Source organism: Lampetra planeri, chromosome 37 (assembly GCF_965212315.1).
Source record: "Lampetra planeri chromosome 37, kcLamPlan1.2.h2, whole genome shotgun sequence".
In the NCBI taxonomy this organism is placed as follows: Eukaryota; Metazoa; Chordata; class Hyperoartia; order Petromyzontiformes; family Petromyzontidae; genus Lampetra; species Lampetra planeri.
This window is the reverse complement of record NC_136143.1, coordinates 8,630,033-8,752,742: the sequence shown is the minus strand read 5'-3', so window position 1 is coordinate 8,752,742 and position 122,710 is coordinate 8,630,033. Positions and strand designations below refer to the sequence as shown.

The following is a 122,710-nucleotide window of genomic DNA, read 5'->3' as shown; positions in this document are numbered from 1 at the left end:
CTTTCAAAGGTGACCTCACGGAGCTACCTGTGAGACCCCTTCAACGTGCTCCTAGCCACACGAGGGATTGCTGAATTTCATCACATGGCCAGCTATTAAGACAGTCATCATGACAAAGTCAAAACTACATTTGAAATTTCAAGAGCTGGAATTTGCCCAACGAACTACAAATCAGAATATTGATTTGCCGAAACACCCGAGTGAAGCGAATAATCTTCTTGGTTCTTTCGGTAAAGTCACGTAGAAGGGAAATAATAAAATAATAAAAATAAAACATAATAAAATAATTGTTTCGTTTATTTGTATTTTTATTATTTTATTATTTCCCTTCTACGTGACTTTACCGAAAGAACCAATAAGATGATTCCCTGCAGTCACGAAAGCTTTAAATCGAAATTTCAAGCGAATAACTCAACTTTCGCAATCGCTGGTGGGCCAGGCTGACACCATCAACAGATTCCACTGGAGAATCCCGATTCGAATCGTTGACAAATGTCATCGAGTTTTTTGTTGTTGTCTTCGTTGGTGGCTTTTATCACATGCGGCCGGAAGCCCCAGGGTTTTGAACCCAGGATCGCCTCGGTTCGCTCTGAATCCCGAGCCACTCAGCACCGCTCGACTCGACGTGAAACAGCATCGGACGACCGGGGTTTCACCGCGGCAGGCACGCGTCTATTTGTCGTCGGGTGACTGCGACGGCGCGGCACCGAACACGGGGGGGGGGGGAGATGGAGCAGGAAAATCACTCGCAGGGTTGACCGGCATTCGTGCGTAGCTGCAGGGAAGGTCCATGCAACAGAGTCTGCGTGCAGAGTCGGCGGCAAAAAGATGACGGTCGCAAGTGACCGCTTTCTTTCATCGCGACTCGTAACCGACATTCTAACAAGACAAGCAGTCTCCGGTCAGAATTTCATGAAAGCACAGTCGTAGCGTATTATCACTTCCATCAGAACAAGCAATGTGGTTATACAGTACGTTATACTATTATGCATTTCTATCACATATAATTTAAATGAACCTATACTTCTCCAGATACATTGGCAGCACTTGCGGGTATAATACAGCGCCGCTTGATCGCTAAGGATAGATCTTGTTTCACGTGACCTGATTAAACTTTGTTATCTGAACCATTTCCACGTAAAACACGAGGTAGGCATAGAGCTGGGTGGGTATCGTGGATGTAGGTCACTAGGTAGGCATGCAGGTAGGCAGGCAAGCAGGTAGGTAGGTAGGCTGCATGCAGATGAATAAATAGGTAGCCCGGAATGTTTTCCCTCTATTCATAACCAGGTGAGACATTGAAAGGACAAATATAATTTGCAAGACAGACCTCGCATGTTAAAAGCGAGAATGATAACAATTTTAACGCCGTTGAAAATGCGTGGCTTATTTGCACTTATTAGGTCAGCTTAAACATTTCATAAACGTACTCCAATGAAGTCCACAGCACAACCACGGCAACCGTGCCATGGTTTGTCGACAGACAATCTGCCCTTGAGAGCAAACAATAACTTGGCGAAACGTGAACATACATGTTTTTCGATTTAAAGCTTTCGTGACTGCAGGGATTCATCTTTTTGGTTCTTTCGGTAAAGTCATCACGTAGAATGGAAATAATAAAATAATAAAAATAAAACATAATAAAATAATTCTCACGACGTTTCGGCCACAACGCAAGCAGCCGTCCTCAGGTGGAGAACAAGTCTGTCGAGAAGACAGAGCTGTACCTGGGCCGAAACGTCGTGAGAATAATTTTATTATGTTTTATTTTGTATTATTTTATTATTTCCATTCTACGTGACTTTACCGAAAGAACCAAGAAGATGCATGTTTTTGTTGTTGCACCATTACAACGTGGGCCGTACGGGTTTTTTTTTTTTTGCCGTCGTATTTGAACGCGGGCTCGTGTCTTGCATCCGCCTGCTTCGGTGCGTTACAATTTGCACGGCACGGTGCAGCGGACTGGACGAGGAAGCGTCTCGTGAGAAAGACACTCGGGCATGCTGCACGGGGGCCAATCGATGCACACGCGCCCCGCTCTACGTTGCTGGGCGCGATGTGACGAGATGCGAGCTCATCCTCCTAGGAGGGATCCTCCCCGGGAGAGGAGCGGGCTCCTCTTTCTCCGACACGTCTGCAAACAGGTCGGACCGATGCGCGCTCACGCCGGCACCTGCGCCAAAATCACAGCGCTCGCAACGCGAAGCGGCAAGGATTGACCTCTCTAGGCGAGCGGCCCTTACGAGGGTTCGAGAGGCCCCACATCTATTGACGTGAGCTGTCGGGAGAGCACAGTGGGCGCTCCGACGGTTCGCGTGACGCACGCGTTGGGCAAGTGTACAGCCTCGTCGCCTCCTGCCCTTGGCGTCCACATGGCTCACCGCGCTACCAGCAATTGTCTCCTTTCTTTTTAAAACTCCTCTTTTTCATTCTGCATTTACACACACTGGGATTAAGAGATATCTACGCACGTGGCGAGATAAAGAACTGTATCACGTGACCCTCTCAGAGGGAGCAGCGTATCACCGTGTGTTCGAAAAGGATGTAATAGAACTACTTCTGATCTCATTTCAATGGACACTTTCCGACACTAGGTGGCGCGCAATGTTGAAATAGCAGAGCTTAAACAAGCCAAACAAAAGTATATTTACGTGCAATCATCACAGCACGGGATGAATGCCATGAACTCACTACACTTGAGAACCCGGTTTAGCCCCCAGCAGCTGAACTCAAAACCCAAAACCCCGACCGCCGCCGTGGTGCCAACTCGGTGCCCCCGACGCGATGCCCACGAGCCTGGCGAGCCGACGCGTCCCCCACCCCGCCGCCTCCTCACCTCGCTGCTGACGCTCGAGCCGAACGCGCCGAAGCGCAGGAGCCGTGCCTCCAGGCTCCCCGCCGAGCTCGAGAGGCGGCCGAGCGCCGCCAGCGGGGACGCGGCGCGACTCCTCGCCGTAACTCCCTGCACCGCGACGCCGGCAACGACGCCGACGCCGGTGCCAGCAACGACGCCCGGGCTGCCGACGGAGCCCGCGGCGCGCGTGCCGGTGGCGGCGTGCCTCCCGTGGCCGCCCACCGCCTCCCGCTCGCGTTCGCGCACCTGCACGGCCGCCTGGCACGCGCGCCACGCGGAGCTCGTGTCCTCGAAGCGCGCGCGCGTGTCCTCGTCCACCTGCACCGGGGGGGGGGGGGGGGGGGGACACGACACGGCGGAGACAGGGAGCGGTGCTTGTACGGAACAGAGCGTCGTTGAGGCGTTGGCCAAGGGTGGCCAGAGGGTGGTGGGAATGGCGAGAGGGTGAGGGTGGGGGAGAGGGGCGGGAGAGGTGGGTGAGTGAGTGGTGAGCGGGTGGTGAGAGGGTGGTGGTGGGGGGGAGAGGGTGGTGGTGGGGGAGAGGTGGGTGAGTGAGTGGTGAGCGGGTGGTGAGCGGGTGGTGAGAGGGTGAGGGTGGGGGAGAGGGTAAGGGGCGGGAGAGGTGGGTGAGTGAGTGGTGAGCGGGTGGTGAGAGGGTGGTGGTGGGGGGGAGAGGGTAAGGGTGGGGGAGAGGTGGGTGAGTGAGTGGTGAGCGGGTGGTGAGAGGGTGGTGGTGGGGGGGAGAGGCTAAGGGGCGGGAGAGGTGGGTGAGTGAGTGGTGAGCGGGTGGTGACATGTTGGCAAGAGGGTGGTGGTGGTGAGAGGGTGGTGGTGGGGGAGAGGGTGGTGGTGGTGGCGAGGGAGACGGGGCACCCAGGTGCAGGCTCGTCGTCGCCCTTCACCACTCTAACACGAGGCCTCAGGCTTTCCGCTCTCGCACCAAGGTCAACATCTCCGGATCATTGTCCCGGCAATCTGACAGCACGATGCTCTCGCACGGAATCGCTGCCGGGCTGGTGCGGTGGGCGCTACAGCTGTGACCCAGCGTTTTTGGAAGCAAGGGTTGGTGAGTCACGAAGAGATTTGTGAAACATCAAAACTCGCTGGGCCGTTTGATGGCCTGCAGATGGTAGCTCTGCGGTTCACAAACGTGTCTCTGCGGGCTGACGATCGCTCCCATGTGCAGAACACACTCCACGTCCATTGAACAAAAAATTATCCAACGATAAATTTTACGCGTGTGAAATAAGAGGCGATGAATTCGTGAAACTAGGGCGGGTTTCTGTGGACAAAACTCCACCACACAGAGAGAGAGAGAGAGAGAAAAAGGCCCCGCCGGGATCGATCTCGGTCGATCTAAGCGGTGCCCGAGCATCACCTGCTGCTTCTCGCTTGCCGTCATGCCCAGCTGGTAGTGGCCGAGAAGGTATGGCCACACATGGTGCCGGACGGAGGGATCCACTCCGCCGTAGTACACCAGCCTCACCATCTCCGTCTCGCTCACCTCCTGAGCGAAGCGTGTTCGCACGACAGCGGTTGTCATAAGAGAGAGAGAGACGCTCGTGCCGCGGCGCCATAGGAACATGGAATTTCCACCACTGCTCGAAGAAAAGCGGAGAACGGGGAGCTCGACTCTGCTGTACGACTTGATAAGGATATTTATTTAGACTGGAGGAGGGATCCGATGAGCAATGACGCTCGATTTCACAGATGTCCAGTAGGAGTGGGTCAGCAGGTTAAACAAATTGATGGACTTAAATTGATGCAAAGCCTAGTCTGGTGATTTTGACGTTGCAAAGACTTTTAAGAGCACAATTTAGCTTACATCTTCTTAGTTCTTTCGGTAAAGTCACGTAGAAGGGAAGTAATAAAATAATAAAAATAAAACTTCCCTTCTACGTGACTTTACCGAAAGAACCAAGAAGATGAATCCCTGCAGTCACGAAAGCTTTAAATCGAAATTTAATTTAGCTTACTTTCTCAACGTGCAGTTCGTGGTGCAGTTGGCGGGTGCGGTTGTGGGTGCGTTTGTCGGTGCGGGTGGCATTGTGGTTGATGGTGTGCCGTTGGTGCTGCAGTTTATACCTCCGTGCCGGCCTCCATGGCAGCCCAGAGCTGCTGGGTGAGGCCGCCGCTGGCGTCGCATGGCCGATCCGCCGGCACGATGTCGGTGTTCACCAGCGCGGACAGGTGCGTGCGCACTGTGCTCAGGTGTCTGCAGTAGGCGAGCCCTGGCAAACCGCAACACACGCACGACGGCACACAAACTCCCGTGTAGGCGATCGACCGCTGGCGCAAGTGCTGACAGCGAGCACCGGTGAAGGCCGGCACGGCGCACAAAGGGGTCGTGTGGCCAGAGCCACACAACCGGCCGCGCCCGCGATTTTCCCGCACCTCCGATCGGCACGTACGGAGCGAAAGAAGTTACATGCATGCCAAACCGCAGATTTTTACACCGGGCACTCGTTTAATTGCGGAGGCCCAGGACAAGTTCTGATCACACTTCCCACTGATGTTGGCTTCCGAGCCACTGTTCCCCACACCCACAGACGTGTGCTCGCACGTATTGCTTCGCTTGACTGAAGCCCAGATTCGAACCCAGGAGTTTGGCGGCGAGGGGTCAGCGCTCCGAGTGCGAATCGCCGACCTGAGTCACTCGTCCACCTCATACTCCCCTCACCATTTGTTTCCAAAAAATTTTTTTTTTTCAAATTGCGCTCTCGACATCGCTATTTCGTGATACGACGTGTCATCATGGAACGACTTCTGAATTCATCTCAATAGAATATTACCCACGCTAAGGGCACACCTTTTTACGTGCCCTCCAATAAGCCAAAATTTAGTACCAAAACACGTAGAATTTGTTTTCTTCGTCGAGTCATAAGTGAGCCGGGACGGGATCAAGAGCTCGTTAAACTTGATAACTCGATTCAATGACGTGCAGCTGCAACTCGATCTCAGGATCTCAGTTGGGTCGGCTCGGTGCGCTGATCCATGAGCCACCCGGCCACACGCTCGCGCGCGCGTGTGTGTGTGTCTCTCACTCTGAGTGAGACACACACACACACGCTCGCGCGCGTGTGTGTGTGTGTGTCTCACTCTGAGTGAGACACACACACACGCACACGCTCGCGTGCGCGTGTGTGTATGTCTCTCACTTTCGGTGCCTCCCGGCTCAAATGAGGGGAGAAGTGGTGTAGAATCGGTTAGCACACTGTGTCGCAAACCCGGCAGCCCGGGTTCGATTCCCGCTCACGGAACAAACACCAGTGACGATTATCTGAACCGATGTTGGGGCCTCCCCTAGGGCGACTCAGCCTCAAATGAGTACCTAGTGCGATTTGTAAAAAAAAAAACATTGCCACTGCTCGCTAACTGCACTTGCCCCAACAGTCTGTTAAGGCTACACGGGGGGTGGGAGGGGATTTGTTGCCTCCCTGCTCAAATGAGAGTGCAGCGGTATGAACCTACATCGGTGGCCTTAAGCCAGTGGTGGAAACTCCGCATTCCGGGCGGAGCAAGTCTCTTCAGAGGCTCGGCATTACGATATTGCCTACCCACGAAGCGACACTGACTTTGATCAACCCGCCCCCCCAAGAGTCAATCGCCAAAGCCTTCCGATGGCGAGTCGACCGATCTGGTGGCCCCGCGGCTGCTGTTTGGGCACTCACAGCCGAAGAAAGCGCGGGACAGAATTTGTCTCCTCATGTTGTCGCAGAGGCTCTTGAGTGGAGTCCTTGAGCACGCGGGGGCAGAGACAAAGCACACCAGAGGACATGGCACACAATCAGCACACACAGGCTTCTGGAGAGAACAAGCAATCGGAATAACTAAACGCACGCACGCACGCGTTTGTCTCGCTGATCTCGTCAAGGAACATGAACCATCAGGTCACGCGAACTCCGGTCGTCATCTTCGCAGCAGCAGCAGCAGCAGCGGATTTTGGCTCGGCCATCGAACCAAGACGGCAGTGATCGCATCGCGCGGCGCTTTCAGACGCACTTCTGCGGCTGTCTGGAACGCTCTTCCTTCCGATGTTAGGAAGCCACCGGGAGCTGTGCACTTTAAAATCATCTCGATTGAAAACTCACTTCTTTAGAACTGCTTTATGTGCTTGGTTTGTTGTCCTTCCCCCGCGCCGCCGATTTGCACGGTTGGCTACGCACGGTGCGAAAGAAGTTCAACGTACGTACGTACCAGGGACGCATGCACATCGTCTGCTCTGCTGTGTGAACCAGCTGCTTAAAATAGCGTTGCCACCTCCGAGGTACAAAATGAAAAGGGCCTATCGTGGGAAGAAGAATACCGGAACAAGGGAGAACTACATGTAAGTGGTATCTTTTTAATATTGCTAAGAAATAAAAGAACACCTTGGTTTCTTTATTTGCTTTATGTCCCGGTGATAGTTTACAGATTTCCCTGGACAGCAGTTGCCTCAACAGTGAACATACCGGGACAACTGATGGGGCAACCCGAGGTGCAGCACTGCCATTTATCAGAGTTTTATGAATGTCCTCGTTACATGTAGCAACAGTTCAAGGGTACTTGAGAACACCACACGACACACACCCCTTGAACTGCATCTAAATGAGCGTGCGCTTAATGGCAGCAGCAAAGTGTTAAGGGACATAAACACTCAACGTCGCCATCGTCGTGCTCTATCCACTGCTGTGATGAACGCCCTCACCATCAACACACACACACCCCAATTGCCAGCGCGAAACATAATTTATCCAACAAAAGCAACAAACTCTTAGGTTTTTTCGGTAAAGTCACGTAGGTAAAAAATAAATAATACAAATAAATAATAGAATAAATAATATAAATAAAATAATAAATCACGACGTTTCAGAGACAACACAAGCTTCAAAACTTGATACAGCAATCGTGCTGTGACGGTTCCACCTGAAGACGGAAGCTTGTGTTGCCTCCGAAACGTCGTGATTTTTATTTTATTTCTATTATTTATTCTATTATTTTTATTTTTATTATTTATTATTTATTTTTTGCCCACGTGACTCTACCGAAAGAACCTAAGAGTATGAATCCTTGCAGTCACGAAAGCTTCAAATCTAAAAGCAACAAAAACACACAAGTGACTGGGGGATGTGAGTACATTGCAAAAAGGCGAGCAGGCGTGCATGCGGCGTTTAAATCGACATTTGTGAAAAGATGTGCGCGCTTACGAGGCAGTTCCAGGAACACTGAGCGCGGGTGAAGGCAAATCGTCGAATTGCATTGCGCGTACAACAATTTATTCAAGCGTCCACATGCGAAGTCGAACGCACGTGAGCTCGTCAGCGACGTACAATGTCCGTGCACACTCCGACTCATTGAAGGAAGAGAAGAAACTCAAACCGCTCGACGGCTACGCCACCGCTACCACCGGCGTTGCCAGTTCATCCTTACGGCGGCGGTACACCGGGGTAACCAAATCATACAAATTGGCCGAGGCAATTAAATATTTTATTTCTGGGACGCTATTTTTGTTCCAGGGGTGTGCTTCACTCCGCGACTGGGGTAACAATCAATCCGAAATCGGTGCCACTCCACGATGTCGAAACGCCAAACATCAGCATTTAAAAATCCGTTATCGAAAAATTCAACTTTTAATCGTGCATTGTGTACGGCTCGTCGAGATGAGTCGATTGCCGCATCGCCGACCATCAACAGACTAAAGATGACCGCATCACGGACATTACGCGAGAGCCGGGTTGACGATGGTAATCTCGGGGTACCGCTCATAAGGTTCAGTTGAAGAACGCCACGCGTTCTCCTGCCAAAGTACCTCGCGGATGTCCTGCGGAGGGGGGCAGCGGGGGGCAGCGGGGGGCAGCAGGGGGCAGCAGGGGGGGGGGGGGGTGGTGGCTCCGCGTACCTCTCGGCGGCGATGTGCGTGGGGTAGGCGGCGGGCACCGCGTCGGGCGGCAGAGAGGGGGAGCCGGGCGAGGGAGCGCCAGGCACCGGAGCGTAGGGTCTCATCGGGCTCGCCTCGCCCGACTGCCAGAGCGGGGGCGGCGGGCACTGGCCGGGGCTGCCGAGGGCCACGTTAGAGGCCTGCCCTTCCAGCAGGTCCTGCGAGACTGAGCCCAAAGCCACGGGGACAATAACAACAAACAAACAAACAACGACAACAACGACCGCCAGTCGACCGTTAATCCTCACCCGCCGTTCCAGCGGAGCTTCTCAAGATTGGCCGAATAGTGAGTGGCGTCTGGAAAATCATGGACACGCGTCAAATAAATTAAGGAAATAATGAATGGGAATATATATGTGACAAAGCGAAATTGAGATCGATTTTTGGACTTGTCATGGAATTTTCTTGCGCTTTGCGAGTCTCTGTAAGCTGGCGCTACTGCGCTTTAATTTATGTTTCAACTCCATCTGTGTTCAGGTTGCTTTTGACAAACAGGTTAATACCTCAGTGGGCTTTTCGTGGTGGGATGGGGATGGTTTAGTTTTATTTGTATATTTTTGGGTGATTTGTTTAGCTTTCTTGTACTTTGCACGACTATCGTGTTTTTGTAGCTGTTGTTGTAACGTTCTTACCCGCCACTACTGGACATCTATGAAAAAGAGCTTCATAGCTCATCGGATTCCTCTAGTATAAATAAATATTCTGATTCTGTATAATTTGTGTGAAATAAAATAAAAGATAACTGCAAGGTCTACTTAGATGCATTTACATCACAGGAGAACGCAGGGAGCCTGACGTTTATTTTAAATGTTAATAATAGACTCGCTACGGGAGGACGGAGCCAGAGAAGACGACGCATTGACTTGCAGTGAAATTTGAGAGGAGACACCGTTGATTAGAACACCCTGCTGGTCATGAAATGGTGCGGACGGACCACGCAGCGTCCGCTCCGTGCACTTTCTCCGTGCTATGCAGCCTCATACCAGGGTACAGGAGGCACACCTCTTTCACAGACAGCTCTTGCATGCCGCAAAAACAGTTCGTAGATGTTTTTGTTGTGTTTTGTTCAATGCGACGTTGCAACTTACTTTATGAATTACAATTGAGATATAATTTCACTTCGAGGGTTTCCCTCGCTTTACGCAGATTCGCTTTGGGCGCAATTTCCGCATATACAGGGTGCTTCAAAACAATGTTAACACTTCTGAGAATTTGCAACAATACCACGAGAAATATGCTTCCGGGCTCTGGAGACCACATGGAGAAGATTCCTGGCCACGCGTTGACAACGATGGCGAACAAGTGGAGATTCTTTGACTTTTTGAAGCTATTAACATACTTTTGTTATCACGTTACAGTGTAGTATCCGTTCTTTTCCAATTGAAAACGACAGTCCCATATAAGTGTTAACATTTTTTTGAATCACTCCGTATATATGCGGCAAAACCTATTTCTGCCCAGAATTTGCTCAGTGCGGTTTGGATTCACTCATATGTGGCCGGACATGGGACAACATTGTGTGTGTACTGTGTGTGTGTGATGTGTGTGTGTACTGTGTGTGTGGGTGATGTGTGTGTACTGTGTGTGATGTGTGTGTGTACTGTGTGTGTGATGTGTGTGTGTACTGTGTGTGTGTGATGTGTGTACTGTGTGTGATGTGTCTGTGTACTGTGTGTGTGTGATGTGTGTACTGTGTGTGTGTACTGTGTATGTGTGTACTGTGTGTGTGTACTGTGTGTGATGTGTACACTGTGTGTGATGTGTGTACTGTGTGTGCTGTATGTGTTGTGTGTGTACTGTGCGTGTGTGATGTGTGTACTGTGTGTGTGTACTGTATGTGTGTACTGTGTGTGTGATGTGTGTGCTGTGTGTGTGCTGTGTGTGTGTGTACTGTGTGTGTGCTGTATGTGCTGTGTGTGCTGTATGTGCTGTGTGTGTGCTGTGTGTGTGTGTACTGTGTGTGTGTGTGTTCTGTGTGTGTGCTGTATGTACTGTGTGTGTACTGTGTGTGTGTGTACTGTGTGTGTGTGTACTGTGTGTGTGCTGTATGTGCTGTGTGTGTGCTGTGTGTGTGCTGTGTGTGTGTGTACTGTGTGTGTGCTGTATGTGCTGTGTGTGTGCTGTGTGTGTGCTGTATGTGCTGTGTGTGTGCTGTGTGTGTGTACTGTGTGTGTGTGTGTACTGTGTGTGTGCTGTATGTGCTGTGTGCGTGCTGTGTGTGTACCATTGGCGCTACTCGGCAAGGCAGCCGTCTCGTGCGGTTTCGCTTTGTGCGCCAATTTTTTTGGAACGCATCTACTACCACCGCGTAAAGTGAGAGAAACCTGTCTACATTTACGTCACATTAATGACGGCGCACTTTAATTCCATATAAAAAAACTAACAATCTCAAAAAATGGTCTGTGGCAAACAGCGGCTGTCTGCCTAAACGAAAAGGATAATTTGCAGGAAAATGTCCAATCGTTTTTACCCAGGTGTTCATAGATCACGTGGTAAATTGTGAGCAATGGCTCGGCTCCAGGGGGCTTACAACAGCACCATTTCCAGATGGCCTCTAGAAATTACCCTGAATGGGGCCAGCGCATGAGCAAAGTGTCTCTCACCGGGTGCGTAAACAAGGAATAATCTATACCCGCAGCGTGCTTGTCTGTCCAAAGGGAAATTGCTGCCACTGACTTGATGGGTGTGGGCGTCAATAAGAGACAAACTGAGATCCGTTTAGTAATCAGAATTCAATGGTAATTAACTTTAAAAGACAGAGAATACTGGGGTTCTTTCCGGCTTCGGAATCTGTTTTGCAAGGTTAAGTGTATCTTTCATGAGCGCACAATAATATAAATAATATTAAGAAATCTACACGTGGACGTGTTTGGTCTGTTGGGTGTCGCTTGCTTCTGAACTGGATTCCGTGCAGTTTACATATCTACTCCGCATCCTGCAAACACACCAGCGGCGGCTGACGAACCACGTGCATTCTAAAGAGTTTATCTGAAGCTCTCCGGGAAAAACTGCCCTAGAGATATGGAATGTACCATGCAAACACCGAAGCTGATCTGTACAGCTCGTACAACCGAAGAGTCGAGATTTGTCTCTTTGGTCCTCTGCAACATTATTTGGTGACACCGCATTGGCAGTGGTGCACACATTTAAATATAAACTCAACACATTCGGCAAAGAAACTGCCTTAAAAAGGATTTTTTTTAGAATAGAGGACATTTAGCACAATGGCCCTGCTTTTGAAGGCAGTGTTTTTGACGATTTTGTTGAGGTTTCTGGACACAGTACACGTAACTCCAGCTTGCAGTGACTCGATTCTTTCAAGTTTCATTCCTGACACCAATTTTTTTTCTTAAGCGTACCGCAAAATATCCAATTGTTTTGCTGTGATGGAAACCGCTTTGTTTTTTTCCGTGCGAAAATAGTTGGCTTAACTTAGCTGATGCGTTAGTTTGAAAGGTAAATGGAACTTTTATGATGAGAAAAACATTAGCTTTCACCAGATGATACTTATTTGTTAAAAAATAAAATCAATTGGGCTTGAAATGCCAACTTAAAAACAAAACAACTACAGTTATCAAATATTTATCACTACAACGCAGCCTTCCTGCACAATATCAGAAAAACAAACCGTGTTCAACGCCACAAACAAACATCAAGAACGTCTGAGAGACAAATGTAAAAAAAAAAATCACATTCTATTAAAGCAAACGATCAATTATCATGAGAAAAAAATTATACTGTAACAAGTTTTCCTTAACGTTCAACGCAAACTGCATTCCACAATTAGAATACGAACAACAACAACAATAAACAAACAAACAGCGGAAGAAAAAAAAAGATGTGTAAAGTGTGACGTCTTGATTAAGAGCTGTAGGCAAAAGTCCCCCAGGAGGGGGCAAAAGAGAGAGAGAAGATTGGCAAAGCAACGTCAGATCAAGTCCATTAATCGAGCAGCCAAGCAGTTGTTTGTTTTACTCTGAGCCAATGCTCTTCACCTTAATTCTTCAGCCTGTGACAACTCTTTTAACCGAACCTAAGAATAAATAAAACAAATTATAATAAATCTGTATAGAAGGCCCCGCACTATATTTAAATATACAAAGATGTGCCCGATACGTTATTTAACACTTTAGGGGTCAAACTTTGAAAATATTGAAAACAGCGCTTTGAAGTTCAAGCGTCGCATTTTTTTTTATTCGGTTCTCCTGTGCGATGCTCCGTACAATGTCAAATTCACCCCCAAAAAATACGCGCGCAGAGACTGATACGTTTCGGCTGCGGTGCCGTACACGAGAACTCTTCTCGGAGCTGTTTGATATTTGAAAAGTTTGGCCCTCTAAAGACAAAGCGTGGTGTCGCTTACCGTGCGAGCATGCCCTTGCGTTGGCAAAAAATATACGCAACTATATGCTGGGTGTTGAAACAAGAAAACCAACGGAGGCCGAGCCTAAATTTCCTTTACCAGCGTTACTTTCACGTAGATTGTGCGTATATTTTTTGGAAAGAATACACACCCGCAACGGCAGCCGAATTGAAATGTCCCATTGCTTTCTGAAGTTCTGACGCTCGTGTAGGTCTACCGACAAGATCCATGGCACTGTGCAGCCTAGAAACGCAAAGTGACGTAATCAGCTAGTCCAACTGGCTTGTGAGAAAGTGGATGTTAAATATACTACTGTAGTTATGAACAAAGAAAGCGTCCGTTAGTGATCTTTCCCGTGGCTCAAGTGCCTGCTGAAGAAAGGTAGGCCCAGGGGCGGCCGATATCCCACAGTTCAAAGGTCAGAGGTTAGAGGGAGGTGTAAATTTATGATTTGTTTTTGCTCTCATTCATTTCACTTGGAATTTTAGGAAGGGGGAGAGATAGGGTTGGGTCAACTCGGTGAAGAATTACAGGGGAAAAGCATGTGCTCCCAAAAAATGGGTTTCTTTTCTGTCGGTTCAGGTTTTGTCGTCTATCACCATGTGATTATTGGCATCTATCACTCAGAGGAAATGCCAGCATCAGGGCCTCAGCAATTCCCACGGCATTGGGGGCTCAGTGAATTAATTACAGAAACCTCTACAGCACAAAGAGGTACATACCACACGAATCACCTCCCCAACAGCTATGTAACCGTGAAGCCTATTTTTTTACCGTAGGGGTAAAAATGGAGATTGCATCTCCAGCTCCACACTGTCCAATTTGTGGGCCCTATGTAATTTATTCCAGATTATGTGCCGTACAAAATGTAACCTGGAGCTGTGGCTATTCTTTTGTTGCAAAGCACAAAGGGTGCTGGCAAATGCAGAGAGGCTTGCCAATCCCCAAGCAATGCCAATGATACCTCCTTGGAACTTTTAACACATTTATTCTGTGTGGACTGCAATAGCAATTTACAAACAGCTGGTGCTCTGACACCCTAACTTACCCGTACATGATTGGGATGTGAAGTCAGGCTCATTTTGTTCATATATATGTAGCATTGACTCGTATAAATTGTCCCAAGGTACTGGTCACATATTTGTAGGGTGCACCCAAAACCAAGGCCGCATGTGCATGCAAACCCATGGCCATGTGCGCATCGAGTACACGTGTGTACACGGTCGCACTAGACTGCGGACGCAGACCCCATTTGCCAAAATTGTGCGTCAAGTGTGGATAACGACAGCGCCACAAGTGAGAAACGTACGTCCATAATTGCACCCAACACCCGTACGAGTTGCGAGCGATGCTAATGATGTGCAAACAAAGCGTTCGTCACCTTGCCACGCTTTGACAGATTGTTGTCACGGGGTCGATCGACGTTCGATCCAAAAAAACAAAAATCCACCACCGGGAATTTTCAGAGCCGCATAACGTGGTTTTGGGTGCACTCTGTAAATACTTGCAAAGAAATAATAACGTTGTTGTTGTTTTACAAATGCGAAATAAAAAGCGACATTAGCGTGGATAAAACGCAGGGCCAAGAGCGCCGCCTACCCAGGCGGCCGAGCCTTGTGTCTTCCACGGTGAGCCCCAACACTCAACCTTCGTTGTCATGTGTAACCGAAAGCCAGTGCCGACAGAAAAAAAGCCCAACACAGCTGGGTTAGGGATGGAGCAGACGGCCACCACGCCAGACAGGGCAGCGGAAACAGGAAGAGAGAGGCAAGCACCACCCACCACGTCGACCCCACCACGCGCCCCCATTCTCTGAGAGCCCCCCGCCACCCCAAGGCCGTGTCAACAATGAGCTCCCCACAATAATCATGCCAACGATGGCAGGAGCGTCTTCGCAAGCACGAGGCCCAGAGAAGCGTGCTAATGCGCAACGGCGTTCGCATTTGCGGTCACCCCCTTGCGCCAATGCGGCTTCTGGCCCTTCTGCCCCTGTGGCGATAAGCAAAGGCGGGTTGCCTGCTAAGGCTAAGCGGGGATGTCGTGCGTAAATACTGATGTGTGCTAAAAAAAAATTACATCTGACGAGTGTCAGACCTATTTAAAAGTTGTCGGGCCTACGTTAGACACGCATTAGGTTGTCGGTGCCTAGCCGTGGGAGAGACCGCCGTCGGATAGGTTAATTGATACAATATTCTTCTTGGTTCTTTCGGTAAAGTCACGTAGAATGGAAATAATAAAATAATAAAAATAAAACATAATAAAATAATTCTCACGACGTTTCGGCCACAACGCAAGCAGCCGTCCTCAGGTGGAGAGCAGGTCTGCCTTCTCGACAGACCTGCTCTCCACCTGAGGACGGCTGCTTGCGTTGTGGCCGAAACGTCGTGAGAATTATTTTGTTATGTTTTATTTTTATTATTTCCATTCTACGTGACTTTACCGAAAGAACCAAGAAGATGAATCCCTGCAGTTACGAAAGCTTTAAATCGAAATTTGATACAATATTGTGGGGGGGGGGGGGGGGTGGCATAATCGTGACTAAGAGAGAGCATGAGTCCAACTGTGCTTTCGCTCGTTGTTGGCGTTCAGGAGCACGCCGATGGGAACTTCAAAATGAGGACGAGGGGGAGGGGCGAAGGGAGAGATTTACAATTGCATGAATAATGAGCATGGTGATCGTTTCTGCTCAAGTTACACTTGTCGAAATTAAAAAAAAAGTTGGAGATCAAATATTGAAAATATTGAGCGCTGCACGCAAAAGGGCACGCTCGCCGGACACTCACGTCCATTGCGTATGTGCAACTAACGTCTCAAATAAGGATTTGACATTGCTGCGTAGATTTTCGCGGTTGTGCCACATAAAGCTGATGTGTTTTGGGGCTGTAACCGCGCGTTATTCGGCGCGACGACCCGAAGCTTCACTCCGCGTGCTGGCAGCTTCTTTGCGAGTTGAAACGTCAGGCATCATACCGAGCAACACGCGGCACAACCCTAGAACGCACCCGCAGGGCTCTTTGACAGCGTTAATTAGCGAACACCTTTTCATTTTTAGGAGAATGAAAGACCTTTGCAGCAACGTTGCACGTGCTGTATTTTTGGCCAATAACTCCTCAATATAGAGAGGACCGCAGAACTTGGGCAATTGTGGGCAATGGCTCACCGCGCGGCTGCCTTCCCGCTTAGCCTGTGGTTCCTCACGCCTCGTTCTCTCTCTCCCCCCACGAGAGCGAGTGCCGTGCGCGCATTAACGAGTTGACGTTCTTCCCCTTAAACTATCACGCGCATTGAAACAAGAACAGCTTTTTCAGATTACATTTGGGCCTCGTTGGCTGCTGTGTCGTTTGTCAACTTGGAGTGGCAGTTGATCTCAGAAGGTGGTGGGGGGGGGGGTCGGTGGCAGTGGTCGTTGCTTGTCACCCTCTTACGGAAACGCGGTCATCCCCACAGTCGCCGCCACCCGCCGGACTACCCTGCGCTGTTGACGAGCAGCGATCGCAAGATCCCTATCCCAGCTTGGAAAGGAATTTTGAGAAAAGTGAGACGATGATTTGAAAGGCGACAGGCAGGTGGGGAGTGGGGTGGCACGGGGTGGGGGAGGGGTGAGCGGGGGAGCGGGGGAGCGTGTTGGCGCACGCTTCGTACGGAGGCGCAAGACGCAAGACATCGAGAAAGTCTCTCCCTCGCGCGGCCGATCTTTGCCCACATTCCGAGCGGCAGGTTGCAGAGACTTTCAAAACGACTGCAGGCTTGATGTAACCGACTTTTAGGGGTTTGTTTGGAAATGTACCAACGGGTAAAGAGAATTGAGGACCACAGCAACCTTGGTTGGCTGAAACAGACGGGGGGGGGGGGGGGCACTGTGTGGGGAGAAATTACCTTCATAAGGACACCACATTGCGTATGAACAATCAAGGTTGCACAATGGCCAACACTGTTGATGTCACCAGACCACGTCCATGCCTTTCCCTTACCCTCTAAGACCCGGCAGCTGCTGCTCAGTAGACACGTGACACCTAAGGCTGCCCTGGATGTCTAACACCAAATGGTATCGTAGCAGGGTCTTTCTTTCCCCTTGGGAAAGGAAACGATGTCAATGGCTGTCTCGGTTATCAGCTGTCCTCCAAAAAGAAACAGGCTCTTGTTTCTATTTCTTGATCATCAGCCACTCTGAGGCTATTTCAGAATAACATTGAATTCACTCTTATATGTTTATCAGCGACTGCGAATATTGCATAAGAACACTCCATTCACTGTCGTAAAATTGTTTTTCGTCTGAGGTATCATATTGTTCTATGATAAATAAATCTCTCCGCACTTACGCATTTGAAAACATTTCTGCCAACTAAAGATATCAAGATGTATCAATGTAGCTCATGTATGAATGAATATTGCTCGGTAAGGTACAAAATCAATCTGAAGGCGAATCAAACTGTCTTAAAAGTAGGATGCTATGTTATGTACGTATGTGGAACTTCTTTCACACCATACGGAGCCCAACGTACTAGAAACGTACTTTCCATGCAATTAAAAATATAAATCTAAAAACCTAGAAATGGCCAAAGCTCTGAGCTGCCATGTTGCTGGTTGCTGCTGTGTATCACTGCAGGCGGAGTCCAGATGGCGAGCATGTATTGTACATCTGCTTGTGTGACCACGACTAAAAACAAGACCACATATATCGTGTCATCTCAGTTAACAAAAAATAGAAATAGACGTTTTGGAAGCACGCTTTAAACAAAACCATAAAAAATCCTCCCACGCAACGATACGTTATAATAGATACTGCCAGGCGGCTGGGAGAAGGCAGCAGAGCAATGGGTTAAATAAAAATCCATCTGTGCGGAGCTTCTGAGCATTATCTCTTCGTACGTGCGTGGGTTTTCTTCGAGTGCGTTGTGGCCGAAACGTCGTGAGAATTATTTTATTATGTTTTATTTTTATTATTTTATTATTTCCCTTCTACGTGACTTTACCGAAAGAACCAAGAAGATGCTCCGGGTTTCTCCCACGTGCCAAAACACATTCATGAAACTGGCCAATTCATTCCCCAAATCAAGTTCCTCCAATGAAGAGACTCACAGTTTTCTTAAGCAAGCCAAGATCGCTAGACATTTTCACCGTTATCAACAGTTGGAATGTGGAGCAAAGAAAACCAGAGCGTTTGTGTCTGAAGCACAACTCCGGCACCTTCATCGCTGAAGGCGGCGATGCACTGAATACATTTCATGAACACGTGCGGGGCAGTTTGCAGACACAACAGGATGCATATATATACACAGTGGTTACATCAAGCCTCAGGGTTTTAAATGTCTACTTGCGTTTTGCAAAAAAGTGAAGGCCAGCGAATGAAGAGTCGGGAAGAGCTTGCCACCCATCCGGTGTTTTGCGCACAACGCAAAACAAAGGTGCCTCGTCGCTTGTCGATTCAAAATCGCAAACCGACCGCGCAGTTGGGGGCGAGGAGGGACAAACGCGTGCCAAGTTTAGCTGCACAACCTCAGCGTGAGCACCTCGCAAAAAAAAAAAAACCGGGGGAAGGGATGGCGGATTCGATGTCGACCGCTCGTTCTGAGTCAAATATACAACACGTGCACACGTGTCCGTCCTGGAACGATCCGCTCTGTTGCACATTTTTTTGTTTCTTTAAAAAATTCATGCAATGGGTGGGGCAATTTTTTTGCTGTTGTTTTAGCTTAAAGACAAAACCGAAAGTACTAACAATGAAAACGAATCGCACAACGCTGTTGGTAAAGCCACGAGTTGGTCAGCTGAATTTTGGAGTGGTGCATTGTTTGAAGACGCAATGCAAAATTAAAATCTGTCCAAATTTTTTTTTTATCTTCGTCACATTCGTCAGCTACTGAGACTCTGCTCTTCTGTATACAATATCTAACTGTATCAAAAAATTTAAACGTTCCTGTATTTTTTTCTCTCTATATATATTTAAATAGTTGATCTCTTCATGCGTTTAGCCAACTACCCCTCAGATATTCATATCTGCAGCGCATTCGCCTTACAAATCAACGGACGTCGCAGGGCATTGTCGTTCGTCTCTCCCACGTTTACGCACCAACGGAGAGAATGCGAATTGACCAATTGCTGGGGCTGTAACGGCTCATCGATTCCACCTTTAATTACAGCCAGTCACACTGAGCTACTACATCTTTGTGTGGTGGACAGCGTGCACCACGGCGCTTCCTCGGATTAATGGTAGCACCGGCAGAGGGAGAATGGGGTCACACGAAGGTGTGACAGAGTGGTCGTGTAATAACATAGGCGCCTCGACTCCGGGAATTGCGGAGCGTCAACATTTTAAGATTAACACATTTCTACGTGGCATACGTTTTTTTTTGAACGAGAGAATCTGCAAGGGCCTACACGTAACTGCCTTGGTAGGAACATATTCCCCTATCTGTATATCGCAATATGCCCCTTGATTTAGTATGTGAATAATACAAATTAATAATATCCTGTTGGCAACAAAACAACCTAGCTTTTGGCAATAGGTTGATAAATATATCTTTTGAATGCAGAAACGTAAAAGGAAGGCGATGACCAAATAAGTCTAACGTCTGTTTGTGACTCAGGAGAAGGGGCAGTTTTCATCTGCATCCAAACTCGAAATGGAATGGTCCAGTCAGACGCCGTCGACTGAAGCAACAGCAGTAGCAGCAGCAGCAGCACAGGGAACACACGTGGGGTGGAGGGAGGGGTGTGCATTGGCAGACTGCAGAGCGACGCGGCAAAACTGGCTGCCTGCAACAGCTGCAGCAGAGGAAAACATGCAGCCGCGAGTTTTGTCAAAGAGTTTTGCAGCAGCGACAAAAAAAAAACCGGACCCCCTTTCACCTGCGACTCGCTCGCATCTCACGGGCAAATGTTGCTGCTGGTGCTGTCAAAACAGTGGGGTGGTTGTTTCCCGCTTCGGGCTTCATGCATATCTTATCGAAATTTGGCGAGAGAATAATGTGCCGTTTGTGTGAGGATGTTGTGGACGCTCGTTGGGAAGCCTTAACCGAGTTTTCATTTACAATACTGGCTTTTACGGAAGGTGCCACAGATTCATCCGGGCGGCACATTTAACCTTTGACCCAACACAATGCACATTCTTCTTCCCACGTGTGGATGGGGAACCTGCCACTGTTCTGTCACACGCTCTGCCTTCGTGGATATCATGGCATTCAATGCAAGTAAACATCGGCATGAATTTGAGCTCAAAATAACTCGAGATCAGATCGCACACTGCACTCTGGCAGATATCTCCGTTGGCAATTCCAATAGTAGAAGCGCACACGGGGTTACACCTCCCAGCGTTGGGAATTTACTGCTTTCACAGGTGGAAGGGTTCAAATAAACCTGTCGGAAAGACCATTGCAATAAACCACTGCTCTGTTCCAAGGTGCAATGAACATCAAAGGCCTGGTGTATTGAACAGCGCGGATTATGCAGGTGCCTGGCATAGCGATCCAGATACGATGCACCATGCAGGGCAAGGCATGCGCAGAGTTTCATGTCCTATTGTTGAGAACGTTGTCTAAATATGAGTTAAAATGATTGGGGGTTGTGTTAATGTGCAGGGCCTGCATCGTGAACATGTCGCAGAGAGGCATGCTTAATACACCGTCCTTTTGAGATGCCGTGCCATCCAACTTTAAATTCTCGGGTTAAAGAAATGTCTTGACATTCCACAACAAAAAAAATCACACCGTCACACCTTTAATATTAAAGTATCAATTCATAGGTTATTCTAAAAGGTGCGAGAAGGTTATATATATATTGTAAAAGATCGACTTCGGTTGTTAGTTTAATGAAAACAAATAAAACCCTTTCTGATTCTGTTACTGGCAAAATCAAAGCCCAGCAAGAGATATAAGACGTGACATTTCAAACTAACGAATGCCACGTGGACAGGAATATGTATCGAGATTCATACGCCGAGCCAGCTGAGGGTTATGAGAGCACTTAATTAATGATCTAATGTTCATCGGTTTATGAACACTGAACTATTTTATGTGATAATATATTTCATAGTTCTAAATACGTGGGAAAGACTAAGTGACGAGGCAAATTAAAAACAATGAATAATATTTAAAGATAATGATACACCCGGTTGGAGTTCGTGTAAAACTGTATCCTCGATTTATATCAGATTAGAAATTGCCTCCTCACTTTTCATCGTGACTCGCGGATACTAAAACCAATCGTACGTGTAGTTTTCACACGATCACTATTTAGGCGATAGCAAATCGGGGGAGAATTTCCAACATTTTAAGTGTCAGCTGGACGTGGCACAAGGGAGATAGGGCATGCGCCTGCTAACACGAGTGTGTGAATAATGAATAATAATACCACTCCCACTAATTAGTTTAATAAAAACAAATTTCCCGCACGCCTGGCTACGTGCGGTGCGAAAGCAGTTCAACATACATAGATAGAAAACAATGAAAACAAATACTTTCACAACCAGGGTGTCTAAGGGCTGTTGATGCATCGTAAGCTTTGCCACAGCACGTTTGGGGTTTCTAAGATTCAGTGTAAATGCCAAAGGCTCTAACAGCCAAGCTAAAGCAACGTACCGAAGTTCCCAGAGAGGGAGAAATGCTCCAAACTGTCCTGTACAAGCTCGACGTTGCTCTATGCGGACACATTCGCAAGAGGCAAGCAAGGAAACTACCAAGATACATCACTATGATGACTGAGCACTTCTTTCAAATACCATTATCTAAATTATCATACAGAAGGTTAATTAAAGTTTGTATTGTTTAGGGACTATATATATATCGGTGTGAAATTCTCGGTTGGAAAATGCCTTTTTGACACGAGAGATGAAAAAGAAACTTTAAAGTTGGATGCAGACAATTGTGGCCACCGGCATAGCATCAACCTGAACAGAGACTTGGCTTCCGCGACTTTGCGTTTGACACGAGGATATGAGAAAGAACATAAATTAAAACGAAACAAAACACCGAACCAAGGAGAAGGACGCTTGCTCAGTGCACACCGAAAAAAATGACTTAGTTGAAAAGGAAGGGTAGTTACTGGGGTTAGGGGTCACGTGTTGGGCAGGTCGGAACGGCCAGAGCAAAGTTGGGAGCAAGGCGGCCAGAAGCCGATTGGCCAGCACAGGCCGCCCCTGGGCGCTCTTCCCAGCATGCCTAGCGGCTGGTGCTGCCCCCCAACTGTCCGACACCATCTCATCCACATCATCATCCTGATCCTCATCATCCTCATCGCTACTTTCCGCCTGGGAGCCCATGCAACTGCTGGATAAGTGGTGGTAGTTAATGGTGACTGTGTTTTGTTTGGGGGAGGGGAGGTGGAAGGGGTCAAGGTCAGAGGTCAGGGGGGATGGAGATAGGGAAAGAGGAGAGAGACACTGGTCAGATGTAGAATTAAATCAAACATAACAGTTTCAAACAAAACTCGGTTAAAAATGTGGAGCAGGGGGAAATTGACGTTTGATCTGAGGTTTTAGTCCCGTGGCTCATTCGCTGCGTGATGTAACGACGCACTCCCGTTGTTTTTTACTACAACAGAACACATCTCCGAACCCAATTGAAATCGTTATCGTGGAAATGTAAAAGGGGAACACGGCATATAAAATGTTGTTGTTGTGCTATTCCTTCACCCAATATATATTTTTAAGGACACACTCTACTCGTTTGCTTTGGATGCACTGAAAATTAAGTTCATGGGATTTTTACTTGTCCATGCAGTTCAGTTTAGTCAGATAATTTGATAACATTTCTTTCAAACCACATTGATCAGCCTGGTGAAGTTTGGTCGTGACTGACGTGACTTGGGAAAGCCTTTATTCAGCAGTGGCTTAATAAAGGGCTCTAAAGTTCATTAAAACATAAAAAAACAGCATTACGACTTTCATACTTGCCACAGCGTGTGCACATGTAGAGGCCATGTGTCACTCCACTGCTGGATGAGGGCCTCCCCGCACCATCTAGGCAACGAGGGTTATTTGACTGCATCTCACCACACTGGTCAACGTCGGTTGGCGAATGCAGGAGAAGTGATTGAATATCGTTATTTTTTTCCGCGCTACCCACAGCACGCATGACGCATTGAACCGCACAGTGATGCATCTTGCGCTGGTGGGATTCGCCGCGTAAGGTGGATGATGTGCTCGTAGCCAGCACTGCTTTTGAATCTGTGCGGTGGCACGCTCTGATTAAAGTTCAACTTCCCCTCGCTTGCTGAAACACAAAAAATAGAGACGAATTAAAAACTGCAAATAAGATCGTGGCGGGTTGCGGGAAGGCTGCCCGGTGGGATACCAGCCTTCCAGCTCGACACCGCGGCCTGTGCGTTTTCCTTAAAGAACACGTAAATGTGTGAGTGTACGTGGCTGTGCGCGTGTTTGTGTGTAAGCGTGCACACACGTGTGTGTGTGTGTGGAGTGGTCTCGTTTGGGGTTAGTGCACTCTGCAATGATTCCATCAACACAAGTTTGATCAATGGCCATCAATTGGTGACCAGTCGCGTAGCTGTTGAGTGTCCAGGCGATGCAAATATGGACGAGGAACCATGGACAAGAGAGGCCCAGGTCCTGGGGCACAAGTCCATCCCCCGCGTCAGGGCCCATGCCATCAACGCTCCGCCACTGTCGGTGACATATGACATTTGACCTTGGCCCGGGTCTCTCTTAGGTCGGCTCGGCCTCAAATAAGTGGTCAACATCAGCACTAAGAGGACAGAGCCGACTAAGCAAGGTGCTGGCCACACGACCCGCCTTGCGAGCAAAGCTGACCTCAAGAGGTGACTCGCTAACAGCGGTTGCTCCAAATGTGCACGGGACCAAATGTTGTTGCTATTGCTGCTGCTGCAGCTGCTGTATGTTGACAATTGTCACGTGTGTTATGAGTGCGCAGATTTGTAAAAAAAAAATTACTCTTTCACTAAACGATACATTTGTAATCAAAAGATGGTAAAAACTAATGGGCACGATTTTTTTTCTCGAATCACAAATCAATATGAAAGCAGATTGTACAGCAAGCTGGATCCTTTCATCTTTTGTATGAAAAATAAGAAAAGGTTTTCCCCTTTCTGGCAATAAACCGGGTGTTGAGATGTTCAAACACCAAACAGAAACATTTTGCTAGGAATCAAGTCTGCATTAACGACACGTACTTGTGGTGAACATGCAAACAAACATGCTCTGATAATTATAATAGATGGGCATTGTTGTTGAAACTGATTGGCCTACACCAGAGACAGGCTTCTTTAGGGCCTAGTCTCACAACCAGTGTCAGACCAGAGAAGGCCAAAACGCGAACAGCACAAAGTCAATGCACGTATCGGAGCATTTATAGCTCGTGGGAGCAGCTATATAATGGGAGCTTTCTTTGTCCAGGATCAAAGGGTAAAACCTATTCTTATTTTTCATACTTTGATAATGGCAAAAAAAATGGTCCCTTTATCTTTGCCATGGTGTGTCCTGCATACTAATAAAAACAGGGTCCTAGTGGGGAAAAAAAACATTCATGACTTTATATCTGAGGCAAAATGTTGATTGGCCCTTCAGGTGATTCTGCACTAAAGCAGATTACATTCACTTTACACTGCCCTTAACATCCGTGAAGGGTCCATCAATCTCGTGAGCCCCATTCGCCCACGGCCGAGCGTGAATGGAGGTGTTTGTGGCGCTTGTCGTGGTCTGTGCTGTGTGAAGCAAAATGTATCCGGACGACATTTCGGAGGACCGCAAACACTTCAAGCGAACAAGAAAGAGTAATAACGACGATCGGGCAGCCTGCGTCGCGTTAAGATCATGTCTGTGCAGGTTTTTTTAGCGCTCGGTCGTTCCGTGGCTGCGGCTACTCTGCCGCTTTCCTCGAGTTTCACGGCACGCTGCTCTGCGTGATGTCCGATGTTTCGCTCGGCGCGCCGGGGAGCTTCTGCAGGAACGGGATTCCCCAGTCGAACGGAGCTTTTCGGTTCTTCGAGAAGCTCCCAGCACGCGGGGCGGAACGTCGGGCGCCTCGTGCCAAACAACGTGCGGTGTAACCCCAAAAAACACATCGGAGAGCTGCACGGTAATATTGGTTCAGGCACTTCAATTAAGCCGCATCTGGCTCACCATGGCACAACAACAACGCTGCTACAACCTGTGCCTCTGTCAGAACCGCATCGTGCTGGGTCAGAGCACGCACCACACGGCTGTAAGGTTGCGAGTTCAATTCCTGGTCGATAGTCAATTCAGCCCATCATCACCATCCCTTTAGAGGTCAATCATCACAAACAAGCAAACACATTTGTGTGGTTTTTCTCGGGATGGACATGCACCTGCTATAACACTGTGGGCATTCCCTCCACTCGCGCTCAAGGGGAAACCCACGGAGGTTACCACTGTCCCACGCTCGTTGGAAGCGGCGAGACACTTTTAACATTTCAATCAAGAATTGAACATTGCACTTCGATTTCAAATTTCCAAAACCTCACCCCTGATGGCCGATGGGCGGCGCCACCATTTCGCACGTGCGTGCGTATGTTGAACTTCTTTCGCACCGTACGTAGCCAACCGTGTTAATCGGAGGTGCGGGGGGGGGGGGCAAAAAACTAAGTGGGGAGGGCCTCGGAGGTACGGCCTGGGTGACATCACGCGTGTCGCAGCGCTGTAACCCCTGTCGTGTTTTTTGTAGTGCTTGTTTTTTTGTAAATTTCTGATCCCGTGCCCCAACTGGACATCTGTGAAAAAGAGCTTTATAGCTCATCGGATTCCTCCAGCAGTCTGAATAGTCTGATTCTGAAGTCTGCATGGGTTTGTGAGTGGGATCCGCTGTAGCTGGGCGAGAGGACAGATACATTGACGATGTGGGTTTGTATCGCCTACTCGGAACAGATATTACCTTTTGTAAGGCAATGAAACATTTAACAAAATAAAATACGTTAACGTTTTGGGTTTGCGTTGCCGATTCGGAACAGATAATGCCTTTTTGAAGGAAATGAAAAAAAAACTAACTTGACAATTGAAATCGGTTCAAATTATTTCAATTCATGCGAGTCTCATACGTGGTGTCGACCCCCCCTCGGCTATGCCGTTTATCTTAGGTACTATCGTCTGGAGCACATCATATTTAATGTCAATCGCTTATACAGAAAGAAGACTTGAATAGACTAATAGTATTATTTACGTGTAAACAAATTACACACAAAATACCTACCCCCTGTCCTCTGGGATTTCAAGTTGTGGGGGGGGGGTGGTACTAAACCATATTGTTTGCCCACACCCCCAGTCTGCCAGGTGAGGGTGAATCCGTACCAGTGGCGTCACCCGTACGGTCTCATCGGGTCAAATCTCGCTCGTCCCAGGGGGCCGCGTGCCCGGGATTGCGAGGCGTCTTACTGAAGTCGTTGCGGTATCCGGGGTAAATGATGCGGAACACGTAGTCGGTGCCGGCCGCCGCCGCCGCCTCGTCCTCCACGTCGTCGTCGGCCACCTCATCATCTTCCCCACCACCTCCTCCACCTCCTCCTCCACCTCCTCCTCCACCTCCTCCACCTCCGCCGCCGCCGTCGTCGGCGAGCGTGGGCGGGAGGGCCCCGTCGGCCACGTGGCCGGGGACCCCGTCGTGGGAAGCGGCCCCCGTGGCCACGGGGGCAACACCGTCGTGGGGGCACGGCGATTGATCCTCCTCGCTCGCGTGGGACCTGCCGAGCCGCTTGCGTAGCGGCGGGAACACGGCGCCCTGGGACAAGAGACGCGGGGGGTGGGGGGGGGGTGGGAGCCACGCTCCGAGCGGGACAATTCGTCGTCCTCGTCATCGCAGGTGGCTCGGGGTGGGCTCGGATATCAAAGGGCCGAGCTGGCACCTACGACAGACATTCTTCTGGGTGTCGAGTCCAGGCAGAAGCGCCCGTGATGGAGCCGGGGGAGTGGGATGGAATCGGGTTCTCGAGTGCGGCGAGCCGATGGTTCCGGTCACCCAATGACTGCACGAACTTGTCATTGGGTTCTGCTGTGTGTATGTACTGGCCTGTGTGCGTGCGTGTATAGGTAGCGTGCTGGGTGTGTGTGTGTACCCGTGCTGTATGTGTGTGTGCGTGCGTGTATAGGTAGCGTGCTGGGTGTGTGTGTGTACCCGTGCTGTGTGTGTGTGTGTACCCGTGCTGTATGTGTGTGTGCGTGCGTGTATAGGTAGCGTGCTGGGTGTGTGTGTGTACCCGTGCTGTGTGTGTGTGTGTACCCGTGCTGTATGTGTGTGTGTACCCGTGCTGTGTGTGTGTGTGTACCCGTGCTGTATGTGTGTGTGTACCCGTGCTGTATGTGTGTGTGCGTGCGTGTATAGGTAGCGTGCTGGGTGTGTGTGTGTACCCGTGCTGTGTGTATGTGTGTACCCGTGCTGTGTGTGTGTGTGTGTACCCGTGCTGTATGTGTGTGTGCGTGCGTGTATAGGTAGCGTGCTGGGTGTGTGTGTGTACCCGTGCTGTGTGTGTGTGTGTACCCGTGCTGTGTGTGTGTGTGTACCCGTGCTGTATGTGTGTGTGCGTGCGTGTATAGGTAGCGTGCTGGGTGTGTGTGTGTACCCGTGCTGTGTGTATGTGTGTACCCGTGCTGTGTGTGTGTGTGTGTACCCGTGCTGTATGTGTGTGTGCGTGCGTGTATAGGTAGCGTGCTGGGTGTGTGTGTGTACCCGTGCTGTGTGTGTGTGTGTACCCGTGCTGTGTGTGTGTGTGTACCCGTGCTGTATGTGTGTGTGCGTGCGTGTATAGGTAGCGTGCTGGGTGTGTGTGTGTACCCGTCCTGTGTGTGTGTGTGTGTGTACCCGTGCTGTGTGTGTGTGTGTACCCGTGCTGTATGTGTGTGTGCGTGCGTGTATAGGTAGCGTGCTGGGTGTGTGTGTGTACCCGTGCTGTATGTGTGTGTGCGTGTATAGGTAGCGTGCTGTGTGTGTGTGCGTGTATAGGTAGCGTGCTGGCTGTGTGGGTAACCGTGCTGTGTGTGTGTACCCGTGCTGTGTGTGTGTGTGTGTACCCGTGCTGTGTGTGTGTACCCGTGCTGTGTGTGTGTACCCGTGCTGTGTGTGTGTGTACCCGTGCTGTGTGTGTGTGTGTGTGTAACCGTGCTGTGTGTGTGTGTGTGCCCGTGCTGTGTGTGTGTACCCGTGCTGTGTGTGTAACCGTGCTGTGTGTGTGGGTGCTGTGTGTGTGTGTGTACCCGTGCTGTATGTGTACCCGTGCTGTGTGTGTGTGTAACCGTGCTGTGTGTGTGTGTGTAACCGTGCTGTGTGTGTGTACCCGTGCTGTGTGTGTGTACCCGTGCTGTATGTGTACCCCTGCTGTGTGTGTGTAACCGTGCTGTACCCGTGCTGTGTGTGTGTACTCGTGCTGTGTGTGTGTGTGTACCCGTGCTGTGTGTGTACCCGTGCTGTATGTGTACCCGTGCTGTGTGCGTGTAACCGTGCTGTACCCGTGCTGTGTGTGTGTGTGGGTACCGTGCTCATGTGTGTGCACAGGGGCGGGTCGAGTTGCCCGCGTGGGGCCAAGCCGCTCTCGAGGCACGACAGGAAGGAGAGGAGGTGACCCCCGCGGGGGAAGTGGATGGGAGGTCGTTGGATGCCGTCTTGGCTCACCAGGACCAGGGTGCCTCCGCTCTCCGCTGCACCGACACACCGCCCCCACCACCCCCGTCACCCCCACGCAAGTCTTAGACACCGTCGAGGGATAGGCTGTTAGCACGGAGGTGGTGGTGGAGCCAGCACAGCACACAACTGCTTTTGTCTCCCCGACGCTGATTTTAACGAGGCACACCTGGCACTCATTTAAGGTTGAGTCGGCCAAGGTTAGGACCAGGATGGGTTCGAATTTCACCGGACTTCGATGCTGGAATTGAACCTCGGTTGGATGGGATTGTGTGACGCACTGCGACGCTGCTCCCCAGTTCTTAAACACACACATTGGCACACGTTCACATTATACCGGTAGGAACCTCCTGGTTACACCAGCCCACAGGGGATTATTGTGTCCGTCCGTCCGTCGTGAAGGAAAGGGCTGGGTGGGGAGGGGAGGGTGGGGAGGGTGGGGCTGGGTGGGGAGGGTGGGGCTGGGTGGAGAGGGGAGGGGAGGGTGGGGAGGGGCTGGGTGGGGAGGGGAGGGTGGGGAGGGGCTGGGTGGGGAGGGGGGCTGGGTGGGGGGTGGGAGGGGTGGGGCTGGGTGGGGAGGGGCTAGTCACCCCGTGGTGCCCTTATAAAACTCAACGTTTAACCTACTCACGCCGGCTTGTGCCCGCCCTCACAGTTGGGCATATTTGCGGAATACAACATGCCACCGTTGACCCTGGCCAACCCAACGTTCCTACCAGTTCCCTCCGCAGGAATGTGTTTTATTCAGAAGAGGCTCGGTGACCCCTCAATACTCCTTTTCAGGAGGAGTGTCCTACATTAGGACGCACGACAAACACCCAATGCGGTGCCGTGCACGTGATAGGTAACCAGAGTGGTTAGAGAAATCCCACGTGTGCATTTGGAACACTCAAAAGGGTCCACGCATATGAGTTATTGAACCCACGTGCTGCGCTTTCCACCTTCTGGCCACCCGCAGTCCTGCGGGTTGGCAGATTTCACAGATCGGCAGGATTCACCAAACCCACGTAGACTTTGGCTTCAATCTGGTTTAATGGTGGTGCCATCACCGTGGCAAGCGTGCTCTCTCTCTCACCACGTGGTCGCGTGGATATTTTTTTTTCCTCCGGGTCCTCCGGTTTTTTTCCCTCCACATAAATTTGAAACATGCGTCTACATATTATTGATTGGCAGCGAAACATTTTCCACACGTTGAGCTGTCATTTGTGGCCAGGTCGCTTCTGAAAGAGAAGCTCATAGCTGAGTGGATTTTACCCGGTAAGATAAACAAAAGTATTTAAAGTTTTACTTGAATATATTATTTTAAGTAATTTGTTTACCTTTCCGAAACTTTGCACTCCAATTGCGCTTTTGTATTCTTTGTCTTTGTCACGTCCTAACCTGCCCCTACTGAACACCTGTGACAAAGAGCTTGATAGCTCATCGGGATTCTGACTCTGACGTGACCTGTACGGCCACAGCTTTGGCAGAGCCCTCGGCCGGTGAGACTCACGCTGTTGGTGGCAGTGTATGTAGACGATGTGCTCCAGGTGAACGGTGATGGCGTAGTCCCACAGCACGCTGGGCAGAGCGCACCGCCACCACCACCACCACCACCACCACGTGACCACGATGGCCGTGAGCGCACAATCACAGCAACAGAGCACACCAGCATATCACCATTACACGATCACCACCACCACCATCATCATATCATCACCACCACCAAAATACATACATCTGCTATACAACCAACACCAGCACCGTCAATGAACCACCACTACCACCACTACCACCACCACCACCACAAACTTCACCAACAATAACCACAAACTGTTGTACCACCACCGTTATGAACACCACCGTCCCTAAGCGAACCATGACAGCAGTGTTTCTACAACCATCATGCCACCACGCCCAACACATGAACACTCACACCGTGATCATGAACGTCACCACTCCCGTCACCACCAATGCTACCACCACCACTGCTGCCACTGCCAGCACCACACAGCACTGAACACGTAATCACCGACAACGCTCCGATGTCGCTGCAAGAATATGCAACTCTTTACCAGGTACGGGTAAATATTTTATCAATAAATTATTGTAAATATAGGCAAAGTAATCATAAACGACATTATGTAGTCACAGCGCCGGCAAGCACAAGGAATCCACAAAATAACAAGTGTTAAAAAGTATCGTTAATGCGGTAACGACCAAATTACCAACTTCTAAACAGCGCCGAACATGATAGTTAAGGTGGCTAGGAGACTCAAGGGGACTAAACGCTGCGTGAATCACCGAGCCACAGGACCGCTGGCATCAAAGGCTCTCACAGATGTGCTCGTGAACCCACTTTCTGCGCTGCAAATTTCTGGCCACCTTGCAGCCAGAGGTCGCAACCGGGTACCCGATACCCGTACCCTACCCGATACCCGGCTACCCGTACCCGGCTGGGTACGGGTACGGGTACCCGTTTGCGACCCTGGTGCGGCCGGGTACGGGTAGGCCGTGAGTCACTGGTGAGTAACCGTTTGTCACTCATTTCGGGTAGGGTACGGGTACGGGTAGGGTACGGGTACCCATTTGCGACCCTGGTGCGGCCGGGTACGGGTAAGGAATGTTTGCGACCTCTGCTTGCAGCTCACCCGGCGAGTGAGGGAGTTTCACAAAATCTACGCGACCCCCCCCCCACCTCACTCCCCTCATCCTGCACCGCATAGCTGGCTCGCACAGCCGGCGGTTTAAACCGGGGCCCTGGGTTTAACGCTGCGTTTCAGCCACACATTAATCCCGTGCTGTCAGGCGGAGTGGCTCCTTAATGTTTTTATCCCAGGCGTAAAAGGGGCTGGCCACCAAAAAACACGAAAAGACACATCGTGTTTGAGCTCAAAAATAGATATTTTTTGGGGGGGTTTATGTTGGGGTTAGATCGCGATCTAACCCCCCCCCCCAAAACAACCTCTTGTGGATGATATTGGTCGCGAAGGCCTACACGTATTAAATCTCCTTTGTAGCTTGAAGGTACGCGTGTCCAGTTTTGATGTCTGTGCGATGAAGACCGCTCTAAGCGGGCCGCGTGAGAAGGAACGCTGCCCAGTGTAGATAAAGTAAAAACGCGACTGAAGGGATTTCCATACGACGTTACATCACTTTCTGTGAGAGTTCCATGTGAGAAAACGTGTTAATATGACAGTATTATAATATCTTCTTGGTTCTTTCGGTGAACTCACGTAGAAGGGAAATAATAAAATAATAAAAATAAAACATAATAAAATAAATTTTAATATTAAAAATAAAAATAAAACATAATAAAATAATTGTTAATATTTTATTATGTTTTATTTTTATTATTTTATTATTTCCCTTCCACGCGACTTTACCGAAAGAACCAAGAAGATGAATCCCTGCAGTCACGAAAGCTTTAAATCGAGTATTATAATAATGAGTTAAAACAAAATCGAAACGTGTGTTAGTGAGACACTGCCGTTGCCTGCCAGTGAGAGCAGTTGGGGGGGAGGAGGAAGAAGAGGAGGGGGGGTGGGCAGACAGCCACGGTGAATGTGCCCGTGGTCCCTACTTTTTCTCGTGTTCGGGGTCGGGGCTGCTGCCGTTCATCAGCTGATTGGGGGTCCACTTGAGCGTGAGACGCTCGCCGGCCTGGTGCAGAGACAGGTACCCCGGCACGGGCTCCACGTCCCCACGCTGCACGCACAACAACAACCACCACCACCACCGCAATAACAGCAATAGTCACAAACTCGACGAAAGCTCAAACACAACCACTGCGAGAACAGTCCAGGTGGCCGTGTGGCTCGGAGGACGAGTACCGTGTCAGAGCTCCGAGCCTGCACGGAGCTGGGATTGTAAGAGTGCACTAATCTCGACAACACTGTCTTCTCGACAGACCTGTTCTCCACCTGGGGACGGCTGCTTGCGTTGTGGCCGAAACGTCGTGAGAATTGTTTTATGTTTTATTTTTATTATTTTGTTATTTACATTCTATGTGACTTTTCTGAAAGAACCAAGAAGATGAATCCCTGCAGTCACGAAAGCTTTAAATCGAAACTCTACAACACTGATCCACGAATACAAAGATCCCATGCACAGCCTATGCAGGCTGTTGGGGCAAGCGCTCGCGCCTAAGGCCAGCATGAGGGTGCGGTGTGGTGCCTTTTTGCATTTGTCTCGCGAGCGCTGATGTCAACACAGTTGACCTACGCGATGCCCAGGACAGGTTCTAATTTCACTGGCCAATTATGTCATTCATGGCCTGCAATGCCACAGTGCGCTAAGCACTACACCACTGCTCCCCCCCCACCCAACCAACGCACACACTCCACATAGAGACAAAGATCCCCCGTATAGCTTCAACAGACTTATGGGGCAAGTGCTGCTAGCGAGCACCTATGAAGGCCGGCACGGCACACTGTGGGGTGGGTCGCCAACACCACGCCCGACCCGCCTTTGTCTCCCCAGTGGCGATGTTTACACACCGCACTAGGCACTCATTTCAGGCTGAGTCGACCTAGGGGAGGCCCAGGACCGGTTCAGATAATCGTCACTGGCGTTGGCCGTGAGCGGGAATCGAACTCGGATCGCTAGGTTTGTAGCGCAGCGCGCTAACCGCTACACTACCGCTCCCCACGTGCACACGCGCGGAACGTAGTGGTGGGTGGGAAGCGGGGGGGGGGGGGGTGCGCGCGGGAGCAAACAGGCAGAGCCGAGCGTGTTGGTCCCCCTTCGTGGGTGCGTGCGTGCGCTACCGGCTGCACGAGGACGTTGTTCTTGCCGTAGAGGAGGATGTTGCGAGCGCTCTGGTGCAGCGACTCCACGTAGTCGCGCGCGGCCGTCACCGGACGGTCCTCCGACACGCTGCCCGCGCTCGACTGCCGCTTCTTGATCTGGGGCGGCGCCGAGCACGTGGGAAAACGCGGCTTCAACGCAGCTTCGCACACGCGCCCGCTGTATGCAAGTAGCGGGGATGAATAATGATCGTCAACGCTCCTTCGCCCGGGGGGGGGTGGGGGGGGCGGCTCACCGAGGCTCGACACGTTTTTGTTCTTTTCAGGAGGGTTCCTGCCAGGCTTTCGCTGTTAGGGTGCCACCAATCGCGACGTGAATTCCAAGTGAGTAATTTGCCCTGCGATGGGTTTCCTGCATCTCGCGCGTGTTGTTGTTATTGTTGTTGTTGTTTGTTGTTGTTATTGTTGTTATTGTTGTTGTTATTGTTGTTATTGTTGTTGTTATTGTTGTTATTGTTGTTGTTGTTGTTATTGTTGTTATTGTTGTTATTGTTGTTGTTATTGTTGTTGTTTGTTGTTGTTTGTTGTTGTTATTGTTGTTGTTATTGTTGTTATTGTTGTTGTTATTGTTGTTGTTATTGTTGTTATTGTTGTTATTGTTGTTGTTATTGTTGTTATTGTTGTTGTTATTGTTGTTGTTATTGTTGTTATTGTTGTTATTGTTGTTGTTTGTTGTTGTTTGTTGTTGTTTGTTGTTGTTATTGTTGTTATTGTTGTTGTTATTGTTGTTGTTATTGTTGTTATTGTTGTTGTTATTGTTGTTATTGTTGTTATTGTTGTTGTTATTGTTGTTATTGTTGTTATTGTTGTTGTTATTGTTGTTATTGTTGTTGTTATTGTTGTTATTGTTGTTGTTTGTTGTTGTTATTGTTGTCATGGCGTCTGTGCTGGTTAATGATAGACCTGCTGTGCACGCTATCCAGACTGAGACCTGCTTAGCTCCTGATATCTGACGAGATTGGGCACATGATAGAGGATTTGGGCATAGGTATGTGCGTGTATTTCTCCATGTGCGGGTAAATGTTTCATGCGAGGGGTTAATAACCCCTCTACCTTAAATTGCATCACCCAAAAACGATGGCGAAAGCACCAAATGAAGCTGGTGCCGGAGGCCCCGGGGGTGGGGGGACAAGGCATCTATGAAGTATTCTAGCCAAACCCCATCTGGTCGAGCCAGGAGACTGTACCCCTCCCCTCGGGGTTCATTTCTAAACAGCAGGAAACCCCGACATTTGGCCGTGTGGACTGAATCAAATGCTCACTGCGGAGGAGAGGCTGCCATTTCCTCTGGCGGGAGCTGGACCGGTGCCGACTGAACCTGTGTGGCTCAGTGGCCGTCGCTGCCGTTGTGCGCGCGTGGGGAGTGGTCGCGGAGCGTTGAGCGTGCCGCGCTACAAACGTCGCGAACCGAGTTCGATTCCCGCTCGCGTGCACAACAATCGGTGACGATATGGACATAACTGGTGAAAAAAGCCTAACCAGATGTTTGTTTTTTTACGTGTTCGTATTTGTGTGTGTGTGTGTATAAGGGGAGCGATAGTGTGGCGGTTAGCGCTGTGAACCCGGCGACACGAGTTCGATTCCCGCTCACGGCCAACACGAGTGACGATTATCTGAACCGGTCCCGGGCCTCCCCTAGGTCGACCCAGCCTCAAATGTGTACCTGGCGCGGTGTGAGTAAATATCCCCACGAGGGAGACAAAAGCGGCCGGGCGCGGGGTTGGCCACCCACCCCCTCGCGGTCTACTGTGCCGGCCATCACAGGGTACTCGCTAACAGCCTGTCGAGGCTGTACGGGGGGGGGGGTGTCGTTGTCTTTGTGCGAGTCTCACGTGCAGGGTTGGCCGCTTGGAGGGCGACTCGGCCCGGCCACCGCGAGGGCTGTGGATGCGGTGTCGCTGCACGAGCTCCTGGGCGGAGGGGTCCGTCCAGTAGTGGTCGGCAGTCTTCATGCGCGTGTACTCCAGTGCACACGGACCAACTGCGTGCGCGCGCGCGCACGTACAGACAGGCGCACAATAATGCACATGCATGCACAAGCACCACGCATGCGGTCTCAAGCACGGGCACACGTATGTGTTTGGCGATGGAGCTGGCGCTGTGATGCGTAGAACGTAAGAGAGCTGTTCACCCAACAAGGAGGCCAGCAGCTGTCCTTCCACGGGGTCTGCGAGCAGGGCGTCCTTCTCATAGTAGACGCTGTTGAACACAACAGCACTCGGCGTTACAGGGGAGCAGCGCTGATACGCTTCGAGCAAAACAACGCACACTGCAGGCAAAGTCGACGCTCACTTGTGGCATAAACCACCACGTGAACTCCCGGTCATCCTCGCAGCGGCTTTCGGCTGGCCATCGAACAAAGACGGCCACCGCATCGCGGGCTCTCAGATGCGCCTCTGCGGCCGTCTGGAACGCTCTTCCTTCCGATATTAGGAAGACACTGGAGCTACGCACTTTTAAATCTAGATTGAAAACTCACTTCTTTAGAACTGATTTTTGCGTGCCCTTCCCCCGCACCTCTGATTAGCACGGTCGGCTACTTACGGTGCGAAAGAAGTTCAACACAGAAATAAATAAAGACACCACCATTCAACGCCCTGCGCCTGTGAATTCCATCACAGGTTCTATAATATTCGGGGTCCACACACATTCATGACATGGGCACAAATGTAACATTCGCGCACGGTTATCATTTGCATCAATCATGAATAATTGATTCTTAGACAATTCAACTCGTGTGTTGTGAGCATAAAATGAGATCTTAATTGATTCATTAGCACGTGCCTCTCCGAGCGGAGCTGGTGATTAGACGCACTGTTTAAGGATTTCAGGATAACTACCGTATTTCATTATTTTAGGAACTCTAATACAAGAGCATCTCTAAGCATGTGACTCTTAATTAAAATTACTGAAGACGGATATATGGGTAATGTTGCATTATTACTCCACGTTAAGTCTGTTATAAGATTACCATTATTTAACATGCACCCCGCTGATTACTTTTTCATAATTACTTCATTTGTAAAATTCAATACATTTTCCGAAAAACAATTAAAAGGGTGGAATGTTGGTGTCAGCAGCTCGGGTTAATCAAAAGGCTGCGTTGCCATCATCATCAGCAGCAGCAGCATCATCATCAGCAGTAGCAGCCAATGTATAGACAAAAACTGTATGTCGGTGCATGGAATATCAACACAGTCGCGTTACTCGAGAATTTATGAGAGCTTTACTCTTTGATTTTTTTCGATAAAGTCAGGTAGGTAAAATTACTGTAACAGTAATGTAACAGTAATTTTACTGTGACGGTGCCACCTGAAGACGGAAGCTTGTGTTGCCTCCGAAACGTCGTGATTTAATTTATTTTTATTTTATTTTTTACCTACGTGACTTTACCGAAAAAAACAAAGAGTATGGACCCTTGCAGTCACGAAAACTTCAAATCTAAAATTATGAGAGCTTTGTAGAGCAGCGGATTCCTCCGGTATGAATAAAAAATTGTGATTCTAAATCGATCCAACGCGTGCTCCAATTCCGACCAACGTTATGAGTCGGGGCTCGTCATTCCAATGATGCATCGATTCTATTTGGCCTCGTTATAATCCCCTTTCGTCCGGCATGGTTTATCTATAAATGAAGACCTTAATCTGTATGGGTCAACAACCTCGAGGGTACTTCCCGACAAGATAGAAATCCGAATTGTGCTACATCGGTAGCTTTTAGGCCACAAACAACAGGAGAAAAACTGAAAAATCCGAGATTTTTCATTTGAAGGCGCCCAAATCTCGATTTTAAGTGCCCCATGAACATGTTTGAGCCTGGTGTCATTCAGAAACCATCCCAAAATCTAAGATTGCGGTTGTTTTCCTTTGGTAGAGCGTTAAGCAGCAAAACTAAAATTAAAGCGAGAACCATTGTTTTATCTTTCATTGTTTTTTTTCCATATTTCGGATGAAAGCATTGCAGCCATTGCCAGACCCCCCCACCCCACCCCCCCAAGCCCCTCGAAGCTTCCTGCGGTCGGCGAGGACGACGCGTTTAGTACTCTTGGGCACCGCACGATTTCTCGACAGCCGCGGGATTCCGTTGTGGTTTTTTTCAAATTTTGAGATCGGGCGGCGCTTCTCAGCACAGCGAACGGTGGCGGTGGTGCCGGTGGTGGTGGTGACGGTGGTGACGGCGGTGGTGGCGGTGGTGGTGGTGACGGCGGTGGTGGCGGCGGTGCCGGTGGTGGTGGCGGTGCCGGTGGTGGTGCAGGTGGTGGTGGCGCAGGGCTGGCGGTGGTGGTGGCGGCGGTGGTGGTGGTGGCGGCGGTGCCGGTGGTGGTGGCGGCGGTGGTGGTGGTGGCGGTGGCGGTGGTGGTGGTGGCGGCGGTGCCGGTGGCGGTGGCGGTGGTGGTGGTGGCGGTGGTGGTGGTGGCGGTGGTGCCGGTGGCGGTGGTGGTGGTGGCGGCGGTGCCGGTGCCGGTGGTGGCGGTGCCGGTGGCGGTGGTGGCGGGGTACCTGGCGTTCTCGACGAGGTACAGCACCACCTTGTCGAGCACCTTCTCGAAGAGCGCCGTGCGCACCCACAGGTGGCGGATCGCCTGGGGGGACAGGTTGGCGCTCTTCTGCGCGCTGGTCTGCCGCTTCATGGGCTCGCGGCCCGACGCCCTCCTGCCCCCCCCCCCCAGATAGAGGCACGCGCACACACACAAAGACAAAGATTACCCCACACCACACCCCGTGTAGCCTTCACAGACTGTTGGGGCAAGTGCTGTTAGCGAGCAGCACCCATGAAGGCTGGCACGGCGCGCGAAGCGGGTGGGCGGGCAGCACAACGCCCGAGCCGCCTTTGTCTCGCCCCCGTGGCGATGTTTACTACACACCGCACCGGGTACTTATTTGAGGCTGAGTAGACCTAGGGGAGGCCTTTGACCGGTTGAGAAAATCGTCGAACTCGGGTCGCTGGGTTCGTTTCACAGCGCGCTAACCGGTACGCTACCAATTCCTTCCCCCCTGCACCTCCGATTGGCACAGCTGGCTCCGTACGGTGTGAAATAAGTTCAACATGCGTGTGGATTCAATTTGGTTTCCGTGAGCCTACACTCAAATGCGCACATTGATACTTAACTACTCGGCCAGGTGCTGTGACCCACAGCACTCGCGCGCAGACCACCCAATGGAAGTTGTCAAGAGCGCAATAGCGAGAGCGATATTTAATTTCAGTCGCTCACAACTTGACAGAAACCTTAACCGCATTGCAAAGCTCAGGATTCTATACTGGATGCATTTCTCCCCAACAACACGGGCAGCTATGCACCGGCCTTAAATTCACCGACGTGTGACCGCCAATTCATCCGTCACCTGGGGGACCATCCATGCTGGCACTACCAGATGCCACTGCCACAACAATTACAGTGGACAATTGTGAGGACGAGGGGGCAAAGCGGTTGAACGGGGACCACACCGATCGTGGGTGTCTATGCGTGTCAGCCGGGTGTCCCCTACAGCGAGTTTGATCAACTTTCACAAGGGGTCTCTCAAGGATAACCGATGGGCTCTAGGCAATGTTTTTTAGTCAAGCGTCGGGTAAGAGGGGCCGTTCATAAATGACGTCACGCGATTTTTGACGATTTTTGACCCCCCCCCCCCCCTTTCGTCACACGGCGTCACAAAAAGTCAGACCCCCCTCAAATATGACGTCACAAAGGTCTGCCACCCCCCCCCCCCCCCCCCAAAAAATAAAACATGCTTCAAATCGCTTTCAACTATTGTCATTGTAGTGCGTATTTAATGTGGCGCTGCACTCTGATGTCGTAGGAGGAAAACATTTATTAAAAAGTCTATTTAATTAAGTAGGACGTGTCTATATTTATTCAAAGTTATGCATTTTGATGTGACGTCACATTCTAAACCCACCCCCCATCGTCACACATCGTCACAAATGTCTGACCCCCCCCTCCCCTCCCAGGTGCGTGACGTCATTTATGGACGGCCCCAAAAGCGAAACCCATTTTTGCTAACCCCACGGATTGTCAAGCGACGTTTCGGCCAGGGAGCGATCAACGTCCCACGGGGGGGGGGGGGCGGGGGGAGACACGGGGGGGGGGCGGGGGGAGACACGGGGGGGGGGGCGGGGGGAGACACGGGGGGGGGAGACACGGTGGGCGGGGGGGGCGGGGGAGACACGGGGGGGGGGGGAGACACGGGGGGGGGGGGCGGGGGGGTGGTTAAACTGCTCCAAGGCCCGCTGGCTGGAGGAGACGGGGGGATACACAGGGGGAGGGGTGGAAGACACGGGGGGGGGGCAGACACGGGGGGAGACACGGGGGGGGGGAGCCCCCTGGCCCTGAGCGGCAACAGATGTGGGGGGGGGGGGACGATGCCATGGCCCAGCGGGCACGCGTTCGCTGATTGTTGCAGAGGTTTTGCGGTTCGAATCCAGCAGGACGCCCTGGGTTAATACTACTTTTGCACATTGTTCCCGCTGAGATCGGGTCACGGAACTTCTTCGCAAGAAAGAAAAAGACTCAAGTCGAACCACCCTCCGCATCTCCTCCTCCTCCTCCCCCTTCTTCCGTGAAGGAGATCCCCTTCTCCCTGCTGATGAAATCTCAACTCTTATATCCACTCTGTCTCTCTGGCCTATCTGTTCATGCGCTCTTAAGAAGGGCCATCTCCCGAAACGTTGCCTATAATATATTTTTTTCCTAGTAAGACCACAGTGCTATTGACGAATGTGTCGAGTCTAATGTAATATGTAGGTCCGCTGAGAAAACACACTTGTGGAAAAATGAGAAGCAACACAAATTAGATATTAAAAGGGAGACAAAAATACCAACTTCTGCTGTGAAGCAGACGGTGTGTATTTTATGCTGAATGCACCATAGCGACTTGCGGTGGCGGACTGTGTCGTGATGACCCCGGCGGGGCCCGGCTCAGTTCTAGAGCGGAAAAGTGTTCGGCGGAGCGGTGCCGAGAGGCGCAGCGGACACTTGCCTGTACAGCGGATCCACGGCCAAGTTGTGGAGATCCTGCGGCAAGGCGTGCAACGAGCTCAGGAAGCTCTGTACCGAATCGCTGGGGGAATGGGAAAGGAAAAAAAACGTTCTTCTCACTCACGGGAAAAAAAACCCAGCTTCGTCGTCGTCGTCATTAGCCCATAACGATTTAAACCTTCCCTCGTGGTTTGATGACGTGCCGTGATTCAGACTCGCGCGGTAGTTGTCAGAAATTGTATTAATTTATGGAAGTTTTTAGGGCTTTGGTTCAATTGGGCTTTGGTGTCTTTCTCGTTGCTGGGCCGGTTGGCCTTGCGAAAGTACCAACGTGGCCGCGGGTGTCGAGGTTATGAACCGGTATCGGTTAATCCAAATGCGCGTGACTGCCGGTCTGTGTCGGCTCGTTGGAAATGTGCCCATAATTGTTTGTGAAGCGATTAGTGTCTGTCCGTTCCTGTCCTTTTGAGACGGAGCGTAATTCTTGGTTCCAGTCGCATTTCCCATCGGACTGAGTGGAATGCGCCCGGCTCTTTAGGGTCGTATGTCAGGAACGCGTCTCGCACCGACGGCCATTCCTCGCGTCTCTCTCTATCTGCCTCGTAAATTGTTTTGAGTGTTCCCGTTGTGTCCGGCGGCTATCGATGTTACCCACATCGACCGGCCAGCCACTGGCCGGTTCGAACGGCTGCTGGTGGAGGTGGCCGTTCCTCATTCGGGGGCTCACATGTACACGAGTACACAAACAGTTTAACACGTAGTGAGCTTTCGCGACCAATATCATTCGCTTGAATATATAAATGTGTCGTTAAACCCGCCACCACCCGACACAGCCAACTAGTAAAGGTTTGTCACGTAAACAGAACGTGGCCAATTCGTCACTAGTACAATGCACCGGTGTGTTGGAGAGCCAACATTTACAATCCGAGTACGACGTTTCGCCAGTAATTACAACCGGCATCATCAGGCGACAGCCAGATTATATATAGATGACCGTCACGTGATCACCTGCGGCAGTTATTGTCGACGTGCCGCCATTTCCGGCGGTGGAATTTAAAGCATTTGATCCCTTAGGCCTTGCCGCCTGCTGAGGGTAGCGAGGCAATGTTTAGGAAGTCACCGGTTAAGGTGTTCAGAGTCCTTTCAGGGTCTTAGTTGGTCCGCTCGGGAGAGACCGCGACCCATCGGTTTTCTGGACCTCAACTGGGCCTTTTATTCGGCATTTAGCGCTACCGACCGCACCTGGATTCGAATCAACGGCGTCCGTTTGCGGTTGTGCTTACGGTGACTCGAAAAAACAACCACGTGAACGGGCGCTGCCTCGAGAAGGCTACCACCGTCTCGCACTCACAGTGCCGGAGTAAGCTAGTGTGGGGCCTGTAGCACATGTTATAAAGGGGCCCTACGTTTAAAAAAAATAGAAAAAAAAACATTTTTAACTTGCATAGTAAAATTATTGTATTCTTTTCATTTGCTATACAGCCAGATAATACGACAAATCGCTAACCTCAAACACCCAGTCGTTCGTAAAAGTTGAAGGCGGTATAGTACTATAGCAATAGAGCAAGTGCAGAATCATTGAATCGGAATTTATAGCTTGAAAGCGTTTAGCGTGGGGCCCTTGAAAGTGCGGGGCCCGTAGCTACCACATATGTAGCGACTACTTGTGTAGCTACCACATATGTAGCTACTACTTGTGTAGCCACTACATATGTAGCTACTGCTTATGTAGCTACTACATATGTAGCTACTTTAGCTACTAGGATCATCCGGCACTGACCTCACCCCCCCACCACCCCTCACCAAATACAGACGCGAGCCGCCCCCCCCCCTCCTCTCCGCGTGTGGCGAGCACGCTGGGGGCGCACCTGCTGTTCTCCACCAGCAGCTCCATCTCTTGCACCCGGCGGCACAGCTCGGAGGCGGGCGGGAAGCTCTTGCCCACCTTGAGGAAGAGCGCCGCCACTTTGTTGCTGCGCAGGAAGCCCGCGGCGCGGCGCCGCAGCCCGTGCAGCAGGCACGACTCCACGGACGCTTTGCGAGCCACGCACGTGGGGGGGAGTAGGGGGAGTGGGGGGTGGAGTGGGGTGGGGGGAGTGGGGGGGGAGTGGGGTGGGAGTGGGGGGAAGTGGGGGGGAGTGGGGGTGGAGTGGGGGGGGAGTGGGAGTGGGGGGGAGTGGGGTGGAGTGGGGGGGGGAGTGGGGGGGGAGTAGGGGAAGAGTGGGGGGGAGTGGGGGTGGGAGTGGGGGGAGTGGGGGGGAGTGGGGGGAAAGTGGGGGTGGAGTGGGGAAGTGGGGGGGAGTGGGGGGGGGGAGTGGGGGGGGAGTGAGAGGGGGAGTGGGGGTGGAGTGGGGGGGATTGGGGGGGGAGTGGGGGGGGAGTGGGGCGGGAGTGGGGGGGTGGAGTGGGGGGGAGTGGGGGGGAGTGGGGGGGAGTGGGGGTGTAGTGGGGGGGAGTGGGGGGGAGTGGGGGGGAGTGGGGGGGAGTGGGGGGGGAGTGGGGGGGAGTGGGGGGGGGAGTGGGGGGGGGGGGAGTGAGAGGGGGAGTGAGAGGGGGAGTGGGGGTGGAGTGGGGGGGATTGGGGGGGGAGTGGGGGGGGAGTGGGGAGTGGAGTGGGGAGGAGTGGGGGGGAGTGGGGGGGGAGTGGGGGGGTGGAGGGGGGAGTGGGGGATGGAGTGGGGGGGTGGGAGTGGGGGGTGGGAGTGGGGGGGTAGTGGGGGGGATGGGAGTGGGGGGGTAGTGGGGGGGGGTTGAAGTGGGGGGTGCAAGTGGGGGGGGGGGGTACAGGGAGCGTGAGTGACGCAGGGTGGCACACGCGGGGCAGGCGCGTGCGTGCAGGGAATGGGACATGGGGGAGGGGGGGGCAAGTGGCGATTGTGGAGGATATGGGGGACGACGTTGCGGTGGTAGTGGTGGTGGCAGTGGTGGTGGTAGTGGTGGTGGTGGGGATGGTGGTGGTGGGGTGGTGGTAGTGGCGGTGGTTGTGGTGTTGGTAGTGGTGGTGGGGTGGTGGTGGTGGCAGTGGCGGTGGTGGTAGTTGTGGTTTTGGTAGTGGTGGTGGGGATGGTGGTGGGGTGGTGGTAGTGGCGGTGGTTGTGGTGTTGGTAGTGGTGGTGGTGGTGTTGGTAGTGGTGGTGGGGTGGTGGTAGTGGCGGTGGTTGTGGTGTTGGTAGTGGCGGTGGGGTGGTAGTGGTGGTGGTAGAGGCGGTGGTGGTGGTTGTGGTGTTGGTAGTGGTGAAGGGGATGGTGGTGGGGTGTTGGTAGTGGCGGTGGTTGTGGTGTTGGTAGTGGTGGTGGGGGCGTCACAGACCGCATGGAAGATGAGCAGTCGACAGACAGCTGATTGCGGAGTTGTTCAAATTCAGCACAAGTAAATTAACATTTTAAATGGGGTTGGTTTATGTTTGCTTTTTTTTCTCTCCCTTTTCACAGAAGTTGAATAGGTTTGATCAAAATTGGTGTGAAGACCAGGTGGCTTTGGGGGTGGGGAGGGGGCAGTGCCGGATTAAGCTATTGCGGGGCCTGTATCATATGTTATAAAGGGGCCCTAAATAAATAAATAACATAAATATTAAAACACACAATGTTTTCACTTGCACAGTAGAGTAATTGTATTTATTCAATTGCTATACAACCAGATAATACGACCAATCGCTAACCTTAAACACCCATCGTTCATAAAAGTTGAAGGCGGTATAGTACTATAGTAATAGAGCAAGTGCAGAATCACTGAACCGGAATTGATAACTTGCAAGCATTTAGCGCGGGGCCCTTGAAAGTGCGGGGCCCGTAGCTACTACACGTGTAGTAGCTACACGTGTAGTAGCTACACGTGTAGTAGCTACACGTGTAGCAGCTACACGTGTAGTAGCTACACGTGTAGTAGTAGCTACTACACGTGTAGTAGCTACTACTACACATGTAGCTACTTTGGCTACGAGGATCATCCGGCACTTGGGGGTTTGTCACCGATGTTGGGAGCAGCGAGCGAGCACCAATGCGATGAGACCCCCCCCCCCCCCCCCCGGGTTTGTCCCCTGCCACTGGGGGCTGATGGTCTCTCGGCCTCTTCGCTGAACGAACCCCCAAACAAATAAAATCACGCCCGTCTTCATCAAATGCGCTCTCCGTTCATTTAATTACCGCATGCTTATTCCCGCTTTGATATAATTGAACATCGCGGTGTTGATTGATGTGACAAACGTGATTTTCAGGGACGACAGGAGGTGTGGATGAAGATGTCTATCCAAGTGACTTCGGTCCCCGATGGTTTTGTGTGACAGCATGTTCGAGGGCTGTTGTTCCAAAAAGCAAGGAGGTACAATGCTCACTGCAAGGGCTTCCTACGGACATGTCTGTATCTCAAAACAAGACACCAATAGCGCAATGGGGGATATAATGTTGGGCGAGGAAAACTTTTACATTTCAACAACAACAAAAAAACCGCAATATAACAATGCGATTTAACAAACACACTGCGGTCTTATGTATAAACAACGAATCATCGACGTGCAGACCACTGGCCGTGTGCTAAGTGCCTGAGATTTGTTGGGAATTCAGTTGCAGGGTGGCGAGACTGCAGGCGTCCTGAGTGCATCAACTCTCGCCAGTTGCTCTCGGTGTGATAAACACCTTGTCCTGCTGCGGAGGGAGCTGGTAGGAACGTTGGGTTGCTCGGTCAATGGCCTGCAGGGTCAACGGCGGCGTGGTGTATTCCGCAAATATGCCCGACTGTGAGGGCGGGCGCGAGCCGGCGTGAGTAGGTTAAACGTTGAGTTTTATAAGGGCACCACGGGGTGACCAGCCCCTCCCCAACCAGCCTCTCCCCACCCTCCCCTCCCCACCCAGCCCCTCCTCACCCTCCCCACTCAGCCCTTCCCCACCCTCCCCTCTCCACCCAACCCCACCCCTCCCATTTTTTGATGCACGACGGACGGACACAATAATCCTCTGTGGGCTGGTGGAACCAGGTGGTTCCTACCAGTAAATTTAGTCTCCACTAGGTCTCTACTTCGCTGCGTGCAATGACAACTGCTCAGTCAGGTGCCGTGACCGACAACACTCGAGCACAGTCCGCCGAATGAAAGTTTTCGAGAGCACAATTATCGCGCGCCCGCACACACACAACGGTGAGCGATGTTGATTTCAGTTGCTCACAATTTTTGAGCAAAACCTGAATTGCATTCCAAAGCACGAGACTAGAGCGCACATCTTCGCAGCGACGCGTTCTATGCACCGGCCTTAAAAGTCACCGTGTGACCACCACGGCGAATTTCGGGGGCTCAATAAAGCTAGATACCAGCTCTTCCGTCACCTGGTGGGGAGTATTCTGCTGGCTCTGCCAGCGGGGATGCTCAGCGGGGAGCGATAGCGTGCGGACCAGGGGGCTTTGCGTGACACGGGACGGATGCTGTGGCGTCGCGCGACAATCGGCACGCGGTGCGTCATTTAAAACGAGGCTGTAGCACGGCGAGGTTTGGCAAGTTTGGCGCCACGTCGTTACAGATGGCACGGCGGTGGCTGCACGGCTTGGGCGGAGCGGCGGAGCGGTCATGCAGCGCGGTTATTGGTGGGCACGGTGACACGCCACGGATCGCGTCTCCTGGCACAAGCCCGCCGGTGCACGCAAACGAATTGTGAGTTCGCGTAATTCTCTCCAGTGAATGCACCGCTGAGTTCTAAGCCGCTAACACACACACACACACATCTCTCTCACCATTGATCCCATTAAGTCACGTAATGCAATCTAACATGCACATTATTGGTGGTTCACTGGTTAGAGCACTGCCCTATGAACGCGGCGACCCGAGTTCGATACCTGGTCGCACCTAACATCAGCGCCTAGTGATGTCGGAAATGGTCGAACCCTCCGTCCCACGCCCTCTTGCACATTGGCCAGCGTGGTGAAATATGGTCAAACAACCCCCATTAGTGGCATTGCGTGGGAAGATTTGACTCTCACTTTGTGAACATTTCTCTGTAGCGAGAGGAGAAAGTTCTACGCGAGTGTGGATAATAATAATTAAAGTATTTTTATTTATTTATCCAATAATGCCACGTTGTGCCCAAGGTCTCTTTTTTCCCAATATGGTCCTGCATTGGTTTGTTTTTAAAATATGTTTTTAGCCAATTCATGACGAGTGTTTATTATACACGTGTGATGACACCGGATCACCCGGTAGAAAATCCACGCGCACAAAGAGGCGATATCATATCCCCGAACAAATGGAAACGGACAGAGATGAGTCCACATGCTCTACCGCATTCTGTAAAACTGGGATATGGCACCTCCTCGCCCACGGGAAAAGAGTTTCATAACAATTTTCATGATCCATCAACCCTCGCCTCCAGAGTGCTGGATCACAGGCATGCGCTACCGCCACCACAAGAAGTCACTCGCAGAGATTCTTTGAAGCAGCTCTACAAAGTCTCATTCAATGGACTTGGCGATGCACTGCTTTGTCGGAGTTCCCGAGTGGGGTTCGTCATCCAATGGCATGAGGGCGACAGCGCAATCAGGATACAAACTGGGGGAAATGACGAAAGGAAAATCTGAAACGACAGCAAGGTCAATAAGAACACGGATGGAGGGTTTCGCACAATCGCGAAGAATCAACTCCCTTCCCCCGCGAGACATCCAGGCTAGCCAGACAGCTCGGATAAGGTGTTGGTCCCCCCACTCTTCACCTCATCACGTTCTGAGCCATCGAACCGTTTTGGCTCGCCATCGAACAAAGACGGTCACTGCATCGCGCGCTTTCAGGTGCGCTTCTGCGGCCGTCTGGAACGCACTCGTGATATTAGGAAGCCATTTCGATTTAAAGCTTTCGTGACTGCAGGGATTCATCTTCTTGGTTCTTTCGGTAAAGTCACGTAGAAGGGAAGTAATAAAATAAAAAAATTATTATGTTTTATTTTTATTATTTTATTACTTCCCTTCTACGTGACTTTACCGAAAGAACCAAGAAGATTAGGAAGCCACTGCAGCTGTGCACTTTTAAATCTAGATTGAAAACTCATTCCTTTAGAACTGCTTTTTGTGTGTTCGTTTGTTCTCCTACCCCCCGCACCTCCGATTAGCACGGTTGGCTACGTACGATGCGAAAGTTCAACAAACACACACACACATTGCTGGGTGGACAGATGTGGGAAGATCAAACGTGGACAGTGCGGAGTAGTGGTAAACGTGGTGGATTGCGACCTCTGGATTGCAAGTTCCAGTGTGCTAACCATCCCACCATATAGCAGCATCAGGTTTTCTATAACAAAAAAAATCCGTAAAAGTTGTTTTTTTTTCACTTAAATTGAGACATCTCCATGCCAACTTCTGCACCACAGCGCCTGTTGTTTCGTTTGTGTAATTAAATACACCCACAGATTGGACCTTTCACCAAACATTTACAATTCTGCAATTTCCGATGCCCCCCCCCGCCCCCTGCATGAGTAACACGGAGAGAGAGAAAACTGTCGCCAGACATAAAATGTCACATCCCCATAATCGCACAGAGTCGGGTCAAACCACCACCGGCGTTTAATGAGACGGGGGTTCTGATGCGCTGCCGTTTCCTAGCAACCGCAAATTGCATACAAATGCAACCAGGTCGGATATCCAAGCACTGCAAGAAGTACGAGCGTGATAATGATGATGGTGGTGATAATAAAAACGGTACAAAAAATGTAATAGCTGGATTTTAAATGAATAACTTGTTTAATGTCAAAGCTCTTAGGGGAAACTTCTGCATCAAATTATCCTGTCATGAATTGCATGACTCGATCGTCAGGGTGTCATTTTGTGGGCATCCCCACATACGCTGATCTTCTCTTTCAAGTTCATCGCATTTAAGGATGTCATGTTCCACTTCCGACCAGGTGCTATTGCCTCCACAGTGTTATTGGAGAAATGTAAATGTTGCGATTCGAACCGGCAAAAGCCATGCACGCTCCCACCTCTTGAATAAATGTGTCCGACACCACACTATCAAGCCGCCCTGTTTACCGCATCGCAATTGCCAAACTTTTCACAAATCATTTGTGGTTAAGTGGGGGTGGGAGGGAGTGTTGTAATGCATCAGCACTCAAACCTGAAACTACCAGATGCAGTTAAATTTCGATTTAAAGCTTTCGTGACTGCAGGGATTCATCTTCTTGGTTCTTTCGGTAAAGTCACGTAGAAGGGAAATAATAAAAAAGTATTTTTATTATTATTTTATTATTTCCCTTCTACGTGACTTTACCAGATGCAGCCTTTGTGATTTCCTTGCCTCTTGATGTAATCATGGTGCTGGAATTGGGTGCGATCGCCAAACGCCCTCTCACTCACTTAATCTCTTTCTGTCTCTCTGTGCAACGTTGGCTGGCTATATGTGTTGTGTCACCGCAGTCGCAGCAGAAGTGCCGCAACCGGTGGGCCCCGCTCAATCATACGCGGTGATGGCAGAGCGAGCTGGCAGCTGCAATTTCAGGAGCAATGTTCTTGCACTCCTCGCTGGCGGTCAAATTCTAACCTTTCCGTCGGAATAGAAAATTCGCGCGGTGCGGCGAGAGGTTTCAGACCGCCTAATCATCGAGAGCATCTATCCTCAAATCATGTGAGCAGAGATCAAGCTTCGTGACGAGATCAAGCCAGACGTGGTGGCGCACGGCTGCAATTTCAGAAACTCCGAGGTGGGGTTGATGGCACGCGCGGAGATCACGCGAGCGAGACGCTCACCCTGCAGGGCAGTGAGGCGCCTTTAGGGGGCCAGAGAGCACATGGATCGCAGCCCTATCTGTGCATGGGATTTCTCCGGATATACTCTGAAATATATTGTACGGCATATCGTAGTACTATCGCTGTATTTGTGCCCACCATTGTATCAACGTGGAGCCCAGAGGAGGCAGACAAAGTCACTGATTGCTCGGAAGTCTGGCAAGTTGATCCATTAAACATTTACCTGAGAACTGTAGCGTGCACTACATACAATCGTATGACATTAACTCCTCAGACAAGGGGATACTGCACTGACAAAAGACCGCTTTGCTGTGTGTGTGTGTCTGAGATGCTTGCTTTGGAGCTGTATGGAATCAACAGGTTCATGAATATTTAACATCAAGCCTTGCTTCAGGTCCACACGAAGCCACTCGAAATACATTTCAGAAACCCACGCAGTCGCAGAGCCTTGTGACAACGTAAGCAAATAAACAAGGATACGACTTTTTTTTCAAACGTGGTTCAACAATTTACGCGCGCAGTCACGCACACAGCCCACATTCGCGTTCGAGACTGGCACGATAAAAGTGAGGACACGAAAAATGTCAAAATGCCGGGAATGATTCTCGTCTATCTTGTGGATGTATAACATAAAGAAGTTTAAATCGGGCATCTGGGGTTGCGTTGGAGGATGGCGCTGAGGGATGACGTTGGAGAAAACGGAGGCAGTGTTGTGCAGCCTAACGTGAGCAATATATTTATATAAAAAAGCCCAAACTTTATCCTGGTCATGCCATCGGAAACCCTCCACGTTGGGGAAGAGCCACGTTGCTCCACACAGCAGGGGGCAGGACTTTACCACGTGACAGTGGTAGAACTTTACCACGTGACAGTGACAGAACTTTACCACGTGACAGAACTTTACCACGTGACAGAACTTTACCACGTGACAGTGACATAACTTTACCACGTGACAGGGGCAGCACTTTACCACGTGACAGTGACAGAACTTTACCACGTGACAGAACTTTACCACGTGACAGTGACAGAACTTTACCACGCGCCAGGGACAGAACCACGCGCCAAGCAAAGAGAATAATGTTCGCAGCACTCTAATATAGTATTCTAATATCTCAGAGCTGAATATTTTGTGCAAACCACCCCTTCCCCCCCCCCAAATCTAAACTGTTTTTCTATTCGGTCTTTCATGACCTGGCTGAGGCCATAAACTCACTGCGCTTGAGAACTCCGTGTAATCGCCGAAGAGAGATACTATTGAGTCGATGCCTACCCTGGGTAAATACATTCACAATCTTCCAAATGTGAGTCCTTGCGAAGCACAGTCGCTACTGTGTACGCCTGTGTGTCTATAAAGAATAGATATTGGGGGTGGAGCAGTGGCTAGCTCACTGAGTTATGAAACAGGAGAACCGAGTTCCATTCCCGGCCACACGGCAACAGCATCCGTGGTGAGTGACACCCGAACCGGACCTGTGGTTTACACATTCACCAACCCGCACTTACTGGCGTGGTGAAGTATGGTCAAACAACCCCTTAAAACTGTCCTGGTGAAGGCGGAGGCCTTCACCCTAACAGTGGATTGACAAAGAGCTGCACATTATTATGATATATCTGTATGACTATGTATGTAAGTGCATCACTTAGTCTGCATCCAAGCATTTTCCTGCCCAGGGCCACCCCATCAATCCATCTGTCTGCCTCTGTTTTTTGCCAGTGCCCACCCACCTGATCCCCATCCCTGTACACACACACCCCCCCAGACCCAAAACAACAACAACCGCCATTCACCACTAAGTGGCGGCGACATCACCATGACGCTTGTGCCAGGCTATGTGCACCTTGAGGCCACGTGAAGTGTCGAACGCCCGCTGGCAGGAGGTCACGGGGCAGACCCAGGTGCCACGGGTCGACTGAGATGACTGGCTGATGCACCACCTGTGCCCCCGACCGTGCCAACTTGCTGTGCTTTAGCTACCCGGCGCTCCGCTCGTTGTTGTGAGCGTCGCTCCTCCTTCCTCCGTTGTTGTTGGTGGGCGACTGCCTCCAACTGCCCAGTAGCGTCCTTTACGAGCCTCCTCCACAGAGGCCGATCTTGACACCGCTGGTACCATTCATCGGCAAGTCCACTCAGCTCCACATCCTCCTGTACCACGTCACTCCATCTTTTCTCTAGCCCGTGCCGCGCCCATTTAGCCCCCTCGATCCGGCCGAACAAAAGTTGTTTAGGCATGCGGTGGCTGGGCATGCGGGCTACATGACCCAGCCAATGCAGCCTTGCCTGCTGGAGGAGCTCACTGATGGGACTTTGTCCAGATCTTTCAAGGATATGTGAGCTCCTCACACAATCCAGCCTGGTTAAACCCAGGATGGATCCTAGGCAGGCCAGCCTAAATGTTTCTAACCGGCGAAGATGTTCCATTAGGGGGGTCCACGTTTCGCAAGCATAGAGAAGGGAGGGAATGACTGTGGCCGAGAATACCTGAAGCTTCGTGCAGAGTGACAGACCAGATAGCTTCCACACAGCATTACGCAACCGATGAAAAGATAATACCGCTCGACTGATTCGGAGTGAGACTTCTGCTGTCAAACTGGAGCTGGTCATGAGCACACTGCCCAGGTATGGGAAACTCTCCACTCTCTCCACAACTGCCCTATCACCAATTGCGAGTTGTGGGGGTGGAGTGTCCAATGGTACAAAATACCCAGGCAGGTGCTTAGTTTTGGTGGGGCTGATGGTAAGTCCCCACCTCTTAGTGGCAAGATCCAGGTTCAGCAGCAGTGCCTCCAACTCCTCCTCTGAGTGAGCAGCAATTACCAGATCATCGGTATAGATAACATGGTTGAGCAATAGGGAGCCATCCCTTGACCGGATCCGAGCATCGATCAGCCTCCCATTGTATCTGTACCAGATGGAAATTCTTCTGGTACAGCTATTGAAGGCTTCACGAACTACGTGGTCGAAATAAATGTTAAATAATGTGGGAGCCAGAGGACATCCCTGTCGCACGCCAAAGTGAATGGGGAATGGCTTCGATTCCCGGCCTTGTAGTTTTACCCGGGCCTGCTCACCATCAGGAAGGTCCTTAATGGTCGTGAGCAGCGGGTCAGGGACTCCGAAAGCACGAAGCACAACCCAGAGCCCAGGCCCCCTGATGGTATCATAGGCCTTGATCAGGTCAATAAAGCAGAGATGTAGGTCTTGTTGGAATTCCCTACACCTCTGCTGTAGCAGACAGAGAGAAAATATGGCATCTGTGCAGGACCGCCCTTTCCTGAAACCACATTGGGGCTCCGCAAGCCTCTCCTCAGCGTGCCTGGCAAGGCGATGTTGAATAATCCTTGCCAGGACATTTCCCGGCACATTGAGGAGTGAGATGCCCCTGTAGTTGTTACAGTCTGTGCGGTCCCCCTTCTTAAAGAGGGGGACAACCAGGGCATCCTTCAAATCCTGCAGAACCCGTCCAGTGGTCCAGACTGTTGTTATGATGGCCAGGATACGCCATTGACGCCTGTCCCCCCGGGGCCTCCGTTACAAGTTTAATACGTTTTTTACATCGTAGTTTAGTGGTAGTTAATTGAAGGTGGAGGGGTTACCAGCCCCTCGCACCCGTCCAGAGCCCCCATTTGGCCGCTGTGGTGGCTACAAACGCCATGAAGAGAAAGGCCAATCTACATTGGCTTTCTCTCCACGGCATTGCCCATCACCACGAGGAGGTAGGGGGTTGTTTTTGCCAGACCCACACCCCTGAGCCATGCAGAGCGCGGACAAATTAATCACGTGCGAATTACGGGTTGGGTGTGTGCGCGCCGCCACACGGCTGTAATTACCAGAGACCCGAGCCAACGGGAGGCTGGCAGCCAGCGCAGCGCAAAATCATTGGCCGCCTTTGCATTTACGGCCACCAAGTCGGCGGTGATTTAAGCCGCCGTCTGCGCCACGCACGATCTCTCCTCCCGCTCTTCTTAATTTTTCTTCTTTTTCACCCGGCCACCCGTCCAATGCGAGCCCGTCAACAAGGGGCCCTCATACGCGAGTTGATGGTGCGACTCGCTTGAAACAAACCAAAAAATGTTGGGCCCCCATCGGTGTTCATTGAAATTGCCACGCTTCTTCTTCTTACAACCGAGGCGAGGCTTGCGAAGCCGGGCCTCGTTGTTGTGTTTATGCCTGCGTGGTAGTTTGCAAGAGTTTGGGTGGTTTTTTTCTCTCTGATCTTTGCCACCACACGTTTGTAATGCAGACTTGGCAGTATTTAAGCGTTGATATCAGTTCGTCTGAGTTTTTTAATTACAATTCGTTTATATCGTCTGGCCCTCATCCAGCAGTGGATTGACAAAAGGGCATTGATTTTGGCATCAGAGTTGTCATGGCACGTACATTCGTTTTTAAGATAATGTTATTCTTTTCTCTTCCCTTAGTTAAGACCTGATCGACCACCCCATTGCTACCCAGTTAATTCATGGATGGCAGACTGGGGATACAAGGCGTTGTAGGGTTGATCTGTGACGTGTCCAGAAGATGACAGCATAGATATGGATTCTTGAATCTATCTGTGCAGAGGTTTGAGATATATGCACATGCATGAGTTGGGTTTCTCCAGGTCCACTGGTTTTTCTCCCACAATCCAAAACAGCACGCAAAAAAAGTCGTGAGAGCTCATACTCGTTGTATTTTTCGGTAAAGTCACGTAGGTATAAAATAAAATAAATCACGACGTTTCGATCGCAACACAAGCGACCGTCATCAGAACTGCTGACATTCGAAACAACCAAAGAGTATGGATTCCTGCAGTCACGAAAGCTTCAAATTAAGATTGTGAGAGCTCGTTCAGGCTTTAATGGGTCAATAATGGCCAGGTTATGAAGTTACTTCTGTAAATTTGGTTGTAACCAATTCTGAGATTACAGAGAAGAAGAACAACAGACACAGCTAAGTAGTCTGAAATTACTCATATGCTCCACGCTGTCAACAATTACATCCTCATCTTCTAAAGAACAGAGAAGAAAAACAAATTTTTGTGTGTCTAGCGCATCACTACAAGTGCTGAGATGTCACTTTCCAGGCCTGTGCTCTCTGCCAGGGTGTTTACCTCTCCCTGACTGGCGGTCAACTTATTTTTTTCTGCCTGTGCTCAATTTCCTCTCCACAACACCTGACACAGCAACATGTGCGGACACCGACAGAGCAATACGAGCGTGTTGTATAGTTTAAATAAAATCATTACGCCATGTCCTGTGGGTTAGAACAACAAAACGGGCAGGCTTTCTGCTTCGTCGCCAAATCAAAGTTTAAAAAAATAAAACAACGATTTATTCCATCAAACAATGGGCCCCCTGAACCGAGTTGAAACAAAGCAAATCAGGGACCAGTTTGTGACTTGTTTAATGCCGAGAACACTGCGCAACGGTACTCGGTGGGCCCAGACGCATTCCATTTTAGCGTCCTATAATCATCAGCAGGAGCCGATAGAAGTCCCCAAGCCAGCACGAGCCACGAAGCTCCCCAGAGCTGAGTTCCTGAAACTCGCTAGAGCTGGGATCCTGAAGTTCCCTAGAGCTGAGTTCCTCAAACTCGCTAGAGCTGGGATCCTGAAGTTCCCAGAGCTGGTTCCTGAAGCTCTCTAGAGATGGGTTCCCCTTCCACTCCCTCCGGCAGCCGTGGCCTCCATCGCCTCCGTGGGCTGGAGAGGGGAGCGATCTAAACATAAAAAAAAAATGTTTTCAACAACTTGCAGGCGGATATGCTATGTCACGTTGAAATGTCCCATTGCTATTCATACAACAACACAGCCCAGGAGTTGAGCTAAGCGTGGTGACGTCATTATTCTAGTGAGGACAAGTTGAGTTTTCACCTTGCTACTGGTGTTTGTCAAGGCGGGGAATCGAACTCAGGTCGGGGGGGGGGTTCAGGGCACAGCGAGCCACACACCGTGACCGCTCCTCTCCTGCCTGTGCACAAATGCATTGCTGTGATGTACAGAGACGATGCCTGCACAGCTCAAAGTCTGTCCAATGCCTCAACGTCCGACGAATGCGAGGCTGCCCATCAGCAACAACAACAAAAACAGCGACACATGGACAAATGCCTGCACCACATTCAAAGAGTCGCGCTAATTTTGCGATGCAATGTATTCCTAGAATCAATACCTATGCTCAGTGATCAATGACGCGATCATTTTTTTTTCCTAACGAAGAACATCAATTCCGTTGGTATCGACCGCTCCACGCTGGTTAACACATTCGCGTGAATAATGCGAAGCAGCATAACTGCATTAGAATTGAGTGTCACACTCCAAAAAATTACTTAAATATCGGATATCCTTCCAACAGGGGCTGCTCCATGTAAGGTCCGCTACAACTTGGTAACAAGGTGCACTTCGCCTGTTGCAGATATTTTCCTTTAATCGCGGTCCGCGAACACACTCCGGTATATTCACATAATCTAATGAATTTAACTTAAGTAATTTCTCGGTGACCAATCCACTTGTCTCCCCAGTGGCGATGTGTTACACACCGCACCAGGTACTCATTTAAGGCTGAGTCGACCTAGGGGAGGCCCGGGACCGGTTCAGATAATCGTCACTGGTGTTGGCCATGAGCGGGAATCGAACCCGGGTCGCCAGGTTCATAGCGCAGCGCGCTAACCGCTACACTACCGCTCCCCACACAAACAGAGACATACACAGACACACACACACAAACAGAGACACACACACAAACACACACACAAATACACACACACACAGACAAACACACAGATACACACACACAGACACACACACACAGATACACACACACAGACACACACACACAGATACACACACACACAGATACACACACACACAGACACACACAGATACACACACACAGACACACACACACAGATACACACACACAGACACACACACACAGATACACACACACACACACAGATACACACTCGCACAGTGCCAATGACAAATATGAACTCCGGTGGTAGCCGGAGTGAGGCTGCCCAGGTGAAGTTGTGGCCGCGCTGTATGAAACGCCACGCTCCTCCAGATGGCATCCCAATCGAGTAAAGACCCTGGGCTCGAGTAACGGGATTCCCTCTCCTCCTCCCTGGTGGCGTTGAGCCTCCAAATCCACGATCAATCAAATCTCTTCAGCCACATCGGGGCCCGCACAGGGAGAGGCACCGCCAATGCGAAGCACCGTCTCACTGGAGGCTCTCCTCCAACAGAGCTGCCCCCCACCCCCCCCCACAGAAACTCTCTGCGGCTACATCATTAAGAACGTCTCTCTCTCTCTCTCTCGCTCTCTGTTTAAATCATTTATATTAAGTTCGCTTGCTTGCTTGCTTAGGACACATATTCACTTGAAGATATTTTTTGTTCATGTTTTTTGTTTGTTGCGGTTGCACCCGATTCAAGAGCCGAATGGCTCACAGGGCTATACCTAATAAATGAACTTGAACTTGAGGACCGTGCAAATCTTTCGGTCGTTTTTTAACCCACTTCCCGTGATCCAATCGAGCTGACATTTTGCACACAGACTCGTTGTGCGTGACAATTAATTTTCGTGAAAATGTTTTTCCAAAATTTTACACTGTTTAGGGAATTTTTGTTAAATATTTATTTACCAATTGGTTAATGCTGGCACACAATCTGACTCATAGGTGGCAGCCATCTCAAGCCAGTGGACGAGAGGACTCTAGTCGCCACGCATATAAAGGATTTATAGTGAAAAACTTTGTTTTTACGGGTACATTTTTTCTTTCTTATTTTTTTACGATCAGAGAAAACAAGAAGATGCTCGGTGTAGTCGGCACTTTGCTTCGTTCATCATTTAGTTTTTTTTTTACTTTGCTTTATGTAACCCCCCCCCTCTCTGCCCCCCCCCCCCCTCTCTCTCTACCCCCTCTCGCTCGCTCTCTCTCTCTCGCTCTCTCATCCCTTGTCCATTTCACCCTGAACGCGACACTCGAGTCTCTCTTTACGCCTCTCTGGGTCAAATTAAAGTGGCCGAGGAGGCGACGTGACGGGCCAGGCGTCTTGGCGATGAGACACATGAAGTGTTCCGCGTTGTGCCGTGGGCCGACTCGAGGTCTTCCTTGCACCCTCGTCTCGCTCAACGTCCCCTCCCGCCAGCCCCGCTCTGTCCCACCACTCCTCACCGTTCTCCCCGCTACCCCACCGACCCCTCTCTGCTTTTGCACAATCACCCCCCCCCCCCCTTTCTCCTTCTTTGCGGGCACCATTCGGCTCTTGCGCGAAGTAAAACCGCTCACTCGAACTGCACAGCTGGCAGCGAGAGAGAGAGAGAGGGGGGGGGATATGTCGGGGGGGGGGGGGGTTACAGTTACGTAACACGAACCTATTCAAGCAAATCTGGACTGACATGTAGTCATTTCTGGCTCATTGCTTCGAGTGGAACACGTCTCGCGGGCGACTGTGCGCAGTAGGCGGGGGTCGTTGCGACTCGGCACGTCCCGCGAGTTTATGCACTCCGCAGCAGGTACTCATTTGAGGCTGAGTAGATCTAGAGGAGGCTCAGCAGCGGTTCAGATAATCTTCACTGGTGTTGGACGCAAGCAGGAATCGAACTGGGGTGACAGCTCACCAGACAAACACACGCATGCCTCGGCTAAGGGGCCGTCCATAAATGACGTCACGCGATTTGGGACGATGTTTTACCCCCCTCCCATCGTCATACGGCGTCACAAAAAGTCAGACCCCCCCCTCAAATATGACGTCACAAAGCTCTGCCCCCCCCCCAAATAAAACATGCTTCAAATCGCTTTAAACTATTATCATTGTAGTGCGTATTTAATGTGGCGCTGCACTCTGATGTTGTACGAGAAAACATTTATTAAAAAGTCTATTCAATTAAGTAGAAGGTGTCGGCTAGTCTATATATATAAAATCGCAAATCTGTATGTCTGTCTGTGTGTGTGTCTGTCTGTCTGTGTGTCGCCGGACCATACGCAGTTTCATTGGACGAAATGTGAGGGATTTGCGAGACACGATTGGTCCGTTTGGTTTTCCACGGCGGTTGCCCCTGGCAACGGGTAGCGACGCATTCGCTGCGGGGTGGACGCCATTTTTAATTCCCGTTAAAAATATGCGCACGCATTAACACGCGACTCTGAGGTAAATTCATCAAAGTTTCACGTCCTCTTCACTCCCCCCCCCCACCCCAATGTGTGCAATTACTATTATAGGGTCGGTAGATAATACAATTATAGCGATTAGACAGTATTATTGTAGCGCGGGGGGGGGGGGGGGTAACGGCCCCAGTACCCAGCCTCAGCCGGGTGGGCAATTTAGGCGAGGCCGGAGGCTCTGCACGGTACTAGGCCTCGACACCCCACCACACTATAGGCCGTACATATTACTGCACAGCGGCCGAGGAGATCGTGGCTGGGGGGGGGGGCAGGGGTAGCAGCCCATCAGTGTATATGTGTAAGGTTATTAAGAAATATATTTTTCACCCGGGCAACGCCGGGTACTTCTGCTAGTAGTTATTTAAAGTTGTGTATTTTGATGTGACGTCACATTTCTCAACCCCCCCCCCCCCCCCATCGTCACATCGTCACAAATGTCTGCCCCCCCCACTAGGTGCGTGACGTCATTTATGGACGGCCCCTAACCACAGAAGGCGATGGATGTGGCTGATGTCTTCATGTACAAACTTCCTTGTCACAAGCCTCATCCGTGATTTGCTTCACAACTGACTTGTGAGTTGGCGCTGATGCCAGCATTGGGGCAACTCTGCCAGCTCATGCGTTCGAACGGGGATCGATTAAAATAAAGGTACCACTTTTTGGAAAGCAAATCATCAAATCGAAAAACTGCTCGTCAAATAAAAAAACTGACACCTACTATGGGATCTGGGACTTCCACCGCTGCCTCAGGCCTGCCAATGAAGTTGAATACAGATACAGTAGATCATCGATTATATACAGATCATCGATAATCCAGGGAGGGAGTGAGTGTCGGATTTTCAAAAACGCCAAATAATCGCTACATCAGCATTACTTAAAATAGCTTATTTTTGCACATTCTCGTATGACATGTTTTAGGTGGTATGTTTCAGTGTTTTTAATTAGTTTACTGCAATTACATTGCCAATAATGAACATCCAAACAGAGAAAAATACCCGACCATAAAAAGTGACCGTATTTTACGTGACCGTACTTTTCACGCCAATCTCGAAGGCTCCGCGTGAGGGTGATGGAAATGCGTGCAGTATTTTAATTAAGTTGCATGCGGTGTGCCAATGTACTCTCTGTAATATTTGACACTGAAATCAAGCGTGGCTATCTTTTTTTTTGGTCACGCACACGGTGCCCATAGCTGGACTGGGGACATCATTTGGAGCGATTTTGTTGGAAGCAGCCGGATATCGAAATCAACTCTTATTAGTGAGCGGTTTCTTATGGGGGTTAGCGTATCGGTCTTATTCGGTACCCATTCACAACTTTGTCACGCAATTAACGTGCCGGCAAAAAAAGAAATGCCCATGAGTCTTCCGATGATTGGAAACGTAGATGACGATGGTAATGGCGTGTCATTACTTTTGTTGACCTTGGAAGTGGGATATCATTGCCGTTTCTCCATGTCAAAAATAGTTTAGTATTTTATTTTACTGAGCAGTGTTTTTTTTTTTAAAGTCACTGAAGCCACAGTGTAGGTATCCTCGCTGCATGCACAGTATGTGTCTACAGAGCATGACATTACAGATTTTTTTTCCTTCCCCTCTATGGAAAGTGATAAAATAGACTGTTAATTTGGTTTCTATTTTTGTGTAAATAGCTCTTAAATGTTGACAGTGATTCAAATAATAATAATAATATAATCCTGTAGGGAGAAATCAACACTTACGTCTTTTGCACGTGAAACTTTATATATAGCGTTTATATTTACACGCACAGCGGTGTGTGTGTGTGTATATATAGTTCATGCCTATAATTATCAGTCTATAAAGAAGTAGCATTCCCCTTGTGCGGTTGCTTAATAATTGGATGTATTTATAAATTGCCTAACCGATAATTACAGCGGCAAATGCGTTGGTTGATGCGAGCCTCTAGGGTCCCGGGCATGGCTTCATCGGAGCGTCAAAGGGGGCTCACGCGATGTGCGATCCCCCTTCTCGGCTTGTGCTGTCACCATCCTGGAATCTCACAAAGATCCGTGGGAAGAACGCTGGTCGGACAGAGTGGAACGATGCCGACGTCCAGAATAGACGCCTCGGTCGAGACCCAAACACCGCACCTCCTGGCTTTGACATTTCCTCGAAGGCACTGGGTGGCGTAACCATCAAGCGCATCAGATAACACTGGTCAACACACTTTTTCTGGGATAAGGTATTCCAACGGTTTCAAGGTAAATTTGGGGTGCTGATGCCAAATCTGGCATCAGGTTTTTGAGATATCAAATATTGCATTTTCAATAAAAACTGCAGAAGAAAAATTGTAAATAAATGTGGATATCTACATAAAATGATATTATAAACCAGAGGTGTGGACTCGAGTCATGTGACTTGGACTCGAGTCAGACTCGAGTCATGAATTTGATGACTTGCGACTCGACTTGGACTTGCATAACAATGACTTTGTCCCACCTATGAGATGTGGACTCGAGTCATGTGACTTGGACTCGAGTCAGACTCGAGTCATGAATTTGATGACTTGCGACTCGACTTGGACTTGCATAACAATGACTTTGTCCCACCTCTGTTATAAACACACTATCCTAAAAATACAGCACCGTATTTTAACACTAAAGCAGTCACTGACTCGCAACAACTTGCAATCATAAGTGACAGAGTTAATTTCGGGTAAAATCAATTAAAATGGGGTATGCAGATAGCATAAAAATGAGATGTGATAGAGCAAATCTGAGATCACATTTGGAATCAGCACCCTGAAATTAGTCTAAAACAGCTGCAATAGTCCAGGCCAGAAAAAAATGTTTTTTTTTGTTGTTGACCAGTGTAATCCACAGGCCGATGTGCGCACATCTCCTTCATGAGTGGAACAATGAAAGACGCGCCACAGCAGTGCGACTCTGGCCAAGAAACCCCGCATCTATGGACCGTATCGTAAGCCACCGTAGTGGCCGTCCATAAATGACGTCACGCACCTGGGGGGGGGGGGTCAGACATTTGTGACGATGTGTGACGAGGGAGGGGGGGGTTGAGAAATGTGACGTCACATCAAAATGCGCAAATTTAAATAAATATAGACAACACGTTCTACTCAATTTAATAGACGTTTTAATAAATGTTTTCTCCTAGAAGATGAGAGTGCAGCGCCACATTAAATACGCACTACAATGACACTAGTTTAAAGCGATTTGAAGCATGTTTTATTTTTGGGGGGGGGGGGCAGAGCTTTTGTGACGTTATATTTGAGAGGGGGGTCTGACTTTTTGTGACGCCGTGTGACGATGGGGGGGGGGGGGGTCCAAAATCGTCAAAAATCACGTGACGTCATTTATGGACGGCCCCATAGTCTGCGCTCCTTCAACGTAGGAGGAGCAGCAAATCCACACGAACTCTCTCTTAAAGTCCTCTTGTGTCTAGCAGACATAGGCATTGAGCTCCTCAAACATATTGCCCATTCGCGATAATAGAAGAAGAAAAAAATTTACCCGTAAAAACAAAGTTTTTCACTATAAATCCTTTATATGCGTAGCATCTGTTTTATTTTATTATTCATTTCTGTTTTTCTTGAGTAAGAGTTTCATTTTTATCACATTGGTATTTTAAATTAAATATAAAAAAAAAAAATCCTAAAATGTTGAAAATTTTGGGAATTTTTTTTCACGAAAATAAATAGTCACGCACAACGAGTCTGTGTGCAAAATGTCAGCTCGATTGGATCACGGGAAGTGGGTTAAAAAAACGACCGAAAGATTTGCACGGTCGTAAGCGCGCAAGCAAGCAAGCAAGTGAACTTAATATAAAGGATTTAAAAACTGCTTCCTCTTCTGAGTCAGTCCCAATTTCCTTCAAACGAATGTTTACGGTGGAGCACAACGCGCTCCTGATGACAAGTCAGAGCAGACGACGGAGCGGGAATCCAACATCGCGAGCAGAGCACCTGGACGTGCACTCCACTGAGGACTCTCTCTCTCTCTCGCCGTGGCCATACGGAGTTAATGTTGCTTCTTAGAAATCGGCGTTGCTGGGAGGGTCGATCGGTTGGGGTCAGAGTTCAACGTTGGCCAGCAGAAAGCCTGGTGCGCATCAGCCGAACTGTTGATTTTCTACGCGAATAGTGTTTTGTAAATCGTAAATTAACGGATTGCGTATGGAAATCGTTATTCATATGAATTGTAATTGTTTTAAAAGAATGTCTTGAAAATGCTTATCATGTTTGACAAACAATTTGACGCGAAGGCTGTGTGTTTTTGTCCCATTCACGGGGGCTGAATACATAAACTCTGTACATCCACGCTCAATGACTTTACCGATCTTAATTATCTTTGTAAAACCACTGCTGGATGAAGGTAGATTTTGGGAGGGTTGGGGGTTTCTTGTTTGACGATGAGTCTAGATTTGAAGCGTTCGTGACTGCAAGGATTCATACTCTTAGTTTTTTCGGTAAAGTCACGTAGGTAAAAATGAAATTGAAAAATTAAATAATAATGATAATCCAAGGGATACAGCAAATCTGGCTGTGACTGGTCCCACCTGATGACGGGAGACTTGTGTTGCCTCCGAAACGTCGTGATTTTTATTTTTTTATTTTTTATTAATTTTAATTTAATTTTTTACCTACGTGACTTTACCGAAAAAAACTAAGAGTATGTTTGACGATGCTTCACCACAGTTCAAATATCACTCGCCACTCATTGTATCTCCAGCTGGGAATGGAATTTAGGTTGCCGGATTTATAGCATAGTGCGCTAACCACTGCACCACCGCAATCAAAGTCTATTTGGGTTTTCATTGAATTTTATTGATTGCAATTCCTAGAAGTAAAACGTTTTGGTTTGATTGACATGCACCAACCGCTCCTTGCAAGCAAAATCTAACATGCATACCTCTCGAATGTGGATATCGAGTCCTATTTGCAGTGACCTTGGGAGTAGTTCTGTGAAGTCATCTTTCAGGGCACATTCTCTCCACACAAGGTGGTCCTACTGCCAGCTGTGGGATTTGCAAGTGTCAATTTGTGATGATACTAATGGAACAATGAAATAAAGCGGTGGGTTTACCTACTCTGCTTAAGATTTTTTTTATTGTTATCCCAAAACAAGTGTGAATAAACATGCCGATTGCATTCCCAAGTTTCAATTTCAATTTAATCTAAATTAGTTTTTATTTTAATCAAAATATGCATTTTTCAATTTCCTATTGAACATTTTCAATACAGAGTGAATAATGTTTCCATTTCAGGACACTTACTGTCGTGAGGGTCAACGTGATCTCAGCAGAACAGTCTGGAAATGTCATGACAGGCCCTCTCAGCCGACATATTTTAAGGGGAGAGCTATTTCACACAAACACTCGGCCAACACTTTGTTGTTCCATGTGCAGCCAACTGCGCGCCCAGCCAACAGGATGCAACACGCACACAAGCTCCTGGGCCGAGTTAAACACGAAACCAGATCTTCACAATGGTAGTGGGATCAATGCGGGCCAGGCCCAGGCAAACGTAGAACACTTGAGGATTTGGTTTTAGGTGGTGTTGGGGTGGCTGCCTGAAATTCAAAACTATGAATAATAACCGCAAAACGATGCCAGTTGGCCAAGTACGGTGCGAATAAGTTCAACATATGCACGTACGCTGACAAAAGGGTTGCACGTGTAGTGTATGCTATCATAACGCTCAAAGTGTGGATTTGGGCCATCGTGAAGTTGGCACACGCAAACCCCCCCCCCCCCCATCAATCACAACCCAAAAAAGCCCAACCCTGTGTGTCCAGAGGAGCAGGCGGCAGGGCCCAAACAGAATAAGTAAAATTAAAAAAAAACTTTTTTAAAAACACGCTTTTATGAAATGTACTAGTAATGGAAGAACTCCACGACTCCAGGAAGTGGCCCCGAAGCTTGCCATCACGTAAGAGACCGTGGCCAATTACAGCCAAGATCAGTTGACCGTGGACAATTAGACCCAAGCCGAAACATAAAATGTAAAAAATTATGTTTAAAAATATATATTTTTTATGATAGAATATAGTATGGTCATCAGTATGACATAATTATACCAAGTTTGCAGTCGATACCACATTGGGAAGTGGGTTAAAATTGAGTTACAAGATTTGAGGATACAACAACGACAACAACAACGACAACAGCAACAGACAGAGTGAGTTAAATGAAAGCGCGTAAAAAGGTTGGGGCCTAAAGAAGAAGGGGCAGGTCCTATAAAGGAAAGTCGTGGAGCCGAAAGTGGATTGGGCCGATTCGCGAAGAGGGTGGAGCCTAAAGAGGAAAAGGGGCGGGGGCCTACAAAGATTGAACCGTTCATTTAAGGTAATTACAGGATGAACGGCACCGTCAAATGCGTGAAGCGTGCGGCCGTCATACCGTTAGTTGCCGATAGTTGCGGCCACAGGCCAACTCGCGCACGGTATGTGCAATGGAAGCGAGCCACTGGCAGTTACCGCTTTATCACTCACTGCGCTGGATTCCCTCCTGTGGCCCTTTACACAGATGTAAAACTAATCTCACAGAGAGGGAAGTTTCAGGTCGTTATTCACTCACGGCGCGAAACTGCCGTCGAGCGCCGCTGTGCGCGTTGTGTGTTTGTGTCTCGTAACTCAGCCCGGCGTCTCGCGCGGTGAATCTCACCCCTTCCCCGCAGACCACCGAATCACACTTACGCGAGATTTTGTGCAGCGATAAGTTATCGCGACAGGGCACGAAATAACCCGACGATGCCAGTTCTAATAAAACTGGCGCCGTGAAAATAATTTAAGAGGCTGGATAACCGCCCCGCGGCTCGGCTGAATACCCGCGTCGCCGCTTTGTGGGGTCCACGGTCAAGCCGAGAGGATTGTTTCCCGATTTGAAGATTGACTAAACGATGTTCTAGATGTGCACAGAATGTTGACTTACGCGAGAAGCAATTAAATTTTCGAGGATCAGGGGCCTGGGCACAGAAAGTAAAACTGCGTAACAGCCGCACCAGGCATCGGTTTGCGTAGGCTCCGGAACTGCACAGTGACGAACGCGGAGCGTCATCTGTGCGTGTCGCAACAAGATCGGAAACGTGGACGTGTGTGCGTATGTTGAAGTTATTTCGTAACCGTACGCTGCCAAGCGTGCTAATCGGAGTCGCTGGGGAAGGATAACAAACTAACACACAAAACATGGGTTTCCAATCTAGATTTAAAAGCCTATGGCTCCAGTGGCTTCTTAATATCAGAAGGAAGAGTGTTCCAGATGGAAGCGCATCTGAAAGCGCATGACGGGATGACCGTCTTTGTTCAATGGATGACCGGAGTTCAAGTGATGGTGTATGCTCCATGACGAGATTAGCAAGGTATTGTGGTTCATTTGTGGCAATCTCTTTGTGTGTAATGAGTGCGAGCAGAACTTTGTGGCATAGAATTGCGCTCGAAACACACAAACAACGCAATGCACATCATAACCGGAACACTGAAACCGGCACCAATTCCCCGGCTCCCTGTTCTGGCAGATATTCTGCACCCAAAATATCCGCAGAGACACACAAACTCCAAGGTAGTTCACACGTTTTCTTGCCGACGACAACCACCGACCCATCAACCGAGACCTCAACAATGATGTACTTCGCTGCCGACTCACGGCCCGATCTCCCGTCTCGGTTTGCCCTGTGACCATCCTGGAATCTCACAAAGATCCGTGGAAAGATCGCTGGCGGACATAGCGGAACAATGCAGACGTCCAGAATAGACGCCTCGGTCGAGACCCAAACACCGCACCTCCTGGCTTTGACATTTCCCCGAAGGCACTGGGTGGCGTAACCATCAACCGCATCGGGAAATCAACAGGCCGATGTGCTCACATCTCTTCTTGGTTCTTTCGATAAAGTCACGTAGCAGGGAAATAATAAAATAATAAAAATAAAACATAATAAAATAATTCTCACGACGTTTCGGCCACAACGCAAGCAGCCGTCCTCAGGTGAAGAACAGGTCTGTCGGAAAGACAGCGTCTGAATGAACACCACCAGGCTTGGCAGCGCATATTTAAGCTGGGTTGGAGGGGGAAGAGCGCCTTGACAAAATAATTATTTTATTATGTTTTATTTTTATTATTTTATTATTTCCCTTCTACGTGACTTTACCGAAAGAACTGCTTCCTGTCATTTCCTCAAATGAATGTTTACGGTAGAGCACAATGCGCTCCTGATGATGGGCTTTTGCATAATGCACGGAGGCCGATGTTCTGATTACTCGTTTGTGCATGATGGTTTGAAACTCACAAGAGTTCTAATGGCAAAAGCTCTAACGCATTTTCGGGTTTGTACCGCGCATTGCTCTGTGTGATGTCCGACGTTTCGCTCTGCATGCTGGGAGCTTCTTCGCGCCGGGACAACACTGGCATGGCTCAACCGCAAACACATCGATGATCCGTCGAGCACAATCGCAGAGCGCTACGGAGCAGTTAGAGCAGTTTGGAATTTTTGACGAGGCCTTTATCACAACATAAGCCAGAACAAGATCCAATTCCGGATTAAGTTTTGTGGATTATTCGTGCAAAATTACATTAATCTTCGTGAAGAAGGTACAAAAACAAGTGCACATCAGCAAAACCATTATCATCATTACTTGTTTTAAAATAATAATTTTTGAAAAATAACCATTTAGCTTGATGCATGTCCCCTATTTTGACAACGTTTTAAGATTGGCACCGTGGGCTACGTACGGTGCGAAAGAGGCTCAACGTACAATTGGTCAGACGTTTTATCGGTTCAATTTAGACGGTAGTGCTGTTAGATCTCCCTCACCGCGTAAACACACAGAGCGGGCGAATGTTTTGGGCAATGAAGGTGGTAAGTTATTGGGGTTTCTGGCAGCACAACGACTGCCAAGGTGGGCCCCCCCTTTAATTTGTATTTCGACCGTGCACGGAACATTTGAGAAAGTTCATTCCAATCACGTTTGAGCGCGTTCTCTGCCTCTTTCCGAGCACAACTTTTTTAAAAACTCATTAAGGACACCCCCCCCCCCACTACCACCACCACTTCGCGGGCTTGTCGACGGCTCACCGAAACCCTCAAATCGCACGCTTTCGCATTTTTTTTTTACGGCGCAAAGGGGCGACGAGTCTTGCTGTAGCCGAAACTCCTTCGGGGCCGTCCATAAATGACGTCACGCGATTTTTGACGATTTTTTTACCCCCCCCCCCTTTGTCACACGGCGTCACAAAAAGTCAGACCCCCCCCCCCTCAAATATGACGTCACAAATCTCTGCCCCCCCCAAAATGAAACATGCTTCAAATCGCTTTAAACTATTGTCATTGGAGTGCGTATTTAATGTGGCGCTGCACTCTGATGTTGGAGGAGAAAACGTTTATTAAAAAGTTAATTTAATTAAGTAGAACGTGTTGTCTATATTTATTTAAAGTTACGCATTTTGATGTGACGTCACATTTCTCAACCCCCCCCCCCCCCTCGTCACACATCGTCACAAATGTCTGACCCCCCCCCCCTAGGTGCGTGACGTCATTTATGGACGGCCCCTTAAAAAAACACACAAACGCACGAAACCGTCGTGTCCAGCGAAGATTTGCATGCCGAAATTTTTTAAATAAAACCGCACGGCATTTTTAACACGATCAACATCGAACCCGTGCGTGCCATCGCGAGCGCTGCGAAAGGCGAGGGGGGCCCCCGAAATAACGTGATTCCTTCCACCCCCTCCGCATGGAATGGGATGGCTCATACTCGTAGTCACGATCCCAGATTGCTCCATTTGGCTGCACAAGCGAGGGGAGTTTTTTCTTGTTTTGTTTGGAATGTTCTATGCAACGCGGATTGTAGCGTGAATATACAAAAAAAAACAACCACAAACCTGCTTTGGAAGCATTAGAGCGTGTCCCCTTTTGCATTTCGAGGCAGTGTTATCTTTGAAAAAAATATATATAGCACGCCAGATGTTCTGCAAAGGTAACTGGCAAGAGACAGTCGCTACGCGTCGGTGTTCCTTCCTGATGACCGATGTGATGTCACGATATGGACATAACTGGTGACGAAAACCTAACCAGATCTTTGTTTTTGTACGTGTTCGTATTTGTGTGTGTATGTGTATATATAACGGGAGCGATAGTGTGGCGGTTAGCGCTGTGAACCCGGCGACACGAGTTCGATTTCCGCTCACGGCCAACACCAGTGACGATTATCTGAACCGCTCCCGGGCCTCCCCTAGGTCGACTCAGCCTCAAATGAGTACCTGGTGAGGTGTGTAAACATTGCCACTAGGGAGACAAAGGCGGTCGGGCGTGGTGCTGGCCACCCACCCCCTCGTGTACCGTTCCGGCCGTCATAGGTGCTCGCTAACAGCACTTGCCCCTACAGTCTGGTAGGGCTATATGGGGGATCTTTATCTTTATATATATAAGACAATACTAAATCGTGGCGTAATGGTGAGCACACTGACACTTGCAAAACAGAGGTCGCCATTTCGATCGATGACGTTTTCCTGAATCTCTCCCTTCCCCATCCCTCCGTCCCACCCAGCAGGAAGCCAACAAAGGGTGTGCACGATAGGCAGGCAGGCAGGCCGTGTGGTGTGCTGAGTTCAGGTGTGGCTACTGCCACCTCTCGTTCCACGACATGCGGCCAGACTAGAGACCCTTCCGCCGGCAGTGCCGTGAGCAGGGCTGCGCCTTGACCAAGCCACGTGACCAGCTCTCCACCCTGGCCACGCGTAATCGAGTTTTCGGTGAATAATGAAGCCCCGAACAAAACCAATCACTTGTTAAATACAATGAACACGCTGGAGTTGCACGTGACCTCGTTGACAACGTTATCCACGGTTTAGCGCAAGCGACTTCCAGATCTGACATCGCCCTCTCCACAAGCGTTCCGCTAATTTGAAGGGAGAGAAGAGAAAAAAAACCCATCACGCGAATTACACGGGACCCGTGCGCGTTTAACATTTAATCTCACGGACAGACATTCGCTCCGTCGTTCCCCCCCCCCACCGCTCTTTTCTCTCCGCCTGATGAAGACCGCTTGTGTTGCGATCGAAACGTCGTGGGTTTTTTTCTTTTATTTTGAATTATAATTCATTTATTTTATTTTAATTGTATTTCTATTTTCTATCTACGTGATATTACCGAAAGAACCAAGAACATCCGTCATTTACATTCAAGATGCGAGGCTTTAGCACATTTAATGCATTTTCTCTTCTCTTTTTTTTTAATAAGCGTCTCTTTGGGAAGACAATTTACTTTTTCAAAAGGCCTGGCGTGTGCATCCACCCCGCGCGTGCGTGATCCTGCCTCGCTATTAAACAAAAAATAACACACAAAAAATAACGTATGTACGTTGAACTTCTTTCGCACCGTACGTAGCCAACCGTGCTACTCGGGAGATGCGGTGCGGGGGGAATGGACAACAAACTAAGTGTGTGTGTGTTGAACTTCTTTCGCACCGTACGTAGCCAACCGTGCTTATCGGAGGTGCGGGGATTTAACATGCACGCGTGCATTGACTGTCCTCACATATTAACAATATATTCATAGTTTTACTTTTAAGAAGAAAAACAACCCCCTTATAATCGTGATTGGAAATATTAGGCAATCCACACTGCACAACGTAGGTTCTGCTGTACGGATTTCCCGATGTTTGTTTTCCGGGTTGTACCGGGCGTTGTTCGGCATGATGTCCGACGTTTCGTTCCACTTGGTGGGAGCTTCGTTCCCAAGTTTGACTCCTGTATATTTGGGGCTTCACGCTCTAACCCGTGGTTGCGTGGATTTTTTTCTCCAAGTCCTCCGGTTCTCCCCCCCCACCCCACCACATTTAGAATCAACGTCACGCGTTTAGAGTATTGGTCTGCTCTAAATGTCCGCATGACAAGCCACTTCGTTGAGTTTAACTTCGTTGAGCTATCATCTGTAGCCAGGTCGCTCATGAAAAAGAGCTACAGCGCTCAGTCGACCACACCTGGTAACATGAAAATGAGACTTCAGACGCTGTCTTCCCGACAGACCTGTTCTTCACCTGAGGACGGCTGCTTGCGTTGTGGCCGAAACGTCGTGAGAATTATTTTATTATGTTTTTATTCTTTATTTTTTTTTATTATTTCCCTTCTACGTGACTTTACCGAAAGAACCAAGAAGAAAATGAGAACCATTTTAGGTGATGTGCTTTCCTCTGAGCCGGTTTACCAGCAGTCCACAATTCAACTCCTGTATCCATCCAGTCATTTCCACGGATAATAAATAACCACGACGCATCGTCAACGCCTATAATCCGGCGCGTTTGAAGCGACATTTGGCGGATCGCGCAGACAAAAAAAAACCCCGTCATATTCTGTGACACTAGGCTGGACATTTGAGGTGGCCTGGAGCTCGGAGCGCAGCAAGCGGGTTGAACCTGCGTGCCCTGTTATCTTGTCCAACGTCGCGTGTTTTCCACCAGGTATTCCAGTCTCCTCACGTATGAAAAACGCCTCTCACAGAGCGGCTCGGGCAGATGTCGCAAGAGCCTATTGAAAGGGAGCTCTGAGAGACGCAGCGAGGCTCTTCTGGATTTTAAAAAACCCCAACAACAACAACAACAACCATGTACAGTATTTATTTAACTATACCGGCCATCTGAAACTCTCTTCCACTGTGCGTACGCAGCATCCAGCCACCATCACACACATTCAAGCAGCAGCTCAAGGCTCTCAGCTGGTTCAGGCTCTCAGCTGGTTCAGGATCTCACCTAGTTCAGGCTCTCAGCTGGTTCAGGCTCTCACCTGGTTCAGGCTCTCAGCTGGTTCAGGCTCTCAGCTGGTTCAGGCTCTCAGCTGGTTCAGGCTCTCAGCTGGTTCAGGCTCTCAGCTGGTTCAGGCTCTCAGCTGGTTCAGGCCCTCACCTGATTCAGGCTCTCACCTGGTTCAGGCTCTCACCTAGTCCAGGCTCTCAGCTGGTTCAGGCTCTCACCTGGTTCAGGCTCTCAGCTGGTTCAGGCTCTCAGCTGGTTCAGGCTCTCAGCTGGTTCAGGCTCTCAGCTGGTTCAGGCTCTCAGCTGTTGAGGCTCTCAGCTGGTTCAGGCTCTCAGCTGGTTCAGGCTCTCAGCTGGTTCAGGCTCTCAGCTGTTGAGGCTCTCACCTGGTTCAGGCTCTCAGCTGGTTCAGGCTCTCAGCTGGTTCAGTCTCTCAGCTGTTGAGGCTCTCACCTAGTTCAGGCTCTCACCTGGTTCAGGCTCTCACCTGGTTCAGGCTCTCACCTGGTTCAGTCTCTCAGCTGGTTCAGGCTCTCAGCTGGTTCAGGCTCTCAGCTGGTTCAGGCTCTCAGCTGTTGAGGCTCTCACCTGGTTCAGGCTCTCAGCTGGTTCAGGCTCTCAGCTGGTTCAGGCTCTCAGCTGGTTCAGGCTCTCAGCTGTTGAGGCTCTCACCTGGTTCAGGCTCTCACCTGGTTCAGGCTCTCAGCTGGTTCAGGCTCTCACCTGGTTCAGGCTCTCACATGATTCAGTCTCTCAGCTGGTTCAGGCTCTCAGCTGATTCAGGCTCTCAGCTGGTTCAGGCTATCAGCTGGTTCAGTCTCTCACCTGGGCTGACATACTGGCGCCGCGCCTCCGATTTCTCAATCGTACAATGCGGCTAATTTGTGATATATGTGTGCACTATAAATGTTTTAATATTATTTAAGTCATAATATTAAATGTATCTCTTCCTACTTCATAGCAGATCCTGCCAGGTGTCACTGAAGCTAAACCAATCATCCAACAATCATAAATAGATTAGTGTATAGGTCGTCCCATCATTCATCCATGGTCGATAAAGCGGGTACCACTTTGCGAGACATGAACAACGAGTCGTGCTCCGAAGTGACTGGACAAACCGGCAATTTCCATGCATCATCATCATCATCATCAACTAAATCATCATCATCATCATCATAATTTAAAACTTGATGTCGCGTCTCGTATACTGCATGATTAAAACGAGCCCAGAAGATTCAACGGGAATCACGGAGCGCAATTCGACCGTTGCCGCGCATAGGAAAGCAGCACGCGTGGACCGAGCATCACCACGGGTTTCCAAGGCAACCAACAACAAGACTCCACCGTGGGCTCAGTGCCACCCACCGTCTGCAGTGTGGGTCTGTCGTACAAAACATGGCATTGATATCGAACCCCCCCCCCCCCCCACCATTGGGTAAGCGTGGTTGGCACGGGCACTCGGGTGTAAGGAATGAAATGGGAGTTCCTTTCGATTTAAAGCTTCTTTCGTGACTGCAGGGATTCATCTTCTTGGTTCTTTCGGTGAAGTCACGTAGAATGTAAATAATAACATAATAAAATAAGAAGAAAGCATATGTTTTATTTGTATTATTGTATTATTTACATTCTGCGTGACTTTACCGAAAGAACCAAGAAGATGGGGGTTCCTGTCCAATTTTCCTCCCCTTCTCTACGCAGCCCACCCGCCCTGGGCCCCTTTGGCCCGTGGGGGGGGGGGGGGCTGGGGCAATTGCACCACCTGCGCACCCGATAGCTACGCCGCTGATCTGGTTAAAAGGCATTGGTGAAAGATGCGTGCAATTACACGCGGTGCCGGGAAGACTGGGACATGGGTGGAACTACGTTATTGAATCTATTAGTCCTGTATTCAGGTGTTCAAATGTCCGCACGCCAAGTTAAACATAAGCAATCACCTCGCTGCAGTGCAACCGACATTCTGAGCTTTCTAATCTGATGAAAAAATATCAAAGTCGCTTGTCTTTAGTATAATTGGGTCAATGCCACATTGCAAGAAACCGCTTCAACTTAGCGCGATGAGTGTCAGCGCACGGAACGCGCGTCGGTGTGAAGACGCCCGGCACGCAGTCGCCACCGGCGATAGAACTTGGCAACCTAAACACTTGATACAAAAAAATGTAAACGTTCCGTAGAAGAAATTTACAACAATAACAACAAAAAACGGGACACACGTGTGAATGAACGAGCCACCCACCACCACCTCCCCCCCCCGGCATCTGCCGACTGCCCCCGTGGCCGATGAGGCTGTAGTGCGCCTGGATGGGGCCCTCCAGAGCTCCATCTTACAGAGGTTCTTCCGCCAGCAGAGGCGTGAGCAAGCAATTGCAGGGCTGCACCTTGGCATTTTTGTTTCCACCAATTATGTTTGATTATTCTTGCTGTTTTGATCACCCAGGGAAGCCTCACGGCAGTTAAACTTTCAGTATTGGGATGTTTGGCCAACACGAGTTAAATCGATTAGATGTATTTTAGCTACAGGCAGGAAAACCCATGCGGTACAGAGTTGAGAACGTAAAGACTCCTCACGGAAAGGCGGCAGAGTTAAGAATTCTAATCGAGGCTCGTCTGCTTGTGAGGCGCCGCTGTGAGCACTGCAAGGCCATAATTATAATATATATTTGGGGAAACATGCCCCCCCAATATTCAAATATGCTCAAAATTTCCCCCCCAATATATTGCTATAAAATAGATTTCTGTTTATATGATTGTGGTTATGGTTGTACTTTATTCCTAATCCATAATCTCTGCCATTACATACAATGAAACAAGAAAAGGTAAAAAAGAAAAAAACAGAGCAATGTAATAAATACACTATTAGACATTATTGTAAAAAATATATAAAAAGACCATTTTATGTGTTAGTGAATTTTAAATATTTTAGGCAGGAAATGAGTTGTCAAATTTAGATATTTTTTTATGGGGGGAGGACCCCCAGACCCCCTGGAATATTTGGTCCCCCCCAATGTTGATTCCATGGCTACGGCCTTGGAGCACTGTGCAAGTCCACAGCCCTCAATTTAAGACCGCGTTGTGTAAAAATGCCACAACGGAAACTCTCAAAGCCCTTCGGTGCTAAGTGACGGCTACGCACTTGTGATGCATTTAAAATGGATTCCTGCGTGCATGACCGGATGGCTCAGGAGGGTTATGCGGTGATTAGACGTATGGGGCAGCAATTATTGAGATCTGACTTTGGTTACCAGCCACAAGAAAAGAGCATCCCGTGGGCACAAAGGTGGTAATCTCAGCGCACGCATCGGTAATTGTCCCGAAACAAAACTGCTAAACACAAAATGTCTGCTTTCCCAAAAGTCAGCCGTACTCATCTCCGAGGTTAACAGCACATCTGGAGGGATGCTTGCTGAGTCTTGAGATCTGTGCATTCTCCTGGGAGAGATTGTACCCAAACGAAATCTGACTACATACTTCTACCAGGACTCACCAAAACTGTGACGTTGCTGTTAAATACCCACTAACATCATGCGCAAGAGCAGGCCAATGTGCCGGTGACATAACGAAAACCTCAAAGTTGAACATTTTCTGCAGATAAATTGTCACGAACACAAAGAGCAGACCCTTTCCTTGCACAACAATGGCCACCCAGACACGCGCGCATGCTTCAAGAGAGACCTCAAACGGCCCCCGATTGCGTTGATAAGCGTCTTCAAAATTGCTTTTAATTGACCAACATCCTGACATAATACACCTACTGATAAATGTAAAATGAATGCAAAAAAAAAATTTCCACTCCATATCAAGTTCGTTTCCACTAAAAGTCCTGCATCCGTACTCGCTGTGTGGCCATGTAAGTTGCTTCGCGAAGCCGATCAGATGTAGGTCATTGGCCAGTCTTTGCTACTCCAGGAGTTGCTACCGAACGTGTCAGGGCAGACCAGCTTTTTGCTTCATCCGTGATGACTTGCTCGTGACGTTCAGTTGTTATTAGGCGAGACAACGACGGTGCCGTGTGTAAACTACGTTGATAATATTCATGTTGATAATTATCTACCACGAGAAGAGTAATACTAATAATGACGATCTTTCGTTTATCGATACAGCGCCCCTCCTATACGCCGAGCCGTCTCGGGGCGCTTTGCATCATAGCTCTCATCTCAACACATTTCAAAGGGCACCCCCCCACCAAACTGGCAGCTATCCCTGTGCAGCACAAGGTGACTGAGCACCTGGCCTGCATGCGAGGATTGTCTGCCAACCAACAGGGTGGTGGTGGCGGTGGTGGTTTCGGTGGAGGGGGGCGAGGGTGATGATAGCTACGTGCAATCCAAAATGTAGTTATTTTCTCATTTGGCGATTGTGCGCCGTCATCCCGGCACGCAATGGCCCACTCGTCTTGCATGACAAACCTCTGGAATAAGTGGCAAAAAGGGGCACTGGAGCTGCGCCGTGGCACCGTCCCCAGGACAAACGACCTCTCGATAAAACCCAGTGGGATGCAAGTCAAACAACAACAACAACCACAAGACAACTTAGATTAAGGCCATCAGTCTAACTCTGTACCACAACAAACAAACATGGCCAAACCAAAAAACTTTCGAAAATCACCAAAATAAAGCCATAAAAGCAATGAAACAGTGCAGGTCATAGGAACTGTGACCGAATTTTCACAATAAACGACGTCAACAACATGTACCACCAAACTCTGCAGCCATAGCTGGCTGCATGAGTCACTCCACAACAGTAGGAGCATCATGTTGACGAACGCCACAAAGTCCGCACTTGATTTGTTGACACCAAGAGAGACGATGGGCCCGAGTCAACTACCAAACAAGGATTTGTTTATTAACTCGCAATATTCCCGATCGTGAGCCGCGTGTCCTGCTGCTGAGCCAACCGGCCGCCTTGCCACGAGACTAATTCACCACGGATGCGACCTCTAACGAACTAATCATCTTCCTGCATCACCACTCGCCCCATCTGCGCTGCTGCGAGACCCCACCAGCCGCCAGTTTAATCCTCCGTTACCGCGATGGAGAGAGCTCCTGTGACCGACACCAGCAAGCGGTGGCCATCGTTATCACAACGGCCATCGCCGCATCATTGGGGCCATCTGGCGAGCTTTAACATCCCCCCCCCCCCCAATTAGGTTGCGGTCCCATGGGGGTTGCCATGGATATGCGATCACGAATGCGGTTAAGTGCCCTTAACAGGTAATTGGTCAGGTGAACCAGCAATTATGATGTGTGCTTAGGAGACCGCTACACTAAATATCTGTCACCGGAGCCTTCCGGAAAACAGCGATGGGATCCGACGAAAACAGCGATGGGATCTGGTGCGAAAGAAGTTCAACATATATATACCTATATGCAGATGTAGAGGCCCTGCTTTAGAGCAGAAGGCAAAGGTTGTGTTTCCTCCTTGGCAGTAAACGCTGAAGCCCTCCCCCCACCCACCTCTCCCCCATCGAATCCCACCACCACCACCATCATCATCCCCTGCACATGCCCTCTTCTCGCCTGGCCGCTGGCATGTTGAGTGGTCGAGCACTGGCCAACAGGGGCTTGGTCAATCAGTGCAGCGCATGAAAAAATAATTATTAAGATTCAAATGTACTAATAATATTGGAAAAAAATTGGCTTTACCCTTTCTGGCAAACACAAAATGGATAGTTTTTGCAAGGAATCAAGTCTGCATAAACCACAAACACTTTTGGTGAATATGCAAACAAACACGCTCTGATAATAATAATAATAATCGATGCGCATTGTCTTTGAAACGGATTGGTCTACACCAGAGACAGCCTTCTTTCTGGCCTAGTCTCACTACCAGTGCCAGAGCAGAGAACGCCAACAGGCGAACAACAACAATGACAATGCACGTTTCGGTGAATTTATAGCTGGGGTTGAGCAGCGATATCGTGGGATATTTTTGCCAATATCAAAAGTATGAAAAATAAGATGATGATAAGGTTAATACATTTTGACTTAAAACTTTTGGTGCCTGCAGGAATTCATATTCTTTGGTTCTTTCGGTAAAGTCACGTAGATATAAAAAAAATAATAACAAAGTGAATACAAATATCACGACGTTTCGATCGCAACACAAGCGGTCGTCATCCTGATGAGGTTGGGGGCTCTTTATTCTATTTTTTTTTATCTACTTGAATTTACCGAAATAACCAAAGAATAATCAGGTAATAATAACAACAAAAATCCACAGTAGAATGACAGGCTTCTCTTAAACTGCCGTGTCAGTCATGTAGAGCTGCGTGACCATACATCACCGAGCTGGTCAGTATGGGTTGGTTAAATGGGGGGCTAACCAGACAGATTCAGATATACCGCTCACTATCAATGTCAGCCATGGCCGGAAATTGAACCAAGGTCACCGGGTTCGGTAGCGCCGTGCGCTAACTGCTATGTTACCGGTCCCCATGTCATATGTCATGCATGCTCTGCATTGCAATTCAGCGTTTACAGAATAAGCAGAGTGTATGTAAACTGAATTATGTGTGTTCTTTCTAGATTTGAAGCTTTCCTGACTGCAAGGATTCATACTGTTAGGTTTTTCTATTATTTCTATTTTTTTCACCTACGTGACTTTACCGAAAAAACCTAAGAGTATGTGTGTTCTTGTTTAAAACATGTTTTTATTAAAGCCCCTCATGAGCAATAAATCATAATAATGTCCTCTGCTTACTCGGGAGCCTTAAATCGGTCTACAGGATTTTTTCAGGAGGACCCTGTGGGGTGGGAGGAGTCTGGAGTACTCGGACCTTAAATTCGAGTTAAATACCCCGGAACAAGTTTGATCATCGCATAACTACGCGTGCCAATGGCGCAACCGATACCTTAATGCAACAAATTATCAACTACTAAAACTTAAAAAACTAAAACAATTGTTTTTATTATATGCTGGAATTACTTTCAACGTTTAACCAGGCCCACCTGGAAATTTAAATTGTACGAGTTAATGAGCCTTCGCTTGGTCATACAAATGAAGAAAAATATTAATCAGCGGTGTCACTGTGACCGGCGCAGCCATGAGCACGGGATGAGAGGGCCCTGCTATGCCCAGAGCTCTCACACCGAGAGAGCGGTAACGTTTGAGAGTGGCAAAGGTGGCAGTGCGAGATTGTAAAGCCTCCGCTTGAGCGGCGTTCGGATGGGCGCCAGCTAGCAGGATAGACGGTGCGCAGCGGGTGTAGCGCCGATGGATTATTTATTTGTCTGCATTTTAAATCACCATAATGTACCCATTTTCTGGGCAACCAGGAAGCTGGATAGTTTCCGTATAAGAAGTTGTGGGTAAGCATTGGCACTTGGTCTGCCTGAGGGACGAGCAAAGTTTTAGCATTTAAGAGGATAATTCATTGAGATAAAGTTGCCCAGCTAACATAAAGCCCGTAATGGAGCTGCAAGTTGAACATCAATTGAATACACGCTGCAACAACAAGTTCTCGAAGTCATAAAAATTTACCAAAACGTTTTGAAAATTTTAATCAACCGCCAAGTGAGGGTAAACACAGCAATGCAAACGTTAGGTGAAGGGAGCAGGCGAGAGGGTCGTTGTAACGTGTGGCTCTGGGGTGAGGAATGACAGAGGAGAACTTCTGTCAAGAGTTCGCAGACAGTCGCAACGTGAATGTAAAATGAACGCCCTTTTTCACAAGGAAGGAATCGAGCAAATGGACGTGGACAAAAGATGCCAATTCGTTGCAAGATCAACCCACCGGTGTGTTGGAGAGTAAACCCACACCATTTACAATTCGGCTACTCGAGTGCTGGAATTGGACTTGAATTGTAAATGCTGTGGGTTTACTCTCCAACACGCCATTGTGCTGAACTAGTAACGAATTGGCATCTTTTGTTTACGTGACAAAGCTTACTAATTGGCTATGTCGGGTGGTGACGGCTTTCACGAAACATTTACATTTACGCGATCTAACCCAAAAAACCCTCTATTATGGATAATAATGGTCCGCGAAGGCCTACTGCGTGTTAGACGGACGTGGACACACGGAGACATTTGGATAGAAATTGAATTGGGACCAACCCTGGACTGCCCGAGACATCTTTGACCCGAGTAATATCTGTAAAAGAATTGATCGTAGGCTGTGCGATTCAAGTTATACTTAAACAATTATAAGAATAATGACCTTTAGTTAGCCATGACATCAACGCTTGGTCCACGGAATATTTTTCAGGAGGATCCTGCGTTGCCATTTATTGTTTTGGCACGCAAGAGAAAACCAGCGTACCGGGAGAAAGCCTTCGCGTACGGGGACATGACGCACAGATGGATTCAAGTATCCACTGGCGTGCCGTCGTTGAGGCACAACTGCACGTTCACCCCAAAGGAGTAAAATACTCCCCCTTTGTCTTTTGGCGGTAGGGTTTTCTTGGGCGCGGTTAGCCCGCGTGAACGACGGAAACCGGCATCATCGGAGGAGAGGTTGGACGGTCGAAACAAAGCGAATCCTCAAAGCCGTCTCTTAGGCCAAACCTCGCGGGCAAGGCCCTGCAACGCCACCCGGCATTCCCGGGTGCGTTGGAGGACTCCCGATCACGAACTAACCTAAGCCCCTCGATCGTGATAACATTTCGAAGAGTTGAAACAACACGATTTCATCATCGGCGAATCACGCGCTGGCCTACCTACTTGATGACCTGATAACATTATCGGTTGCCTAGCAGCCCCAGTTGAACTCTGTGTGTAGCCCATGCACCCTGCCCATACTTATCCCCCGCTCGCCCACCCACCAATCTGCTCCAGGGCTCGCGATAGACCTGGAGCAACTGTCAAAAGGGCCCAACTATTCTCACAAATCCCGAGTGTTGATATTGATGAATAGCAATTCAATTCAGTGACATTTGTTTAACCAAGTGAGAACCCATTGAGATTCATATCTTTTTTGCAAAGGTGACCTGGGTTGCAAGACACTGTATATACAAGCAGGTGTTTGTTTATTGATTTATTTGGATGCTTTTTAGATTAATATCTTGGATTCGGATATTTATTTTCATGTACCTATATATAACATTATACCTTCGAGTGCTGAATTACAAACTTTCCATTACAAGACATCAGCCTCAGGGGGACCTCCTTTGCTTTAAACGAAATATATACATGGCATATGATATAAGATTGCTAAATATATTGCATTGATATATATATAGAAAATGTAAGCCCATAAAAAGTTTCCACATTTCACTATCGTAAATTTGAATACTGCTCACACTGGCAAATGTACAAAGTCAATCTTGCCTCTGTGGATGAACATTCCTGAAAATGAAATGCATTGATTTCAGTGTCTCTACCCAAGCAGAGGTCGTACATTTCAAATGAACAAATAAATAAATGCCGCATGGTCCTGCGAACACATCAAACACACTTGCCGTCTTACTTCTAATAACTGAGAAGGCAGACTGAGAGAAATTAATTCCCCTCGTCATGCTTATGGGAAGGTAATAAATGCCCGCCTTAATCTGTCAGAGACTGCGACGTTAATGAGATATAATTGAGAAATCAGCAGGCAAGTCGAGGTCAGACGTAGGTCCACGGTCTCGGCAAGCATTGCCAAATGCGAGAGGCAATGTCGCACTTTACTTTTCAGTTTAGTTTGCCAATGAGAGCGGCTGATTCGTCTGGTGGTGTCGGTGGGCTTGTAAAATATGTCCTCGTGAAAAATGCCTCACCCGGAGGTCACCACCTGTGCACACCCAGCAGCATAAACGGGCACGCCGCCGCCCGTCAATCGCCAGGTCGCGTGCGGTGTCGTGAAGCGTGGACACTCCCATCTCTTCCAAGATCTCTGGCCGCCGTGGAAGAGTAGGCCAAATCCCCCTCCACGAGAGCGGCTCTCTGGAGCTCTCTCTCTCTCTCTCTCGCTCTCTAGCAGATGCCATTCCTCCCGCAGTGGTGTGAGCAAGCACTTGCAGGGCTGCACCTTTAACCTAATGATGAGGTCAATTAATTTGGTGGTGCTGCGTTGGCAGTGGGGCTGAAGCACAATAAAAAAAAACGCGTAACACATTCGTCAATAACACTGCGGCCTTAAAAGAAAAACATATATCTATAATGTATGACGTTTCGGACAATGACCCTTCTTCATAGCACATGATAAATGGATCGAATGGCGTGTGAGGCTCATTGATTACAATCGATGCAATGACTGGAATATGCAAACCACATGCTAATGTCACCCACGGTAACTAAAGCTATACGGTCGAGAGAGGAAAGAGAACGAGAAACGATGCGAATGAGATCATAAAAACGAGACCGAGTGAATTATTTGTTGAAAGGAATCTCGGTTACGTTCTTAGTTACAAGTTCAAATCCCAGTCAGGGGTCCAGTCAGCCCTTGGCCCTTCAGGATGGATGAAACTAGTACCTCTGAATGATAATTGGTTTTTTACCCTTCTATCTGGCAACAAAACTGACACCTTTTTTTTACAAGGAGTCATGTTTGCATAGACCACAATACCTGCAGCCGTAATTAAAAAAAAACATAACTCTGATAATATATGCACTGTCCTTGAAGTTGATTGGTCCACACCCGAGACAGCTTTCCTTAGAGCCTTTTGGCGTAATCTGGTCCAACCCATGTGAGACTAGGCTCTAAGGAAAGCTGTCTCGGGTGTGGACCAATCAACTTCAAGGACAGTGCATATATTATCAGAGTTATGTTTTTTTTTTGCATTATGGCTGCAGGTATTGTGGTCTATGCAAACATGACTCCTCGTAAAAAAAGGTGTCAGTTTTGTTGCCAGATAGAAGGGTAAAAAACCAATTATCATATTTTTTACTGGCAAATGAGGTTCCAATGGTAGTACCTCGGTAGGCAGTCAACCGTGTGCTTGTCCTCTTTATCAAACATGTCCCCCACCAGAGGAATGTGGAATTCCCACCGCTGGCTCAGAGTTGTAAGTCGGAGTTGCGTATCTCCCCATGCTCGTTTGCGCAGGAAACCGCTCATGACCATGTTGGCTTCTTCCACGGTATTCCCTGCGGTAAGCTAGAAGGGCTGGAATGGGCGAAGTGCTGGCACATTGGTAGGCGTACTGCGCTATGATCATGACCAACCCGCATTCGATTGCAGGCCAATGATCAGCATTCGTCGGCTAGTGATATCTGAACTGGCCATCATGGGTACCCTCCCGTCATGAACTCTCAATGACCATCTTGACTTAAAGCTTTCGTGACTTTAAGAATTCATATTCTTTGGGTCTTTTGGTAAAGTCACGTAGATAGGTGGTAAAAAAATTTGTTTTACCTGTCTACGTGACTTTTCCGAAATCTCCCTGACCAGTGTGGTGAAGTATGGTCAAACAAGTCTGAATGACCGACACAGCATGGGGAGGCGTTCGTCCAGGAGTGGATTAGCAGAGGTCTGTAAATTTAAAAAATAAAAATGTAAATTTAGGCTGCGAGGGATCTTACTGAGCCGAACAGCTATCCGCAGTGGCAGTTCTTGTGGCGTAACGATTCTCGCACGTGCGGGTGCATGACCTGCAGGCAATGTAGTCACATCTAGGCTCGCGAAGGTCTCGCTGAAGTGTGGCGCCGTTTGTCCGCTTGTTCCCGCTGTCTCAGCGGCACCTGCACGACACTCAGCGCACCGTGACCCAGCGACGCCTCGGCCCGTTCTTTGACACCGAGAATCGATCCACTTTCATACGGACTCAGAGTCCTCCAGTTCTGCCTGGAATATTACACTGGTCAACAAAAAAAAAGTTTTTTTCTGGCCTGGACTTTTGCAGCTGTTTTAGACTAATTTCAGGGTGCTGATTCCAAATGTGATCTCAGATTTGCTCTATCACATCTCATTTTTATGCTATCGGCATAGCCCATTTTCATTGATTTTACCAGAAATTAACTCTGTCACTTATGATTGCAAGTTGTTTTGCGAGTCAGTGACTGCTTTAGTGTTATAATATGGTGCTGTATTTTTAGGATTGTGTGTTTATAATATAATTTTATGTAGATATCCACATTTATTTAATATTTTTCTTCTGCAGTTTTTATTGAAAATGCAATATTTGATATCTCAAAAACCTGATGTGATAGACACAAACTGGTGCCAGATTTGGAATCAGCACCCCAAAATTACCTTAAAACCGTTGGAATGCATTATGCCAGAAAAAGTGTGTTGACCAGTGATATACACAGCACACGTGCGCATCCATAGCCGTGCCATAGCCAACTAGCCAAAGTCAAGATCATAGCTACAGGGGGGCACAAGCATAGTCATAATTACGGAGTTCTGCCTGGAATATACACAGCACGCGTGCGCACGCATAGCCGTGCCATAGCCAACTAGCCAAAGTCAAGATCAAGAGTAGTCATAGCATGATCATAGCTACAGGGGGGCACAAGCATAGTCATAATTACGGAGTTCTGCCTGGAATATACACAGCATGCGTGCGCACGCACGCATAGCCGTGCCATAGCCAACTAGCCAAAGTCAAGATCAAGAGTAGTCATAGCATGATCATAGCTACAGGGGAGCACAAGCATAGTCATAATTACGGAGTTCTGCCTGGAATATACACAGCACGCGTGCGCACGCATAGCCGTGCCAAAGCCAACTAGTCAAAGTCAAGATCAAGAGTAGTCATAGCATGATCATAGCTACAGGGGGCCACAGGCACAATGACGAAGTTAGTATAGTCAGCACGATTGTCCAGAGAAGGCGTGAGCACTTTTGTCGTGACATTTGTAGCACGCTCTGCAGTGAACGAAGGGGTGTGGGGGGTGATTGAACGCAGGGAAGATTCACATCATTATTGCAGTATTGAATTGATGTCCCGAGGAACAGGAATTAATGATCATACTCATTCATCCAATAAGAGGCTCACAAATCTCATGTGCTCTACGTACAAGTGCATTCCATGATGATTATTATTATTATTACTGCTACTTGTTATTGAACACAACGTCGTGGCGGGGAAAAACAAAACACGACACATTTCTACGTTCTCTCAATTGCCACGCGCGCACACAGCAAGCAGCTGTACACAGACCCCCCCCCCCCACCTCGAGTGGCACGCGTCCCACAGAACGCGGCATGACAGGCCCACCTCGTCCCCCTTCCGCTTAGAACCCACACCTGTACCACCGGTCCGTTTAAAAATAGCGTCTCTCTGAATAATGGCCTCGGTTATCTGTGGGCGTAAGACGGATGGGGGGGGGAGTGCAGGGGGGCGTCGCGCACGTCAGAGCGGGGAGAAATCTCATTATTCCCGTCACACAGCGGCCCTCTCCGGCTGTGACGCACGCGCGGATCCCCAACCCCACCGAGACGCCGCGTACCCAGCGGCGCCACGGCTCGCATCCGCCCCTCGCCACCCCCGCCACCCCACCGCCAACCCCACCATCAACCCCACCACCAACCCCACCACCACCACACTTTGCGAAAAACCACGAACCTCGGTCCAGCCCCATCGCGACTCCGACTCACGTCAAACCGGCGTCGCGGGTGCAGCGCAGGGCGGGCGGTCCGCGTCGCCCGACCTTTCGGTCTGATTCCAGCAGCTCTTGGATTGGCCACGATCCTTTCACGTCTGCCGCGGGTGCAATTTCCACGTTTGCCTTGGGCATCACGTTTTTGTTTCAGCGGGACGCGTGTTGACGCGAGGCTTCACGTGGGAGGCGTTCAAAGCCGCGTGGCACGATGTAGCGAGCCCACGCAAACAACCCAGCAGAGCGCCAGGGTGAGCATCCTGCACACCGTGGGCCCCATTTCACGCGCGTTCGCCGTCAATTTTTGGTCTGCGGCAGCAATGAGTTGACGTCTCCTAGATTTTACGGCACGCACGGAAGGACACGCGGTGCGTGGTGCGAACGTTGCTGGGTGCCGCCGCCGCCGCCGTCGGCATCTCTGCTCATTCGCAGATCGGAATCGTCGACGTCCCCGTCGCCCCGACGGCGGGGCAGCATCGGCCAAGGCGGTGGCTCGAGAATGAAAAGCGAACGTGAACGGCGCCCGCATCGGCCAACAGCCACGAAGTGGTGCCCTTTTAAATGCTGCGACGGTAAATCAACGTCACAGTTGAACCGGCCTCATGAGTTCCACATCGCCTGGCTTCCCTGCCGCACTGATTGCATCCCGGGGTTATTATTCTATAAAATATTTGATTTATAAACTATTATTTTTATTTTACCAGGTAAGGCCCCCTGAGCTGTATAGTTTTTGTTTTTATATATAAGCGCCCTGGCCACAAATGATAGCTCAACGAAGTGGCTTATCGTGTGGAAATGTACAGCAGCCAAAAACTATAAACGCATGTTGATTCTAAATGTGGACGGAAAAACTGGAGGACCCGGAGAAAAATCCACACAACCACAGGGCGAGAGACGGAGAGAGAGACGAAAACTCCAAATATACAGCAGCAGGCGTCAGGGTCGGGATTGACCCCACGACCTCCTGTACACCAGGCGAGGTAGTTAACATCTCCTAGCCACCGTGATGATGAGCGAGAGAGAGACGCAAACTCCAAATATACATAAGCAGGCGTCAGGGTTGGAATCGAACCCACGACCTCCTGTACACCAGGCGAGGTTGTTAACATCTCTCCACCGTGGTGTCCCAAACCGTAGGTCACCTTTAAATTTCGATTTAAAGCTTTCGTGACTGCAGGGATTCATCTTCTTGGTTCTTTCGGTAAAGTCACGTAGAAGGGAAATAATAAAATAATTAAAAGAATACATAATAAAATAATTATTTTTCTTCTTGGTTCTTTCGGTAAAGTCACGTAGAATGGAAATAATAAAATAATAATAAATAATATTATTTCCATTCTACGTGACTTTACCGAAAGAACCAAGAAGATGAATCCCTGCAGTCACGAAAGCTTTAAATCGAAAAATAATTATTTTATTATGATTTATTATAAAATAATTATTTATTATGTTTTATTTTTATAATAAAACATAATAAAATAATTATTTTATTATGTTTTATTATAAAATAATTATTTTATTATGCTTTATTTTTATTATAAAACATAATAAAAAATAATTATTTTATAATTATTTTATTATGTTTTATTACAAAATAATTACTTTATTATGTTTTATTTTTATTACTTTATTATTTCCCTTCTATGTGACTTTACCAGAAGAACCAAGCAGACGTAGGTCACCTGTAAACGAGTTGGCATCGCCCGGAGGCTCGTAAACGATGCGAGCATCCGCCACGGGTCGGTTCCAATCCCCCGCCAAGGGAGATGAAGCGAGCGCTGACGGACGTGTCAGTGGCGACCGTCGTGACTTTTCTCGCAAAGTCACGAACCGCACGAACCTGTCGAAGTGCCCTCCCCTCGCGCATCTCCGAACCGCGTGGGACACCAATTTTGTGTCATTTAATCGCGATGAAGTTCGCAAATTTTTGCCGGACATTCATTTGTACGGAAGCTTGTGTTGCCTCGAAACGTCGTGATTTTTATTTTATTTTACTTTTATTAATTTACATTTTTTACCTATGTGACTTTACCAAAAAAACCTAAGAATATGAATTTGTACGAAGTTGGTTTCAGACGGCTTATAGCTCTCGTAATGTTTGATGTCAGGTTCGAAGGAATTAACTCTGCGGATTTAACCGCCTTGTGCATGCGTTTGTCCGTCTGCTAGTTAGGGGTGGAATAATGTCAATTCATTGATGAAATATGATTCTTTATTTCACGAAAGCCACGTTGCGCATCCGGTCATCACGTGTCTGCCTTGACCAATTAACCGCGTGCGCCCAGTGCGGTATAAGCACGGTCTAGCTGTCATTTGCTACGGAAGTTCACGCATCCGACCTTTGTACATATCCATAATCTACCTCAAGCCAGTCTCCAGCGCGACGTTGGGCTGTAAATGGAGTCGCATATTTAAGAATTGATGTGGGTTTTTTTTTTCCATCGATGTAGAGAGACATCTCGCTCCAACTTTCCCAGGGCTTTGGACAACTGTGCAAATGCTTTGGGTTCACGTAAGGCTGGAGGTGAAGGGGAAATCAATGTTTGTCGGGGAAAATCTGACGGGTGATTATACAACTCTGAAGCTGTGCACTGTGAGGCCTACGCGAAGAAAGGGAAACGTTTAAAAATATTTATCGGCGATTCAAAAACATATTGTAGGTAATGGGTTTGTGTCATTCTCGCGGCAACTAGAGGCATCGCCATTCGGCACGGTGAAACAAGAAAACGATCCTCTCAATGAATTGTCCCCCGTGCATCTCCAAGATCACCGATCTACAGGGGAATTCATCATTGTAATAACTTCAAGGACAGTGCGTATCATTATCATTATCAGAGTTGTTTCTTTTTGTTGGCATTTTGACTGCTTGTGTTGTGGTTATTGCAAACATGATCCCTTGTATAAAGGTGTCAGTTTTTGTACCAGTTGAAAGGGTATATCTTGCCACTGGTAAAGGAGGTCTCATCGTGTGAATTCATTATTGCGCTCCCTCATTTTAAGAAAAAGGCATTTCGAAATAAATCAAAAGCTCTTGCTATTCAAACACAAACTAACATACTCCACGGCGGACGGAGGCTGCATAATGAATGTTCGGTAAATGTAACGAGTTGTGGTGGCAAAACTAATTACGATGTTTTTGTTTATTTTTCGAACACCGCGGCGCATTTATTCAAGCGGCGCACCAAAGTGTGAGTGCGGTGCCTTGCGGCTCAGCGGCTGAACACGATGCGCCTCAAGCCAGCGGACGCACACTTAAAAAAATTAACCCGTAAAAACTAAGTTTTTCACTATAAATCCTTTATATGCATGGCGGCTAGAGTCCTCTCGTCCTCTGGCTTGAGATGGCTGCCACCTATGGGTCAGATGATTGTCTGGCAGCATTAAGCAATTGGTAATTAAGTATTTAAATGTTTTCCCCTAAACCGTGTAAAATTTTGGGAAAAAATTTTTCACGAAAATTTATTGTCACGCACAACGAGTCTGTGTGCAAAATGTCAGCTCGATTGGATCACTGGAAGTGGGTTAAAAAACGACCGAAAGATTTGCACGGTCGTAAGCAAGCAAGCAAGCACGCAAGCACGCAAGCAAGCGAACTTAATATAATTATAACCCGTAAAAACAAAGTTTTTCACTATAAATCCTTTATATGCGTGGCAGCGAACTTAATATAAAGGATTTAAAAATATATTCGCCTGTGGAGGACGCGGGGATCGATCCCGCAACCTTTGGCATGGGAAGCGAGGGCGCTACCAACTGCGCTACTCCGCCACGGCCTGTGGAGGGGTTACGCTCTGGGCTCTTACACTCTGACGTTCAGCCAAAGCCATGAATGCGTTCTATTTGAATATATTTACGAACAATAATTGTCTGGCACAACGATTCTGTGTGGAAAATGTCAGCTCGATTGGATCACGGGAAGTGGGCTAAAAAACGACCGAAAAATTTGCACGGTCCTAAGCAAGCAAGCAAGCACGCAAGCAAGCAAGCAAGCACGCGAACTTAATATAAAGGATTTAATAAAGGATTTAAAAAATACATTCTAACGAGGACCTTTCAAAGAGCGGCAGCCACTGGTGACTAATCCGGGTTGTCGTGCGGCGAGTTTGTTAGGCTCGGCCTGATTAACAATGACTTGTATATAAAATGTAGAGAGATATAAAAAAAACCCAATTACTCGCACTCAATTTTTCATGTAATTAGCGAGACGAAGTGAAAACAGTTAAACAGACCTTGACGGATTCAACCGATGCCAACAGCACAATCGCTAAAAAAAAGCAACGATAGAGTAACTCTAACAAAAATTTTTTTATAAGAATTAAAAAAAATCTCTGCCGGATTAAAATTGGATTATGCAGCCTGCTCCACATCGTCCCGAGATTTGGCTTCTGCCTGTGGGTGTTAAGCAGGATTCATGCCACGGTTTGCTGAGCAGTGAGCAAAGCAGCCTGAAGATCTGTGCTGCGTTGCGTGACCCCCCCCCCACAACTCCCTCCATCACCCTACCCCCACCCCCCGCCCCTTCCATCTCTATCTGTGGCTCCGAACACCAGGACCCAAAGGGGGAAGCGCTTGCATCCGAACGCGTGTTTCCCTGCTGCATGACGGTACGCGTGTGCGTGCGCGTGTGTGACGACGCATCGATTCATCGTCTAAAATGGATTCTCACGCTCGCAACAACGTTGCGCCCGATCTAGCGCGCGCGAGAGAGAGAGAGAATAACGTTTTAGATGCCGTGAGAAGAACGGAATGAGAGGTGGACAACATTATCCACGGAGTGGACATCAAGAGGGAGAAGGCAGGAGGTGAAGAGCAAGACAGTGGAAGAGATGGCAGCAGTGAGATGACATCAAAGGGGTTGAAAGCCACGATTGGACAGGATGACTTAGGAAGGAATTTAAGCAAATGTATGCCTTTGGCCAGTTTATCTTCCTGGACCAGAAACCATGATAGGTGTAATTATATATGCAAGAGCCATTGAACCTTGGCAGAGATTCCTGGTGACAAATCCCATGTTTTCGGTCAAAAATGTGGATTTGTTCATTTGGTCCAATCAAAAAAACTACGTGCCCAAGTACCCACACACATTCGGGGTGACACTCAACACTCTCATCTCCTATTGAGCAGCCCCAGTTCCAAGACATCTGGCAAGCCTTGGTGGTCACCCATCCAGGTACTGTAAGTACGAACCAAACTCAGCCTTGCATACCTTACAATGTCCAAACGACGATATCGGGTACATTTAATGCTCACGCTCAAAGAGACAAAGATCCCCCCTGATATCTGAACATACTTTAGGGGCAGGTGCTGTTAGCGAGCACGGCACACCCGACCGCCTTTTTATTCGCAGTGGCGATGTTTACACTGCGCACCAGGCACTCATTTGAGGCTGAGTAGACCTAGAGGAGGCCCAGGACCGGTTCAAATAATTTTCACTGGTGTTGGCCGTAAGCAGGAATCTAACTCGGGTCACAGCTTCATCAGACACACACACACACGCGCCTCGGCTTACCACAGAAGGTGATGATGTGGCTGCTATCTTCATGAACAAACTTCCTTGTCACAGCCTCCTCCATGATCTGCTTCACCTGGTGGATGAGAGGTGAGAGTGGAGGAGAGAGAAATGCTGTCAAAGGGTATTTAGTTAGAATGTATTATTATTATTATTCGTATTATCACGCTTTGTTTAGCCAGGAAAGTCTCACTGCCAAACTTTGCCTTTCCAGCAGGGCAGTTATGATTGCCATGCATAACTTGCGAATGATGTCACGTGATCGCAAATTATCACTGTAAAGCAGACGGCCTGTATTATTCTTCGGTTAATACACCCCACGGAAAAATTACCGGGCAGAACACTGGATTCGAGCTGTGAACCTGCACGGCATGCGGCGAAAACGCGCTACCGTGAGGCCGTGTCACTACCCCGAATGTGACCTCATCATCCTCTGATGATCTACCATACTTTTGTACTCAAAGACAAAGTGATTTCTTACTCAAATGATCATTGAGGCAGGAGCTCGTCCTCTGTTAAGAGGTCCGAGCTATTGGTGGATATTCAAACATTTTACGGCAAGATTGAGTCTATCCATAGGACGTTGACTTCCCCGCAAAGTGCTATTCAATTGATTGACCCTGCTCAGAAAATGTTCACAAGCTGATGAGGAACTCAAACTGTACCTCCGTGGAAACTGGCCACGCGATCGTCGCACCGATCGTTGTGCCACTATGCCGCCAGTGGCAGTGCGTTTCAAAATAACAAGCAAATGTGATTGCAAATCTCCCAGAGTCGTGGGGAGCAAAGAGAGTGTTGTAGATGCTGTTTGTAATTACAGAATCTAGGCTGGGTTTTTTTGTGTGTGTTGTCCTTATGATTGGCCGCAGAATGCTTAACTGTGACGGTAAATTCCACAAATTCTGAATGGGTCCTTAATGGGACGATGGCCACGATTTGGCTGTGCGTGTCTTCCATCCCCCTGTGAAAAGGAATGAGGCCGCTGAGCGCTTCAGATTGTCGCTGTCAACCCCCCCAACCCATTTAAAATGTGCTAATCCCCTCCGTTATTTAATTTATTTATGTTTTATTATTTTTGCTTTTCATTTTGTTTTTTAACTCGTTTCCGGCCTGATCCTGCCGCTGCCTCGTGGCCCTTGCCATGGTCGCCGTTCCACTTGGCGGCGACTCTCGCAGGGCCTGCCACGGCTCCGATGGTGGCACGTGGAATTTTTTGTTCTTCCAGTGAAAGATTTATTTTTTTTACTGTTTTTTTTGCACAGCATCCTGAGGATGCAGTCATTTTCTAGACGTTCTATATAAATACACATTGTTGTTCATATACCACATCAACGTATTTCCATAAATGTCCTAAAAGGAATAAAAAGTAACGTTTCAGGCAATAGCCCCTTCTATGAATACGCTGTTTTTGTTGTGCGTGTGCACCAGTGCCAATCGAGTACCACGTAAAAATGTGTTCCATTGTAATGCTTTTTCTCAAGCCGTTAGGCTAACATAAAGGCAGTGTCTCATTTTCATCTGTAGAATGGTCTTTGATAGCATCCGTATTTCATTGCATGACCTCACCATCTTTCATTTGCAATACTTACCCCCCCCCCCCACCACTCGTGTTAAATACATCAAGTTCAAATGGCTGAGAAGGCCCTTGACAAGCTACAGGTTACACCATTGGAACCTCATTTGCCAGTAAAAATATGATAATTGGTTTTTTACCCTTCTATCTGGCAACAAAACTGACATTATCAGAGTTGTGTGTTTTTGTTTGCATTATGACTGCAGGTATTGTGGTCTATGCAAACATGACTCCTTGTAAAAGGTGTCAGTTTTGTTGCCAGATAGAAGGGTAAAAAAACAATTATCAAGCTGCAGGTTAGTCAAGGGGAATTTAAGCTACCCTGGTATGCTTTGACCGACAGCTCTGACAAGAGGCTGGCACGACGCAATACAAGTGCAGTTCTTTGTGTTCAATGTGTTACACAACGTGGGTTTGGGCGGATCACAGTGGTGACAAGGGATGAGGGCCGAAGTGTGGGAGGGGCGGGGTGGGGGGTGGGGGATGTGGGAGGGAGGGAGGGAATCACGAAAGGAGTGACAGCCAAGGGAGTCGAACGCACCCCCCCCCCCCCCCCCAGTTTGGCGTCGACCACACGGGTGCAGCGACGCGATCATCGGCGGGAATGTGAGAGAGAAACGTCTCGAAGGAGGCCATTCGATCCAGCAGCGGATTGATCATGGGGATAGGGCGGCTGTACAATAGAGATCGGATTTAATTTTAGACTTAAAACTTTCGTGACTGCAGGAATTCATATTCTTGTATTTTTTTTCGGTAAAGTCACGTAGATAAAAAATACGAATCAAAATTAAAAGCAAAAAAAAAACCCACGACGTTTCGATCGCAACACAAGCGGTCTTTTTTAGATGGAAAGAAAAAAAAGAGATCGGCTTTAATAATGGTGACAGTGATGCACTCTGGCAATGTTCTGTTCCGCTGAAATATATAAATGGCAACACCTGAAGCTATTTAACCTGGGAAAGTAATTTAGACCGCTGTTGTAGCCCTCTGGCGGGCTTGCAAGGTGTCTCGTGATAACGTCCATGCAGGCTACGCACACAGTATTTCATCCTGGGGAGTATGGTTCATCCCTTTTTTGCTCCTTGGTCTACAAATATTGTTTCTGATTGGCGAGGAGCTTATCAGGTGTCTGGAGTGAACTGTCTGCACTCTGGCGATGCTCAAAACGCAAAATGTGGGGCATTTACCCCCAATTTCTAGGCAGCCCAAGTAGCAAGAGTAGCTACATATGCTACAGGCCCCGCACTTTCAAGGGCCCAGCGCTAAATGCTTTCAAACTATCAATTCCGGTTTACTAATTCTTCACTTTACTATAGTACTATACTGCCTTCAACTTTTATGAACGACTGGGTGTTTAAGGCTAGCGATTTGTCGTATTATTTGGCTTTATAGCAAATAAAAAAAATACAATTACTTTACTATGCAAGTTAAAATTGTATGTGTTTTATTTGTATATATAGGGCCCCTTTATAGCATATGCTACAGGCCCGGCACTAGCTTAATCAGGCACTGAGCCTAAACACACATTGGCGCATATTGCTTCGACGTAAGGGTCTCATCTTTTTTTTTTCAAATTGAATATCGGATAACCGCCAAGCTGAAGGCTCTGCTGTCTGCAATGTCTGCACACAAGTCTCTCACCAGCCCCATTTCATTGTTTTTTTTCTGGGGCTCCTCTGGTGTGTGTTTGTGCTGCGTGATTGCTATAATCCGCGTTGCACACACGTAAACAAGGCCTCCTGGTAAATGTGCCCTTTTAGCCTGCAGGGAGACACCCCAGGCAAGTATAATTTAATCTATAAAAGAGCGTCAAGCCCAGCCCGCCACGTCGATTATAGTTATGTATTTGACTTGTGCTGCATTTTGGGTTATTTTAGCTGTGCTTGCCACGTAGCTTTCATTATTTTAGTTATCGGTGTACCTTTGAACCTACATGTCAGACCCAATGCATTCTCCGAAGGTAGTTTTGTAAATTATTTCCTTTCTTCTTAATGTTACGTTATTACAGATCCATGACGTAATCTTAACGTAGCTTATATAACTATAATACTGTATACACATATACGATCGTGTCTAGAGAAAACCTAGCGAGGCAGACACGGTGAATATCATTGCAGGACAAACATCGCATGCATCTGACTCGGTGGGAACTGAGGAATGGTGCAGGATAGGTTACAGATTTAGAGCCGTGAACACCAATCGAAAACGAAAGTCCATTGTTATTTCCTAAAGGCGGTGGTGTGAAACGGGTCCACGAAAAAGCTCACAAATTACAAATCATCCTTTTCCACCCCATCCTTTCGCAGAGTTTCTGTGTTATCGTGATATGTCCCCTCCCTCCTCCTCCACCCCCCCCCCCACTCTCGCTGCTGCTGTTGCCTTGCACGGCGAGGTTGCTGGACAAAAACAGATAAAGCACAAACCGATAGACAGGAGGGAACGCTTTGCTGTGCGTTAGCGGTGAGCGATGAATGTCGGCGACACCAAGAATCCATTACCTGGATTATAACGCGCGTTATAATCCACTGGGCTGTCGCGGTGGGCATTTGTCGCGGCTTGGCATGCGGTGGTGGGTGGATATGCGAGGTTGGCAATGCACCGCACGTCGTTCTCACGTCTGTCCTCTGCGTTCTACCAAATGTCCAAACAAAACGCGAGTGTGGTTCATTCGGAAAGGTTCATTCGAGTCTCATCGGGTGACATTTCATTTGGCGACGAAGTCCACTCGACGAGATGGATGGGCGGCTCAAGGGGATTCAAGATGATTCGTACAGAAGCGCAGAGGGCAGCAGCAAGCCGTCGCCCCTTGCAATGCGCGGCGTTTGCCAAGCCCCGAGCTAACACTCGGCGTTGTTGAGGACGCTAACGTGCAGCGAATTTTGATGGCCTCAAAGCCGGTCACTGATGACTGCACACGAACTACTTCCCCTCGTAAAATTGTTAATGGCAAACTTAAATGTCTCCGTGTCCAATACAGAGGCTGCAACAGCAGCGGCGAAAGCACGAGAGAGAGAGAAAAACTGCTCACGTGATAACACAGCACTCTCCAAATGGTGATTGGGTGAAAAAAAATGATTAGGAAATTTGCGAGCTTTAATGTGGTATTGTCTCCCGCCGCCGTTAGATAAAATTGCAATGGGCTTCAGCATCATTCTACGTCCCATGCTGTCCGCGCAATTCACAAATGGAATTTTTTTAAAGTAATTTTTTTGCAATGTAAACGTTACTTTGTGCAGTCAATGTCCGCGCGTGTTTAAAGGCCTGGTATACACTGAATAGAGGAGTAGTTAGGTCTTTGCCACTGTGCACACGCAGATCACACACACGCAGAACAAAAGAAACAAAGATTCCACGTTTAGCTTTCTTTGACACACAGTTGGGGGAAAGTGCCCTTAGCGATCGCCCATTCCGGGCGGGACATTTCACGACGGTTGTGATGTATGTTAACACCATATTCCTGGCAGCCACATCGCCCCCTCTGGTGAAACGAATGCATCCTATGATCATTTGCAAAATAGCACGCTCATGAAAGCCTTGAACTACAAATACCAACTATATCAATGGTTGAAAAAAATGTTATTCACTTCAGTCGCTGAATCAGTCACTCCTGTACCTAGATTACACCTCAAAGCATTCGCCAAACAAATATATTTTTTGTGACAATCCCTTTTACTCCACGTATGTATGTTAAATTCTTTTCCACCTTACGTAGCCAGCCGTCCTAATCGGAGGTGATAGGACTGTGAAAATATCATTGCTCATTGGCTCCATTCTACGACTCAACTTACTTGTTTTTGGCTGCCCAAATGTGTATACATTATGATTTCACGAGAGTGACAATGGCTTGTAAGCAAATATATTATTTGCAGGGTGCTGTCTTGCTAAATATGCACAAGCTCGAATAGGCAAAGTCAACACAGTCTCAGAATGGTACTGGTGTCCAGTGTTCCCTCGTTATTCGCGAGCCGTACGTTCCGGAGATGCTCTTGAATAGCACATTTCGCGGATAATGATGTAGGGTACTGTACATGGCAAGGGTTGTAGTGGGGTCAGTGGAAGTGGGTGGAAGCAGGTGCAGGGTACTGTACGAGGGAAGCTTCGAGAAGGGAAGTAGAAGACGGTGGAGTCTACTGGAAGAATCTGCCGTGGGGGAAAGTGCTGGAAGTTACCGGGGCGTGGCCGAGTGGGGATATAAGGGGGAGCGAGGCCCGTGGTCGGGGCCTGAAGGACGACTGCAGGTGGACGACATCGGGGCCGACTGCCCGAGATCTACTTGGTGGAAACCATCAAGAAAGACTGTCCGAGATCTCCATGGTGGAAACAATCAAGAAGGACTGTCTGAGATCTACATGGTGGAAACCATCAAGAAGGACTGTCTGAGATCTATATGGTGGAAACCATCAAGGACTGTCTGAGATCTACATGGTGGAAACCATCAATAAAGACTGTCTGAGATCTACATGGTGGAAACCATCAAGAAGGACTGTCTGAGATCTACATGGTGGAAACCATCAAGAAGGACTGTCTGAGATCTACATGGTGGAAACCATCAAGGACTGTCTGATATCTACATGGTGGAAACCATCAAGAAAGACTGTCTGAGATCTACATGGTGGAAACCATCAAGAAGGACTGTCTGAGATCTACATGGTGGAAACCATCAAGAAGGACTGTCTGAGATCTACATGGTGGAAACCATCAAGGACTGTCTGAGATCTACATGGTGGAAACCATCAAGAAAGACTGTCTGAGATCTACATGGTGGAAACCATCAAGGACTGTCTGAGATCTACATGGTGGAAACCATCAAGAAAGACTGTCTGAGATCTACATGGTGGAAACCATCAAGGACTGTCTGAGATCTACATGGTGGAAACCATCAAGAAAGACTGTCTGAGATCTACATGGTGGAAACCATCAAGGACTGTCTGAGATCTACATGGTGGAAACCATCAAGAAAGACTGTCTGAGATCTACATGGTGGAAACCATCAAGGACTGTCTGAGATCTACATGGTGGAAACCATCAAGAAAGACTGTCTGAGATCTACATGGTGAAAACCATCAAGAAGGACTGTCTGAGATCTACATAGTGTAAACCATCAAGAAGGACTGTTCGACATTAATCTAGTGGAAACCACCGGGGCTGCAGATAGTCAAAGCCTTGTGAAACGTGGGAGTTGTACTCTCGCCTTGTAAATACGTTACTGTAAAGTAAATCGTCTAGAAAATGGAACCTACGAAGGAGCTTCTTTACAATGATATTAACCTCCACAATCTTAACTTTTTATTTATTAAATACCTTCAATAAATACATAAATACGCTGTTAAATACGTGTATATTATAATAATCTCATCACTTTCGTGCATCACATTCTCTCTCATCACTTACCACTTTACTCAAACTTTCTCTCATCACATTTCTCTCTCATCACTTTCTCTCGATGCAGCCGTATAGAGTTCTACATTGCGATTTGCAGTGATAGCCAACATCGCGGACAGCAAGTTTGTTAGTAATGAGAGAATACCGTTCGACGTTTGTGCCGTCTGCATTTCAAATTAAAACATAAATAAGACGGAGCAATAAAATAAGGAAGGCCATATAATTGTTTTATTTTCAATATAACTCACACATCTGCAATGGTCACGTAGAAAGTAATGATTTATTATTCACATATAAACATCGCTCCACAGCTTTACGAGGAATACTAATCAACTTGATGGTAAATAATGTGCTTGGTTATAATAATGTTTTGGGGAACATCGAAACAATGAAATGTGTCCAGCAGCAAATACATTGGTATATGGCAGGGTGGTCGGAAATAACACCCAGTCCACAAAGACACGCACAAAAGGAGTGGTGATGTAGGGAAAGCCATTCAACTAATAGTCACAGCAAGGTGACCATGTGACTCGGGTAAGATAATACAGGTAGGAACAACAGGTTCCACACTGCCCACCAGGGATTATTTGTCTGTCGTGCATATGGGGAGGGTGGGGGTGGGAGGGGTGGGGCTGGGTGGAGAGGGGTGGATGGGGAGGGGCTGGGTGGGGAGGGTGGGGCTGGGTGGGGGGTGGGAGGGGTTGGGCTGGGTGGGGGGGCTGGGTGGGGAGGGGCTGGGTGGGGAGGGTGGGGCTGGGTGGGAGGTGGGAGGGGTGGGGCTGGGTGGGGAGGGGTTGGTCACCCCGTGGTGCCCTTATAAAACTCAAAGTTTAACCTACACATTACACTATACACGACACGATACACTACACTTATACAGGTTCCACACAACAGGTTCCACACTGCCCACCAGGGATTATTTGTCTGTCGTGCACGAATGCGCTGTCCAAACCAAGTTCCTACCTGCCCACTCCGAAGGAACGTGTTTCCCGTGTCGGAGCAAGCGAGCCAACGCTGCCCAGACGCTTGGTTCAAATCCCAGGCTCCCGCGGGAGACTAAAGCGTGATCCCGAAGCGAATCGCGCCAGCGCTCTGAAGCCCGCCGACGAGCTCGCCGTTAATCATCGACCATAAGTTATCCACAGCCTGCTGGATGAACGTCTCACCAAACCACTGGGCAGCGCTCACGGTCTGGCAGAGGTCGCATCCGGGTACCCGATACCCGTACCCTACCTGATACCCGGCTACCCGTACCCGGTCGGGTACGGGTAGCCGGGTAGCCGTTTGCGACCCTGGTGCGGCCAGGTACGGGTACGGGTAGGCCGTGAGTCACTGGTGAGTCACCGTTTGTCACTCATTTCCCAACGTCTTGTCTCTTCTCACAATTCAAGTTCCTAGAATCAACCCACCTGCGCCTGCAACATGGCTTCATCCCAGAGGTCACAATCAGGTACCCGATACCCGTATCCTACCCGTACCCGGCCGTACCCGTACCCTACCCGTACCTGGCCGGGTACGGGTAGGGTACGGGTACGACCTCTCCGGTCTGGCAACGCAAGAGCGCCGAGCCTGCACTGCTGAACTGCTGGGAAGTGTTGGGGTTGTGAAATGAATGCTGGGGCAGCCACCACGTGATTTTAACTGGGATCTCAAAAAATGTAGCGTAGTCGACAAATGACTGGAATAAATAAAAATTCCCATGGCAATTAATTTGATTCTGCACTTTAAAAGGGTTAGTTTGCTTCCTCTGAGAATTAAATATATCAGATTGACTATCAAGCGGGGAAAATATTAATCCGCAGCGGGGTGGATGGGGAAGTACTTCCCCCCCCCTCCCCCCAGCGTGGATGAGGTCACCTTGAAGGTGAGATTTTCAAGAGCAAATCTGTGATATCCACTTCAGCAGACCGTTCTCTAGCGGAGGGGGGGGCACTGCTTCTGGCAGAGTTCAAAATGAACATTCGGGACAAACGCCGGTGGAAAGGTATATATATAAAATTAATAATCGAACAAATTTAGATAATCAGTTGCATAGTGATGTGTACTTTAACACAATTATACATTTATTGCAAAGCGCACCTCATTATTAAAAATACCAAGACGCTAATAGCTGGTAACGTTAAGGTTCGAAAAGCATTGTTAGCAGCTGACAGTGCATTATCACTAAGAATCTGAATAATTAAAATACCAGCGTAAATGCTTCCCAAGCAATGACAACACTTTTAAAAGGTGTGAATTTGATCTCTCCTAGAATGCTTGCGTCTCGCAAAGCACAATAGAACAATCCACCCCAAAGTGACTCTTTCTGCCGTTTTGTGTGTGCACATACCTTGCAACAAAGCCACCAATCCCAGGTAATTTAAAGTTCCCCGTTCATTCACCGAGAATGGGGCAATTACTGTAGTGTGAAAAACAATTCTGTCCTAAAATACCGTCATTATTACTCGCGGGTAATTGAAATGTGACGCACAATACACCGAATTACGAGCCCCCCCCCCCCGCTATCCATCAGCGTCGAACGTTTAGCAACGTAAATGTGACCGCTTATAAACAGAGGAGAGACTTGGCACGAACACAGCCTGCAGGAAAGCGGGAGGCAATTAGTGTCTGCGACGCGCCGGGAATGTAAATCCACGGTTAGTGTAAATTGCATTTCAATTACACGAGCACTCATTACCGGGCTGCACGTTACGCAGCACGACCCGTGCCGCCGCCGCCGCCGCTGCTGTTGGCGAACGAGCGAGGTGCCGGGCAGAGGCAGCGCCACCCACACCGACGATTAAGAGGGCAGGGACGAGGGCGCAACAGCCTTGCGCCTCTTGCGGTCAAAAAGGGCTCGGCCAGACGGCCAAAATCGTGGCGCTTTTCAGCCACCACTCTCCCTCGTGGTGTCATCCACCAGGGGCTTGGGGTAGCTGCGACTAACGTTGCAGAGTCACTTGGCGGGCGGTCAGTTCGAGAGGAGGTGGGGAGGAGAGCGATGGTTTTGGGGAGAGGGTTGGCCGTCGAGCACCACCTTGTTTTTTTCCCCAGACGTTGCCACTCAGTATCGCGCCACGAGACGGAACGGAACGTCCGTTCGGAACTAACGCAGGGCAAGCGTTGCGCTCGAGAGAGAGAGAAGAGAACAAGTATAACCCGTAAAAGTTTTTCACTATAAATCCTTTATATGCGTGGCGGCTAGAGTCCTCTCGTCCTCTGGCTTGAGATGGCTGCCACCTATGGGTCCGATGATTGCATTGCACCATTAAGCAATTGGTAATTAAATATAATATTTTTGTCCTAAAAAGTGTAACATTTTGGGAAAAAAATTTCACGAACATTAATTGTCACGCACAACGAGTCTGTGTGGAAAATGTCAGCTCGATTGGATCACTGGAAGTGGGTTAAAAAACGACCGAAAGATTTGCACGGTCGTAAGCAAGCAAGCGAACTTAATATAAAGGATTTAAAAACCCCAACCTCTCTGTAATCGTAAAAAGCCGACATCCTTTAGAAGGAGGGACATCATTGGTGTCTCTCGTGTACTTGTGCGAGATTCTGCATAAATCAACCGACTGATTGAAAGGAAAATACGCGCGCGAACGAGGTAAAGCAGAAGGTACCAGATGGCAATTTATAATCATTTATATAAATAGTCCCAACTATATGCTGCATTGTTGCCGCATCTTTTAGAATGCATTTAAATAATTGCAGGTTAACGTTGTTGCTTGCTGCTGCTGCTGTTGTTGTTGTTGTTATCGGATGCATCTTTAAGCGAGAGTAGTTCCCAGAGGTGGGACAAAGTCATTGTTATGCAAGTCCAAGTCGAGTCGCAAGTCATCAAATTCATGACTCGAGTCTGACTCGAGTCCAAGTCACATGACTCGAGTCCACATCTCATAGGTGGGACAAAGTCATTGTTATGCAAGTCCAAGTCGAGTCGCAAGTCATCAAATTCATGACTCGAGTCTGACTCGAGTCCAAGTCACATGACTCGAGTCCACATCTCATAGGTGGGACAAAGTCATTGTTATGCAAGTCCAAGTCGAGTCGCAAGTCATCAAATTCATGACTCGAGTCTGACTCGAGTCCAAGTCACATGACTCGAGTCCACACCTCTGGTAGTTCCTTAGCAGACCTTCGTGAAACCCGACGCTGCGCGGTCAAACGTAATCCGACCGGCGCGGCGAAATAGAATATTTAAAGCGGGCAGAACGTAATAATAGGGTTTTCCCCCTTTTTTATGCGCGCAGAATGCTTCGACCGGACACATGAACACGAACGTGATGGACACGGAGAAGGCGGGCAGATGTCGGCACTTAAATTGGAAAAAACTAACCCGTAAAAACAAAGTTTTTCACTATAAATCCTTTATATGCGTGGCATCGGTTTTATTTTATTATTCATTTCTGTTTTTGTCGAGTAAGAGTTTCATTTTTATCACATTGGTATTTTAAATTAAATATGAAAAAAAAAATTCCTAAAAAGTGGAAAATTTTGGGAAAAAAATTTTTCACGAAAATAAATTGTCACGCACAACGAGTCTGTGTGCAAAATGTCAGCTCGATTGGATCACGGGAAGTGGGTTAAAAAAACGACCGAAAGATTTGCGCGGTCGTAAGCGCGCAAGCAAGTGAACTTAATATAAAGGATTTTTTTTTTTAAAGCCGCAGTCGATCGTAAAAAAAAAACTGGGACCGAAAAAAAATCACGTCAAACTTTTCACTATTTACTCAATGGGGGCTTTTATTTGTTTTACAATGAACTCCACTCCGCTGCATGCACAACCTGAATGTAAACGCTTTAGAGCACTGCCTTATGACGCGTGCACTTTTCCACTATAAAGTTGCTTCTTAACTGATACTGCATCACATTTTAGATTGTTTTTTCTCTCTCCGTCTCGATGGCATTTGACGGACTTGTGCCTTTTTCCGATGTTTGTACATTTCTTTGCTGTGCCTGCTTTAGTATTTGTTGTTTAAAAAAAAAACCTTGGTAAAGTAGACTTGTCTTCACAATAGACTCTACTGGTCTCTCTGTGGGCGGTGATTTCAGGCATTTAATGACCCAACTTGCGAAGGAAATGTAAATCACCGCTCTCGCATTGAAGACGCAAACTCAAAGGGGTCAATATATATATTATTATTTACTTCTCCCTTGAGGCTGAACTCAAACGAATGTTAACACAAATAAAAGGAGAAACGGCGCTTTCGTGATGCCCCGTGTAGAGTTGGAGCCGACACGAGGTTTGGTGGGGGGGGGGTCCATCCTTTATTCAACCCCAGCCCACACTTGCCCACAGCCCTCTCCCCCATCCATTCCCCGCCAGAATCGCCCGAGCCCCCCAAATGCCCCCCCCCCTCCTCCTGTATCTCCTCGCCTGCTCCTCCCCTCCCTCCTGCCCTGTCCCCGTCCCCACTGTCTCCCTCGTGACGTCCATCTCCGTTCCTACCCCTGAAAATCCCCTTACTATCAGTGAATGGCGAAGGCGGGTTTCAGCGGACAGGCTTCAAGTAATCGGGGTTCACGTGGCGACGGTGTCTGCCCCCCCCCCCCGCCCCCCCCGGAGGTTAGCGCTCAGAGCGCTGTAAGGGGCCATCCATGTAGTAGGCACGCAACAATCTGTCAAAACTTGATCCCCCCCCCCACCTGCGTACGTTCGCCTGACGCACCCTCTCCCCGAATCCTATAGAAGGGCCGATATTTAATCCACGCAGAAACGACCAAGGATTCATACTATTAACGTGTTTAAGCAAACAGATCGGCCCCCGCCGGCTGCATTAAATAATTAAGTCGCGTACCTTGGCCACTTATGTTTGCTGAGCTGCGCGATAGCTGCAGTCAGGGCCACGGTGGCACACGAGTGACACCTCTCCCACAGTCCCACTTCTCCCGGCAGGACTTGTTGTCTCACAGCTAGAGACACTGAACTGTGGCTCATTTGAAGGCCAATGTAGACAAACTATTATCGAGGCTTCCCCCCACCCCGTGTCCTATGCGTACATTGTCAGTAGACCCCCCCCCCCCATACGCAAGCGTACGCATTTGTGTTAACCCCTCCTCCCCCCTCCATGCGTAAGGCCTGTCTGGCCTCGTGTCCGGGGGGGGGGGGGGGGTCAGCAGCTGTCGTTAAAGGGCTCCTCCAAATGTGGCCCGCGTCTACGAATGGGCTCGGGGCACGTTGCACGATGCACGGCCACTCGCTGTGAGGTCATTCGCAGGAGCGGGTTGAAGAGTGAACAGGGTAAAACAACAGCAACTAATTTCGATTTAAAGCTTTCGTGACTGCAGGGATTCATCTTCTTGGTTATTTCGGTAAAGTCACGTAGAAGGAAAATAATAAAATAATAAAAATAAAACATAATCAAATAATTCTCACGACGTTTCGGCCACAACGCAAGCAGCCGTCTTCAGGTGGCTGCTTGCGTTGTGGCCGAAACGTCGTGAGACTTATTTTCGTATGTTTAATTTTTTTTATTTCTTTTATTTTCCTTCTACGTGACTTTACCGAAAGAACCAAGAAGATGAACAACAACTAAATTTAGCCATTTATTTGTTTTTATGTTACCAGGTAAAGGCCCACCTGAACTATGGAGCGACCTGGCCACAAATGATAGCTCAATGACGTGGATGATCACGTGGATATTTATAGAAGCCAAATACTCTAAACGCGTGTTTCTATAATTTGGAGAGAGAAAAAAGCCGGAGGACCCGGAGAAAAATCCACGCGACCACGGAGAGAGAGACACGCAAACTCCAAATATACAGCAGCAGGCGTCATGATCGGAATTGAATCCACGACCTCCTGCATACACCGGGCGAGGTAGTTAACATCTCGCCACCGTTGCACTCTTCGAGTAAGTGTGCAGCCTCGCCCTTGTGCTCAAGCGAGGGCTTCCCTGCTACTGAAGAGCCCCGTGTAGAGGGCGTTTGGCCCACTCTTTGACGCTGGCGAGACGTCCTGGAGTAGGTGACAGTACCCACCACACGCAAACCACCGGTCGACTACCTGCGGCGAACCCATTGTTTTTATTTTGCTGGGTGCACAGAGGCGGATGGACTTTGAGAGCATCGGCCGCGATTTGAATCCCGCGCTTAGGAAATCGAATCGAAGCGTGGGACCTGCGCGCTCGTCATTTACAGCTCGGAATTGTTTTTTTGTTTGAAATCTCCCGGTTAAATAAAGGATACGAAACAAACAATGCAACAGCCCCGCGTGGTTCGTGCGTGCTCATCTCAACCGTCTCGTGTCCCATCCCCCGAGGGGGGAGGAGGAGAGGGTCACAGCTCACCTTACGTTGGCTCCACGCCGCCAAACGGCTCTCATCACCAACCGGCGGCCGTGGTCAATCCGCTTGCCGGATCGAAGGGCCTCCTTCGAGACGTCTCTCTCGCATTCCCGCCGATGGAGCAATTCGCACGGCGTGCACCTGCGCGACCAGCTGATCGCGCCGCTCCGCCCGTGCGCTCGACGTCAAACTGGGAGGTGCGTGCGACTCCCTTGCCGCAAACCAAAGCGCATCTCTCACGATGCTGGTACGGCCCGTCAAGCCACCTGCACCTTAGCCGATTTGATCGCTCCGTCCACTTTGGTGGGCAATGTTCTTCTCGGACACGCTCCGTTCTTCGCTAAGCCACGCCATCATTATCCTTGACATTGGACCATCACCCGCCTTCTAGTGCGCCGAATGTCCTGTACAGGCGTAATCACAGTTTTCACAATGTCTTTAACTCTTCCGCGTGCTCTCACTCGGTTAAAAGTAAAGGGGATTCTTGACGGGACTGCTCTCACGGGCAGCCTCTGGCTGGTCACAGACGCGCAGTGTTTCTCGCGCTGCGTGGGAAGCGTCGTCGCGGTGCATTGTGACGCCAAAACGCCGCTCGCGTTTCGTTGTCGTTGCGCGCGCCACGGCACCCACCGGCCGTGAGTTTGGCCAGGGAGTACGCAGCCATCGGTTCACGAATCTAACCGTGCAGAGCTTTGAGTGTGACCACTTCGCATTGCGTGGGTCTCCAGTTTTTTCCCCCCGCCACCACGCCAAACACATTTACGAAGCTGGCCAAATATACCGGTGCAGGACCCTCCTGTTGGCCGAGTCTCGAGACTCGGCGAGGCCTGCCTAGGTATATGAAGGGCCCTGTTGACCAGGCATCGCTTTCTGGCCACGTGCCGTATACCAGTGCCAAGTGGTTAGCCGTAATTTGTGTTTGGCTTCCCCCTATGTCGACTCAGCCGTAAAAAAAAAAATAGTTCAAAAGACAAAAGTAGCGAGGCACGGTTTCTGGCCCAACCACACCGTGCCAGCCTTCAAAGATGCTCACCAAAGACGATGGTCACCGCATCCGCGCCGCGCTTTCAGATGAGCTTCTGCGCCCGTCTGGAACGCTCTTCCTTCCGATAACAGGAAGCCACTGGGAGCGGTGCACTTTTACATAATTTAAATTGACAAACTCATTTCTTTACAACTGCTTGTCGTTGTGTTTAGTTTTTTTATCCTCTTCCCCCCGCCCCCACATCCGATTAGCCACGGTTGGCTACGTACGGTGGCGAAATAAGTTCAACGTACAGTAACATACATACTGACAGCACTTTTGCCTCAATGGCCTGTGACAGGCTACACATGGAGATTTTACTTTCGCGTCTCTTTGCCGGGATGAGCGAGAGCGGAGCTCGTTCCACGTGTTCACGCGTGCGGGGCATTTTTAATTGTATTGCTTGAGCAGAGATACTGATGACCAATTATGGAGAGGAGGAAGCAAAGTGTCTGGTTTGAAACAAGCTGCATACTATATGACACCTCGAATTTGAATGCGGCTGTGTGTGCGTAGCAGGGAGCGGCGGTGTAGCGGTTAGCACGCTGCGCTACGAAATCTGGCGACCCGGGTTCGATTCCCGCTCACGGCCAACACCCTGTGACGATTATCTGCACCGGTCGTGGGCCTCCTCTAGGTCGACTCAGCCTTCAAACGAGTACCTGGTGCGGTGTGTGTAACAAACATCGCTACTGGGGGAGACAAAGACGGCCGGGCGTGGTGCTGGTCACCCACACCCCCCTCGTGTGCCGTTCCGGCCTTCATAGGTGTACTCGCTAACAGCACTTGCCCCAACAGACTGTCGAGGCTTTAGAGGGGATCTTTGTCTTTATACTGCGGTCAGTCTTGTTAATTTGCTGTCACTATTGGCACGAAGACGGACGGACACTCTTTGAACACCCTGACATCGAGGCTTTCTTTTTTACGTTGCAAAGCATCGCTATGGATACTGTGGGCCAAGGACGCTAATTTTATTTGCGGTTGCTACAATGGATGTGACACGAAAAAAAAGATTGGCATATATCTGGCCTTTTTCAATTTGCAGGAATTTTTCACGTTTCGGTTTCAAATTTTTTTCCCCTTCTGCTTCTCCTTTCTGGAAATTTCATTTCGCGGACAAGACTGAAATTGTTATTTGTCAGATAGAACACCTTTTTTTTACGAGACGTATATAATGACGACAATAAAAGTTGATTGGCGTGTCATTCCACAGGGCCGGGTAATCTCACCCGGTTTACAACAAGATGAGATCCCCACATCTCACTTCCCGTCTTTGTACCCCGAGTTTATAACGCGGCCAGAGTCTTATTCTCACGAAAGCGAACTCAGTGGGGCCAACCCCGAGTGTGTCTGTGCGTGTCCGTGAGTTTATTCCATTTGTCACACGGGCGGTCCCCGTCAGCCAGTTTTACACGCGAGATCAGAATCAGAATATGCATTTATACTGGAGGAATCTGATGAGCTAAAAAACCCTTCTTCGCAGATGTCCCGTATCCGTGGTGTGTGAGCACAGCAGTGTTGCCGAGAACGGGGTACAGAGAGTGAGAGTGCGTGAATATTTTGTTTATTATCATCATTCTACAATAATTTCCTGATGCAGTTCAGAAACCAATGGAATGCTGCATCGCTATATATATGCAAATCAACTCTGCTATAAACACCACATCAAGATTTGAATAACATTGACCTCGTGCGATGAGTAGTCAAGCTGTGTGGAGGTGGCCAGGTAGCTCAGGGGTCAGAGGTTTTCAGCCGCCTGTGTTTTCATAAATAGCGGGTCGATGGTCATGGTCTCAGCCCAGTTACCCACGATAAGTGCAGTGTCGTCCGTCCGTGCGGGTGGCGTGCATCGCACACACACTCAGCCGGAGACGAAGTGTTCGCAGCGGAGCACCGCTCTGCCCTCTTTATTCGTTGCTGTTGTTGCTGAGTTCACGATACCACTCGGGCCCCCCCCCCCCTCCCACACACGACCCCGCTGTGCAGGAACCCGTCCCCGACACGACCCTGCCCGCGTTGCACCGACGGCGTCGAACAGGACAGCCAACCACTGTCCGGCCGCACAATGCCCGGGCGAAGGCTGCGGCGATGAGGGCGGCGACGATGACGACAGCGATGATGAGACGAGTCCAATCCCAGAATCGGCAGCCCAGAGCTCTCGCTCTCCGCTGCTTTTATTCCCCTTGGCGCGGCTTGGCTCTGCCCTAGCCGCGCCTCCCTTCTCGAACCCTCTAGAGGGTTCCAGGGGCCTCCCCACGAGGTCTACCGTGACCCTTGCCCCAGTTCCTCTGCCCTGCCGGCACACCCGTGTATATGCTCAGCGGCGTGTGCGCTAAGTGCCCACCTGCAGTTGCTGCTGTTGTCCAACAGTCAGCGCTATGTCACTACATACGTATAACATGCGTTTTAACTCAATTTGGTTAAAATCCAGTGCTTAGAATGAAACATTTCAGTTTTATTGGCTTGACATGAAACCTCCTTTGGACTAATTCCTTCCCTCCAACCATCCATGCCGTTGACTCCCTGCTTCTGTCCAAAGCGCACTACTGAACTTGATGACAACTGAAATTGCCACCCCGGGGATGAAAAAAAAGCAAATCCAGAACACCCCCGCCATCCCCCCATCACATTACACTCTGAGAGAGAGAGAGCGAGCGGGGGTCAATTGAAGTGCTTCCAGAAGTAGTTCTGCAAGTGTCATATTCCACATATAAGCATCTGCTCCATTGCAGATATTGTTCCATTAATTCACAATGCACGTGTGTATGCTGAACTTCTTTGGCCCCGTTCGTAGCCAACCATGCCAATCGTAAGTATGGGGGGGGGGCGGGGGTGGGGGGGCGTTGTGTTCCAGTAAACATGGAACATTGGGCCGACGTTGGGCCAAAGTTGTTCTGGTTCCAACTACATGCCAACGTCGCCTGCTCTACTCCTCGACTCCCCAGTCGACCGTGACTGAGCTCGTAGAGGAAGCGTTCCACATTCCTCGGGCTCATACGAATCCGTCATCGCTCGCCACGTGCCTGCATTGTTGGCAAACTATGGATTTCATCCCCGGATGGGATGTTTCACCCGGGTGATTGTGGGTAAACATTGTGAGCGCAGCAATGCCACAAACCATCCATGCCACAAATACAAATGGAGGTGAGAGGTGGTAGCGAGAGGCTGGACTCCGGCCCGACGTCAAAACGAAACATCTCTCGCACAGGACCCGACCGTCGAACCTGCCCCGGTGTCAACCTTCCACACCACCAATGGTCGACCGTCAGGCGAATCGGGAGCGGGGCGTGTGACCGACGCGGCCACCCAATGCCACAGATGGCACCGTCACAGATTCGCATCTCAAACACTCCACTGCCGCCGATGTCTTCACCCCTTTAAACGAGGAACGGAAGAGATCCACTCTGCGTCTGAACAGACAATTGGGTGGATAACAACATCTAAAATCGCATCTTTAATCTGCTGATATCAATCCATACAAAAGGAGAAGTGGTGAGGAATTTGCCATCTGGACGTTGAGTTCGCATTGCCATTCCTTGCTGCAAGTCTTTCCTTTGGAAAACGACGCTGATGTCTTGCTGTGGCCAGCAGGGTGTTTTCAAAAGGCCACGGACAGAGTAAACGGCCAGGCCTCGTGGAAGCTACATCAAAGAAGCCTTCCAGAGGCATCCTGCCGTCAAAAGGGTACATTTTTGATCGTCGTTGTGTTTTTTTGTTCCATCCCGTGGGTCAAGTCGACAGCGAGATCCGTGCCCTGTGTCCCTGTCTCACGCAGTTCAACTTTACAGCCGTGTCGGCGTTTTTAAGACAGACAAGAAACGAACTCCATTCTACACCCCTGACCCCTGTAGCTTTCGAGGAGGTGGTGGTGGCGGGGGCGGTGGGGCAGAGGAGGTGACCTCCCACTACCACCCCTGCTGTAGACTTAACCCACTCCCCATTCTAAATTGTCACAGTAAAAATTAAACATAGTCATTGTTGACACAATACGAATTGGGACCATTAAGCCGACGAATGTGGCAGTCGTACCTCTCGCACGCGCACGAGAAGGTTCGAGGGCTGACGATTGCACGATCGTCAAAATCTGGATCGCCATCGCTACGCGTTCTGTCTTTAGCGTCGTCTTTTTAAGTAGATTTCAACGTTAACCGTCTCGTGGCTTCCCCCCCCAACCCCCCCGCATTCCCCCCCCATACAATTTTTGTTTGCCCCCTCTCTAAACGAGAGGTCACGGTGCATGCTTTGCCACTTGCTAACCGGAGCAGAGGAGAGCCAGAGCAGAGCCCAGCTGGAAAAATATGATAATAAAAAAAATCTCGTTTTCTTAAACAATTCCGAGGCTCGGGCAGGAATAATCCCATAGGGCAAAGCAGCTCCGCAGAGCGGCGTGTTATTGATTGTCCACGTTTTCCCGTAGCAACGCGCGTTCTGCGAGGAATCGGCCCCCTTAGAAAGACGGGTAAAATCGGGCTTACGTGATTTTTGGTTTTAAATTAAACGCAGCACGCCACCCCCCACCCCCCGCTCCGCCCCTCTCCCTCCCACCGTGTGGGTTGTCGTGTTGCAACGACGCCTACAGGCTGGGAACGCGTGGAGCGAAACGGCGGGCCTGCTCTCTTCTCACGATGACGACGACCTCGCGGCGGTCTTCGATGGCCACTACTGCGAAGGATAAAAACCACCTCGCAGTGATAATCAGGGCGGCCGCGAGATTCGAACCCCGACCCTCCGCTACGAGTGACGAACGCGCCGCCGCTAGGGCCGCGTGGGCAGGCCCAAATGATTTTTGTTGAAACATCTCAATTGTATTAAATTTCGATTTAAAGCTTTCGTGACTGCAGGGATTCATCTTCTTGGTTCTTTCGGTAAAGTCACGTAGAAGGGAAACGTCGTGAGAATAATTTTATTATGTTTTATTTTTATTATTTGATTACTTCCCTTCTACGTGTCTTTACCGAAAGAACCAAGAAGAAGGATCTCAATTGTAATTTCTAATTTTTTGTTGTTGTGTATCCACTGCGCAAATTTTGTCCGCTCTGTTAGCCTCAATGCAACAGCAAATTTATTTTAATTCGCATCACGAGGGGAGGGGGCGGGGTGCGGGGCGGTATGGCGATGGATTTGCTGGGGAGGTCTTCGTCGACGCACGGTCGGTTCAATTCAACGCACGTATCACGAGCATGGGAATGAATTTGAGTATTTGAATGAATAGATCAATGCATCGCCGCGCGCTTCGTGTTCGCAGCAGCAGCAGTGGGCGCGCGCTCCAGAAGTGACCCCCGCAGTGGCAGCGTTCCCAACGCGGAACCCGTGCCAATCGTTCAGCAGAACATGCTGTAATGGGCTATCCAGGCACCCGATATGACGCTTCGTAAATCACTTTGAGGGGGGAGCCGAGTCTGGCTGACGTGCAAGCGATTCTCACTCGAAGTTAACGAAAGATCGCATTTCATCGTTTCTATAACAACAACAACCGAAATGATGATGATTGGTTGAGAGGCGATGCGCGCTGTGGATTCTAGTGTCATGAATTTTGCATTGGGGGTAGTTATTGGCGGAGCAATAGAACGGGCTCGTGTGCAGATGCTGTGGTGGATGATTGCATTGCAGGATCGCGAGGGAGAAAGCGGCGGGTTGGGGAGACCTTTATCCATCAATGCATTGGCCGTGGCTGATTATGATGATGATGACATTTAAGCCTAAGTTTACCCTAAATGTTGAATGTCGTCTGGGTTGAGGAAGAAAAAAAAATGCGAATGTTAAAGGTTTATAAGAATAGCAAAGAACTGGGGCTGTAATCAATAAACAATTTCAGCAGCAGAAAATATTAATATTTTGGAAAATATCGTTCGGAATGCATGGCCCACAGTAGATTCCCGACGTGAAATAACGGGAGCGGTGTCAGGGCAGAAGAATGCTTCAGAAGAGCCGAGGACATGAAAAGCGGGGGCTTCATGGCTATCGACCTTTTCGCATGATCGATTTATTGAAGCAGTATCACCGTGCGTTTCACACATTCTGGGTTTGAACACGCACCACGTGACTTCCATTCACTCCACTGTGAGTCACCATCCCTGCCTCACCCCCCCACCACCCCCCCCAAAGGTAGCAGGGCTTGCAAGGCGTGCATGCTGTGACCACATCACACCGCGCAGCTTGAAAAACCAAGTTGAGCTTCAACGGCTTCTGATCTCGTCGTCACGTCTTCGAAATCTGAGCAGGTTTGAACCGAGTTGGGTACTCCATAACTGATCCCGTCACACCATAATAGGGGTTTTAAATTTCGACTTAAAGCTTTCGTGACTGCAGGGATTCATTCATCTTCTCGGTTTTTTCGGTAAAGTCACGTGGAAGGGAAATAATACAATAATAAAAAAATAAAACATAATAAAATACAATCTTTTATTATGTTTTTAATTATTATTATAAAATACAATATTTTATGATGTTTTATTTTTAATATTTAATTATTTCCCTTCTACGTGACTTTACCGAAAGAACCAAGAAGATGAATAGGGGTTTTGTTTTGGGTTATATCGCGTCAATTTGAATGTGTCGTTAAACCCGCCACAGCTAATTAGTAAGGGTTGCCACGTAAACAAAACATGCCACTTCGTTAGGCGTACAGCAACACCGGTGTGTTGGAGAGTAACGAATTGTAAATGTTGTGGCTTTACCCCGAGGGAAGCAAAAATCCCTCGCGTTGTCACCACGTCGCCACGGACGAGGTGTTAGTGACAGGAGAGAGTCACCGCAATCTCCAAATAAACAGCAGCAGGCGTCAGGGTCGAGATCGAACCGATGACCTCCTGCATGCCAGGCGAGGTTGTTAACATCCCGCCACCATGACGGCCAGCGCGCAGCACAAAGGGGGAGTTGTTTTGTGGTCATCGCCACGTCCGACCGGCTGCCTTTGCCTCCCCACTACCGATGTTGACACACTGCACTGGGTGCCCATTCATTTGCCGGTTGGACCTCGAGAAAAAGGCCCGGGACCGGTTCGAATATTCACCGAGCGATGATGTCCCGTGACCGACAGTCGATCTCAGGTGGCCGGGGTTTGTGGCCCGGTGCGCCAACCGCACACACGCACACACACACACAAACAAAGACAAAGATCCCCCGTATAGCCTTAACAGACTGTAGGGGCAAGTGCTGTTAGCGAGCACCTATGAAGGCCGGAACGGTACACGAGGGGGTGGGTGGCCAGCAACACGCCCGACCGCCTTTGTCTCCCCAGTGGCGATGTTTACACACCACACCAGGTACTCATTTCAGGCTGAGTCGACCTAGGGGAGGCCCAGGACCGGTTCAGATAATCGTCACTCGTGTTGGCCGTGAGCGGGAATCGAACCCGGGTCGCTAGGTTCATAGCGCAGCGCACTAACCGCTACACTACCGCTACCTACACCCGCACACACACACGCACACACGCACACGTGCACGCACACACGCACACACGGGCACACACGGGCACACATGTGCACACACACACGTGCACACGATCGCCACCACTGTCCTCTACGACGTTATCATTAACATTGACGGCCTCCGCCACAGCCACCACCACCACCACCATCATCATCCGTCATCGCTGGCAGCTCTATGATCCTAATCGCCGCTCGCCCGGCGGCCCCTGGAAGCAGCACGAGGTCAACGCCGAGGAAAACCGCGGGGGAGGGTGGAGGGGGGTGGAGACGGGGGGAGCTTTTCTGCTGCCACGTCCGCACGTGCAGCGATAGCACACGAGAGACAATGACAAAGATCCCCCGTATAGCCTGTGACAGACTGTTTTTTGGGGAAAGTGCGGTTAGGGAGCACCTATAAAGGCCGGTACGGCACACGAAGGGGGGATGGGTGGCCAGCACCACGCCCGGCCGCCTTTGTCTCCCCCAGTGGCGACTATAGGGGAGGCCCAGGACCGGTTCAGATAGTCGTCGCTGGTGCCGGCCGTGAACGGGAATCGAACTCGGGCCGTCGTGTTCGTAGCGAAGCGTAGCGCTAACCGCTACACCACCGCTCCCCATGCGCACACGCGCACGCACGCGTTATTCATTTCATGCTTCTCGCCAAATCGATAGGGCCACTGCAGGTTCCATGTGAATGGGCTGCTAAATAAACCATCTGGATAAAACAAGGATTCACCGCCCTTATAGCTCCATTGTATCCATAAACCCACTCATCCCCCCCCGCCCCCCACCTTGGCTCCCACCCGCAACCCTCACGGAATCAACATCGCGAGTAATTCCCAAGTGCGCGACATTTCCAGGCTGAACGGCGCTCGCTCGTCCGCAAATTCTGAAGCAGCCAAAACTCCCAAGGGGCCTGCAAATGGCTCCCATTTAGGACTTAAATGCCCCCATCCAGAAGACGACTTGAGGCTGCACAGTCGAGAGGGCGGCGTTAACGCAAAACCCGCCCGGCTCTTCTTTGACCTCCGCCGTACGGAATGTCACCACCCCCCCCCCCCCCAAAGCTCGTGAGGTCCTCAAGCATTGTCTAAACATTCGAGTACCCCCTTCTCATAATCGGAAGACTCGGGCCCACATCATTGTTGCTGCTGCTGCTGCTCTCGTTAAATAAAACACGTGGCCATCCTATGGAAATGCTGGCCACCCCATTATGAGACTCCAGAATGTCCATCACTGACTCAGAGCCAACCAATGGAGAGGTGGTTGCCAAAGACAAAGATCCCCCGTGTAGCCTTAACAGACTGTTGGGCCAAGTACTGTTAGCGAGCACCTATAAAAGCCGGCACGGCACACGAGGGGGTGGGTGGCCAGCACTACGCCCGGCCGCCTTTGTCTCCCCAGTGGCGATGTTTACACACAGCGCACCAGGTACTCATTTGAGGCGGAGTCGACCTATGGGAGGCCCAGGACCGGTTCAGATAATCATCACTGGTATTGGCCGTGAGCGGGAATCGAACTCGGGCCGCCGAATTCGTAGCGCAGCGTAGCGCAGCGTAGCGCTAACTGCAGCGCTACCGCTCCCCACAGGGTGATTACCACCACCATCCCATTGGTCACTTGAGCAGGTTTGGTGTTAAACGGATCTCCAGATGCCAGAACCATTCCCCCCCCGCCCCTGCCCTCCCCACCATGAGCCACTCGGACCCCATGAAGGCCAGGTTCCAGGGGCCCCGTGACACCAGCATCCAAAGCTGTCAATCACCATCCAAAGCTGTCAATCACACGCCTTTGTCGTTTTAATAAAAGTGCTCGTGAGACACGTTTTGTCCGACACGGGCTTGCCGATGGTCTCGGCAGGTGTTGCTCACAGTGTCTCGTGGCCCAACGGCTCTTTGCAGGAGCTCTGTTTCAGGGCCCCCGGGTGCAGCTAGCAGCGTCTCGAGGCTAGAAAGTGCACAAACCTTACTTGGCTTGGGACAAAAGTGATCTAGCCTACTCTACCTCTTAATTCTAGATTTGAAGCTTTCGTGACTGCAAGGATTCATACGCTTGGGTTTTTTCGGTAAAGTCGCGTAGGTAAAAAAAGAAAATTAAAATTAATGAAAGTAATAATAGAAATAAAATAATAAATCACGACGTTTCGGAGGCAACGCAAGTCTCCGTCATCAGGTGGGACCGTCACAGCTAGATTCACTGTATCAAGTGAGGCAACAAATTCCAAGATACAAGTTCTTAAATACAAGTTAAGGGGGGGGAGGAGGGGGGGGGAGGAGCTTATCTTAGTGTGATAGCCAATGAATGGAACGTATTGGGGGGGGCGGGGCTAAAAGACCTACCTACCTCTGCTATCAATGAGGGTCATTTCCCAAAATGTTGCCAATTACTTAATAATTTCCTTTTCAAGGCAGTGTTACCGACGAGTAAATGCGTGCAGTTTTCGTGACCGAACCGCAACGCTATTTTAACGGTAGAAAGACACGGTGTTTTAAAAGCCATTATCTTATCAGCCAGCTCCATCAGATCGTTAGGGTCCAGAGGAGAGAGACGTGACCTTGGCTCCAAGACGTAACGGTTACGCGCGCTTCGTACGCCTGAACATTTGAACTCCCATCACTACTCGGCTCAAATCGCACGTTCGCCCTTTTGGTGCTCATCCCAAAAATTGCGAGCGTTGCCAAACCGGACAGGCTTTTACAAATCTGAAGGTGGTCGTGCCGTGCAGAGGTGTTGGTCATCTTCGCGAGACCTCGACGTTTTAACCCAAACCGTCTGCGATTGTTATTTATCTGTCTCTCGCGTTGAGCCGCAATTGATATAACGCCGCCGTGTTACTCGCTCTGCAGATTCTGCACGTCACGCGCAATTTGCTTGTGTCCCAAAATGCCCTTGTCACACAAATTATGGGACACGGGCATTGTTACAATTGCGCTGCTCATTCCTGCGAAGGGGTGGGTGGGTGTGGGGTGGAGATTTTTATTGCATTATTATTAAACATAATCCTCTTTGATCTTATTAACATTACGCCAAGCCTTCGTGAAAGTCTATCTGGTCTTAAAGGAATTACAAAATATATATCCCACAAATCCCAAAAATAAAAACAAATCCCGTGCCAAGTATTATTTTGCATCATCAGCAGCAGTAGCAGCAAAAAATGACGACACCCTCAATCATCTGGGCAGCAGAGCATCGCAGTAATAGTAACACCTGTGCCTCACAGCCAGAATGGCCAAAATTCGGATTCCTGTAGGGTTTTCTTAATGTGTTATTTTTATTATGCATTTTCTAGAAATTTGTTACGTGATTTTATTTTTACTACAATTTCACTTTCATTGTTCGTGCCTGTAAAGCACCACGTATTGCATTGTCTTTTGCACGAATAGTGCTATAGAAATAAAGTTTGATTGATTGACTGTATCAGGCACCTCTGTGTAGAGTTTGTGTTCTCCCCACTGCTCTGCATGGGTTTCCTCTGGGTTATTCCGTTTCCTCCCAATGCTCAAAACATATACAATATAATTGGTGTTGGCCAAACATCCCAACGCAGGACCTACGTGAATGGGAGTCCTCAGACTCAATTGAGGCTTTGCTGGAAAATTAGATCATAATCATCATCATCAGCAGCAGCATCTGCAGAAGCAGGACCACTCATGGCAATTAACAAACATGTGCCTCATCTGCTTTAAAATTGTAGAGACAATTGGTGCATCTTGGCATCACTTTGGGAATGCCTTAGGGAAATGACAAGTGCCCCCCCCCCGATCTTCACCATGTGACCCTGCATTGAGTGGGTACCGGAGGGGCGAGGTCTGAACTTGGCGTTTTCACGGCTCGCCATTTGGGTGCGGGTCATGCGTGATGGACGAACGTCACCCGACTGAACGGCAAAGGCTGTGAACGCGCGCCCGGATTCCCGACAATCGCTTTGCGCGACACCCGCGGACACCCCCGACCGTCGCTACGCAGGGGACAGCCCTCTCCGTGTGCCGTCAAGAGCACCCGGCGCGGAATTGCCCGCTCCACCTGCGCGCACACCACCAGGGCCATTAACCGCACAGCACAGAGTGGGTAGGTGAGTGGGTGGCTGGGTGGGTGGGTGAGTGGGTGAATGAGTGAGTGGGTAGGTGAGTGGGTGGCTGGGTGGGTGGGTGGGTGAGTGGGTGAATGAGTGAGTGAGTGGGTGAATAAGTGAGTGGGTGGGTGAGTGGGTGGCTGGGTGGGTGGGTGAGTGGGTGAATGAGTGAGTGGGTGAATGAGTGAGTGAGTGGGTGGGTGAGTGGGTGGCTGGGTGAGTGGGTGAGTGGGTGAATGAGTGGGTGGGTGAGTTTGTGAGTGAGTGGGTGGGTGACTGGGTGAATGAGTGGGTAGGTGGCTGGGTGGGTGGGTGAGTGGGTGAATGAGTGGGTGGGTGGGTGAATGAGTGAGTGGGTGGGTAAGTGGGTGGCTGGGTGGGTGGGTGAGTGGGTGAATGAGTGGGTGGGTGAGTGGGTGAATGAGTGAGTGGGTGGGTGAGTGGGTGGCTGGGTGGGTGGGTGAGTGGGTGAATGAGTGGGTGGGTGGGTGGGTGAATGAGTGAGTGGGTGGGTAAGTGGGTGGCTGGGTGGGTGGGTGAGTGGGTGAATGAGTGAGTGTGTGGCTGGGTGAGTGAGTCGGCCCTAGGCACAATGCCTATTGTGGCATATTGGATAATACGGCCCTGGTATTATCTTCTCTTCAACCGTGTCCAGCCTTAAGCTGTGTGGCTGCAGAGTGGCGCTTCTCATTAACACTGGGAGTGAACATTTGAACCCGTCCTGCGTTCCGGAAGGAACCAATCACAAGCGTACCGGCGGGTCGTTTACATATCTATTTTATATATATATACAATTCGCAAGTGTTCATCAATCATGCTCTGGATCTCCAAAACATGCATACAACTGAATAACAAAACAAACAAAAAATCCGCGCGTGTACTTTGTTATTATAATCAACGAGCTGAAGCAGACCAAAAAAAATGTGTAATTATTCCACCCCCTTGCATTCATGCTCAGTTGGTACGATCGAGCTCTGAGCAGAGGGGGCTTCTCATCTCGCCGGGGTGAGGGCATTTACGAGTTCCCCAGTAATGTCTCCCCATTTTGCGGCACTGCCAGCAAAATGAGAGCACTTTTTGTCATTGAATCGGTGAAGGCTGATCGCTCGATATCTACTGCCAGCTCTGCGAGTTATTAGCAAAAGCTCGCGCAGGCTGCTTTAACTTGGACATTGTAGACCCTGTACAATGATGACGAGCCCGAAAGAGCAGCTCACCGGTTTTTGGCGATATCGGTCGAAAGTTCGCATTTGAATAATAGCCGCAGCAAAATCACGAGATGGGAAAAATCCCCCCATTGACAGTCACCGGAGTCGCCCAGATATCCACGGATTCATTTCTGACTCGAAAGTTTCCAGAACGCTGCTAGGCTGGCTTCGAGTAGGATTACTAGCGTAAGGCACTACAACTAGAGTGCAAGGTGAATGTGGAGCGCCAACAAAAACAATTCCTGGAACGGCGTTCCGGACTGTTCCGACTGAGAATCACTGCAAGATGCCTCTTGTTAGCGCAATGAATGCCACGTGGCTTCTTAATTTGCAGGACACTGAGAGTGGCTTTGAAAATTGTCAGGAAACACATTCCTGCGGAGGGAGCTGGTAGGAACGTTGGGTTGCTCGGTCAATGGCCAGGGTCAACGGCGGCGTGGTGTATTCCGCAAATATGCCCGACTGTGAGGGCGGGCACAAGCCGGCGTGAGTAGGTTGAACGTTGAGTTTTATAAGGGCACCACGGGGTGCCCTTATAGATTTCACGGTCGAGTCCGTACGCGAGTGGAATGTGAACGTGACGTCTGCTTCGTCTTTCTCTGTCGCTCGCTCGCTCGTCGCTGACGCCCTGGCATCTCGGCCCGTTGCGAGGGTGACCCGGCTCAACGCCGAGACCCGCAGCCGGCATTGAGCAAAACACGTGGCCTCTGTGCGGGGCCCTCGTCGACGCTGGAAGTGGCGCGGCGAGGCGGGCTGCTTGTGGGAATCGAGTCACTCTGCCCAGGCGTTTCAGGCCACTTTCTGGGCGAACACTTAACGTGCGTTTGATGTCATCGCGATGAATGTGTACGACTCGCCGATGCGCCAGGGCTAATTGAAAGCCTATTTTGGGGGGTGTTTTGAAATGAAGCGGACGAACAAATCACAATGGGGTGACGCTCACATCCGTTCGAAATCCTTGAGTCAACGGTGGGACATTTCTAATTCCCATAGTGGGAGCCGGTTTGACCACGTGGATACCCACCACTGTCGACGATTGACAACGTGGTACTTTACTCAATGTATTCATCATCATCATGACGCCTACTTTGCCAGTAGCAAATTATAATAATAGGTTTCATTACCCTTTTTTCTGCCAACAAAACTGAAACATTTTTTTTTGCATTCTGACTGCAGGCATTGTGGTTAATGTAAACATGATTCCTTGTAAAAAGGTTTCAGTTTTGTTGCCAGAAAAAAAGGTAAACAATCTATTTATTAACCCGGATGGCCCCAGCAAGTGGCGGTTTAGTATAACAGAGGACGGATGCGGCTCACAACCAGAGGTTGCAAATCCTGGCTGGGAGTTGACCGAACCCATTATCCCTCTGGGGTCGATAAAACAAGAACCGTTTTGTGGAGAATTCAGAATCAGCATAACATGTATTCATAGTGGAGGAATCCGATGAGCTGTAAAGCTCTTTGTCACAGATGTCCAGTAGGGGCACGGGTGCAGAACGTTACCACAACAGACAGAACAAAACCACGATACAAGAAAGGTAAACAAGTCACCCACACACATACAAATGAAACGAAACCATTCCCATCCTAACAGGCAAAAGCCCACTGAAGTATTAACAGAAGCGATCCGGCCACAAATGATAGCTCAACAAAGTGGCCCATCGTTTGTACATTTATAGCAGCAAAATCATCTAAATAGTCTCAATACAATTCCACAGTGGTTGTCCTACTGATGAACTAATCCCAATACAAGTCCACAGTGGTTGACCTACGGATACACTCGGCCCCGCCATAGGAACGGCAGACTTCCACCATCGGCTCGGGGGCTGTGTAAACAGGACGTTAGAACCGTGGCATCAATTGCTCAACTTGAGCAGGAAGTGACTTTGGACTGCCGTTGCGTTTGCACGCGCGGCATGGCTGCCAATCGCTGCAAGCAAAAAAATATCGATTTCTCATTTTAATAAAATTAAATGTAGTAGGTCGTTTCTGCGTACAAGAACAAAGGGCCCGCTGCGGAACATCGGGCGACAAAAACAACAACAACAACAACAACAAAAACAACAACAACAACAACAACAAAAACAACAACAACAAACCAGCACGCGAATATCCGCCAGGCCCCCCCCCCCCCGCCGCCCCCCCCCCCCCGCGAACCCGAAGCGTTCTGTGGTTCATGAGAGGTTGGTGGGGGGAGGGGACACCGATAACGCGGGGAAGGGCGGTGGGGGTGAGAGTCTATTGTCTCATTCACTTGGAGAAATCGCGTCGCTAAAGCATTTCTTGTTTTGTGTAACATCGGGGGAGGGGGGAGCTGCCTGTGTATAAGAAATTAAAAGGGGGAAATGGAGGGGGAGGGGGGGGGGTTTAGCATACGGGTGGGGAGTCCTCGGCTTGTATGGCGGAGGAAGTGAAGGGTGAGAGGGGTGAGAGAGGTGAGAGTGGGGGGGGGGGAATTTTCTCATTGCAAATTTCAGCGCGAAGGCGAAAACGTGCGGCAAGATGTGATTAACCATGTAAAAAAGATTTAACTACACATATTTGTACCATCTTATTTGACAGGTACTTTTTTTTACTTTACCGAGTGTTGACATCCCCAGCCTTGAACAGTACTGCTTTTTTGTATTTGGATACTCAGCCAACACCTGTTTAGGTCGAGGTACACCGATTGTTCTCTAGCACACATTGACAACGTTGGCCAATTTATCTTGTAGCCGCGCCCACCACCCCCACGCTCCAATCCCTGGCTACCACATTCAGATAAGCCCCTCCCCCCTTAACTTGTATTTAAGGGCTTGTCCCTTGGAATTTTGCCTCACTTGATGCAGTAAATCTAGCTGTGACGGTCCCACCTGATGACGGAGACTTGTGTTGCCTCCGAAACGTCGTGATTTCTTTTTATTTTATTTCTATTATTACTTATATTATTTTATTGTTTACTTATTTTTTACCTACGTGACTTTACCGGAAAAACCTAAGAGTATGTGCGGCAAGCGCTTTTTTTTTCTCGCGGTCACCGCGGACGGAGAGCAACGTGTTCAAGTTGCAGCCGCCGGTATTGCTCCAGGATGCTAATAAATAAACACGGCGACACAGAGGCGGCCGAGAAATGTGTTGACGACACGAACACTCATTGCACGGAGAGTGGAATGACCGTTGCGACAGATGCACGCTCCCACGGGCTCGTGACTCGGTGGCAAAATGATGAAAACGCTTCGCGATGTGAAATTGTAAAGTGCATCCATCAGCTAAATAATAAAGGAGCCTTGAACCATCTGGTTCTCTCTCTCTCTTCTTCTGCTTTTTGGTGACGTTTCCAAAACGTTTTTTTTTTGCGGGTAATTGTTGAAAATCAGTCAGGCGCTTGAACCGAAAGCAGGCGGACAACGTGCGTGATGCAGTAGAGCAAAATAGGAGCACTCGCTCATCCCTGCCTCCTCCCTCCAGAGCCCACACAGCCCCCCCAAACTCCCTCGTGGGCTCCACACTCCCCAGCATGAATCACTCATCAGAATTGGCAGAGGTCTGGCAAGCACGTGGGTGGCTAAAGGGGCTCGTGCAGGATGGACGCACGCGAGTGGCTCTGCTAAATGTGTCGTCGTGACATCGCGGATGTCACCGTGTGGTGCCGGTCCTAGCGAGGCACGGCGTGCAATGTGCTCAAATCGCGGACATCACGTATGGAGCGACCATCGTGAATGTCGCTGAGTAATGCCGGCTCTAGCGAGGCACGGCGTGCGATGTATCGTCATCGCGGACACCCCGTAGGTGGGTTTAGTACCAGCCCTTGAGGGGGCTAGGTGAGCGCTGGGATAGCGCTCAGTAGCACCACGCGTGGCGTGCAGTGCTGACCCCTACAGGAGGGAGTGTGAGGGTGTCAGCCAAGGGATGAGGTTACCCCAGGCCATGACACTCTGGTTGACTCTGGAAGGCACGTGACCAGTAAGATCTACACGGGGGCCCCAGGTGGGGGCTAGGGGGTGGTCACGTGTCAGGGTGAGATCTTACGGGAAGGGTCGAGAAACGACAAGAGGTTTCTCGAAGGTGGTCGTGGCCAAGGGCGGGGCCAGCCACGACCCGGGAGCATATAAGCCGAGTCCCCACAGGGACCGAGGTTCAGCTCTGCTGTTGTCATTTGAAGATCTACGATCTATGTTCTACGTCTAAGAAAAGAAGTCACCAATACGTGGACGAGGACCCAAGCCAGGGTCCTGTCCGTTGTAGCTACTCCCAGTAACAAGCGTAGTTAGCCTGGTGGTCCACCACCATAGGTTATCTGGTAAAGGGGCAGTAACTCCACTTGTGTTAATGTGTTGGTGTTAATTAATATGTGTTGCCTCCAAAGAGTACGTCTGCGACTCAATTGAATCCACTACAAATGTCCGCAGTGCAATACAAGTTGCATTTGAGTTGCACGCTGATTTATACGATAGGCGCAGCTTATGAATATCTAACTGTAAAATTACGGGATGGAATGTCTTCATTCAGGACTGCAGTGATCCTGGGTGTGAACCTGGGCGCTTCAGACACTGGTGATTACATTGGGTTCCAAAGCAGAGTGAATTACTTAACTTTTTGACTTACTTAACCTTTAATTTAATTTTACCAGGTGAGGCCCACTTAGCTGTATAGCTATTTTTCAGAAGCGACCTGGCGGTTGCAAATGACAGCTCAACGAAGTGGCTTATGGCGTAGAAATTTATAGCAGCCGGATACTCTAAACGCACGTTTCTAAATG

The 122,710-nt window shown here is 49.2% G+C and overlaps 1 protein-coding gene and 1 long non-coding RNA gene across 2 annotated transcripts; both read right to left on the bottom strand.

Annotated features, from left to right (window-relative positions):
* Positions 1-2,161: 2,161 nt before the first annotated feature.
* LOC144730832 (small G protein signaling modulator 1-like) lies at positions 2,162-38,163 on the bottom strand. The gene is made up of 14 exons (XM_078611606.1): positions 38,014-38,163; positions 35,646-35,713; positions 35,347-35,495; positions 33,476-33,613; positions 32,290-32,414; positions 30,220-30,287; positions 28,581-28,744; positions 26,492-26,834; positions 8,733-8,937; positions 6,526-6,590; positions 4,940-5,085; positions 4,233-4,361; positions 2,837-3,172; positions 2,162-2,173 (listed from the first exon to the last, which is right to left on the bottom strand). Exons 1-14 carry the CDS (start codon positions 38,142-38,144, stop codon positions 2,162-2,164), a joined length of 2,079 nt encoding a protein of 692 aa, XP_078467732.1. The 5' UTR covers positions 38,145-38,163.
* A 15,687-nt stretch (positions 38,164-53,850) lies between these two features.
* On the bottom strand, positions 53,851-65,556 carry LOC144731029 (uncharacterized). The gene is made up of 2 exons (XR_013587887.1): positions 65,254-65,556; positions 53,851-54,898 (listed from the first exon to the last, which is right to left on the bottom strand). It is a non-coding gene; the product is annotated as an uncharacterized LOC144731029 (long non-coding RNA).
* Positions 65,557-122,710: the final 57,154 nt, after the last annotated feature.

What these genes read in the sequence shown, in the direction of transcription:
- LOC144730832 (XM_078611606.1), bottom strand. Translation starts at nt 38,144, where the DNA reads ATGAAGCGGCAGACCAGCGCGCAGAAGAGCGCCAACCTGTCCCCCCAG. An exon ending in ACAACGTCCTCGTGCAGCCG is followed by an intron (nt 32,415 to 33,475) that starts GTAGCGCACGCA and finishes TTGTGCGTGCAG; the next exon opens with CGTGGGGACGTGGAGCCCGT. An exon ending in CATACACTGCCACCAACAGC is followed by an intron (nt 28,745 to 30,219) that starts GTGAGTCTCACC and finishes GTGTCGGTGCAG; the next exon opens with CGGAGAGCGGAGGCACCCTG.